The sequence below is a fragment of the Oncorhynchus tshawytscha genome, linkage group LG12 (assembly GCF_018296145.1).
Source record: "Oncorhynchus tshawytscha isolate Ot180627B linkage group LG12, Otsh_v2.0, whole genome shotgun sequence".
NCBI lineage: Eukaryota > Metazoa > Chordata > Actinopteri > Salmoniformes > Salmonidae > Oncorhynchus > Oncorhynchus tshawytscha.
Window position 1 is genome coordinate 34,189,461 of NC_056440.1, and position 121,896 is coordinate 34,311,356.

Consider the following 121,896-nt stretch of genomic DNA (forward strand, 5'->3'; position numbering starts at 1 on the left):
TATTGTAGTCCCTGTAGGCAGCCTTGCCCTTCATTTTCAGCGCAGTAATAAGCAAGTTTACTTGCAATAATCATCAGCTGTGTGTCTCCAGCAGAGCAACAGATGTTCCCTCACCGCCTCTGGTGCTTGAGAGCAGACATACTGTGGGAAAGAAAAGAGTTACCTTATTTACATGTTTTCAGCAGTTGAAATATGCTGAAAGTACAGTTCTTTTTGAACATAAGTGTTCATGCTGTCCATTCTTTTTTTAAATAGGTGGTGACTGATTTGAAGCTAATCTCTTTTGGGACTAGTTTATGTGGTTTTCATGCGTAAGATATTGACCAACCGTAAGTTGATCAGTGTGTCCCATTAAGCAGGAACCAGCTCTGTTAGCCATCCTTTTCAAAGAGATCTAATGTCCCAACTCACAGTGTTTCAGCCCAATGGGTACATCTCACAAACTCACACAGTGTTACTGTTCCCTGCGGTTGGCTCCATTCTTGGCAGTCACAACACACACACGGTGCCAGGCAGGCCCAAGAAGGGGCGAATGTGCCAACGGGTGCTCTATTTAGCATGACTCAATGTCCGTTTAAACTATCACTAGTCTGTGTGAATAAGATCTTTCTAGACCCCATCACTGGTTACCCAGCCCTGGACACTTCAGTCTGGCACTGGAATTAGACCTAAACCTGGAGGCCTTAGTGTCCTCTGCCTCAGAGGGTGAGGTAGTTATGGAAACGTATGCAGGTAAACCAAGCAATGGAGAGTGTTTAGTTTGCTCATGCATGGAGAACCCATTAGAACAACCTGCACTCATTTTGCCCTAGTCTGGTTTGAGGACCAGCCTGATCGCCAAGTCAAATTAGCTCTGAACGGAATACATTTAAGAGTAGTGTTTGCAGTGCTGGCAGTCTTTCACATCAACTTCTAGACTGGCCCAGCTCTACACTCTGGGTTGAATTGACAGCGCAGTTTGTGGTATGTCCCCACATTGCGGTTTTGTAGTTTACACCTTTCCTGCCATGGGGCGGCCAGGCTGTGGGGGTTCTGTTTGTTGATGTTTAAATACTCAGGAAGATATATGGTGTGAATTAGAGAGCACCACCGACCACACTGTGCACACCAGGAGCTCCATTGTCGGCTGGCGGTTAGGAGGCAAACGCGCATTTCCAATTTCATCATGTAAAAAATAGAATTTTCCAGCCCTTAACAGTTCGGCAATTTACCTGTGTAACATCAGCTCACTTGCGTTGAGGGGGAGGGATGGGAATATTTGAGGTGTGTCCTTAAAAACAGCGCAAAGGTGACAATTTCATGCTGCGCTAATGGGAAGTTTTAAGACCCACAAAAAGCCGGGTGTTAACGGTAACAGTTAGTTGATAATGAATATCATATTTAGAAACAAACTATTGGTTTCCCCCCATATTTTGGGGAGGGGGGTTAAAAACAAGCATAGTATACCATCCACTCTATCAAGGCTCGTTTAGAAGCATTGCATAGGCCTATACAGTATGTGCATATTTTTATCCTGGCCATTAGCCAACTAGCCAATGAATAAAGGGGTTTTAAATTGTCTACTGAGAGTGCCTCTGAAATAATTTGCCAATTTTTCTCTTCATGCTTTTCCATTATTCACAATTCACATAACTGCATACTCATACTCAATCCCCATTTTTAAAGACGGCCCCTCGTCAGATTACCAAAAACAGGCACTCTCCTCCAAGGTTTTCAATCCTCCTGTAATGCCATATCAACGGCAGATTCTTTTGAGAATCTGACTCGCAACGATACAATTGACAGTAACCTAGTATTTTGAATAAATGAGTGAATGTTACGTGTAGACATTTAGGCCTGTGTGTACATACAGTGCCATGGAACGAGAGAAGTGATTTATGATATCATGCTTCCGACCTGATCCTATTTAGAAATATTGTTGTTTGTTAAACAAGATGTATATTTGTTTTGTTTAATTTGAGTTTTAAAAAATAGCCTATTTGAAAGATTCACCGTCCATGGTTTATTTTTTACCTTTATTTAACTAGGCAAGTCAATTCAGAACAAATTCTTATTTTCAATGACGGCCTAGGAACAGTGGGTTAACTGCCTTGTTCAGGGGCAGAACGACCTTGTTAGCTTGGGGATTTGAACTGGAACCTTTCGGTTACTAGTCCAACACTCTAACCACTAGGTTACCCTGCCGCCTGAAGATGTAGGATGCATGGCTCAAATGCAGTGCAATTTCCTCTGCATTTTGCCATAGGGTGGAAAGAAATGTTTGCAGTTGTTCTATGATATCTGAGTGAGACTGACTAACAAAATCAATGAGCCCCCCCCCCCAGCCGATAATTCGACCATGATAAGTTTAGATAGCTGGCCGCTAAACCAGTAAAGGTGCGTGGGTAAAATCACTGGGGAAGACAGAACAAAAGCCATATTACAACCTATATGTTGTGATAATCGTGTTGTTTGCTCTATAACCTGTTAGTTAAATATGCCATGCGACCGTGACATATAGGCCTAGAGGCCGAGACAAGAAGGAAGACGTAAATTCAACCACACGTTTCAACACAAAACCGGAGATCAACCTCTGACCGGTGAAGTTCACAAAGCATATTGCATGTAACAGTTACCTACAGCATGTTCAAGCAAGTTAATGTTTCCCATATTTTTGCACCACTAAACACCCTTGATTAAGAACCACGGAGAGTTACCGCAAGTTGCAAATAAAACAGGAGCCGCCTCCACTATTCCAGTACTATTTCAACATAATCAAATCTCCTATGCTTGGTCAAATGTTTTATTTCACCTTTATTTAACCAGGTAGGCAAGTTGAGAACAAGTTCTCATTTACAATTGCGACCTGGCCAAGATAAGGCAAAGCAGTTCGACACATACAACAACACAGAGTTACACATGGAGTAAAACAAACATACCGTCAATAATACAGTAGAAAAATAAGTCTATATACAATGTGAGCAACTGAGGTGAGATAAGGGAGGTAAAGGCAAAAAAGACCATGGTGGCAAAGTAAATACAATATAGCAAGTCAAACCCTGGAGTGGTAGATTTGCAGTGGAAGAATATGCAAAGTAGAGATAGAAATAATGGGGTGCAAAGGAGCAAAATAAATAAATAAATACAGTAGGGGAAAGGTAGTTGTTTGGGCTAAATTATAGATCGGCTATGTACAGGTACAGTAATCTGTGAGCTGCTCTGACAGCTGGTGCTTAAAGCTAGTGAGGGAGATAAGTGTTTCCAGTTTCAGAGATTTTTGTAGTTCGTTCCAGTCATTGGCAGCAGAGAACTGGAAGGAGAGGCGGCCAAAGGAAGAATTGGTTTTGGGGGTGACCAGAGAGATATACCTGCTGGAGCGTGTGCTACAGGTGGGTGCTGCTATGGTGACCAGCGAGCTGAGATAAGGGGGGACTTTACCTAGCAGGGTCTTGTAGATGACCTGGAGCCAGTGGGTTTGTATGAAGCGAGGGCCAGCCAACAAAGAGCATACAGGTAGTAGTGGTGGGTAGTATATGGGGCTTTGGTGATAAAACGGATGGCACTGTGATAGACTACATCCAATTTATTGAGTAGGGTATTGGAGGCTATTTTGTAAATGACGTCGCCGAAGTCGAGGATCGTTAGGATGGTCAGTTTTACGAGGGTATGTTTGGCAGCATGAGTGAAGGATGCTTTGTTGCGAAATAGGAAGCCGATTCTAGATTTAACTTTGGATTGGAGATGTTTGATGCGAGTCTGGAAGGAGAGTTTGCAGTCTAACCAGACACCTAGGTATTTGTAGTTGTCCACATATTAAGTCAGAACCGAGTAGTGATGCTGGATAGGTGGGCAGATGCAGGCAGCAATCGGTTGAAGAGTATGCATTTAGTTTGACTTGTAATTAAGAGCAGTTGGAGGCCACGGAAGGAGAGTTGTATACAGTGACAACTAAAAGATACCAACGTAAATGTAGTCCAATCAACGTAAGCTACAGTGCATTCGGAGCGTATTCAGACCACTTTTCCCACTTGTTATGTTACAGCCTTATTCTAAAATGGATTCAATATTTTTCTCTCATCAATCCACACACAATACCCCATAAACCAAAAACAGGTTAATAAATGTTGCACATTTATTAAAAATAAAAAACAGAAATACTTTATGTTGTAAGGGTTTTCCTCCTCTTCGTCTGAAGAGGAGAGGCGAGAAGGATCGGAGGACCAATATGTGGCGTGGTAAGTGTCCATGTTTTTAATATGAAAAAACTCAACATGAACACTAATACAAATACAAATACAAAAACAAAAACCATGAACAAAACCAAAACAGTACAGTACAGTACAGTACAGTACAGTACAGTACAGTACAGTACAGTACAGTACAGTACAGTACAGTACAGTACAGTACAGTACAGTACAGTGTGGCAAACAAACACAGACACGGAAACAATCACCCACAAAACCCAACACAAAACTGGCTACCTAAATATGGTTCCCAATCAGAGACAATGACGAACACCTGCCTCTGATTGAGAACCATATCAAGCCAAACATAGAAATAGACAAACTAGACATACAACATAGAATGCCCACTCAGATCACGTCCTGACCAACACTAAAACAAAGAAAACACAAAAGAACTATGGTCAGAACGTGACATATTTAAATATACTACCAGTCAAAGGTTTGGACACACCTACTCATTCAATTGTTTTTCTTTATTTTGACTATTTTCTACATTGTAGAATAGTAACCAAAAAAGTGTTAATCAAATCAAAATACATTTTATATTTGAGATTCTTCAAAGTAAACACGTTTGGCCTTGATGACAGCTTTGCACACTCTTGGCATTCTCTCAACCAGCTTCATGAGGTAGTCACCTGGAGTGCATTTTAATTGACAGGTGTGCCTTGTTGAATATCTGCCATACTAATTTGGATCTATAATAAATGCTGATACATTTAATTCAAAAGTAGAGATTTGGATGTAAAAAATAAAATGTATCCTTTAAAGCAATTAAGTAGAGGTTACTCAACCATCTCCAACTGCCTGTAGAACTCAAAACATATAATTGGTACGCAGTCTGATGTTAATCAGATGTTCTTATGTTTTTCGAGTACTGTTTACATATGTTTCGTTCTGCTAATCTCTAATGTTACTGAGTTTACAAGTTATGATTGTTTAATATTTTAAAGTCTAACATTTGTTAGACGAGCTGTTGTAAACTTGATTCTATTATGTTTGACTTCTTTGCTTAACATAGTAAAGTAGTAGCCTGACACTGATATTTGAGTAAAAAACACTTGATTTGTCTATGTTGTGCTGATATAGAATGATTACTTTTTTGCAAGTTACGACTACTTAATAAAAACAGCAAATCCCTTCCTCATCCTCGTTGTGGAGTATGGCGGCCCCTTCAAAACGTGGGCTCAAAAAACACCCAAATACGTCCTTTTAGACATGACAAACCTCTCAGTGTTGTGATGCACGTCTTTAGATTTTGTACACATGAAATTGTTTCATTCCGAACTTTATCCGCAATGTTATATTTCCTTTTGCGCGACTCGAGATGTTTCCCCTATCCAGCTGTTCCATTCCCTGTGTAGCCTGCTGCTACAGGTAACTGCCAAACTAAAGGAAACACCAACATAAAGTGTCTTAACAGGGTGTAGGTTGGGCCACCACGAGTCGCCAGAAAAGCTTAAATGCGCCTTGACATAGATTCTACAAATGTCTGGAACTTCTTGTGTGGAAGCACCATAGGCTTTCAATATACTTTGTATCCCTCATTTACTCAAGTGTTTCCTTTATTTTGTCAGTTACCTGTACAGTAGAATGGACAGAGAGGCATCACTTGAGTCGCAACCAAATGGAATATAACACTGCTGATAAAGTTAGGAATGACAACATTTCATGTGTACAACATCTAAAGACCTGCATCACGGATGCATTTTGGTGTTTTTGGAGCCTTTGTTCATGTTTTCTGTGGGCCCCTATACTACTCAATGAGGAAGTGATTTGCTGTTTTGGGTAAGTTTCTCAAAAACATGTGAAATCACCACAAAAGGTGTCTGGACCCTTCTATAACATGCAGTTTATATCAAAAATAGAGGTTTGGTTGTAAAGAAATAAAACATCTCCTTTAATGAGTTAGGCAATGACTTTTAATAGTGTATATGCCTAGCCCCTATATCAGTGTGAATGCCATAGCCTACGTTTAACAATGCATTTCCATATTGAAGCAATGCAATTAGAACAATATTTTGCAAATGGGGCAGGCTATTTAACTAGGCTATAACGGACTAGCATTTGAATTGGAGTTGTCGACGCAACATGTAAAATACTGTAAATACGCAACTTGAAGCAACCGCATATTTAACCATGGAGCATGTTCTGATTGGCCAGTGAGGGGCCAAGCCTTGACACACCCACAACTTGTTTATCCATCAAAACCCAGTCCTTCTGCGCCACCGCCAGCAACTGCGCCCATAACTGTGGTGGTGAAAATAGTGAAGATATTTCTGACACACCCCCGAACCTATAGCGCTACTGCCTATAGCGCTATTTGATAAAATAGAGCCCCAGCAGAAATACTGAGCCACTGAACCCGCTTGATTATGTTAAATGACTATTTTAGCCGAGATGCTTGGATTCAACAAAGAGGTATTCAGGCCAGCTGAAGCACAGTTTTCTCCTCCAGAAAGAGATTTTAATCCTAAAAGCTGTATTTGTTATAGTCACTTTGTAGAATCAATCAAATCATGAGATTAGATGATGTTAACTATAAACACCATATTAGAAGAGTAGTGAATTCGGCATATGACAAAATTAAAACGGCAGTGAGTAAAGTAGTTATTTAACTGTAGAAATAATTCAACAGAGAAAAACAATGAAGAGACATTGTTCAGTAATTTCACTCTCTGCAACTCATAATTAGATACATATTTGATTTGCAAGACAGTGCTTTTCCACATGCAAGTGTCTCTGTCAGTGAAATGAGTAGGGAAAGGAAGGCAAGGCTGGGATGAGGAGGGAAGGAGGACAAAGGTATGTGTGACCAGAGCCCCTCCGCAGAGTCCTCCTCAGTATCAGGTGAAAGAATAACAGCAGTGCTGCTCACTGGATACAGCCGCTCCGCTACTTCAACAACATTACAACATTCTTCAGTGGCATTCAAAAATATTTAGAGAGGGAGGGATGGAGAGAAACCCAAGACAAACACATAGACCTGGGAGGGCTAACTGGGTCTGAAGGAAGAGCTGCCAACAGGAGCTACTGCTTCTGTGGTGCACAGGAATGTGTACAAGCACACCACTATATCCCATCCAAACCTGGACTGGGGTAGACGTAGAGTAACATAGTAAATATAAATCCGTGACACTCCAATTAGTATGATATGCTACGTTTCGTACGGTTTGTATTCATTTGTGGATGTCCATCCTCCATTTCATATGACATGTTACGAATTGCATTTCGTACAATATGCTGCGAATTTGAAAAACGTATTATATGTTCCGAATTCCAATTTATTATGGCTAACGTTACCTAGGTGGCTAGCGTTAGCTAGGTGGCTAGCGTTACCTAGGTGGCTAGCGTTACCTAGGTGGCTAGCGTTAGCTAGGTGGCTAGCGTTACCTAGGTGGCTAGCGTTAGCTAGGTGGCTAAACTGAAAGCGTGAACCACTGCTTTTAATCAGGGCAAGGTGACCGGAAACATGACCGAATACAAACAGTGTAGCTATTCCCTCCGCAAGGCAATCAAACAAGCTAAGCGTCAGTATAGAGACAAAGTAGAATCTCAATTCAACGGCTCAGACACAAGAGGTATGTGGCAGGGTCTACAGTCAATCACGGATTACAAAAAGAAAACCAGCCCCGTCACGGACCAGGATGTCTTGCTGCCAGGCAGACTAAATAACTTTTTTGCCCGCTTTGAGGACAATACAGTGCCACTGACACGGCCTGCAACCAAAACATGCGGCCTCTCCTTCACTGCAGCCGAGGTGAGTAAAACATTTAAACGTGTTAACCCTCGCAAGGCTGCAGGCCCAGACGGCATCCCCAGCCGCGCCCTCAGAGCATGCGCAGACCAGCTGGCTGGTGTGTTTACGGACATATTCAATCAATCCCTATCCCAGTCTGCTGTTCCCACATGCTTCAAGAGGGCCACCATTGTTCCTGTTCCCAAGAAAGCTAAGGTAACTGAGCTAAACGACTACCGCCCCGTAGCACTCACTTCCGTCATCATGAAGTGCTTTGAGAGACTAGTCAAGGACCATATCACCTCCACCCTACCTGACACCCTAGACCCACTCCAATTTGCGTACCGCCCAAATAGGTCCACAGACGATGCAATCTCTACCACACTGCCCACTGCCCTAACCCATCTGGACAAGAGGAATACCTATGTGAGAATGCTGTTCATCGACTACAGCTCGGCATTTAACACCATAGTACCCTCCAAGCTCGTCATCAAGCTCGAGACCCTGGGTCTTGACCCCGCCCTGTGCAACTGGGTACTGGACTTCCTGACGGGCCGCCCCCAGGTGGTGAGGGTAGGCAACAACATCTCCACCCCGCTGATCCTCAACACTGGGGCCCCACAAGGGTGCGTTCTGAGCCCTCTCCTGTACTCCCTGTTCACCCACGACTGCGTGGCCACGCACGCCTCCAACTCAATCGTCAAGTTTGCGGACGACACAACAGTGGTAGGCTTGATTACCAACAACGACGAGACGGCCTACAGGGAGGGGATGAGGGCCCTCGGAGTGTGGTGTCAGGAAAATAACCTCACACTCAACGTCAACAAAACTAAGGAGATGATTGTGGACTTCAGGAAACAGCAGAGGGAACACCCCCCCTATCCACATCGATGGAACAGTAGTGGAGAGGGTAGCAAGTTTTAAGTTCCTCGGCATACACATCACAGACAAACTGAATTGGTCCACCCACACAGACAGCATCATGAAGAAGGCGCAGCAGCGCCTCTTCAACCTCAGGAGGCTGAAGAAATTTGGCTTGTCACCAAAAGCACTCACAAACTTCTACAGATGCACAATCGAGAGCATCCTGGCGGGCTGTATCACCGCTTGGTACTGCTCCGCCCACAACCGTAAGGCTCTCCAGAGGGTAGTGAGGTCTGCACAACGCATCACCGGGGGCAAACTACCTGCCCTCCAGGACACCTACACCACCCGATGTTACAGGAAGGCTATAAAGATCATCAAGGACAACAACCACCCGAGCCACTGCCTGTTCACCCCGCTATCATCCAGAAGGCGAGGTCAGTACAGGTGCATCAAAGCTGGGACTGAGAGACTGAAAAACAGCTTCTATCTCAAGGCCATCAGACTGTTAAACAGCCACCACTAACATTGAGTGGCTGCTGCCAACACACTGACTCAACTCCAGCCACTTTAATAATGGGAATTGATGGGAAATGATGTAAAATATATCACTAGCCACTTTAAACAATGCTACCTAATATAATGTTTACATACCCTACATTATTCATCTCATATGTATACGTATATACTGTACTCTATATCACCTACTGCATCTTTATGTAATACATGTATCACTAGCCACTTTAACTATGCCACTTTGTTTACATACTCATCTCATATGTATATACTGTACTCGATACCATCTACTGTATCTTGCCTATGCCGTTCTGTACCATCACTCATTCATATATCTTTATGTACATATTCTTTATCCCCCTACACTTGTGTGTATAAGACAGTAGTTTTGGAATTGTTAGTTAGATTACTTGTTAGTTATTACTGCATTGTCGGAACTAGAAGCACAAGCATTTCGCTACACTCGCATTAACATCTGCTAACCATGTGTATGTGACAAATAAAATTTGATTTGATTTGATGTAACGTTACCTAGGTGGCTAGCGTTAGCTAGGTGGCTAACGTTACCTAGGTGGCTAGCGTTAGCTAGGTGGCTAACGTTAGCTAGGTGGCTAACGTTAGCTAGGTGGCTAACGTTAGCTAGGTGGCTAACTTTAGCTAGGTGGCTAACGTTAGCTAGGTGGCTAACGTTACCTAGGTGGTTACCTAGGTGGCTAACGTTACCTAGGTGGCTAACGTTACCTAGGTGGCTAACGTTACCTAGGTGGCTAACGTTACCTAGGTGGCTAACGTTACCTAGGTGGCTAACGTTACCTAGGTGGCTAACGTTACCTAGGTGGCTAACGTTACCTAGGTGGCTAACGTTACCTAGGTGGCTAACGTTACCTAGGCTAGGGGTTAAGGATAACGGTTAGGTTAAAGGGTTAGGGTTAACATGCTAACCTTTGGGTGTGATGTGGTAAGGTTGGACAGTACACTTGAAAAAACAACACACACTTAGTCTCAAAAATTCATTCAGGAACAGACAGCAAACGATTCAAATGTTGCAAACGACAGCAGAAAACACACCTCTTTTAACAGGGAAATCACAATGAGTAAATTGTTACGTCTAGTCTATGAGACCTCTCTCTCTCTCTCTCTCTCTCTCTCTCTCTCTCTCGCTCGCTCTCTCTCTCTCTCTCTCTCTCTCTTCCTCCCTCTCTCTCCCTCTCTGTTGTGGTAAGCATTGGACATTTGGAGCAGAAACACTAATGATGCTGTGTGTAGCTGTTACTTTCGTGCTCACTTCCCCCTGACGTCTCACCACCTGTCTCTCTCCACTGCTTTCTCAGCACTACTCAAAGTCAGCTAGGACAACACTGACAGGCACATAGCCACTGTGCTTATCTGACCTCTGATTCTGCTGTTTCACACTGGCAAGTTCATTTAAGATCAATGCTGTCAGATAATGATACCCTGCCTGCCAATGTGATATAAACATGCATTAGGTCTGTACAGACCTGTGTGGTGTGGAGCCCAGCCTAGTAGCAGATTGCTGCCTGCCTATATGACTGCAGGCTATTAAAGGTGCAAGTCAGAACACTGTATAAATGTAATCTGGTGTTACATTTACAGCATTATCAAAGTCAGGAGGGTGTGCTTGCTGCCAACCACTTGTATCAGTGGGAAACCTTGTGCCAAAAAAGTCCAATCCAAACAGACAAAGGACTGATTTATGCAAAGGTGAATTGGGAGAGTTTTTAAATTGGTCCTGTGTCACAATATTGTACTATATATTTCTTAGTATGATATTCGATAATGTTCTCTATTCCCTCCAAAAAGAACCGTTTCTTATCACAAAGGTGTAATTGTTAGGTTCACAAAAAAAGCCTGTGAATAAAAATAAAAAAACTGTGAAAGTTTATAGACTTAGCTTTTGGTTTGTGTATCCTGGGCAGCGCATGCGTTTTGTCAACTAGAGGTTACACATTTCAACTGCAGATCATTAAAGGGGTCTTTTTGATAAATGTAAAATGTAAGTGTTTCTGGCGAGGTGTTGTTCATGGTAATGAGAGTGACTGAGTGGCAGATAAAGCCTCTTTTCATTGAGTGCTCTGGGGCAACAGAGTGGACCTGCGAGGCAATGAAAATACAGCATGGAAAGTATTTCCTGAAATGAAACTCAATCGGATTGGCTTCTAAACAGTAGAATGTAGACCCGCTTAGGGATCATCGGTAAAGTTCTGTTTTTGAGTTGTTTCTAGAGTGGTTGGCAAAATAAAAAAATAGTTTACATCCAAATAATTTTGTTGTATTATGGTGACACATTCATCAGAATCTGACAGCCTAATGGTTCAGTTACATGGTTGAGAAGGAGAGTTCTTTAGAATGAACAATAACAGCATTGTGGAAAAAATTCGAATAAAAACACCCACAATATTGGTTTAAAGAAATGTACACTGTACAATTCAATGATTTCCATCTGAAGCGTTCAGACTGTGGCAGGGCCACTCTATTGTCGAGCGGCCTTCCTTCAGAGGAGATGAGTGGAGTGCCAGCCAAGGACGACATGGGCGTTACTAAAGATACATGGTGTCGCGGTGGAAGTCATAATCCGTAGCTTTCCTGTGATGGCTAGTTTCAAAGAGCCCAGATGGTTTTGGGTTTCCACAGAGGCAGCTGGGCTCAGAGGGCCTGTGGTCCCCTTCAGTTCCCTTTGAAAGAAGATAGTCAAGCTGAGTCCTTCATGGGGCCCCTTGGACCCTGCCACTGAAGATGTGCACAGCAGACATACAGTGAGGCTATTCCCTAGGGCATGCTGCTGAAGAGGCATCAACAACAGACAGAAAGCCTGCAGAGAGCAGCTGGAGGACTCAGGGAAACAGGTGAGCACTTAAATCACCCCTTCCAGGGGAAAGAATTGGGAGTGGACTGTCTGGGACCAGGATGGGGAGTCAGCCATACCAGGTGCCATACTAGTATGGATGGATTGTAGAATGGCATAGAGGGGTAGCTGAATGGTCCAAGGGAGTTAATGTGGCACAGAGATAGGGCAGGTTGTGTGTGGAGCCTGACTAATTCTAGGAGAGAGGTACCTGGCAAGTTGACTGAGTCCATTTACTTTCCCTGCAGAGGAAGCTGACAACTTTAGGAAAAGCCTTGACAGTGCGTTGATTGGGTCTTTTCACCAATCTCTCTGATCTACACTTTTTCAATCGGGGAAGGTTTCAGGGTTGAAATGGTTTCCTTGTATTTTCCCTGGCCACACAGTCAGTGGAAAACAGGTCTGAAGCCCGTTTTGCTTGGCAAGGTAGCTCCGTTTTATTTGGAGGCCTCTGCTAAAGGATGAGTAGCACTGCTCGCCTGGAGCGGGCCCAAGACCTTTAGAGATCACACAGGCACTAGAATCCATGTGTGAGATGTATAAACAGCATCCAGTGTTTATTTTAGGCATAAGCTCCCTCAGCAGGTACCTCATACAGCTCCACACCGGAAAGAGAGAAGAGCAGCCCTCTAACATTCCTGTTTCAGGTGTAAGAGTACTGTGTTCCTCTTGCCGGCAAGGTGGACAATTCTTCCCTTGAGCAAGGTAGTTAACCCTGCAACAACTGCTCCCCTTCCATCTTCCATCTGGGCAGGCTGGAGAAACTGCTCCCCTTCCATCTTCCATCTGGGCAGGCTGGAGAAACTGCTCTCCTTCCATCTTCCATCTGGGCAGGCTGGAGAAACTGCTCTCCTTCCATCTTCCATCTGGGCAGGCTGGAGAAACTGCTCCTCTTCTGTCCTCCATCTGGGCAGGCTGGAGAAACTGCTCTCCTTCCATCTTCCACCTGGGCAGGCTGGAGAAACTGCTCTCCTTCCATCTTCCACCTGGGCAGGCTGGAGAAACTGCTCCTCTTCTGTCCTCCATCTGGGCAGGCTGGACAAACTGCTCTCCTTCCATCTTCCATCTGGGTAGGCTGGCGAAACTGCTACCATTCTGTCCTCCATCTGTGCAGGCTGGAGAAACTGCTCCTCCTCCGTCCTCCATCTGGGCAGGCTGGAGAAACTGCTCCCCTTCTATCTGGGCAGGCTGGAGAAACTGCTCCCCCTCCATCTTCTACCTGGGTAGGCTGGAGAAACTGCTCCCCTTCCATCTTCCATCTGGGCAGGCTGGAGAAACTGCTCCCCTTCTGTCCTCCATCTGGGTAGGCTGGAGAAACTGCTCCCCTTCCATCTTCCATCTGGGCAGGCTGGAGAAACTGCTCCCCTTCCATCGGGGTAGGCTGGAGAAACTGCTCCTCTTCTGTCCTCCATCTGGGCAGGCTGGAGAGACTGCTCCCCTTCCATCTTCCATCTGGGTAGGCTGGAGAAACTGCTCCTCTTCTGTCCTCCATCTGTGCAGGCTGGAGAAACTGCTCCCCTTCCATCTTCCATCTGGGCAGGCTGGAGAAACTGCTCCTCTTCTGTCCTCCATCTGGGCAGGCTGGAGAAACTGCTACTCTTCTGTCCTCCATCTGGGCAGGCTGGAGAAACTGCTCTCCTTCCATCTTCCATCTGGGCAGACTGGAGAAACTGCTCCTCTTCTGTCCTCCATCTGGGCAGGCTGGAGAAACTGCTCCTCTTCTGTCCTCCATCTGGGTAGGCTGGACAAACTGCTCCCCTTCCATCTTCCATCTGGGCAGGCTGGAGAAACTGTTCCCCTTCCATCTTCCACCTGGGCAGGCTGGAGAAACTGCTCCTCTTCTGTCCTCCATCTGGGCAGGCTGGAGAAACTGTTCCCCTTCCATCTTCCATCTGGGCAGGCTGGAGAAACTGCTCCTCTTCTGTCCTCCATCTGGGCAGGCTGGAGAAACTGCTCCTCTTCTGTCCTCCATCTGGGTAGGCTGGACAAACTGCTCCCCTTCCATCTTCCATCTGGGCAGGCTGGAGAAACTGTTCCCCTTCCACCTTCCATCTGGGCAGGCTGGAGAAACTGCTCCTCTTCTGTCCTCCATCTGGGCAGGCTGGAGAAACTGCTCCTCTTCTGTCCTCCATCTGGGCAGGCTGGAGAAACTGCTCCTCTTCTGTCCTCCATCTGGGTAGGCTGGACAAACTGCTCCCCTTCCATCTTCCATCTGGGCAGGCTGGAGAAACTGTTCCCCTTCCATCTTCCATCTCGGCAGGCTGGAGAAACTGCTCCTTCAGTCTCTCACTTTTTTTGCTCAGTTGAATGCATTCAGTTGTGCATCCCTTTCCCTTCCTTCAGTTAGAGTCTGAATCTGAAATGTAACAATGTTTCTGTTCATTTTATTTCAATGTAGATGTTGCGATCATTGCTATCAGGGAGCAGGTGGGTTTATGTACCCTGAACCCCATCAACACTCCTGTACAGTCATACCTACAAATAAACATTGGGATGGGTGCTGGAGGTGCAGGGTCCAGTTACCCTCCTCCCCCTGCACTGGGAAAGTAGAAGGGTTTAATGATGTGTTCTTTAAGGGCTTCCATCGTATAGACATGTGAATGTTGTGAATATTGAACATCTTCTGATACTGTACCAGTGGTGGTGCATGGATAGAGACGAGGAGCCGAGAAGTGGAAGTCAGCAGGATCCTCTATATTATGAGTAGACATTGGGAAATACACCTTCTACTGAAAAAAGAAAGATCTTTCTGTTGAAAAACAATCATCTTTGAGCTCTATCTGTGAGCAGTGATTATGATGGTAAAGTAGTGACGGTTGAGGTGGTTGAAATCGGAGCCTGAAGGATTTTCAGAGTCCAGGAAAGGCAGGTCTGCTGGTACCATTCCATTCTGTGAGTGATTGTGTCCACAAATAAGACTGAATATACACTTAGTGTACTGTACAAAACATGACATAGACTAACCAGGTGAATCCAGCTGAAAGATATGATCCCTTATTGATGTCACTTGTTAAATCCACTTCAATCAGTGTAGATGAAGGGGAGGAGACGGGTTAAAGAACGATTTTTAAGCCTTGAGACAATTGAGACATGGATTGTGTCTGTGTGCCATTCAGAGGTGAAGACAAAATATTTAAGTGTCTTTGAACAGGGTATGGTAGAAGGTGTTAGGCGCACAGGTCTGTGTCAAGAAATGCAACGCTGCTGGGTTTTTCACGCTCAACAGTTTCCCTTGTGTATCAAGAATGGTCCACCACCCAAAGGACATCCATCCAACTTGACACAACTATGGGAAGTGTTGGAGTCAACATGGACCAGCATCCCTGTGGAACGCTTTCGACACCTTGTAGAGTCCATTCCCCCAACGAATTGAGGCTGTTGCAACTCAATATTAGGACGTTCTTAATGTTTTGTACTGTCAGTATAGATACAGTCCTGAGGCAAGGTTCTGTTCAGATTTTAGTGTTCAGAGAAAATATGGAAATCATCTTGTCCAGATATTCAGTGAGCAAGTTATAGGTAGGCCTATTAGATTGTACAATATGAAATATACAACATGGTTACTATGCATCTTTGGTGATTTTAGTGGTGTATGTATGTATATGTTGAAACATTGAGTTCTGAAAAGAGAAAACATCACACAGTCCTAGAGCCAGAAACACTACAGCGCCCATATGTTATGTTAATAGCAAACCTACAGTGTAGGATTCTTGGCCTGAAGGAATGAGGCACTGCTATTTCTTTACAGGCGAGATTCAAAGGTTAAACCGCCACCAGAGTGTAGAGTCTGTGCCAAGTCCCCTTCCTGATCATTCAGTATTGACTCTTCAATAAAATGTCAAAGTTCAGGAGCAAAATCAGGAGTCGCTGAAAGGAAGAATCCAGGTTTGTGCTACTAACAATAAAACATCTCCCCACCATAGGTCCATGTATTCAATAGTAATGCTCTCATCATGACTTCATCCAAATAGATGTTCTCCACAGACTGTACAGTAAACAGGACAGATCATAAAACAGCTAATGAGGAGCGTCTTGGGGAGATGTCTGTTCTGTGACATATTGTTTCAGACAATATAACATGTGTTTTTGTTTCTCCATCTATTTGTTGGTGGAGGGAAAAATGGTCCATTTTTTTTTTAGAGGTGAACCTCTGTGCTTCAAGTCAAAGTCTGTATATTGTCATTGTCAGCTGTCCTGGGAACCCAAATGTTTTCATGTCCTGTCACTTCACTGACACTCTGTGTCTTATCACTATGTCTCTTGTACTGTACATGTTAAAAGATTCATTACACAATAATCACGCGGCACATTTTTTCCAGTGAGGCCGGTTGTGTGGGCACCTAGAGTTACAGCCACTTCTGAGGCTGGTGTTAGTGGTCCATTAAGCACTGGTAATTAAAGTGTGGCTGTGAATGGCATGGGCATCGTTACTCTCCCTGGACTGTACAAATGAGTCGGCCTGAAAGCACGTCTTTCTCCTATAGTCCACCCTCATTACCAGAATATAAGGAAAGTGGTTTGGCAATGGTGGAGAAAGCAGTCCTAGTAAACCTTTCCATGTCGACTTTAAACAGTATGTAACATGTTCACTATACTGTAGCTTTTCTCTCTCTCTTCTTCGCTGACGTTATGTTCTCTTTTCCATCTCAGTCAGTAAGCTTGTCCCAAACTGATTGAAGGACATAATATACATATCAACGGAGCAGTGGCACATTGTAGACTTCTGAAATCACATATATTCAACACTTTCTTCACATCATCAAACCTTCTTGTTTTTCCACCATCTTTTAGCGAACTCTCATGAGCTAACCCTTACAGTAAGTGTCCCCCCTTCAGTCTTACAGTAAGTGTCCCCCCTTCAGTCTTACAGTAGGTGTCCCCCCTTCAGTCTTACAGTAGGTGTCCCCCAGTCTTCAGTCTTACAGTAAGTGTCCCCCTTCAGTCTTACAGTAGGTGTCCCCCTTCAGTCTTACAGTAAGTGTCCCCCTTCAGTCTTACAGTAGGTGTCCCCCTTCAGTCTTACAGTAAGTGTCCCCCTTCAGTCTTACAGTAAGTGTCCCCCTTCAGTCTTACAGTAAGTGTCCCCCTTCAGTCTTACAGTAGGTGTCCCCCTTCAGTCTTACAGTAGGTGTCCCCCTTCAGTCTTACAGTAGGTGTCCCCCTCTTACAGTCTTAGTCTTAGTAAGTGTCCCCCTTCAGTCTTACAGTAGGTGTCCCCCTTCAGTCTTACAGTAGGTGTCCCCCTTCAGTCTTACAGTAGGTGTCCCCCTTCAGTCTTACAGTAAGTGTCCCCCTTCAGTCTTACAGTAGGTGTCCCCCTTCAGTCTTACAGTAGGTGTCCCCCTTCAGTCTTACAGTAGGTGTCCCCCTTCAGTCTTACAGTAAGTGTGTCCCCCCCTTCAGTCTTACAGTAGGTGTCCCCCCTTCAGTCTTACAGTAGGTGTCCCCCTTCAGTCTTACAGTTCCCCCTTCAGTCTTACAGTAGGTGTCCCCCTTCAGTCTTACAGTAGGTGTCCCCCTTCAGTCTTACAGTAGGTGTCCCCCTTCAGTCTTACAGTAAGTGTCCCCCTTCAGTCTTACAGTAGGTGTCCCCCTTCAGTCTTACAGTAGGTGTCCCCCTTCAGTCTTACAGTAAGTGTCCCCCTTCAGTCTTACAGTAAGTGTCCCCCTTCAGTCTTACAGTAAGTGTCCCCCTTCAGTCTTACAGTAGGTGTCCCCCTTCAGTCTTACAGTAAGTGTCCCCCTTCAGTCTTACAGTAAGTGTCCCCCTTCAGTCTTACAGTAGGTGTCCCCCTTCAGTCTTACAGTAGGTGTCCCCCTTCAGTCTTACAGTAGGTGTCCCCCTTCAGTCTTACAGTAGGTGTCCCCCTTCAGTCTTACAGTAGGTGTCCCCCTTCAGTCTTACAGTAGGTGTCCCCCTTCAGTCTTACAGTAGGTGTCCCCCCCCTTCAGTCTTACAGTAGGTGTCCCCCTTCAGTCTTACAGTAGGTGTCCCCCTTCAGTCTTACAGTAGGTGTCCCCCTTCAGTCTTACAGTAGGTGTCCCCCTTCAGTCTTACAGTAGGTGTCCCCCTTCAGTCTTACAGTAGGTGTCCCCCTTCAGTCTTACAGTAAGTGTCCCCCTTCAGTCTTACAGTAGGTGTCCCCCTTCAGTCTTACAGTAGGTGTCCCCCTTCAGTCTTACAGTAGGTGTCCCCCTTCAGTCTTACAGTAGGTGTCCCCCCTTCAGTCTTACAGTAGGTGTCCCCCCTTCAGTCTTACAGTAGGTGTCCCCCCTTCAGTCTTACAGTAGGCCTATGTCTCTGTGTGTTCCAGCTGCTACTACAGAGATTCTCTCAAAGGACATACATAGACAAATACTTTCCATACCTTAGAGCAGTGAGCAAAGGCAAAGACTAAAGCCTCTGGGAGGTCCCATTTACCATTTTAGAGAGTGGGAATAGCCTCAACATCTGGTTCAAACATGATGAGATGCCTTACCAGAACTAGGGTGGACTATAAGAGAAAGACGTCCCTTACCAGAACTGTCCCTTTGGGTATAGGTGGTTACAGCACATTTTGTGCATGTGTTCTGGGTGTATTGAAAGTAGTTTAGAGTTGATGGCAAAGGTTAAATAGTACTCTAATAGTTAAGAACTGGTCAAACAGCGTTATACATCTAACATATTGAGGGTGAAATGCATCATGATGAACTTGAAGTAATTGAAATTAATAATGTATTTCAGTTCCTGTAAATGGACTGGTAGACTTGCTGACTTTGAAGTTATCAAATAAATGACACATTAGCCTTTCAGAGTTTCAGGGCATTTAGCCTTGCCAACCTCAATATAACAACAGTAAAACTATTACAACCTGAAAAGAGTTGGCAATGGCAGCTGGTCAGAGCGGAGGCAGTAAAACCCAGCCTTATTGGATGCTACAGTATACAGCCACATCCAGCATTTGATTGGATTTCAATGGCATTTCGTGGCATCAGACACAGCAGGTCTGAGTATCTCTATCAACCCTGATGTGCCAACTAAGAGCCCATCACCCACATTCTTTATTCTCCAATTTAACAATTTCATATTTGTTTTTCTGACCTCCCTCTGTGTGCTTGACTGAATATATGCTGTTGTAACAAAAGCTTAATAGTTCAGTCTAATTACTTTCCCACCAGTGTGCCCCAGCTGTGCCTCCCTACGACAGTTTTGGGTCCTTTTCAAACACCCGTCTGTCTGTAAGGCATCACTTGGAACATTTCTGAAGATATAGCTGAATTTAGTGTCACTTGAAAGAATATATTTCCTTGCCTTCATAATTAAATAAAAATCACAATCTGGAGGCCTAGTGGGCAGTAAATCACTGCCACGTTTATTGGGCCTGCCAGCTTGTTAAAGAAAATCACAGACAGTGGACGGCTCTGGCATGGGGGAGTGCTTGGGAGATGTGGGGAAGGAAATTTTTCAGCTGGACTTAATCAGCACCCCATCACTGTTACAGAGACAGGGATTCTCCTAAGGTGAGATGTCTGGACCTGCTTTTTTATCTAAATAGATGGCCATGAAATGAAAAAATCTGGTTCCTTTATGAATCTTTGGAACACAAAAAGCCCAACTCTTGACCTATGTGGACAATGTTGACAATGCAAGTCTATACAAAACACAGTAGTGTAAAGGGCACTGAGGACTTCTGCAAAATAAAAGTCTATGGCAGGAAAGGAGCTTTCCACGTTGATTCATTTACATGGCCATACACTCAATCATTGCTCTATAATAAAGGTGACATAAAGCTGGATTACAACCTGTCTGGTGAATGATTTTGTTCTATAATGCAAAATAATGTAGACAATTCATGATATGTTTTTTTAAACAGCTGATACCTTAAATCAAGGCAATCTTGGAAGGCACAACATACAAATATCTAGGCATGGGTTTGAGTAAATGAATGTATTACCAGAACATTATCTTTGGATAATCTTTTATTTGGGAGAAGGGACAACACAAACACACCACCATAATGTTTCTGCTATGGAGCACAGTAAAAATGTCTTGAAGCAAAGAAAAAGTGTGCTGATACAGTATAGACTTAAGCTCCCGGTGCCTCGCTTTTCTGTCAATAGGTATCTGAGTGACACACACAGTGACACACTCGCTCCCAGTCATGATTCAGTGCTTTAGAGACACTGGACTTGACTGCTTCTAGATGGTAGTTTATAATGGCCACGCTCCTTGTTTTACTTGGTGAGCCTCTCCCCCCTCATTGAGCTGTTTTACTACCTGTTATGTTATATAAATAACTCTAACAGCCTTTAAGTAAAACAAATCATGAGGAAGGTATGAGTCTCGGCTGAGGAATAATTGTTCACCTCAGAAGGGTAAAGAATATGCTGGAGGAAGGATATCTTATCCTCACCCCAACTGGTTGGTCTCTCCTCTCGATAGAAGGATCTGGGACGTGTGCCAGAAACACTCAAAATAAAGAAATGAGAAGAATTTAATCCCCGTCAAAAACATGCCAACGCCAGAGAGAGAGAGATTAAAGGCTGCTTTCAAAAGCAAGACAATAATCCCATTTATTCCATGAGACATTTTCCCCATTCATTTGAGACACTTTCTTAGGTTGGTTATGAAAATTGATTTCTTGTTTTTGGTTGATATCGTTTTACGCAGTATATGTGCCACTGTGGAATTCCTCGTGCCAGAGATAATTTAAGGTAGCTTTGTCAGGATGTGAGGAGTGCTGAGTGTGAAATGGTGGGAGTAGATAAAAAGTCCACTATTCTCACAGTTTATATACAAAAGTAGAAGAAACAGGACCTGAGCAGAGCTGTTATCCAGAGTAAAGCTTAGTTAAATTGTACTGCTTGAGAGGAAAGCAGGCAAAAGAAGTATGCTGCACCAGAGATTTCTTTAGGCTACTGTACTTACAGTTGACTTGAAATAACTTATAAGTTGGTATGTCTGATGTGTCAGGAAAAAGTGTTTGGGGAAAATACTACATTTTCCACTTAAAGTATTTACAATGTTCATTTATGTTCATTATTGGTCAGAAGTAAAAATTTGCTGGGAAGGTGGAAGTATGTTTTTATTTGATTTTACCGTCAATGGTTTAGAAGCTGCAGTATCTTCCTAGGTTTAACCTTCTCTGTAAATGTTTGATATGCGCTGTCCTGTTTGGATACCTGTGGGGAATGTGAAAGAAACGTAGACGTTTCAGAGCAGAAGAGAAGGGTGCTCAAGTTCCAGATACAGGACAAAGAAAAGTTGCATTCCAATCTTAGTTGAAGTGAAAATCAATCCGCATTATGTCAGTCTGCCCATAATTGTAGGCGTACACAGAATGTTTAGGTGGGCTGCTGTGCCCTACTGCCCTGCACGTCAAAGGCCCATTCTTGAAGCATTGCTTCCCTCTGCTGTCTGTTCTGCTCTGTTGCATGTGATAATAATATAACAATTTAGGTCTATTATTTTTGTTGAGATATTTCATCTTTATTAATACTCAGATATAAATATAGTGTAAAGGAATTCTGTTGTTGTATTTCCTTTTCACATTGTGAGGAAGAAAGAGAGCCCTCTCACCAGTTACGTGCTCCTCTCTTTGCTAGACGGCTCAAATGTAAGTACCAGATTTGTGAACAGGGCTGCGTTCAGTATGTTCTTACGTTCTAGAAAGAATGGGTTGTACTATAATCCTGGTTTTACAAATGAAGAATGAGAGTTCTTGCTGTGCTATAAGCTGTCTCCAGACAGCACCACTGAATAATTTTCAACTCTGCAACCACCTTAAGTTACGTCTTGGCCACGGCAGGCAGTGATTGGCCCCTCTGGGCCATGACGCATATTGCCCCGCCCCTGAGGATATAATATGCACTGCCCTGCCGGACAATGTCACTCTAGCGACCCATTCAGCCCACGTAATGGGAGCCAGCAAGGTAAAACCAGTTGTAGTACAACCCATTTGTTTTTTACTTCCTTTCAAACTCGAGTTCTTACTTTGCTATAGTGTATATTACCAACCTTGTTGGTCAGCAGGACCTGCACCGCTGTGCAGCCTGCCGGATACAGTCAAGTGGTCTATAGAGAATACCCCTGATATAACATACTCAAGACCGGGATAAGACAGGCAAAGCCTGCAGGCTATGTGATACATTTAATAAGAAATCGGTAACACAGGCCATTGTAAATAATAACCTACTCCTACGGCTATGCACTGGTAGAAGGGATTATAGTGTGGACATGTAGGGCCTAAAGAGAAGTGTACAGTACATGTTTTGTGGGAACTAACATCTAGCTGCAGACTATAGAACCTGACAAAAGTGTGAGGTGTAGCCCAAGAGGCTGCTGCGCCCCAAACTAGGGCCCAAGATGTTTCCACACCTCTAGTAGAATGCACTTTAAGTCCCTCTGGGGGAGCCTTCCCTGCAGAGGAGTATGACAAAGAGATACAGTAGCTTCAACTATCCAGCCAGATAGTCGTTCTCTGGACAAAGCCTTGAACCTGTGCTTGTGTACCAAAGCACACAAACAACTGGTCAGAGTGGTGCATGACTGGTGCAAAGAGAAGGCCGCTAGGTCACCTACCCTCTTTGCAGAGGCAAGGGCTAATAGTAAACAAGAGGAGTACAAATGTATTGTGTCTATAGGCTCAAAAGGAGGGTTAGTTAACACATCCACAACTGTAACCAAATCCCATCTGGGGAATAGAAAAGGTGTAGGCGAGCGCAGACGAAGGGTGCCCTTCATAAACCGAGAGGCCAAAATGTGACTTCCAGAGGGCTTACCATCTATATCAGTGTGGCAAATAGACCTTCAACCTAGAAGGAGAAGGCCTTTATCAAACCGACTGGGAAGAAAGCTAAACATTTCACCAATACTGCAGTGCAGTGGTTCTTCACTAGGCGCCTCGTAAACGCTTGCCACCTGTTTGAGACGTTGTTGAAGGAGCCCTAGCACTCTGTTTAGTCTCTATAACCGCCAGAGTTAAACCGTCACTTAAAAGACGTTCCCGTTCGGGTACCAAGCGACCAGCTTCCATTTGGGGAGGTGAGGGATGGAATATATCCCCTCCAGTCTGAGACAGAAGGTCTGTGCTTAACGGGAGTGTCTAAGGCGCTCCGGACACCATTGAACTCAGGTCTGCAAACCAAGTCTGTGAGGGCCAAAACGGGGCCACCAGTATCAGCTTCAGCTTGTGCTCCATCACTCTGTCTAAGACCTGTTGTAGCAGGGGAATTGGAGGAAATGCATATGGACGAGCCCATGGGCCAGGACATCGCGAGACAACGGTGGGTTGTTGTTCAGAATGGAATACCAAAGAGGGCAGTGTGTTACTCTTTGAGATGCGAACAGATCTACATGGGTTCGTCCGAACTGTTGCCAAATCGCCTCTATCACCTTTGGGTGGATAAGCCACTCCGCAGACTGAGGCTTGGCATTCGACAATAGGCTGAAACTAGATTCCACCGGCCTGGAATGTGTGCTACTGACAGTGAGCGCAGGTGTGTGTGTGCCCACAGATGTATCTGTGATGCCACCTGGTGCATGGCCAGTGAGCGGACTCCACCCTGGCAAAAGCGATCGAGGCTGAGAAGTCTGAACAAATCAGAATTTGATGCTCCTCTATCCTGGGGGAAAAATGTAATATTGCCAGGTGAATCGTTTCCAGCTCCAAAACATAGATATGACGATTTTTGTGTTCTACCCACTGACTCCCTCGTAAACTGCCCCCGATCCCCTCAGGGAGGCGTCAGTCTTTATGACAACCCCCAAGGCTACTTACTGGACCCAGCTCGATCCCAGCTGAGAGCATGCTTGGGTTTTCCCAGAAGGAAAGGCTGTGGCGACATTGCCGCGTAATGGTTAATAGGCCGATAACGGTCTCTGTTGGATTAATGTGTTGGTTTGCTGGAGAGGTCTCATGAATAATAGGCCGTGTGGTAAGACTGCTGATGCTGCAGCCATCAGCCCCAGTAGAACCAAAGCCAGGCGAGCCCTGTAGTGCGTGTGCTGCAGAATGTACCTATGTCTGGTGACTGTTAGAAGAGCATGCACAGACAGAGAGTTCAGCTGCAAGCCTAAGAAGCTTGTTTGTTGTCTAGGAGTGAGACAACTATTTTTCCAGTTGATCAGGGAACCTAGATTGCAGATATGATTATGCAATATCCTGGTGTGTCTCGGCCAATTCTCCCGACTTCGCTATTATAAGACAGTCGTATTGATAGCACATGATCCGTATCCCCTGTCATTGTAGGGGGGGCGACAGCTGCATTCACGCAAACGGTGAAGCAGCGATGGATTAATCTTATGCCGAATGGGAGGACACAAAACTTGTATTCTTTGTTCTGAAATAAGAACCTGAGAAATTCCCTGTGCCTTTCCACAAAAGGTATGTGAAAGAACGTGTCCTTCAGGTCCACAATGGTGAAATAATCTGCCTCTCTGACCGCTTTGAATAGACGGCAGTGTGTTAACATGTGAAAAGGTAGATTTCATAATGATTTGTTCAACACCCTCAAATCTAAGATCGGTCTCATTTTTGTCTGCATCCTTCACTGGGCGAATAGCTCCTTTTCCTAGAATTAGATTATTTCCTGTTCTTGAATAGGGGCTGCTTGAGCTGAAACTGTGCGGGCAAGACACCAGTGAACCCCAGCGGACTGCCAGCGAACTGCAATGCATAACCTTTCTAAATTGTATTCAGTCCCCAAGTGGTAGCTGGGCATGCGTGTTTCCGCACACTCAGTCAGCTGGACAGGTCTACTCTTTCTATTAGATAGGGCAGGGCTGTGGATTGATTGGGAATATCTGACTATAGACAGAGGCTGCTGTGCAGTTTGCTGATTTAGATTTGGACTGTTCAGCCAAGTCCCAGGCAGAGGCTGCTGTGCAGTTTGCTGATTTAGATTTGGACTGTTCAGCCAAGTCACAGGCAGAGGCTGCTGTGTAGTTTGCTGATTTAGATTTGGACTGTTCAGCCAAGTCCCAGGCAGAGGCTGCTGTGCAGTTTGCTGATTTAGATTTGGACTGTTCAGCCAAGTCACAGGCAGAGGCAGCTGTGTAGTTTGCTGATTTAGTTTGGACTGTTCAGATTTAGTTTGCTGATTTGGGACTGTTCAGCCTAGTCACAGGCAGAGGCTGCTGTGTAGTTTGCTGATTTAGATTTGGACTGTTCAGCCAAGTCCCAGGCAGAGGCAGCTGTGCAGTTTGCTGATTTAGATTTGGACTGTTCAGCCAAGTCACAGGCAGAGGCATTTAGCTGTTCAGCCTAGTCACAGGCAGAGGTTGTGTGATTTAGATTTGGACTGTTCAGCCAAGTCAGGCAGGCAGATTTAGATTTGGACTGTTCAGCTGGCAGAGGCTGCTGTGTAGTTTGCTGATTTAGATTTGGACTGTTCAGCCAAGTCCCAGGCAGAGGCTGCTGTGTAGTTTGCAGATTTAGATTTGGACTGTTCAGCCAAGTCACAGGCAGAGGCATGACTGGAATTAAACTGTGTGTCTCGGTGATAACTGTCCCAACCTTACAGTAGGTTTGGCTTTGGGCTCATGGAATCTTTCTCTAGGGCCATGACGCTTGTAAGAACAAGTGGATAGGGGGCAGTAGAATGTGTGGGAGACACAGGAGTGTGTACACTTAGTGTGTGTTGGAGGGATGTGTGGAATTGTGTGTCTTGTGTGCACACATACCGGATGGCTTTTGCTGGCAGTGGGTAATGTGTCGCTAGTCTTCTCTTTCGTGATGCAACCTGGCGTGGAGCGGATTTCTCTGACTGTAGGATACAACATGAAGTCGCTCCCAGGAAGGCTCTCAGGCCCTCTGCGGTTTCTTCCCTCTGTAAGCCTGGGCAGCATTCTGCTGCTAAGGGCAGCAAGGATTGCGGTTCCAGCCTCTCGCACTAGCTGCTGGAGCGGTGCGGGACACCTCAGACATCTGTCCTGGAAGCACTCGCAGAGTGACGGCGAGATGTCTTGGCGAGGCTGGTTGGAATGAGGTTGTGGGTCAGGGAAAGGAGCCCGGGGCCTGCTGGCATGACAGCCTTGAAGGCTGCAGACTCCTTCTGTTCTGCTCAAACTTGTGTGTGATGGTCTCCACAATAGGCCCGAAGAGCCCAGGGCCAAGATTCGCAAAACCTTCTTGAGAAGAAATGTATTCTTAACTGCAATTTTTTCCTTAACTATAGACTTAAGGAGAAAGTTAAGTTGCTATTTCTCAAAAAGGTTATTGTGGGCCTCCCGAGTGGCGCAGCGGTCTAAGGCATTGCATCGCAGTGACCAGGAGACCCAAGAGGCGGCGCAGAATTGGCCCAGCGTCGTCTGGGTTAGAGGAAGGTTTGGCCGGCTGGGATGTCCATGTCCCATCGCACTCTAGCGACTCCTTGTGGTGGCCGGAGACATGCACGTTGTCTTCAGTTGTCAAGCAGTGCAGTGTTTCCTCCAATCTAAAATTAAATAAAAATTATCTTTGCCACTCAGTCAATGGCTTAGGCCATCCGATATTAAACTATTTAGATGAAAAATAAGTAAAGATGAATTTACAGATAAGAATGGTGGCTTCGATAAACAGCAGTGGCTGAATAAAGCAAGAGTGACACTCTCTTCTTCTTCTGTGAGGTTTAACAGTGGTTGGCATCCAATTTGCTGCATCACCGCCTCCAATTGAACTACAGTATAGATCCATTACATGTTGTGATACAAAATGAAAAAATATATATACACACACTACTAGTCAAAAGTTTGGACACACCTGCTCATTCAAGGGTATTTCTTTATTTTTACTATTTTCTACATTGTAGAATAATATTGAAGACATCAAAACTATGAAATAACACGTATGAAATCATGCAGTAACCATCAAAATGTATTTTATATTTGAGATTCTTCAAAGTAGCCACTCTTTGCATTGATGACAGCTTTGCACAGTCTTGGCATTCTTTCAAACAGCTTCACCTGGAATGCTTTTCCAATGAGTTCCCACATATGAAGGAGTTCCCACATATGCTGAGCAGTTGTTGGCTGCTTTTCCTTCACTCTGCGGTCCCACTCATCCCAAACCATCTCAATTGGGTTGAGGTCAGGTAATTGTGGAGGCCAGGTCATCTGATGCAGCACTCCATCACATAGCCTGGAAGTGTGTTGGGTCATTGTCCTGTTGAAAAACAAATGATATTCCCACTAAGCCCAATCCAGATGGGATGGCATATCGCTGCAGAATGCTGTCGTAGCCATGCTGGTTAAGTGTGCCTTGAACTCTAAATAAGTTTTTTTTATATTACAACTGTCTTGTACAGGGGCAGAACGGCAGATTTCTACCTTGTCAGCCCTGGGATTCGATCTAGCAATGTGTAGGTTACTGGCCCAACACTCTAATCACTATGCTACCTCCTGCCCTGGAAAAGCACCCTCAAACCATCACACCGCCTCCTCCATTCTTCATGGTTGGAACCACACCATGAAGGCTGACTCTTTTCTCTGTATATATCAATGATGTCACTCTTGCTGCTGGTGATTCTCTGATCCACCTCCACGCAGACGACACCATTCTGTATACTTCTGGCCATTCTTTGGACACTGTGTTAACTAACCTCCAGACGAGATTCAATACCATACAACTCTCCTTCGATAGCCTCCAACTGCTCTTAAATGCAATCAAAACTAAATGCATGCTCTTCAACCGATCGCTGCCCACACCTACCCACCCGTCCAGCATCACTACAAATACCTAGGTGTCTGGTTAGACTGTAAACTCTCCTTCCAAACCCACATTAAGCATTTCCAATCCAGAATTAAATCTAGAATCGGCTTCCTATTTCGCAACAAAGCATCCTTCACTCATGCTGCCAAACATACCCTCGTAAAACGGACTATTCTACCGATCCTTGACTTTAGCAATGTAATTTACAAAATAGCCTCCAACACTCTACTCAGCAAATTGGATGCAGGAGGTGAGAGACCTGGCGGAGTGGTGCCAGGAAAATAACCTCTCCCTCAACATCAACAAAACGAAGGAGCTGATCGTGGACTTCAGGAAACAGCAGAGGGAGCATGCATTTATCCACATTGATGGCACCACAGTGGAGAAGGTGAAAAGCTTCAAGGTTCTCGGCATACACATCACTGACAATATGAAATGGTCCACTTAAACAGACAGTGTGGTGAAGAAGGCACAACATCGCCTCTTCAACCTCAGGAGGCTGAAGAAATTTGGCTTGGCCCCTAAGACCCTCACAAACATTTACAGATGCACAATTGAGACCTGAGACCACCCTATCGGGCTGTATCACTGCCTGGTACGGCAACTGCACCACCTGCAACTGCAGGGCTCTCCAGGGTGTGGTGCGGTCTGCCCAAAGCATAACCGGGGGCACTCTGCCTGCCCTCCAGGACACCTACAGTACCCGATGTCACAGGAAGGTCAAAAAGATCATCAAGGACATCAACTACCTGAGCCATGGACAGTTCACCCCGCTATCATCCAGAAGGTCTACTACTATTCACAGAGATCCTCTCAGAATACTTCACCCTTGACCCATCCACCTCTACTTTCTTCACTGCCTCAGCATACAACAACCTTCTGCACTACCCTGACTCTAGCCACCTCAACCTGCCTCTCTCGCAGCAGACATTTCTTATCCCCAGCGTCCCCTACAGTTGACACACACAACTTTATCCGACCGAACTACACAATCCTCTACTCCACTATTTATACTTATCTAGTCCTACCTCAGGCCAATGGCCTGGGAGGACGGGACACCACAATTCTATTCAGTAGAGTTGATAGCCATTGCTACAGTATGAATGCTTGAAGGCCAATCTCACTGAAGCATATGACTTGTTGGCCTATCCCTCTGTACTGGTGCAAATTTACTACTCACATTAATCCTCTCAGGATCCCTCCCCCTTGAACCATCTTCCTCAACTTTCTTCACTGCCTCAGTATACGACACCCTCTGCTCTACTCTAACCCTGACCTCAACCTGCCTTTCTCTCACCGAGCATTTCTGATACACAGCCCCATGGGCACCCCTACAATTAACACATACCGATTCTTTCCCGAATGCTACACATTCCTTTATCTCATGCCCTTCCTCACACGTCTCACACCTAGGAACCTCCCTCTCACACACTGCGGCCACATGCCCATAAACTTGACACCTGTAACAACGTAATGTATTCGGCACAAAAGCTTGTAACACTTTGTCAGGCACTTTGTCAGGCAAAATCAAAACTAAAAAAAAACAGTGACACTCTTCAGCAGGGCTGTGCATATTATACCCTCGGGAGCGGGGCAATATGCGTCATGGCCCAGAGGGGCCAATCACTGCCTGCCGTGGCCAAGACGGGACTTGGGTAGTTTCAAAGTTGAACATTATTCAGTGGTGCTGTCTGGAGACAGCTTATAACATAGTAAGAACTCGAGTTTGAAATGAAGTAAAACGTTCAATTGAACAGAAACGGTGCTGTACTGAACGACCAGTTGAAAAACGGGTAGGGGAACGCTGTCAACAGGGACTTATTTTCTACAATCTATGGCATGACAACTGCCCTTTAATGTCACTCATTGCTTCAAGCCACACCTCGCCACATCCACCAAATGGGAGCCAACCAATTATGTTTATACACATCATTGGAGCAAACGTACTTCAAAGTCTGTTCAAGAACGTACAAGAAAGCTTTGGTGAAACGTGCCATTCAGTGCAAACCGTTCATAACTAAACATTCAAGAGAACTGAATGCACTATTTCTATGACAATGAAGCTTACGCCCCAGATTAGCCTTTCTTAAAGTATGGGTCGATACCTGAAGTGGGTCGCGACGTGTCAGAGTAAATGTATCATTATATTTCATTGATTACTGGAATTGATTTGGCCAAGTGCAACTGCGCTCACTGTTCAGTGCGCTCTCTGCTTAGCAGCAGCCTCTGCTCAGTTTGGCAGCTGCTTGAGTGGGAGGAAGATGCCCGTGTGCTTCATTATTTACCAGATATTTTTTCTGCGGTTTTCTTGAAGATCACTCCATGACCCACATGATGCAGCTCTGTCGTTCAGCAGCAGATGATGCGCTGCCAGCCACTGACTTGACATTCCCACAAGCCATCGCTCACCACTGTCATCAAATGGACTCAAGCTACCCGCAAGTTCTGCCTGAGCTCAATAGTCATGGAACGCAAATACAGCAGTGAGCTTCTCTCTCTTGGTTTCATACAAACTTTGAGAAATAACGAGGAGCGCCCACAATGTGTTTTGTGCAGGGAAGTACTTAAAAAATGAGTCTCTCAAAACAATCAAATTAATAAAACGACCAGTGGTGATTTTGGCATGTAAATCTTGGTGGAGTAACAAAAATACAAGTGGAATGCATGCCAGCAAAGCCACTATACTACACAACACTAAACAATACATTAATTGCAGTACAATGTTGACAATAGGTGCCAACAAACTGTTAGGGCCAACATAAAGCTGTCCCAACCAAACTCCCAACATCTTATCACTGCTACATCTGGCTATCAGCGGAGCCTTGTCTGGTAGAGAAACAGTTCATTCAGCCTCATTTGCTGCCTTTAGTAGAAAAAAACTTAGCTGATATGACAAACTTGTTTAACAAATGTGGTTTCTAATGTCAATTGAGATGTACAAACTATTGCATAAGGGGAGGACAGGTGGGTAAGAGGCAATCCATAATTTCAATTAAGACGATGAGCAAGCTAGGACGGACATAGCGTTAGTCAATTTGACTATGAAATGTCAATTGAACAATTGAAAAGTACAGCAACAGATTTCAGAACATGGGCCGTTCTTACAGTGTTCTCCTTGTACACCAAGTTAGAAGCATAGGATAAATTAAGGAGCAATTAAGCAGACAATTAAAGCTCTTACAATATTCAATGATTACATTTCTCTAAAACAGGTTATAGGCTACAGTAGAACAGTCAGAACTGTATGCAAAATGAAGAGGGATAAATAGACCAAATGTTTAGGGTGAGGCACATGGGCTACTAACATCTTACTACATAACATATACTTAGTATTACTTTCTTAGCTACAGTATACATATCTCCCTGGCATATTACATCATTTATGAAGCTGCATACAATAGATTTTTGGACTCACATTGTTGTGCTCAGCTCACTTGAACAGGAAGGTGGCAAGGCAGTTGTGGTAGCATAATTACAAGAGTATGTTATGTTTATGCAGCAAATGGTTGTTTTATGAAATAGAGTAAGGTTCTCAGGACTTTCTCTCTCCCTTTCTGAGTTAACTGAGAGGAGTCTTTTGAAGCTTGGGTTGGCAACTGTTAAAGAGATGGTTTCCACTCTAGCTTCCTGCAGTTAGTCTGGGCACATGGTGAAGGAAAATAGGTTTTGCTAGAGATAGTGTGAGCTGACAATGGCTTGGTGATGAAAACCTAAATTGGCATTTCATAGACAAGATATGGTGTGTGTGACCCGATATAGAGATAGCCTGGAAGAGTTTTGAACAATGCCTCATTGTCTCATCTTCCTGGCATCTGGGAAACTATGCCGGGTTGGGGATAAAACACCATCCAAGGCGGCTTATGGGAGTTGGAACCAGTCTGACTAAGCATTTTAAGGTCCTATATAACATCTGTTTTTTTCATTATGAGTTAAGCACTCGGCAACACAGTTCAGAGTGTGGGGTCGATGGTTTCATTATTGCAATAATTAATCAATATTAAATAAAGATGATTGTTTGAAGAAATGACTAAGTTGCTCTCAGTACTGAATTTCCCCGACACGGTCCTCCGAGTTAACAGTTGTTTTGTGAGTGCGGCACAAATCATGCATCATTGACAGCATGATCAATGTTGAATGTTAATCATTTTAAACTTGGAAAAGAGTCCCTTAATCCCAGATTTGGAACCACACAACCACTGTCACTGATTCCTTCCAAACCACTCACTGAATTTGCAATTTCCAACTTGTTGTGTAACGTTTATGTCCAATGACCATGTCACACCCTGACCATAGTTTGCTTTGTATGTTTCTATGTTTTGTTTGGTCAGGGTGTGATCTGAGTGGGCATTCTATGTTGTGTGTCTAGTTTGTCTGTTTCTGTGTTTGGCCTGATATGGTTCTCAATCAGAGGCAGGTGTTAGTCATTGTCTCTGATTGAGAACCATATTTAGGTAGCCTGTTTGGTGTTGGGTTTTGTGGGTGATTGTTCCTGTCTTTGTGTTTGTTACACCAGATAGGGCTGTTTTCGGTTTTTCACGGTTCTTGTTTTTGTATATTGTTCTATTTTCATCTTTATTAAAGATGTATCAAAATAACCATGCTGCGTTTTGGTCCGCCTCTCCTTCCCAGGAAGAACCGCGTTACAGGCCAATGAGCACCGATATGTTTTATGTATAATTTCTCTTCATTATTTCTCTTCATATGACAAGGATTAAAAAGTATTTGCCTGTAGATTGTCGACTTGATTCATGATGATGACTGCTAGCTAAAATTGTGAAAGAATGATGTTGCTACTGTACATATAACGTGATTTGAAGTCATTTTATCTGTGGCCAATGACATTGAGCCTTCTTGGATGAGCACTTCTATGGCAGCAGCCAAAGGGGCAAGCATTTTCAATGTCTCCTCTTACACTTGGCAGTGATGTAAAGTCCCCATGAGTGACAGGACACTGAGCCAATCACGGTGCAATGCTTTGTATTTTCTGCTGGCTTGCCCCATCACCACAGAAAGGACTGAGCTGGGCTGAAACACCTGCATTTTGGAGCTGCCTTACTCAAGAAAACAAAAAAAGAGACCATGTTTGTACACGGCTTTATTAACTCACTGATATATATTATTTTTTACATTGTTTGCAAACTGATATGTGACACGTATTAATGCCAAAATAACATGCAAAACAGGCAAGCCCCAGAAACAAAAACAAAAAAAAAGGATTTTATTTAATTTTTTTTTGCTAAAAATGTGGGGCTCAAAACAGGTGGGGCTCTGCCCTGAATGGCAGGTCACCACTGAAAATGACACGTCCTGACCAGCATCCACAGCATGACGTTAAACAAAGTAGAGTACTTTCAGAACAGGGCAGAATGCTTCAGGAAACAGTGCTTCGACAGTGTAAAAGTAAGTCAGCTAGCAAGGAATTGTTGTCATTTTCTAAGCAGATATAATGGAGTACTTTTATTTATTTATTTAACTAGGCAAGACAGTTAAGAACAAATTTTTATTGACAATGACGTCCTACAAGAAGGTAAAATGACTCCAGCGGGGACGGGGGATAAAAAATAAAAATAAATATAGGACGAAACACACATCACGAGATGAGAGACTGTGAGGACAGACGCTGGAGACGAGAAGCAAGTACAGAGAGTGAACATTGAATGAAACACAGACAGGAACAGAAAACGGACAGCGTCTGGACAGGGGAAAACAAAATGATGCTGATACGGGGATGAAACAGAGGAAACAGACAGATATAGGGAAGGCAATCAAAATGTGAAGAAGAAGAATACCACTGAAAATATCAAAAAAGAAGGTCCAAGCATCTTCGACAGAGGGGGATCAATGTCACGTCCTGACCTTAGTTCCTTTTTTTATGTCTCTATTTTGGTTTGGTTGGGGCGTGAGTTGGGGTGGGCATTCTTTGTTGTTTTTCTATGTTTTCTTTTCTATGCGTTTGGCCTGGTATGGTTCCCAAACAGAGGCAGCTGTCTATCGTTGTCTCTGATTGAGAACCATACTTAGGTAGCCTTTTCCCACCTGGTGTTTGTGGGTAGTTGTTTCCTGTTTTGTGTTTTCACCTTTCAGGACTGTTTCGATTTTTAATTTCTTACATTCACGTTGTTATTTTGTATTTTCGTGTTCTGGGTTAATAAATGATCATTGACACTTACCACGCTGCATTTTGGTCCGATCCTTCCTTCCTCATCCGATGAAGAAGAAGATCATTACAATCAAGCTGATTCTATACCAATTTGCAGAGGCCAGTTCATGAAGGAAGGCTTGCTCATTAAAGTTTTTTAGCAAGCGTCTATGACAAGTCAGGAGAGGTAGTTTCACTGAACAGCCACTACGAACAGAGGCTGTTAAACAGTGTTCACTAAATCAAAATCAAATCAAATCAAATTTATTTATATAGCCCTTCGTACATCAGCTGATATCTCAAAGTGCTGTACAGAAACCCAGCCTAAAACCCCAAACAGCAAGCAATGCAGGTGTAGAAGCACGGTGGCTAGGAAAAACTCCCTAGAAAGGCCAAAACCTAGGAAGAAACCTAGAGAGGAACCAGGCTATGTGGGGTGGCCAGTCCTCTTCTGGCTGTGCTGGGTGGAGATTATAACAGAACATGGCCAAGATGTTCAAATGTTCATAAATGACCAGCATGTTCGAATAATAAGAAGGCAGAACAGTTGAAACTGGAGCAGCAGCACGGCCAGGTGGACTGGGGACAGCAAGGTGTCATCATGTCAGGTAATCCTGGGGCATGGTCCTAGGGCTCAGGTCCTCCGAGAGAGAGAAGGAGAGAATTAGAGAACGCACACTTAGATTCACACAGGACACCGAATAGGACAGGAGAAGTACTCCAGATATAACAAACTGACCCTAGCCCCCCGACACATAAACTACTGCAGCATAAATACTGGAGGCTGAGACAGGAGGGGTCAGGAGGCACTGTGGACCCATCCGAGGACACCCCCGGACAGGGCCAAACAGGAAGGATATAAACCCACCCACTTTGCCAAAGCACAGCCCCCACACCACTAGAGGGATATCTTCAACCACCAACTTACCATCCTGAGACAGGGCCGAGTATAGCCCACAAAGATCTCCGCCATGGCACAACCCAAGGAGGGGCGCCAACCCAGACAGGATGACCACATCAGTGAATCAACCCACTCAGGTGATGCACCCCTTCCAGGGACGGCATGAGAGAGCCCCAGTAAGCCAGTGACTCAGCCCCTGTAATAGGGTTAGAGGCAGAGAATCCCAGTGGAAAGAGGGGAACCGGCCAGGCAGAGACAGCAAGGGCGGTTCGTTGCTCCAGAGCCTTTCCGTTCACCTTCCCACTCCTGGGCCAGACAACACTCAATCATATGACCCACTGAAGAGATGAGTCTTCAGTAAAGACTTAAAGGTTGAGACCAAGTTTGCGTCTCTGACATGGGTAGGCAGACAGTTCCATAAAAATGGAGCTCTATAGGAGAAAGCCCTGCCTCCAGCTGTTTGCTTAGAAATTCTAGGGACAATTAGGAGGCCTGCGTCTTGTGACCGTAGCGTACGTGTAGGTATGTACGGCAGGACCAAATCAGAGAGATAGGTAGGAGCAAACCCATGTAATGCTTTGTAGGTTAGCAGTAAAACCTTGAAATCAGCCCTTGCTTTGACAGGAAGCCAGTGTAGAGAGGCTAGCACTGGAGTAATATAATCACATTTTTTGGTTCTAGTCAGGACACTAAGGTCATTACAGAAAACAACAGACTGATACCTATCAGGATTATTTGTAAGGATAACATCAAGGAGAGTAGCCTTTTCTTGGTGTTTGGAATCATACCTTGTGGGATTGGTAATAATCTGAGCAAGATTTAGGGAGTCCCATTGCTTTAGGACTTGGTCAGGTGGTTTAAGCATGTCCCAGTTTATGTCACCTAGCAGGACAAATTCAGACTTAGTGTAAGTGGCCAGGAGAGAGCTTAGGGCATTTAGGGTACAGTGCTGATGGTGGCCTATAACATCCAGCAACAGTTAACGAAGAGTTATTTGAAAGTTGAATGCGTAAAACCAGCAAATCAAATTGTTTGGGGACAGACTTGGTGGAGACAACCGAGCACTGAAGGTATTCCTTGGTAATGATTGCCACTTCACCACCTTTGGAAGATCTGTCTTGCAGAAAAAGGCTATAACCATAGAGGTTAACATTAGTGTTGAAAACACTCTTTCTTAACCACGTCTCAGTAATGACCAACACGTCTGGATTGGAGCCACACTTTCAATTTATTCATTTTAGGTAATAAGCTTCTCGTGTTAATGTGCAGAAAACCCAGGCTTTTACGAGAGCAGAAATCAGTAAAGCAGATATCAGAGCACAAATCAGAATTGGGGCTAGCAACAGTAGATGGGCCAGGGTGTACATGCACATTTCCAGATATAATCAGCAGTAATACAATCAGGGCACGGCAGAGGACTGGGAGAGCTCTGCAGTGTTGAATTATAACATTTTAATGTGCATTAAATGGCAACAATATCATATTGTACAGCAATTTCATCAGGTAACATGAATACAAAGCTGGTGAGAGGTTGTTAGAATAGGTTGTGAGGCCAAGAGTCCAATAGAGAGTCAGAGTCCTGAGTGTGGGAACAAACATAGACTGTCCCACGGTTGGGTAAACAAGCCAGTTCATAGTCAACAAAGCATGCAGGAGTCATGATGCAAATAGCATAAAGCACAAGCGAAAAATGTAACAACTTGGGGTTAGCCATTGTAAGTTCAGAGTCAATCGCCTCAACAGTGCATGTGTGCTGGAGGAGAGCGAAAGCTCGGGAGAGAGGGGAAGGTGTGGCGGGTGTACCTATACCAGATAAGGGGGAGACAAGGCAGACGGTGAACAGATCGCCAGGTGGAATCCAAGCAACAGTGCAGCAGGCAATGGGAGTAGGTGTCACACCAACTTGGGAGAAGCTTTTTTCGGGAGGCAGAATCCTTGTAGAAAACCCCAGCTAGCTAGCTCTCTGTCCGTCTTTTCCACGTGGAAAAGGAGGTCGTTAGCTAGCTATATCTTTTCAGTATGGGAGAATCGTCCTTTACGACGTCCAAACAAAGTTGTCCTGTTGTATTTAGAGGATTCTGAGGAGGATATCTTATCTGCGCAGATGGATGGGGCTTCAAAGTGAAACTCTCCTGCCATTGTTGGGCTCAAGAGTTTTCACACCTCTCACTTCATTCACACTTCAGTGCTAATTTCAGTCAGATTCTTCCCTAGCAGCTTGGTAGCTTAGTGGCCTTATTTATTGAGCCTCATATAACAAAATTACCTAGAGATTGTTGTATTTTACTTTTTGGCTTCAGAAAGTAGGTTTAGACTGAACATTACTCACTCAATTTTGTGTTGGATGGTATTTCCAGGTTCTGCTGTGTTTCTTCTGCAGGTTTTGGCATGATATAAGTTTTTTTCTTGATTGTCCTTGGTAGTAATAGTCCATTCAGGTAATTTTGTCCTTGATTTTTGACAACATTACCTGAATGGACTATTACTACCAAGGACAATCAAGAAAAAAACTTATATCATGCCAAAACCTGCAGAAGAAACACAGTTTTGATGTTGAGGTTAGTATCTTGCAAAAAAATGTAAGTTTATCTACATTTATCCAAATCTAATTCTATATTTTTGCAGGAGCCCATGCTGACACTCACTCCCCACCTCCCTGCCTTGATCGGGCCTACTGTACATCTTACTGTAGAAATTATGTTGAAAACGAGTCTAGATTGGAACTGTGCTGTTAAAATACAAGTCATAATTTGTATTCTGAACTGGAATAAACTGATTGAAGCAATGTGTTTTTAGAGGCAAACACACTCACACAGTTCTGGGTTGCTCATCTACAGCAGGACTGAGAAAGTATGTTCTTATCCAGTTTGGCACCACATACAAGACATGGTTCTCAACTCTGGCATACTTAAAAAACAAGTACAAAAACAGACTCAATGCTGAGCATGACCTCTATGTTGCACTGTCAACAACTGAGCCCAGAATAGACATGCTTGGTAAAAACTTCATCCTGTGTGATTTGATTAATACGCTTATTCCAGTTCAGAGTGAAAATGATTTATTGTATTTTAACAGCAACAGTTCCAACCTAGACAGATATGTCAGAGTGTTTTTAATGGGGAAAAATAAACATGATTGGCTATTTATATTCCATTTCATTGTTATTTGTTTTTGTCTATATTGCATTTGTTTTAGGCATAAGGGCAATGAAATGTGCCAATATTTGCTTATAGTTGCATATTTTCATAAGTTTATGTCCCAGGAAAACACAGCATTATGTAAAATCACATTTCCTTTGATTTTTTTATGCATCTATTTCTGAGTGTCAACTTATAAGTAATAAAACAAACGACCATTTATTGAACATTGTAACTACTTTTAGTAGTATCCCATGATGCATCGCCTTATTTTGTTGTAGTTCAGGGAGATGAGCGAGAGAACTGACAGACATAGTCCTCTCTGTTACTGCAGACAACAGGAGCGTTTGACCAGCAGCAGCGACAATGCCTGACATGACAGAACGGATTTAGCCACTGTAGCAATTACGGCAACAATTTATATATTAGAGAATATCAGACGATATTGTAATATTGTTGAAGGTAGGTATCGCGATATGTTATTACATTTATAAACCGTTTTCCACATTGGTAACAGCAGGACCCCTCATCGATTGCACCTGTCTCTCGCAGAGTCTGGTTTTGTTAACATTCTCTAGCTAGCAGCAAGCTAGCCACATGAGCATAGCATTGTCAATGATTTATTGCTAAAATGAACACAACAACAGCTTCGAAATTTCTTCGCATGCAGCATCTTAGGTAGCGCTAGCTTCTGCACTCGTTGCTAACGTGAACGTTAGCTAACAGTTTGGTTGGCTAGATAATTGTGACATGCCATGTGGGACTGGATATCAAGAATATAGCTACTAATGTTAGCTAGCTGACTTGATGGTTGGTTGGCTACACAAAATGACAATCGTATTTACTAACTAGTAGGTGTACTAGATATTACCAGTTCACCATTATTACCAGTTTGGATTTGGAGTGCAATAAGACGATGTTGTTTACAAACAGGGCGGCCTTAACCAATTGTTATGGACTGATCATCCTACGTCTGAATTACAGTTAACATCAAATGAAACAATTAGCTAATGTAGCTAGATGCCTAGCTAACATTGTTGTCAAATAGATTTTTAATTGGAAAGTGATAGTCAGACGCGTGCCTGTGAAAGTCAGATCGGGTGCTGTCCGCAATGCAGGTGCTGAAACCAATATAAAACTACTATAATTTTGTCCTTGCATGAGGTCAGTTTGACTTGCTTTTCCATTCGGAGGAATAATTCGAATGAATAATAATTATTGCTCCAAACCCAACTGGCTACCTTGCTGTTATGGAGACAAGTGGATACATTTTAATTCTGCACATTTTCTAGTAGAGCAATGCGGCCTTAATATCTCAATTGATTATTCCAAAGCACATGGAAAGTTAGTTCTATGAACTGGAACAAAGTATCCATGAGACAAAGATATTTGCTCAACACCCACCCTCCATAGGGTGACTTCATGATATTTTCAGCATACTAATTTGAGGCAGCGCTTAGCTTGGTTAGGTGAATTGTAAGGGATTTTCTCAGTCTTAAGTGTGTGAGACTTCGACCAACCTTTTATCACAGGGGGTGTGTCTAGCGTTAATATCTGTTTAGCAGTATGGTAGCTAGTTTGTCTTGCTTCTGTAGTTTATTGGATAGAGGGGAGGGGAGTTGGATATTACATTTTCTCTCCAAAAGCAACATTAATTTAGGATAACTGAGTATATCAGATCACTACAAATGGAGAAAGAGGGTGGAGGGTTGTTTGTTGGTGATGTCATTACAATGTGATATCATTAGAAAAGTATCGTAATCAAATGTTGTCACTGTGCTATGACATCAGCTGAGCTCTCAAGAACCAAGCCTGATGCTAGGAATGGGTTGTGCTGTGTGAGAGTGTCTGCCATCCAGGGTTTACAGGAAGGACTCAGGATTACTCATTTATTATAGATTATCTCTTTGAGTGCACCCTTTATGACGCGTCTCTCTCTCTCTGTGATTACTCGGCTGTGTTGGAGGTCAACTGGTGTCCTTTGCTTCTGTACACAATGAGAGAATTTGACATAAATCTCCTATCGCTGTAGAGCAAGCTTTGAGAGCCATCAGAGGTGACACAATTTATTAATGTTAGTAAGCCGATGATGTAAGAGGGAGAAGCTATGAGATGTGTTATTGAAGCTTGCTTGCTAATGTATGCAGTGGAAGGCTCTCTCTGCACTCAGAGGGGAAAATCAATGTGCTCTCTACTCCCGGCCCAGTAGTGTTGTCTGGGAGAGGGTGGAGACAATGGGACGGCTGCTCTGCTCTGACTGAGTGATGGTCTCTTACCTCACCTCTGGGCGCTGTCTCTGGCTGAACACTGGATGCAAGGACGTCCAAGGAGGGAGGAAGGGACAGGAGACGAGCGGACCCTGCCTGCTGCTGAAGACTGGCTGCATCATGCCGCACCCTGTGTCACTGTGACGTTTACTAATCTTCTCAGGATCTCTGAAAGCATTCTGTACTTAGCCTCCTCCTCACGCTTTGTGCACTGAAATGGAGGAGTAAGTTCCTGCCAGAGTTTTTTTTAAATCCTTGTAGCCTAGTTTCTTTTTTGGATGACCTGTTGATAATGACCTATTCAGCCTATGAAATACCCATTGGCCTATTAACCTATTAATTTAATCAAATCCATACCGTGTGTTCTGAAATGTGTGTTCTCTTATATGGTATTTGGATTGGTATTCATTTGAGGTCTTTTTAATCCAGGGTCTTGTCTCATTAAAGGGTCGATGTTTATTTTAAGCAACATGCTGGTAAAGGGCCCAAGAAACCCAACAAAAATGCAGATGACTTGTTTCCCCCTGAGGTGTCTTCTTTAGAGACGTAGTCTGCTCTCTATCTGATGATAAAATCAATAGTTCGACATCAGTGTGTGTAAGCCAATTAGAGTAAGAAAAAAGGTATTAGCCTATGTGACTCTTCTCTCCTTGCAAGAAATATAGAATTAGGCTGCATTGCGAATTCTATCAGTATAAAGAACGGTATTGACTAAGTAGTGACCAAGAAACTGTATAAATGTACTCGGTTCATTATCATTTCTACATAGTTCCGATTTGGTTTGAGTCATTTTTAAAGTATACTGAACAAATATATAAACGCAACATGTAAAGTGATGGTTCCGTGTTTCATTAAATAAATCCCTGAAATGTTCCATATGCACAAAAAGCTTATTTCTCTCAAATTTTGTGACCAAATTTGTTTACATCTGTGTTAGTGGGAATTTCTCCTTTGCCAAGATAATCCAGCCACCTGACAGGTGTGGCATATCAAGAAGCTGATTAATCAGCATGATCATTACACAGGTGCACCATGTGCTGGGTACAATAAAAGGCTACTCTAAATTGTGCAGTTTTGGCACAACACAATGCTACAGATGTTTTGAGAGAGTTTGCAATTGGCATGCTGACTGCAGGAATGTCCAACATAGCTCTTGTCAGAGAATTTAATGTTAATTTCTCTACCATATGCCGCCTCCAACGTCATTTTCTAGAATTTGGCAGTACGTCCAACCGGCATCACAACCACAGACCACGAGTAACCATGCCAGCCCAGGACCTCCACATCCGGCTTCTTCACCTGCGGGAATTTCTGAGGATGGGGGCATTCTGAGGAGTATTTCTGTCTGAAATAAAGCCCTTTTGTAGGGAAAAACTAATTCTGATTGGCTAGGTCTGGCTCCCAGTGGGTGGCCTGGCTCCCAAGTGGGTGGGCCTATGCCCTCGCAGGCCCACTCATGGCTGCACCCCTGCCCAGTCATGTAGAGCCATAGATTAGGACCTAATGAATTTACTATATTTCAATTGACTGAGTTCCTTCTATGAACTGTAACTCAGTAAAATCTTTTAAAATGTTGTATGTTGCGTATATATTTTTATTCACAATATATTGAGTTATCCTCACCCCAAAAGTAAGAAAAATCAAAGGCAAAGTAAAGCTGGTGCACATCCCAAATGGGTGAAAGGGGGATCATTTAGGCTAAGCACTGAACCCCAGATGGTACGGCTCTTGTTTTGATGTTGTCTCTCTGTCATCTATGTTTGCAGGTCTCTAGAGCTGGTGTGTTTCTACTGCATCATCTGCCATGGCATCCCCCACTGGTACCCTAGAGAATAATCTGCACAGCGCCCAGAAGAACCTGCTCTTCCTCCAGCAGGACCATGCCAAGACACTGAAAGGTCTACATGCAGAGATCCGCAGACTACAACAGCACTGTACAGGTGAACATGCTGAACCTCAAACTGAACTTGAACTAGGGCCACTAGACCTAAATACATACACTTCACAGGGTTCGTACAGTCATGAACATCCTGGGAAAGTATTGGAATTTGAAAATGGTGTTTTCCAGGCCTGGAAAAGTTTTGGAAAACAATAAAATCCTAAAATGTATTTTAGGCAGAGTTTAAAAAATAAAAAAAATTAAAATGTATCCATCAAATAAAAATCAACATATCAGCCAGAATCGGAATGACAATATTGCCGTGTTTGCGGACATCACTTGCATAGTGCGAGACTAGTTTACAGTTGCTTAAGGAGAGAGTGACAGTCGGACATTGCAGCAACAGGTAGGCCTATAAAATATGATAGAGAACAGATTAACTAGGTAGCCAAATCAAAACATATGTTGTACCCTCTAGTTAACTGTTTAGCTATTATTAGCATATATTTTGTTATGTCCCCAAAAACATTCCATCGACATTCGCGAAAAGGTCATCGAAAGTTGATTTTCAATATTTGACAACTAACAAACACCAAAATAAAATCTAGACCGTCAGGGAGAATCTAAAACTCCAAAATGATGCATTGATTTTGTTATGTTTGATATTTGAATCACTCAGATAGCCATAAGTCTTGGCAAAATGTGTAGAATTTCAGGAAATTTGCTTTAAAACAGCTAAATGTTGTCTGTGTGGCCAACAGGATAGCCTGTTTAGGGTAGGCGACCTTCCCTGGCCATGCCCAAAATCTAATCCATATTTTGATCCAGAAAAAATCCTGCTCTCCACTAGAACTGCTAGACAGGCTCTCTGAATAGCATGCTCCTTTATGCCACCACACCACTCCTGTCAGAGCTGAAGATGTCACTTCCTGGTCTGACGGTGACATTTGATTCTCTTCTCTTTTCACAGACTTGACATATGAGCTGACAGTGAGAAGTTCAGATCCAACAGGTAAGATGTTTAACAGGCGTCCTTTCATAACGTGACCCAAGGCACACACACTTGGCCTGGCTTTTTCAATACTTAATTATTACATAGTAATACAATAGTTATTGAGAGATTTCTACATTTTTACTGAGGTGGGATCCAGTCAGTTTATTTTCTCACAATTTTTCTAGATGTAATTCTGTGGGAACTCTCTGTTTTGACTTGACTCTGCTGTCATTGTGTAAGTGATGCCAGTACTGGCAGTATAGTACACTGTTAGACAGAGACATGGAATGTAGCCATTGATGTTTTACCACTTGTAGTTATTCTCTTTGACACTGATTTCACTTTGATTGGAAAACTTTTGAAATGAAATGGATATATTTTCAATGCCTCTGCAAACTATCGTACTGGCAGGTATATTGTTCATGAAATTATATAGCCTATGTGAACTAAAAAATCGCTCTCTGCTTGGCTTCACACTGGCTGTTCGAAAACAGTGGCAGTGCCCGTGAACAGCCCAGGTACTAAAACCTGCAAAGCTATAAATTAGACTTTCTGCAGCAGAACAGAGGCCTCTGTATGTCTTAGCCCTGGGAATGGGAGAGAGCAGAAGGCTTGTGCTGTATCCTGGAAACACTCCCCCACCCAGGATGCGGTGCTCTGCGGCCGGGACCCCCTGCGGTTCAGGGCACTGTCCTCCTTTCACTGTCAGCTCACCGTCAAGCTCATAGCACAGCCCCCTCCCCCACGTTACCATGGACATGTCACAGAGTCAAACAGAAGTCTAAATGATATACACAGGAGAACTGACAATGAGCATACAGTAGAACCACACAGAGATCCAACTCTGGGATTTGACCACGTAGTAGACAGACTCAAATAGGAATTGAACATGAATCACAGGGGATCTGTGCAATAGGTAGAAAATATAGCAATCAATGTGATGATAGATATCCTGTATACGGTCAGTACTACGGAAATACTATTAACAATGGGCAGAAGTCAAGGCCCTCCCACCCTCATCTTTCAGGACATCATTACAGTCTTGATTAAGCAGCTGAAATAGCTTTATATACTTGCCAGAGAACAGTGAGCTGATACTCACACTTTGTAGCATCTCTAGCCATGGACCCAAGCAAAAAAGAATGATAAAAAAGCTAAACAAATCATGGTTCTGAAATCAGGCTTGATCGTTGATGTCTTTTGTGCTTTTGAATTATTGAATGGGAAATCAGTCAGTTCACTGTTACAGAATAACAGTAGGTTGTACGACAGGTAACATATCTCACTGAATGTTACCTTGTGAATCCTGTAAAGGGGCTCTGTGCAGTGCAGACAGCGCAGTACTGTGGGGGTTATTTTCAGAGACAGTAGCAGGTTAGTGTGGGACAACACGCAGATTTCAGTGCAGGAAATTAGATGATGTGTCACAGCACTAATGGACAGTCTGCGACCTACTTAGTGCAGCAGGCAGGGCTCAGTGGCTCAAAACAAAGACGACATCCCCTCTCTCGGCAGGTAAAGAAACACCAATCATAACCCCCCCGCCCATTAAGCTGATAGGAAATATACCAGACTGTCTACTCTAGTATTCATTGTAGATGGGTTGTATTGGGTAGAGATCATTATGTAGGCTCTACAGTATGATATAGGCCTATCTATCTGATACAGAGAGGTAATAGCTAGGCTATATCTGTACAGTAGCTGCTTGTGAATGTGTGTCTGATCAATGCTAATGGGGTGGGGTGAAGTAGGAGCTGTGTTGATGTGGTAAGGGGAGGATGAAGAGCAATGATGAAGGTCAGAGCAGTGCTGTGACCTTGCTATCGACCAGATATGTAATTTGAGACAGGAGCTCTTCTCTCTCTCTCTCTCTCTCTCTCTCTCTAACTCTCTCTCTGCCCACCGCAGATGAGTCTCTGTAGACCATCACTCACATCAGCTGACAGACTCAGTCCATGGTCAGTGGATATACTTACTCTAGAAGCACTAAAACAGTCATTTGGACTGCTCATGAATGTAATTTCTGTATTACTCTGCCATTTTTAAAGTCATGCCCCTTTCCGTCCTTGACATTTCCGAGATACAGGGCATCGGAGTCTTCTTGGGAATGACGCTACAAGCTTGGCACACCTGTATTTGGGGAGTTTCTCCCATTCTTCTCTGTAGATCGCTGAAGTTGGAGACTTTTATCTCCCTCACCAACTTCAAACATCTGCTATCTGAGCAGCTAACCTATCGCTGCAGCTGTACATAGTCTATCGGTAAATAGCCCACCCAATTTTACCTACCTCATCCCCATACTGTTTATATTTATTTACTTTTCTGCTCTTTTGCACACCAATATCTCTACCTGTACATGACCATCTGATCATTTATCACTCCAGTGTTAATCTGCAAAATTGTAATTATTCGCCTACCTCCTCATGCCTTTTGCACACAATGTATATAGACTCTTTTTTTTTTCCTACTGTGTTATTGACTTGTTAATTGTTTACTGCATGTGTAACTCTGTGTTGTCTGTTCACACTGCTATGCTTTATCTTGGCCAGGTCGCAGTTGCAAATGAGAACTTGTTCTCAACTAGCCTACCTGGTTAAATAAAGGTGAAATATAAAAATAAAGATACTCTCAAGCTCTGTCAGGTTGGATGGGGGGGCGTTGCTGTGCTGCTATTTTCAGGTCTCTTCAGAGATATTAGATTGGGTTCAAGTCCAGGCTCTGGCTGAGCCACTCAAGGACATTCAGAGACTTTTCCCGAAGCCACTCCTGCATTGTCTTCGCTGTGTGCTTAGGGTCGTTGTCCTGTTGGAAGGTGAACATTTTCCCCAATCTGAGGTCCTGATCGCTCTAGAGTAGATTTTCATCAAGGATCTCGCTGTATTTTGCTACGTTCATCTTTCCCTCCATCCTGACTAGTCTCCCAGTCCCTGCCGATGAAAAACATCCCCACAGCATGATGCTTCCACAACCAAGTGTCACTGTAGGGATGGTGCCACGTTTCCTCCAAGCATGATAATTGGCATTCGTGACCAAAGAGTTCAATCTTAGTTTCATCAGACCAGAGAATCTTGTTTCTCATGGTCTGAGAGTCCTTTAAGTGCCTTTTGGAAAACTCTAAGCGGGATGTCATGTGCCTTTTACTGAGGAGTGGCTTCCGTCTGGCCAGTCTACCATAAAGGCCTGATTGGTGTAGTGCTGCAGAGATGGTTCTCCTTCTGGAAGGTTCTCCCGTCTACACAGAGGAACTCTGGAGCTCTGTCAGAGTGACCATCGGGTTCTTGGTCACCTCCCTTACCAAGGCCCTTCTGCCCCGATTGCTCAGTTTGGCCGGGCGGCCAGTTCTAGGAAGAGTCTTGGCTGTTCATAACTTCTTCCATTTAAGAATGATGGAGGCCACTGTGTTCTTGGGGACCTTCAATGCTGCGGAAATGTATTCGTACCCTTCCCCAGATCTCTGCCTTGACACAATCCTGTCTTGGAGCTCTACGGACAATTCCTTCGACCTCATTGCTTGGTTTTTGCTCTGACATGCACTGGCAACTGGGGGACCTTATAAAGACAGGTGTGTGCCTTTCCAAATCATCTCCAATTAGTTGGGACATAACATTTTTGCATCTGAGCTTCTAGAGTGTGTGGCTCTCCTTTATTTTTTAAAAAGTGTTCCACTCCGCTAGCCAGCACCTCGCCTAAATAGGTGTGCGTTTCTTTCGCCTCACATTTAGTTGGGTTTAACATAGGTGGTCTCCAAAGTAATACAAACATCTCAAGGATGAGCAATGGAAACAGGATGCACCGGAGCTCAATTTCGAGTATCATAGCAGAGTCTGAATACTTAAGGTAATTCTGTTTAGGTTTTTTTGCAAACATTTCCAAAAACCTGTTTTCGATTTGTCATTATGTGGTATTGTGTGTAGATTGATGAGGATTTTGTATTTATTTAATGCATTTTAGTATAATGCTGTTACGTAACAAAATGTGGAAAAAGTGAAGGGGTCTGAATACTTTCCAAATGAACTGTAACACACGGTCGTTGTTAGAATCTTAAATTCACAAACAGAACTGGAGTTATAACTATTTTTAAATGGTATTCCCCCCGTTGCTCCTCCTTTTCCCGACAGTAGGGCTTGCTCCCCTCCTTCTCCTGACAGTAGGACCTGCTCCCCTCCTTCGCCCGACAGTAGGGCCTTCTTTTTCCTCGTCTTGTCGTGTCCCGTGTATTTATAGTTTTATATATATTTTTTCCACATATATATATATATATATATATTTTTTTTTATATATTATTTTTCTTAACCTCAACTTCAACATACTCTCCTGCAATCTGCCTCACCCAATGTGGTGTGGATCTGCTATTTTCTTTACTTTTGAACCGGAACCCCAAACAGAAGCTAGCCAGCTAACTAGCTACTAGCTAGTAGTCAGCTAGTCACTGCTAGCGGTCATCAGCTAACCTTTAGCCTGGACAACTCTTGTCAGTCTGCACAGCTCGACTCAAAACAGAGCAAATCAAATGTATTTTTCTCCATATCTCCGGATTCCTACCGCAAGCTCTGAACCTTTTCACCTGGATCATCGCAGCTAGCTAGCTACTATTCCGAGTGGCCACTCCTGGCTAACATCTCTGTCCCGAAGCAAGAACCAATTAGCCTGGAGCTAGCCTTTGCTAGGCCCATCTCCCGGCTAGCTGAAGAGGTCCATTAGCCACTCCTTGGGCTACAATACCTAATTTGACAATTGGCCTGGACTCCTTTTATTGCCGACACGGAGCCCCGCCGATTCCATCACGACTGGACTACCGACATAATCTGCCCGAGGGGGTTTTTCATCTGGCTCCTCCATTACGACGCCCCCTGAATGCCCATCTGCTAGCCGCGGCCCGCTAGCTGTCTAGAGCATATCGGACTGTTAGCTGAAGAGGCCCATCGGACAAATTCTTTGGTCACTATACCTATTTTAGAACCATTTACCACTCGGAGCCCTGCTGATCCATCACGACTAGTCTGCCGACGTAACAGCGCGAGGGGGCCACAACAGACTTCTTCCGTTGCGACGTCCCTCTAAGGCCCTTCTGGTAACTTGCTAGCCCCGGCCCGCTAGCTGTCTGAATCGATGTGTCTCCAGCCCGCCGAGCTACTCACTGGACCCCTATGATCACTCGGCTACGCATGGCTCCCTTATGTCAATATGCCTTGTCTATTGCTGTTTTGGTTAGTGATTATTGACTTATTTCACCATAGAGCCTCTAACCCTGCTCAATACGCCTTAGCTAACCCTTTAGTTCCACCTCCCACACATGTGGTGACCTCACCTGGTTGAAATTGTGTTTCTAGAGACAATATCTCTCTCATCGTCACTCAATGCCTAGGTTTACCTCCACTGTATTCACATCCTACCATACCTTTGTCTGTACATTACGCCTTGAATCTATTCTACTGTGCCCATAAACCTGCTCCTTTTACTCTCTGTTCCGAACGTACTAGACGACCAGTTCTTATAGCCTTTAGCCGTACCCTTATCCTACTCCTCTTCTGTTCCTTTGGTGATGTAGAGGTTAATCCAGGCACTGCAGTGTCTAACTCCATTCCTATTCCCCAGGCGCTCTCATTTGTTGACTTCTGTAACCGTAAAAGCCTTGGTTTCATGCAAGTTAACATTATAAGCCTCCTCCCTAAGTTTGTTTTATTCACTGCTTTAGCATACTCTGCCAACCCGGATGTCCTAGCCATGTCTGAATCCTGGCTTAGGAAGACCACCAAAAATGTCCATCCCTAACTATAACATTTTCCGACAAGATAGAACTGCCAAAGGGGGTGGAGTTAGCCTGCAGAGTTCTGTCTTACTATCCAGGTCTGAGCCCAAACAATTTCAGCTTCTACTTTTAAAAATCTACCTTTCCAGAAACAAGTCTCAGAAATAACTCTCAAGTCTCAGCTGTGCCCTGGACACCATATGTGAATTGATTACCCCCCATCTATCTTCAGAGCTCGTGCTGTTAGGTGACCTAAACTGGGACATGCTTAACACCCCGGCCATCCTACAATCTAAGCTTGATGCCCTCAATCTCACACAAATTATCAATGACCCTACCAGGTGCAAACCCAAATCCGTAAACACGGGCACCCTCATAGATATCATCCTAACCAACCTGCCCTCCAAATACACCTCTGCTGTCTTCAACCAGGATCTCAGCTATCACTGCCTCATTGCCTGCGTCCATAATGGGTCTGCGGTCAAACGACCACCCCTCAACACTGTCAAATGCTCCCTAAAACACTTCAGCGAGCAGGCCTTTCTAATCAACCTGGCCCGGATATCCTGGAAGGATATTGACCTCATTCCGTCGGTAGAGGATGCCTGGTTATTCTTTAAAATTGCTTTCCTCACCATTTTAAATAAGCATGCCCCATTCAAATAAAATTGAACCAGGAATAGATATAACCCTTGGTAGACTCCATACTGCCCTTGACCAGCACAAAAACAGCCGGAGGCGTACTGCATTAGCATCGAATAGCCCCTGCGATATGCAACTTTTCAGGGAAGTTAGGAACCAATATACACAGGCAGTTAAGAAAGCAAAGGCTAGCTTTTTCAAACAGAAATGTGCATCCTGTAGCACAAACTCCAAAACGTTCTGGGACACTGTAAAGTTCATGGAGAATAAGAGCACCTCCTCCCAGCTGCCCACTGCAGGCTAGGAAACATTGTCACCACCGATAAATCCACAATAATTGAGAATTTCAATAAGAATTTCTCTACGGCTGGCCATGCTTTCCACCTGGCTACCCCTACCCAGGTCAACAGACCTGCACCCCCCCCCACAGCAATTTGCCCAAGCCTCCCCATTTCTCCTTCACCCAAATCCAAACAGCTGATGTTCTGAAAGAGCTGCAAAATCATGACCCCTGCAAATCAGCCAGGCTAGACAATCTGGACCCTCTCTTTCTAAAATTATCTGCCGAAATTGTTGCAACCCCTATTACTAGCCTGGTCAACCTCTCTTTCGTATCGTCTGAGATCCCCAAAGATTGGAAAGCTGTATTCTTCCCGGCCCTTCTTTGGACACTGTGTTAACTAACCTCCAGATGAGGTTCAATGCCATACAACTCTCCTTCCGTGGCCTCCAACTGCTCTTAAACGCAAGTCAAACTAAATGCATGCTCTTCAACCGATCGCTGCCCACACCTGCCCACCCATCCAGCATCACTACTCTGGACGGTTCTGACTTAGAATATGTGGACAACTACAAATACCTAGGTGTCTGGTTAGACTGTAAACTCTCCTTCCAGACTCACATTAAGCATCTCCAATCCAAAGTTAAATCTAGAATCGGCTTCCTATTTCGCAACAAAGCATCCTTCACTCATGCTGCCAAACACCCTCGTAAAACTAACTCTCCTACCGATCCTTGACTTCGGCAATGTCATTTACAAAATAGCCTCCAACACTCTACTCAGCAAACTGGATGCAGTCTATCACAGTGCCGTCCGTTTTGTCACCTAAGCCCCATATACTACCCACCACTACCACCTGCATGCTCTCGATGGTTGGCCCTCACTTCATATTCGTCACCAAACCCACTGGCTCCAGGTCATCGATAAGTCTTTTCTAGGTAAAGCCCCGCCTTATTTCAGCTCACTGGTCACCATAGCAGCACCCACCCCGTAGCACGCGCTCCAGCAGGTATATTTTACTGGTCACCCCCAAAGCCAATTCCTCGTTTGGCCGCCTTTCCTTCCAGTTCTCTGCTGCCAATGACTGGAACGAACTGCAAAAATCACTGAAGTTGGAGACTCAAAACTCCCTCGCTAACTTTAAGCACCAGCAGTTAGAGCAGCTCACAGATCACTGCACCTGTACATAGCCCATCTGTAAATAGCCCATCCAACTACCTCATCCTTTTATTTATTTTGCTCCTTTGCACCCTAGTATCTCTACTTGCACACTCATCTTCTGCACATCTATCACTCCAGGGTGTAATTGCTATATTGTAATTTTTTCGCCACTATGGCCTATTTATTGCCTTACCTCCCTTATCCTCACTCATTTGGACACACTGTATATAGACTTTTTCTATTTTATTATTGACTGTGTGTTTGTTAATTCCATGTGTAACTCTGTGTTGTTGTTTGTGTTGCACTGCTTTGCTTTATCTTGGCCAGGTCGCAGTTGTAAATGAGAGCTTGTTCTCAACTAGCCTACCTGGTTAAATAAAGGTGAAATAAATAAAACATTTAAAAAATTATGTAATCACCAATTGTGAATGAAGAACAGGGTGGGCCATTCTATTGTATGGATCTATTCTAATTATAATCTCAAAATGGTATGTATCCTATATCAGTCCACCGAATCCAAGCAGTCTTATCAGTTTACTCTGTCCTACTTAGAGTACACAGTGTGCGTAATTTACAATGGCAAGAAGACCAAGACGAATGGATCTACTTGCTGCATTAGCGTTGCTACAAAACCAGCCTGGCCGATTATCAGCACAAAATGTCCTCACTGAGAGAGAAGGCCCTACATCGGAAGCAAAAACAACATCTGCAACGTACACCATGTCAGCACAAGCTGACAATAATTGACAATTATTTACATCTGTTGCTTCTGTCCTGATGTTCACTATTTATCAAGCACACATTGCGCTTATAATGATGTTTAGTTCACTGATGTTTTCATCATTTCACCGTGTGTCTTGGTGAGTGGGATATTTTTGAAATGTTTTTTGTCATTATAGACAGAAGCTGTTACCGCTTTCTAACACATGCTTTCTATGTCATAGTTGTAACAAAGGCACGTCCCTCTCCAGCGCTCGAGTTCGTTGATTATTATTATTAGGCTGATTTATTTTTATTCACACCTGTCACCATTGTTACACGCATCCGCTCCTAATCAGACTCAATCACCTGCTTGATTACCTTCCCTATAACTGTCACTCCTGCACGCTGCTCGTGTTTCTTGTTTTGTCCATGTTCGTTTTATTTATTAAATTATTCACTCCCTGTACTTCCTTCCCAACTCCCAGCGTACACTTTCCAGCACTCCATGAATAAAATCTGTTGGACACTTGAATATTGATGTTGTTTGTTTTTCCATATTTTTTACAGCCTACAGTAACATAAACAAATTAAAATGCTGTTATTAAAAGTACCTATGCGCAAGGTGTGTGTGTGTGTGTGTGTGTGTGTGTGTGTGTGTGTGTGTGTGTGTGTGTGTGTGTGTGTGTGTGTGTGTGTGTGTGTGTGTGTGTGTGTGCGTGTGCGTGCGTGCGTGCGTGCGTGCGTGCGTGGAGGGTTGGATACACAGTATGTGTAGCCTATATTTGGAATTTGCAGTGTGTTTGTGTGTGTGTTAGGCCCAATGCAGCAGTTTTTATCTTAATATAATTTCAGGTTAACAGTTATTTACCTTACCTTTAAATTAAAATGGTCAAAAAGAATCAGAAATAGCTTCTTAGCAAAGAGCACATTTTCAAGCAGGAATTGTACAGTTTTTGTGTACCTATGATAAAAATTACAGACCTCTACATGCTTTGTAAGTAGGAAAACCTGCAAAATCGGCAGTGTATGAAATACTTGTTCTCCCCACTGTACATATGTAGGATGTTAATTTGACCAGTTTCTCACAGCAGGAAAATAATCCTGCAGTAACAGGAAATGTGATTATTGTCTGGATTAGAATTAATTGACATTTATATAGGGGTTGCAACATTTTTAGTTGAGGCAAATCAAGTCTGACATTTTTAAGATGAAATTACTTTCTTTAGAAGCATTTTTTAACCTTGAATACACTACAAGTTTGCATTTCCTGTAGTGCAGGAAATGTCCTGCAACAACAGGGTGATCAAATTAAGATCCTATATCTGTACACAAGCCTACAGTATGTTAACTGCAGATGGCAGCCCTACCAGACAAATAGCAAAACAGCCTTGTTTGTACTCCTGATGGAATATTTTGAGAGGAATGGACAATGTTTTATTGTGGATCCAAATAAAGCAGGCTATGTGAGACTTTTGTGTGTTGCAACAGGGTGTAGATTTCTGATGGTTGTGTGAATGTGCATGTTTTGTCTTCATATAGGGGTCTAACAGTGTGATTTGTTTGTGTGTGTGCAGACAGCAGTGAGGCACGCTGCAGGGAGCTACACAGTAAGTGTGAGGAGCTTGAGGCTCAGCTGAAAGTGAAGGAGGAGGAGAACACTGAGCTGCTGAGGGACCTGGAGCAGAAGAATGCCATGATCTCTGTCCTAGAGAACACCATCAAGGAAAGGGAGAAGAAGTACCTGGAGGAGCTGAAGATGAAGAGCCACAAGCTGGCTGTCCTGTCTGGAGAGCTGGAGCAGAGAGCCAGCACCATTGCCTACCTCACCTCTCAGCTCCACGCCACCAAGAAAAAGCTCCTGGCAGGCAGCTCCTCTGAGGCCAGCCCCAACGTCAGCCCTGTGAGCTCCTACAAGCCCACCCCTCCCAAAGCCAAGGACCGTCAGTCTGGCCCTGAGACCCCTCTACGCCGCATGAAGAAGAGCCTTTCTCAGCCGCTGCACTCTGAGTTAACCGAGCTGTACCGGCTGGGTTCTGACGGGAGGAGGATGGTCCTACGGGAGGCGGTGGACGCCATGCCCGACCCCACCCCATTTCTGCAGGCAGCTCGAGACATGCCTGATCTACAGATGGTACGAGACCGGCCTGCTGTCATCCCCCCCATTGCCTGTGATCGCTCGTCCAGCCCCCGCCACAGCCTGGCACGGGACCGTCAGCACCGGGCACACGTGGGCGTGGCACACCGCATCCACCACAGCACCCCTCCACTAGCGCCGTCTCAGCCAGAGGTGGAGATGCTGGCTGTGGACCAGGTCAATGGGGACAAGGTGGTGAGGAAGCGATCCGGGGCGGACAGAACAGTTTAACACACGACAAGAGCGAGAAGGAGCATCACCTACTCTATAATCAGCTGCTTTTTATGCAATTCTGCAACGAGCAAAAGAAAGTAAAATGGGATACAGACAAAAAAAGAAAAATGTCACTTTCTTCACTTCAAAAAAACGTTTTTAATATGTAGACACGGACTACTGCAAGCATGCCAAATGTTTTGTTTTGAAACCCATGTGACTTAAACATCCTGTCCTTTTTGCATGGTCTCTCATCTCACTCCATCTTACATCGTGCACATAAACTTCTCTGCCAAACATCTGCATTGTTGCCTGCTTACCTGGTGAATCCAATACACATGGTCATAGTTAATACGACAGTTAAGTTATCCATACTTCATCTGGTCAGCAATACTGTCCAGACAGATAAACAAGCTATGTGAAGTCTGCAGCTACGTACATGTTATAGAAGTTAACTTATTCAACTAATACTCCCTGAATGTTTTTCATCTTGTGAGGTTAATACATTAACAGAAACAAATCACACAAATGAATTGGTTACATGTCATGGGCATTTCTAAGACATAATCTACACAGAACTGTCTGACCTATGTATCCGTGATATCTGTAAATATGTGATGGATTTTTAATTTATTGTTTGTTTTACTTTTAATATAGAAAAAATACATCTCAAGTATCGAAAAGTGGCATAATCACTTATTGTCATGCTTCTCACATCACACTTACTCGTCCTTGAATACTATGTATATGACAATATAATAAAGCAGTCTTTTTTTGTTACTAACGTGGTGTGTGTTGGGAAGAATCTAACCTCTGTCACAGGCTTTCACCATGTCAGCGAAGCCTGGAAGCAGAACTTTGGAAGAATCTGAAGCGGAAACTGCTTGACGTTTCATGCTGCCAGTGGACATAGGGTGAGAAATGGGTCATTAATAGCTGTGTTTTTTGCAACTATTGAAACACTGAGTGTGGACAAAAGAATACCAACATTTTCACACTGTCATGCTGTTATTATAATAGCACAAGTAATCTAAAGTAGGTATTTGATCATTCATATAGATTTGGTCTGTTATTGGTAGTAATGTGTGGGATACATATTTCTGTGTCTAAATGAAAACAACTAGTTTCCACAAACACTCGTCAGGTTTGCCATAGACATGGGCAACCGTGCATACTACTTTACATCTGTGTCACACTCTGCCCATGAGATTGGTTTTCCAAGAGACAGGGTTCAGATCCCACCTGTGTGTAGTTGACATGAGACAGGGTCACGGTCTCATGATGAGGTAGCCCTTCATGCGACTTCAAAATCAGTGTCTCCCTCCGCCCAAAAGGGAATTACCTATTGGGCTAACTGTTAAGACATTGGTTTCTTCTGTGGAAGATCCGGTGTCAGATCCCGGCTGTGAATGGCATCCAACGGTGGGATCTTCTTTCGTGGGAGAGGAGGTCAAAGGGGGGTGAATGTAGCGGACATTAGTTGCACTCAAAGTCTCGTGATGTAGCCCTGCCTGTTACTTCTAAATCACTGTCGCCCAAAAGGGAACCAAGACGTTGGTTTCTTCGGTGGGAGATTGCGCCCGTGAGTCATAGATTTGCACTCTGTTACCACTCATTCGAATTCCCTCTTTCCAGAAGTCTGCTCTAAAGCCAGCAGAGGTCGTCTTTTCACAGACAATCAATGGTGAGCCAAATAACAAGGCGGATAGATGTCTGAAACAGACAAGCACAGCATGAGTGACGTCTGGAGGCAAGATATGTAATAAACAAGTGATCATACTGTACTGAACAAATTCAATCCCTAGGTTATTTATGAAGAAGAGGACTGGCCCAACTAGTCTATATAGTGCATATTCTATGTATTGTTTTAGGCAGAAAAGGGCTCCATGTTGTATCAGAGAAGGTTGAAAGATGTGGAGAAAGACCGTTTATGGGATGGAAGAAATTGTGGGCCGTTTTTGACATGGAAACTTTTAATTTACAATACTTGATCAGTGAAATAAATGCAATTTACTTAAGACCAATCCAATTGAATTACTCGTGGAAGTGTTTACCTCTAGCCTACATTTCCATATCTAGACACAAGATGTCACTATACTATCAGTACAGACTGGCAAAACCAAACATGTATTTTAAAATACCAAATGAAGCATAGGATAGAGAACAAAGGCCTAGAGATTGAGGAGACACAGCCAGATAAGGGCTTGAACCATGTAACCATAGGGTTACAGAGCAAGTACACTACCTCCTGACATTTAGGCCTACAGATCCAGACCTCTTGGCAGAGACAGTAGCAATTTACATGATTCGGGACAGAGAGAGATGGAGAGAGAGCGCACGCAGTTAGAGGTGCAAACATGGGAAACCAGAGATAATCCCACCGCTGCCATCATCAAGTTCGCTATGATAAAGTCAAGTTCTTAACAAAAGTCATGTGTAGAAAAAATCCTCTGCCGCGAAAGTGGTGCTTTCTGTTAGGTTTATCTCTATAGCGTACTATTTTATCTTAAAGTTGTGGAGCAACAGTCCAGTGCTGTGATGCACACACCGCAGGCTTTTCTCCCGGACTCGGTTTGGGTCTACCGAATGTAGGCTAAGGAAATTCAATGGAAGCGTTCAGATCAAAGCGTTGAAAATGACCTATTTCATGCAAATATTTGTTTATTTATTTGATGAGTAAAAAATATAGTTGATTTCGTTCATTTACATGAGCAATATTTTGCTGTTTTTAGAACAGACTGTTCACCGTCGTCTCATTTTCACTTCAGCGATGCAACATCTTCCTGTCATTTTTCTACAACGCAACGCGATTACGCGCGCAGCCAAGGTAATAGTAGAGATTTTCTTGGTCAGCATCACAGGTGCTCGTGGACCGTTGTGCGTAATTTTCGACCACTTTTGCATGTTCAGTTTATGAGCGAATTAATTTAATACATCTAAGGGGGAAACCACCAGACCAGTCCTATAGCAATAATGGCTCCGCACCTCAAACGTTCGGGTGATTGTAATTGGGGCATGCGTTTTATTGTTTATCCATAGCAGGCTGTCGGAGTTCGGATAAACTGAGATGCATAGAACGGAAAAATGCAAATAATTGGAAATAACACCCGGCACTGCTTGATTATAAGGCAATTCATCATCTGAAATATATTTGTATTTGTAATTTATGGGAGGACATATCACAGGTTTGAATAACGCTACTGTCCTGAAGACACGAATACCGGTTTTGTAAGTATTCCTGCGTTATACTAAATCAACAACCTATGATTTGATTTGCGCCTGTGTTTATTTTTGCTTGAATTTGCAATGGGCAACATTCGCCTCGATCACAACCTACAGGTCTGTCTGCCGACCAAAATAGGCAATCATTGCAAACTCGACGGGATTAGAACAAAACCTCGATTATTATTACAATGGTTTATCGAGTCCAGCCAAAATTGTGCTTGGACGTAGCTATACTTATATATATATATATAATAAAATGTATAATTAAGATCTCGGTAGACTAGTATGTGTTGGATTAAGCTATAATTATATTCAGCACATAAACACTTAAGAGCTGAATAAGAATGCGAACCCTATATCGAAAAAAAGAGACCTCGATAATATTGTAGAATACCGTTTGAGGAATATCGTGCACATGATTGTAAATAATTAATAAATAAGATGTTGTAAATAAATTCCAAAATGAAAAGATAAAGACTCAAATCATCCTTATATTGCTGTTGATATGCTAACATATGCATTGTGTCATTATACTACCTAGAAATAACTATGCAAAGTATAGGATCCTGGAGCAGCATGCTTATTATGGAGTAATAACACTGTGAAGTATTCATGGTATCCTTTGAATGTATTTAAATCATAATGTTTTTGTTGCCATTTTTCCTTTTAGTTAAGTCAGCTCAGGACAAATCCTACCAATGTGCATTTTCTATCTGTTTTTTTTATGTCACATTCTTTCCTGTCTCCTGTCTGATTTAGAGTGTATATCCCATGTTCATCTGCTTGGGTTTTCTGAGACTGCTCCGGTTGTATACTTCTGCAAAGCTCATCAACATCAACATCATCTGCCACTTCAAACACATCAAGCCATAAGAGGAGGGAGTTTAGCTGCTTTTGGCATTTCAAAAAAAAGGCTGGTTAAAGAAACTGCAGTGGAAAAAAGCACCTTCAGGATGACAGTGAGTTTCTTCTAAGTGAACTAGATGACTCCACTGGACCTGTGCCCTGGAAACATCACCATTTGACCGAGGACTATCAGAGTGACTGCTGACATCAAAGTTTTAATTGTTGTTTTAAAAAAGAAGAACAAATGCTTGGGCATCTCTGGTGGCCTGCTGGGTAGCAGTGGTCTTCTTGTACCGTAGTAGCAGCAGCTGAACCACGGTTGCTATAGTGGAACAATGGCACGGCCAGGCTCTGGGGTGCTGGTGTCGGTCAACGGGCTGGGGTACCCTCCTCAGAACCTGGCCCGGGTGGTGGTGTGGGAGTGGCTGAACGAACATGGGCGCTGGCGGCCCTACAGCGCGGCAACGTGCCACCACATAGAGAACGTACTGAAGGGGGACGTGCGGGGGACTGTGGTCCTTGGACAGGTGGATGCCCAGCTGGCCTCTTACATCATCGACCTGCAGTCCATGCACCAGTTTAGACAGGACACAGGTAAGAACCAGTCAAAACATCTGTGTCGTTCATCATCATTATCATGTGATGCATGTGGGGTCACAGACACTTATGTAACTGTATTTCCCCATTATGAACATCAATGGTAGAATAGATGAACAATGTAAAAGGTGCAGTTCATGCCACAGCATGCTGTACGTATTATTCAGATGTTCATTCTTTGCCAATAGACCCCTCCATTATGGTGTACATTTCACACCTAGCTCAACAAGTTAATATGGAAACCACCCTTGAAGGATGTGCATCTATTTCTGTATTTGCCATACAACCATTTGCGATATTAGCATCTTGGTAGGGGAAACTGCCCCCAATTTTTTGTAGATGCATGCCAGCAAAGCCACAACACAACACTAAACAATACATTAACTGCACTATAACAAGGCCAAGCGGTGCCCACAAACTGTTAGTGCCTACATAAAGCTGTCCCAACAGCAGAGCTTTCTTTCCAGCACCATGGAGTGAATCCTTACCACCGCTACACCTGGCTATCAGCGGAGCCTTGTCTGGCAGTGAAACAGTTAATTCAGCCTCGTTTACAGCCTTTTTTTTTAAAAACATAGCTGATATGGCTGACCATATCTCCCTGGCATATTACATCATTTATGCAGCAGCATATAAGACATTATGGGACTCACCTTGTTGTCCTTCGTTGGAAAATTTTGTCATCAAAGAAAAATATTGTGGGGCTCAAAAACATTATGGGTTGCCACTGCGTACAACAAATTGAATTGAACTCCTTGGGGAAGTCAGGCGAGAGATCCAAATGTACTGGGACCTATCTGAACCACAGGTTGAGGTGGGTATTGTTGCTACAACAGAAGATGAAGCACTCCGAGGACCATTAATGCTCATCAGATGAAAAACAAGTTTAACAACCAACGTTAATCATTACCTCATCTTCTACGCTTTAATGTCATGACCTTGCCAAAGGTCACCGTGAATGAGGCAGCCAAGCATTTCAAGTGATCGACTGCTGTAATCCTCACTCTCTCCAGCGCCATAAAACAGAAAAAGGATATTTTCTTTCAGAAAATAACAATGTGAAAGATAATTTGTTTTTACGTTAGGTTTTGATGTTGTATTTTCATGCTTCGCTTCATCTTCTTGCCTCTTACCAGTACTCACAGTGCTGCCACTCTCAGGTACAAACCTACCAATCATTCATGATTGGAAAAGCGGCATTGACTCCATCTAGTAAATATAGATACTCTTAGAAATACAGGATAGAGATATCCTATAGATCAGCGATCATCAACTAGTTTCAGCCGCAGGACGATTTTCTTGAGTGGATGGTCAAGGGGCCAGAACATAATTACAAATCATTTGTAGACTGCAAATTGACCGCAAGAAACCCAAACAGATATAACATTTGACTAAAACATCATCATTTCAAACCTTGCTTTCATTTGTATATGATCACATATACTGAGTGTACAAAATATTATGAACACCTGCACTTTCCATGACATATACTGACCAAGTGAATCCCTTATTGATGTCACTTGTTAAATCCACTTCAATCAGTGTAGATGAAGGGGAGGAGACAGGTTAAATAAGGATTTTTAAGCCTTGAGACAATTGAGACATGGATTGTGTATGTGCCATTCAAATGATGAATGTGCAAGAAAAAATGTAAGTGCCTTTGAATGGGGTGTGGTAGAACTGTGTCAAGAACTGCAACGCCGCTGGGTTTTTCATGCACACCAGTTTCCCATGTGTATCAAGAATGGTCCACCACCCAAAGGACATCCAGCCAACTTAGCACAGCTGTGGGGAGCATTGGAGTCAATATGGGCCAGCATCCTTGTGGAACACTTTCGACACCTTGTAGAGTCAATGCCCCAACGAATTGAGACTGTTCTATATTATTATTATTATTTGTCTCAGAAAACTTGGGGCCAAAGGTCACAATCCCACCAAGAATCAACAGAAACATACTAGGGTTCTGATCGCCCTATAGGTTGTTTGGTCATTGAACTCACAAATGTATCCCACTAAGGTGTTAATTTGCCTGCTTGTGTTGCTTCTGTTTCTTGGACACGTTTGCTTCTCAGATGTGAGAGTGTTTTTGCCTAAGATTATCAAAGCATTCCTGTCTGAGTTTTAGATGTCAATGCTGCCACAGTGTGTTGTGGGAGAGGATGCACGCATGTGGGGGAGGTCTCAGAAAGCTGTTCTGTCTCAGCTATAGAGAATCCTTTGACACCTCAATTAGCCCCGCAGGCTCATTCACCTGAACAATTAATGTATCATAGTGATTCATTAATTGATGAACCTTCTATGTCCCAATGGCCAGACCTCTATACTAACAGGGCATAGAACATGACACTGTGTCAGAGAGAGTGCTGGAGAGAAAGGGGAGGATATCTCATTGAGTTTTACTAGCTGGTACATCTCTTTTTTCATAGAATATCAACTCACTCAGCATGAGCAAAACGTTCTTGCTATCCTATATGCTGTGTAGCTTATGAGGATTGGCACAACAGAACAAAATGTTACTTTGAAGTTAAATGAATTGTTCAGTTGGATGGAAAGTCATTGGTCTTCTATTGATAGTCATGGTGAAATCATGTTGGCTGGTGTGAATGTGACGAGGCAGTATCTTAGCATGGCTGCCTGTCACACTTGCCTAAAATCCTAGGAAAGTGCTGTGGGTGATTTCTGCTGTCCTTGTCGTCGTGTCCTTTGATAGAATAGAGCTGCACATGTGTCTGAGACTGGGTGGCTGAGAGAGAGAGAGAGAGAGAGAGAGGAGCTAGCCAACCGTTTGTCAGCCATTACCATGGTGCTGGGCCTGTGCCTGACATTTATCGCTCCTCATTGTGCCGTTCTCCGTGTTACCTTCCCCCTCAGCTGGGATAAAACTGTCACAACAGGTTCTGACGGACAGCATCCTGGACACCCACCCCTGGCCCCTCTCCTCCACCTTCTAAAAACTGTGATAGGCTCCTGCAGCTGTGGCTGTCTTCATATAGGGCCCTGGTGAGAGGCTATGTGATATTGATCAATTTAAATGAACGCTGGAATGGGAAACCGTGGCCTCGGCTCTGTTTGTTATGACTTTCAATACATTTGTTCACAGTGGATGTTTGCTGTGTGAAGGACAAGCACAAATCCACAATCAACTAGCCTGCTGCAGGGCCTCAGATTGTTCCTCTGGTGGAAGACCATGGTTAATATACCAGTGGTGCTGCTGTCTACTGCAGCTGTGGATGGAGCTAGCTGCTATTCTACACATTTTGCCGTGAGGCTGAGAGAAAGTTGACTAGAAACAAGTACTGAGACCTAAAAGACACCCACCATGAGCGCCCACAACATTTACCCACGAAGAGGCAAACAAAAGAAAAACTCACACCAAACCAAAAAGTGGAGCAAAATAAAGACAGGGAAGAACATTGTACATTTTCTATATTGTAGAATAATAGTGAAGATGTCAAAACTAATAAATAACACATATGGAATCATGTAGTAACCAAAAAAGTGTTAAAAAAATCCAAATATATTTTAGATTGGAGATTCTTTTTTATTTAACCTTTATTTAACCAGGCAAGTCAGTTAAGAACACATTCTTATTTTCAAGGACGGCCTAGGAACAGTGGGTTAACTGCCTGTTCAGGGGCAGAACGACAGATTTGTACCTTGTCAGCTCGGGGGTTTGAACTCGCAACCTTCCGGTTCCTAGTCCAACGCTCTAACCACTAGGCTACGCTGCCGCCTCTTTAAATAGCCACCCTTTGCCTTGATGACAGCTTTGCACACTCTTGGCATTCTCTCAACCAGCTTCATGAGGTAGTCACCTGGAATGCATTTCTATTAACAGGTGTGCCTTGTTAAAAGTACATTTGTGGAATTTGAGCCAATCAGTTGTGTTGTGACAAGGTAGGGGAGTACAGATGATAGCCCTATTTGGTAAAAGACCAAGTCCATATTATGGCAAGAACAGCTCAAAAAGCAAAGAGAGACGACAGTCCATCATTACTTTAAGACATGAAAGTCAGTCAATACGGAACAAGTTTCTTCAATTGTAGTCGCAAAAACCATCAAGCACTATGATGAAACTGGCTCTCATGAGGACCGCCACAGGAATGGAAGACCCAGAGTTACCTCTGCTGCAGAGGATAAGTTCATTAGAGTTACCAGCCTCAGAAATTGCAGCCCAAATAAATGCTTCACAGATTTCAAGTAACAGACACATCTCAACATCAACTGTTCAGAAGAGACTGTGTGAATCAGGCCTTCATGGTTGAATTGCTACAAAGAAACCACTACTAAAGGACAGAAATAATAAGAAGAGACTTGCTTGGGCCAAGAAACACGAGCAATGGACATTAGACGGGTGGAAATTGTCCATTGGTCTGGAGTCCAAATGTAGGATTTTTGGTTCCAACTGCCATGTCTTTGTGAGACCCGGTGTGGGTGAATGGATGATCTCTGCATGTGTATTTCCCACCGTAAAGCATGAAGGAGGAGGTGTTATGGTGTGGGGATGCTTTGCTGGTGACCCACACTTAACCAGCATGCATTCTGCATTCTGCAGCGATATGCCATCCCTCCTGGGCTTAGTGGGACTCTCATTTGTTTTTTAACAGGACAATGACCCAACACACCTCCAGGCTCTGTAAGGCCTATTTTATCAAGAAGGAGAGTGATGGAGTGCTGCATCAGATGACCTGGCCTCCACAATCACCCAACCTGAACCAAATTGAGATGGTTTGGGATGAGTTGGACCGCAAGGTGAAGGAAAAGCAGCCAACAAGCGGTCAGCATATGAGGGAACTCCTTCAAGACTGTTGGAAAAGTATTCCAGGTGAAGCTGGTTGAGAGAATACCAAGAGTGTGCAAAGCTGTCATCAAAGCAAAGGGTGGCAACTTTGAAGAATCTCAAATATAAAGTATATTTTGATTTGTTTAACACTTTTTTGGTTACTACATCTGTTCTTTCATAGTTTTGATGTCTTCTCTATTATTCTACAATGTAGAAAATAGTACAAATAAAGAAAAATCCTTGAATGAGTAGGTGTTCTAAAACCGTAGTATATACAATTTTTTTTCTTTTTTAAACTTATTTTTCTTTATTTATAGCAGGCTAAAACTCTGACGTTTCTATAACGCTCACCCACTTGGAATGAGCTAAAACAAAATAAATGAAACACCAATACAGTAAAATTGCAGTCAAAACAAAATGTGTGCCAGGGCTACACACACCCTTGAAAGACGATCATTTTTATATTATTTATATTTTACCCCTTTTTCTCCCCAATTTTGTGGTATCCAATTGTTTTAGGAGCTACTATCTTGTCTCATCGCTACAACTCCCGTACGGGCGCGGGAGAGACGAAGGTTGAAAGTCATGCGTCCTCCGATACACAACCAAGCCGCACTGCTTCTTAACACAGCGCCATCCAACCCGGAAGCCAGCCGCACCAATGTGTCGGAGGAAACACAGTGCACCTGGCAACCTTGGTTAGCACGCACTGCGCCCGGCCCGCCACAGGAGTCGCTGGTGCACGATGAGACAAGGATTTCCCTACCGGCCAAACCCTCCCTAACCCGGACGACGCTAGGCCATTTGTGCGTCGCCCCACGGACCTCCCCGTCGCGGCCGGTTACAACAGAGCCTGGGCGCGAACCTAGAGTCTCTGGTGGCACAGCTGGCGCTGCAGTACAGCGCCCTTAACCACTGCGCCACCCGGGAGGCGGAAAGACGATCATTAACCAAGTTGTCCTTACCATGGACATGTCTGTTTTCAAAGGGCAAATCTTGCGATGTGAGACTCCAGTGAAGGAGTCGGCTGTTCGTGGAGCTCGTCTTTTGCAGGAAAAGAGAGAGTTGTGATCGGTATAGACCACCATAGGGGTAGAGGCCGTTACATAAAACTGGAAGTACTGAAGGGCCAGTACCAAAGCGAGTGTCTCCTTCTTGATAGTTGAGTAGTGTTTTTGATCTGTCTCAAGGAAGAGCACGTGCCTCGGGGGCCCCGGGGCACGTGCTCTGGGTGCCCGTTTGGTAATCCGGCCCTGAGCAGCGTTGTGTTACGCTTGTGTGTCCATGGTGTCCTAGCAGGAGTGTAAGTGATGGAGTTCTCTGTCAGTTGGATGGTGTGTGTCCTCTCTACACACTCTCCGGGATCTGGACAGTCTCCTGTGGCTTTGGGCAAAACCGTCCCTCCTATGGGTGGGATCCAGACCATAGACCTACACGCACCAAGCACATACTACCAGAATGAGAGAGCAGCAGCTCTATTTGAACTCCTCTCCCTGTAATCAGTGGAGGATGACGGCAGCAGCAGCCACCACAGCCTGTGCAGCAGGGCCCTTCTCTCTATCAGCCTGCCCAGCACATCTGCATGCTTCTAAACACAGGGTTTACACAGTGCTCAGCTCAGCACTGGCTTGTGAAGAGAAGATATCAGTCTATGGTGAAGTGTAAAAAAATGGATTGCATGCACACAGGCTTACAGGGCTGCCTAATTTGTGGAAGTATCTCTGGCTGGAGGCTGGGAATGGGTTGGCTCACATCCAAAGTGGATCGATCCATTCCCCTCCCCAGAGGGGTGTTTGAAGCGCTAAACACTGCTCTGGACTGATCTCCTTTCACTCCACCCACTCCCATAGCACAACACATGGGCTTATCAGCCATCTCTATTGTACCCCAACACTCTCCCTGCCACTGGCCAGTGATAGGGTTCAATGCTGCCTCACCACTGTTTACCTCTCATTCTCCTGATGATGGAAAGCCAATGTAATAAACACTTATGCACCACACACAGTCATGTAACACTACATGACTTTTACATATGCAGATCATGACATTAGGCACAGACAAACTGTTGTTTGTAATTTCATTCCATGAGATGTAATTTTTACATGGAATTCAACACGCTTGAAACTCCACAGCAGCTTATGACTAATCAAAATGTAGAACTTGTGACTACGTCATGTTATGCTATGATTTTAAAGACATTGTATCATTCTTATGTACAGTCGTGGCCAAAAGTTTGTGGAAATTAATATTTGTGTCTTTCTCAAAACCTTTGGACACGACTGTATATATATATACAGTTGAATTCGGAAGTTTACATACACCTTAGACAAATACATTTAAACTCAGTTTTTCACAATTCCTGACATTTAATCCTAGTCAAAAAATCCTTGTCTTAGGTCAGTTAGGATCACCACATTATTTTAAGAATGTGAAATGTCAGAATAATAGTAGAGAGAATGATTTATTTCAGCTTTTATTTCTTTCATCACATTCCCAGTGGGTCAGAAGTTTACATACACTCAATTAGTATTTAGTAGTATTGCCTTTAAATTGTTTAACTTGGGTCAAACGTTTCAGGTAGCCTTCCACATGCTTCCCACAATAAATTGGGTGAACTTTGGCCCATTCCTCGTGACAGAGCTGGTGTAACTGAGTCAGCTTTGTAGGCCTCCTTGCTCGCACACGCCTTTTCAGTCCTGCCCACAAATATTCTATAGGATTGAGGTCAGGGCTTTGTGATGGCCACTCCAAATACCTTGACTTTGTTGTCCTTAAGCCATTTTGCCACAACTTTGGAAGTATGCTTGGGGTCATTGTCCATTTGGAAGATCCATTTGCGACCAAGCTTTAAACTTCCTGACTGATGTCTTGAGATGTTGCTTAAATATATCCACATAATTTACCTCCCTCATGATGCAATCTATTTTGTGAAGTGCACCAGTCCCTCCTGCAGCAAAGCATCCCCACAACATGATGCTGCCAACCCCGTGCTTCACGTTTGGGATGGTATTTTTCAGCTAGCGACCCCCTTTTTCATCCAAACATAACGATGGTCATTATGTCTAAACAGTTCTATTTTTGTTTTATCAGACCAGAGAACATTTCTACAAATGTCCCCATGTGCAGTTGCAAACCGTAGTATGGCTTTTTTATGGCATGTTTTGAAGCAGTGGTTTCTTCCTTGCTGAGCGGCCTTTCAGGTTATGTCGATATAAGACTTGTTTTTACTGTGGATATAGATACTTTTGTACCTGTTTCCTCCAGCATCTTCACAGGGTTCTTTACTGTTGTTCTGGGATTGATTTGCACTTTTTGCACCAAAGTACATTCATTTCTAGGAGACAGAACGCATCTCCTTCCTGAGCGGTATGACAGCTGTGTGATCCCATGGTGTTTATACTTGCGTACTATTGTTTGTACAGATAAACGTGGTACCTTCAGGCATTTGGAAATTGCTCCCAAGGATGAATCAGACTTGTGGAGGTCTACAATTGTTTTCTGAGGTCTTGACTGATTTCTTTTGATTTTCCCATGATGTCAAGCAAAGAGGCACTGAGTTTGAAGGTAGGCCTTGAAATACATCCACATGTACACCTCCAATTGACTCAAATGATGTCAATTAGCCTATCAGAAGCTTCTAAAGCCATGACATAATTTTCTGGAATTTTCCAAGCTCTTTAAAGGCACAGTCAACTTAGTGTATGTAAACTTCTGACCCACTGGAATTGGCACACAGTGAGTTACAAGTGAAATAATCTGTCTGTAAACAATTGTTGGAAAAATGACTTGTGTCTTGCACAAAGTAGATGTCCTAACCGACTTGTCAAAACTGTAGTATGTTAACAAGACATTTGTGGAGTGGTTGAAAAATGAGTGTTAATGATTCCAACCTAATTGTATGTAAACTTCTGACTTCAACTTTATATATATATATATATATAGGTGATTCATTTTTTTCTAGTAATTGAGATTTACATTAGGCTACAGTGTGGGCTGCTGGTCTGACATTCTAGTGTGTGTGACTGACTACAGAGATGAACTCTAGCGGCTTTGTTCCGTTGCTGTGACCCATGCTAGTGACGTGCTTTGTTTCTCCTCCTTATTTGTTTTGGTATTGCAGGCGTGAGAACCTGTTCTCCTCTGACCTGCTTTCTCTGTGCTTGCAATGCTCGATGACTAATTCAAAACAGTTTGGTGGCTTGTGGTGGAAAAAGATACAATTGCAGAAATAAAGCTGTCACTTTCCATTTTCATGTGCAGATGACAACCAGCAGTAGCTGCAGTCTTGTTTCTATTGCTGTTGACGGCATCTTGCTGAGTGTGTGTACTGCAGGTGTGTTGGGGGAAAGCAGTGTGTGGTTTCTTTACTAGCCTGCAGTGTGTGTGGGGGAAGTTCTGAGAAGGATTCCTGCTACGTGCTACAGGTTGGGTATGACTTGGCCCTCAGCCGTCACCATTTGAAATCAAAACATTATTGACCCACATGTGAACAGGAAGGATGAGCAGAGTAAAGATAAAGGAGGACATGTGTATTAGAAAGGCTACGTGTATGTTTTGCAGGGGGGCTTTTGTAGTGCTAACTCCATCATCCTTCTGTCCTGAACTGAAGGAGAACTGTCTGGATCTAAGGAGATATCGGACCATTCAATTAGGAGGACCATGGACTATTTCTAATTTCCTGTAAAAGCCTACCTATTATTTGTATTTCCTGTATAGGACTACCTATTATTTATATTTCCTGTATAGGCCTACCTTGTATTGTCATTTCCTGTATAGGCCTACCTCTTCTTGTCATTTCCTGTATAGGCCTACCTATTCTCGTCATTTCCTGTATAGGCCTACCTATTCTTGTAATTTCCTGTATAGGCCTACCTATTCTTGCCTTTTCCTGTATAGATCTACCTATTCTCGTCATTTCCTGTATAGGCCTACCTATTCTCGTCATTTCCTGTATAGGCCTACCTATTCTCGTCATTTCCTGTATAGGCCTACCTATTCTCGTCATTTCCTGTATAGGCCTACCTATTCTCGTCATTTCCTGTATAGGCCTACCTATTCTCGTCATTTCCTGTATAGGCCTACCTATTCTCGTCATTTCCTGTATAGGCCTACCTATTCTTGTAATTTCCAGTATAGGCCTACCTATTCTTGCCTTTTCCTGTATAGGCCTACCTATTCTTGTCATTTCCTGTATAGGCCTACCTATTCTTGTCATTTCCTGTATAGGCCTACCTATTCTTGTCATTTCCTGTATAGGCCTACCTATTCTTGTCATTTCCTGTATGGGCCTACCTATTCTTGTCATTTCCTGTATAGGCCTACCTATTCTTGTCATTTCCTGTATAGGCCTACCTATTCTTGTCATTTCCTGTATAGGCCTACCTATTCTTGTCATTTCCTGTATAGGCCTACCTATTCTTGTCATTTCCTGTGTAGGCCTACCTATTCTTGTCATTTCCTGTATAGGCCTACCTATTCTTGTCATTTCCTGTATAGGCCTACCTCTTCTTGTCATTTCCTGTATAGGCCTACCTATTCTCGTCATTTCCTGTATAGGCCTACCTATTCTTGTAATTTCCTGTATAGGCCTACCTATTCTTGCCTTTTCCTGTATAGATCTACCTATTCTTGCCTTTTCCTGTATAGACCTACCTATTCTTGTAATTTCCTGTGTAGGCCTATCTATTCTTGTAATTTCCTGTATAGGCCTACCTATTCTTGTCATTTCCTGTGTAGATCTACCTATTCTTGCCTTTTCCTGTATAGACCTACCTATTCTTGTAATTTCCTGTGTAGGCCTATCTATTCTTGTCATTTCCTGTATAGGCCTACCTATTCTTGTAATTTCCTGTATAGGCCTACCTATTCTTGTCATTTCCTGTGTAGATCTACCTATTCTTGCCTTTTCCTGTATAGACCTACCTATTCTTGTAATTTCCTGTGTAGGCCTATCTATTCTTGTCATTTCCTGTATAGGCCTACCTATTCTTGTCATTCATACTTATAAATAATTCTGTCTCTCTGAAGACAGAATTATCTGTTTTATTGGAAATAGCACACAATATATGTAAATCGTGTACACGATAATACAGTACAGTTTTATTGTGTACCTGAAAGGAAGGAGGAGAGGGAGAGCTTGTTTTTATGTAAACCGTAGATGCGGTGGGAGGGGTGGTGCGTGTTTGTGTGTGTGTGTCAGCAATACGGAAGTGAGTGTGTGATGCCCTCCCTGTCAGAAATGTTGTTGAGTGACACAATGGGGTTATGTTGAGCTACAACAGATGTTCTACGCATTGTTAGATAAGACCACGTCAGTGTTACGATCGTTGAGTGAGAGAAAGAATATTCCTATGTTCTAATGAACACTGGTGTCAGGGTTTACAGTCATTACATCCAAAGCTGAGAAGAATAGATGAAGTAAATTCATCTGAAGCTCCCAAGTGAACTCATAAAAGCACTTGTACCCCCTTATTTGAGAGAAGTATTAGTTATGGGAAACCATTTTTATTTTAGCGCACAAAGCAAAAGCCCATGAGAAAGGTGCAGAGAGGAGCTGAGGACTGAGATCCTGAGAGAAAAGAGACAGAGATAGAGAGAGAGAGGTGGAGTGTTCCCATGATTGTACAATGAGTGTACAAAACAGTTGGAACACCTGCTCTTTCCATGACATAGACTGACCAAGTGAATCCTGGTGAAAGCTATGATACCTTATTAATGTCACTTATTTATCCACTTCAATCGGTGTAGATGAAGGGGAGGGGACAGGTTAGGATTTTTAAGGCTTGAGACAATAATTGAGACATGGATTGTGTATGTGTGCCATTCAGAGGGTGAAGGGGCAAGACCAAAGATTGAAATACCTTTGAACAGGTTATGGTAGTAGGTGCCAGGTGCACCGGTTTGAGGGTGTCAAGAACTGCAATGCTGCTGGGTTTTGCACGCTCAACAGTTTCCCGTGTGTATCAAGAACGATCCACCACCCAAAACACATCCAGCCAACTTGACACAACTGTGGAAAGCATTGGAGTCAACATGGGCCAGCATCCCTGTGGAATGCTTTCGACACCTTGTATAGTCAATGCCCTGATGAATTGAGGTTCTTCTGAGGGCAAAAGGGGATGCAACTCAGTAGTAGGAAGGTGCTCGTAATGTTTTGTACTAGAGGTTGACCGATTATGATTTTTCAACGCCGATACCGATTATTCGTCCGATTTAAAAAATATATGTATTTGTAATAATGACAATTACAACAATACTGAATGAACACTTATTTTATCTTAATATAATACACCAATAAAATCAATTTAGCATCAAATAAAATGAAACATGTATATGTATGAAATATTCCCAGGTAAGAAGTTTTAGGCTGTAGTTATTTTTATAATTGTAGGACAATTTCTCTCTATACGATTTGTATTTCAGATACCTTTGACTATTGGATGTTCTTATAGGAACTTTAGTATTGCCAGTGTAACAGTATATCTTCCGTCCCTCTCCTTGCCCCTACCTGGGCTCGAACCAGGAACATATCGACAACAGCCACCCTCGAAGCAGCATTACCCATCGCTCCACAAAAGCTGCGGCCCTTGCAGAGAAAGGGGAACAACCACTCCAAGTCTCAGAGCTAGGGACGTTTGAAACGCTATTAGCGCGCACCCCGCTAACTAGCTAGCCATTTCAAATCGGTTACACCAGGTTAATCTCGGGAGTTGATAGGCTTGAAATCATAAACAGCTCAATGCTTGAAGCACAGCGACGAGCTGCTGGCAAAACACACGAAAGTGCTGTTTGAATGAATGCTTACGAGCCTGCTGGTGCCTACCATTGCTCAGTCAGACTGCTCTATCAAATCATAGACTTAATTATAACATAATAACACACAGAAATACGAGCCTTAGGTCATTAATATGGTCGAATCTGGAAACTATCACCTCGAAAACAAGACGTTTATTCTTTCAGTGAAATATGGAACCGTTCCGTATTTTATCTAATGGGTGGCATCCATAAGTCTAAATATTCCTGTTACATTGCACAACCTTCAATGTTATGTCATAATTACGTAAACCTCTGGCAAATTAGGCGACCCAAACTGTTGCATATACACTGACTCTGCGTGCAATGAACGCAAGAGAAGTGACACAATTTCACCTGGTTAATATTGCCTGCTAACCTGGATTTCTAAATATGCAGGTTTAAAAATATATACTTCTGTATATTGATTTTAAGAAAGGCATTGATGTTTATGGTTAGGTACAGTCGTGCAACTATTGTGCATTTTTTGCAAATGTGCTTTTGTTCAATCATCCCCTGTTTGGCGAAGTTGGCTGTCTTTGTTAGGAAGTAATTGTCTTCACAGAATTCGCAACGAGCCAGGTTAGCAGGCAATATTAACTAAATATGCAGGTTTAAAAATATATACTTGTGTATTGATTTTAAGAAAGGCATTGATGTTTATTGTTAGGTACACATTGGAGCAAGACAGTCCTTTTTCGCGATTACGCACCGCATCGATTATATGCAACGCAGGACCCGCTAGATAAACGAGTAATATCATCAACCATGTGTAGTTATAACTAGTGATTATGGTTGATTGTTTTTTATAAGATAAGTTTAGTGCTAGCTAGCAACTTACCTTGGCTTCTTACTGCATTCGCGTAACAGGCAGTCTCCTGGTGGAGTGCAATGTAATCAGGTGGTTAGAGCGTTGGACTAGTTAACTGTAAGGTTGCAAGATTGAATCCCCGAGGTAAAAGGTAAAAGTCTGTCATTCTGCCCCTGAACAAGGCAGTTAATCCACTGTTCCTAGGCCGTCATTGAAAATAAGAATGTGTTCTTAACTGACTTGCCTAGTTAAATAAATGATAAATAAAGGTGTCAAAAATAAAACGTCCAAATCGGTGTCCAAAAAATACAGATTTCCAATTGTTATGAAAATGTGAAATTCCGATGAATCGGTCGACCTCTATTTTGTACACTCAGTGACAGCCATGAAAGAGGGGAGCACAAAGACAAGAACCAGACAGAAACACAGGGCAGGTCTCTTTCCATGTTTGTCTCTTTATCCATCATCCCTTCTCTCCTTTTTCCAGTTCCACCCTCCCCTGTTCACTCTGGATAGAAGTCAGCTTTCCACCTCATCTGGTCCTTCAGAACGTTACTTTATTATTTTGCCATTGTCTTTGTTTATATCACATCACTGCAAAAGTACTGCAAGCTCTAATCAAATGTACAGGATCACATTCTAACTTGAGGCAGCTACACAGCATTTCTGTATATGGAACAGAAAGACAGTTTATGAAGACTGAGTCTTTCAGAATCAAACAACTGTTCTAGCCTCCTGATCTCCATCACCACGTCATGGTTCCTTTTCTGGAATGGGGACATGTAGCTCTGGGATACTGTTCCACTCTCTAGCAGCTTGGAGAGGTAGTAGCTTACTACAACACTTGTAGCTCAATGTCCAGACCAGGCCCTTCTGCAGCTCCTTCGTGAAAGTGACCCTATGGCCCCCTTTATTCCTGGACCTTGGGGCTGTAGTGTTTGTAGCTCTTGATGTGGTCCTGTGAGGAGGAGGAGGAGGTCTGATATATGGCCACGTCCTACCCAAGTGATTGAGGTAAGCGGACTGGGCGCTGGGCACTGGAAATGGTAGCAGCTGCTCTGGCTTGGCAGCCTGGCACATGCAGAAGCACAGTTAGACACCCAGGGCATCTTTCCCTCCTCTCAACCTCTAATCCGATGAGTCAACACTTTTAACTTCTGAGGTGGATATCTGTCTCTTTCATCTCCCGTAGGGCAGCACACAATTAGCCCAGGGTCGTCCAGGTTAGGGTTGGTCCGGGGATGGCTGTCATTGTAAATAAGAATTTGTTCTTAACTGGCTAGTTAAATAAAGGTTAAATAAAATGTATGAAATAAATATCGAGCCAAACCTTTTAAAGCTGCTCTCTGCCAGTGCTTCCCTTATCAGGGCCAATCTAGGAGGTCACTCAGATTCAAGCCTCCCCTCTCTCTCGCTCCTTCATGCTCACTCTCACTCATTCACCACTGCTGTGAATATGAATTAGGCCCACCCGCCTCTCTCCCTCTAAACAACTCCATTAAGGTCTCCCTCTCTGCTGCCTGGTTTAATCTATCACCATCTTCTGTGTGTCAGAGGGACACTGGTGGTTAAGCTGTGAGTGCCAGGGTTGACTCTTGGGGTGCCCTAAAGCAGTGATCTGGACTAACGTTTTTTTGTTTGAGTTGGACCAATGTGCTAGTGGGGTTAGTCAGATTTGTTAAACTCCAGAGCACCCATATTTAACCTGGTCTGTAGATGTGGGTGTTTGATGGGAAGGTTTGTATGTGCCCATGTACAGCCTGCATGATAAATGGTCTCAGGTACTTTGAGACTACAAACCACCATGGACTAAAATTAAAGGCAGGAGGTATATATATTTTTGTCATACTACCATGTGTTTGATCTGTGCAGTCACAGAACATGATTGATGAAGTTAACATTTAATTAATTTTGGTAACAGATGCTCGAATGAATCCATTAAAGCCTCAAGTCTCTATTTCAGCCATACAGCAGAACAAAACTATCGTTAGGCACTTGTCATGTTAAAGGTGACAAAGGAATGATAAGTCAGCACTGGTGTCTGATCAGTAGGGTATGTGATCATTAGTGCAGAAAGATCATTGTTTGACTCAGAGCAGAGCTGTATTAAGGGAGCTTTGCACAGCTAGCTTAGAGCACATGGCTCCCCTTGATCACTGATGGTACAGATCTCAGCATGAGCCTTTTATTTTGGTTCCAGTCTTCCCTATCTGTAGAACGCACTATTCAGCCACCACACTGTGTGCATTCTGCACTGCAAAGCTGAGAAAGCAGAGCTTAGTTTGAGGCTTTAACGATTGAATAGATGTACAGTGCATCCGGAAAGTATTCAGATCCCTTGACTTTCTCCACATTTTGTTATGTTACAGCCTTATTCTATAATTAATTAAATAGTTTTTTTTCCCTCTCATCAATCTACACAAAATACCCCACAATGACAAAGCAAAAACAGTTTTTTTGAATTTTTTACAAATGTATTAAAAATAAAAACCTGAAATCACATTTACAATAGTATTCAGGCCCCTTACTCAGTACTTTGTTGAAGCACCTTTGCTAGCGATTTCAGCCTTGAGTCTTCTTGGGTATGACGCTACAAACTTGGCACATCTGTATTTGGGGTGTTTCTCTGATAATTCTCTGCAGATCCTCTCTAGCTCTGTCAAGTTGGATGAGGAGCGTAGCTGCACAGCTTTTTTCAGGTCTCCAGAGATATTAGATTGGGTTCAAGTTGGGGCTCTGGCTGGGCCACTCAATGACATTCAGAGACTTGTTCCGAAGCCACTCCTGCGTTGTATTGGCTGTGTGCTTAGGGTTGTTGTCCTTTTGGAAGGTGAACCTTCACCCCAGTCTGAGGTCCTAAGTGCTCTGGAGCAGGTTTTCATCAAGGATCTCTCTTTACATTGCTCGATCCTGACTTGTCTCTCACTCCCTGCCGCTGAAAATATCCCTAACGCATTATACTGCCACAACCAAGCTTCACGGTAGGGATGGTGCCAGGTTTCCTCCAGACGTGACGCTTGGCTTTGAGGGGCGCCAGGGTAGCCTAGTGGTTAGAGCTAGTAACTAGTAACCGAAAGGTTGCAAGTTCAAATCCCCGAGCTGACAAGGTACAAATCTGTCGTTCTGCCCCTGAACAGGCAATTAACCCACTATTCTTAGGCCGTCATTGAAAATAAGAATTTGTTCTTAACTGACTTGCCTTGTTAAATAGAGATAAAATAAAAAATTGAGGCCAAAGAGTTCAATCTTCAATCAGACCAGAGAATCTTGTTTGAATCTCCACTGATTGGTGGAGGGATGGTTCTCCACAGAGGCACTCTGGAACTCTGTTAGAGTGATCATTGGGTTCTTGGTCAACTTCAACTTCAGCTCAGTTTGGAAGAGGTTTCACTGTGTTCTTTGGGACCTTCAATGCTGCAGACCTTTTTTGCTACCCTTTCCCAGATCTGGGCCTTGACACAATCCTGTCTCGGAGCTCTATGGACAATTCCTTCGACCTCATGGCTTGGTTTTTGCTCTGACATGCACTGTTAAATGTAGGACCTTATATAGACAGGTGTGTGCCTTTCCAAATCATGTCCAATCAATTGAATTGACCACAGGTGGACTCCAATTTGTAGAAACATCTCAAGTATGATCAATGGAAACAGGATGCACCTGAGCTCAATTTGGAGTCTCATTGCAAAGGGTATGAATACTTGTGTAAATAAGTGATGTACCCATGCTCTTGATGGTGCAGCTGTAGAATCTTTTGAGGATCTGAGGATTCATGCCAAATATTTTCAGTCTCCTGAGGGGGAATATGTTTTGTCGTTCCTCTCAACCTGCTCCACTACAGCCCCGTTGATGAGATTGGGAGCTTCTCATCTCCTCAGTCTTTTGGTGATCAGGCTGTTGTGTCTAGTGATGTGGACACCAAGGAGCTTGAAGCTCTCAACCTGTGATGCTCGGTCCTCCTTTCCTGTAATCCACAATCATCTCCTCAGTCTGGACACCAAGGTGAGTAAAAGAGGGGACTTGAGGAGCCCCCGTGTTAGCTCTCAACCTGCTGCACTCCAGTTGCAGCCCAGGGTCCTTAGCTTAGTGATGAGGGCACTTGGGAGCTGAACTGTAGTCAATGAAGAGCATTCTCACGTACAGTTGAAGTCAGTTTACCCACCTTTTTCAACCACTCCACAAATTTCTCGGCCAAAAGCCAGAGAAAATGCAGAGTGCCAAATTCAAATAAATACTTTCATGAAATCACACATGTAAGATACCAAATTAAAGCTACACATGTTGTGAATCCAGCCAACATGTCAGATTTCAAAAAGGCTTTTCGGCAAAAGCAAATGATGCTATTATCTGAGGATATTGCCCCCGTAAACAAAGTGAGAGAAGCATATTTCAACCCTGCAGGCGCTAAACAAAACGCAGAAATAAAAATATAAATCATGCCTTACCTTTGACGAGCTTCTTCTGTTGGCACTCCAATATGTCCCATAAACATCACAAATGGTCCTTTTGTTCGATTAATTCCGTCGATATATATCCAAAATATTAATTTATTTGGCGCGTTTGATCCAGAAAAACACCGGTTCCAACTTGCGCAACGTGACTACAAAATATCTCAAAAGTTACCTGTAAACTTTGCCAAAACATTTCAAACTACTTTTGTAATACAACTTTTTTTATTTTCTAAAGTAAATAATCGATCAAATTGAAGACGGGATGATCTGTGTTCAATACAGGAAGAAACCAAATTGACGCTACCTTTCTGGTCACGCACCTCTAACAAACAGTACACTTGAAGTGACCCTCATTTTGAACAGGGCTACTTCTTCATTACACAAAGGAATAACCTCAACCAATTTCTAATGACTAGTGACATCCAGTGGAAGCGGTAGGAACTGCAAGAAGGTCCCTTAGAAATCTGGATTCCCAATGAAACCCATTGAAAAGAGAGTGACCTCAAAACAAAAAAAGCGGGGTTTCGCCTGCTACATAAGTGCTGTTATACTCACAGACATGATTCAAACAGTTTTAGAAACGTCAGCGTGTTTTCAATCCAAATCTATCCATACTAATAATATGCATATCTATTGTTCTGGGGATGAGTAGCAGGCAGTTGAATTTGGGCATGCATTTCATCCGGACGTGAAAATACTGCCCACTGTCACCAAGAAGTTAACAAACTATAGTTTTGGTAAGTCGGTTAGGAGTTTTACTTTGTACATGATACAAGACATTTTTCCAACAATTGTTTACAGACAGATTATTTAACTTATAATTCATTGTATCACAATTCCAGTTGGTCAGAAGTTTACATACACTAAGTTGACTGTGCCTTTAAACAGCTTGGAAAATTCCAGAAAATGGTGCCATGGCTTTAGAAGCTTCTGATAGGCTAATTGACATCATTTGAGTCGATAGGAGGTGTGCCTGTGGATGTATTTCAAGGCCTACCTTCAAACTCAGTGCCTCTTTGCTTGACATCATGGGAAAATCTAAAGAAATTAGCCAAGACCTCAGAAAAAAATTGTAGACCTCTACAAGTCTGGTTCATCCTTGGGAGCAATTTCCAAACGCCTGAAGGTACCACGTTCATCTGTACAAACAATAATACGCAAGTTTAAACACCATGGGACCGCTCGGGAAGGAGACACGTTCTGTCTCCTAGAGATGAATGTACCTTGGTACGAAAGGTGCAAATCAATCCCAGAACAACAGCAAAGGACCTTGTGAAGATGCTGGAGGAAACAGGTAGAAAAGTATCTATATCCACAGTAAAACAAGTCCTATATCGACATAACCTGAGAGGCAGCTCAGCAAGGAAGAAACCGCTGCTCCAAAACCGCCATAAAAAAGCTAAACTACGTTTTGCAACTGCACATGGGGACAAAGATCGTACTGTTTGTAGAAATGTCCTCCAGTCTGATGAAACAAAAATAGAACTGTTTGGCCATAATGACCATCGTTATGTTTGGAGGAAATAGGGGGAGGCAAGCAAGCCGAAGATCACCATCCCAACCGTGAAGCACGGGGGTGGCAGCATCATGTTGTGAGGGTGCTTTTCTGCAGGAGGGACTGGTGCACTTCAAATAATAGATGGCATCATGAGGGAAGAAAAGTATGTGGATATATTGAAGCAACATCTCAATACATCAGTCAGGAAGATAAAGCTTTGTCGCAAATGGGTCTTCCAAATTGACAATGACCCCAAGCATACTTCCAAAGTTGTGGCAAAATGGCTTAAGGACAACAAAGGCAAGGTATTAGAGTGGCCATCACAAAGCCCTGACCTCAATCATATAGAAAATGTGTGGACAGAACTGAAAAAGTGTGTGCGAGCAAGGAGGCCTACAGAGGTGACTCAGTTACACCAGCTCTGTCAGGAGGAATGGGCCAAAATTCACCCAACTTATTGTGGTAAGTGTTTGGAAGTTTACCTGAAATGTTAAGGGCAATGCTACTAAATACTAATTGAGTGTATGTAAACTTCTGACCAACTGGGAAGGTGATGAAATAAATAAAAGCTGATATAAATCATTCTCTCTACTATTATTCTGACATTTCACATTCTTAAAATAAAGTGGTGATCCTAACTGTCCTAAGACAGGAAATGTTTACTAGGATTAAATGTCAGGAATTGTGAAAAACTGAGTTTAAATGTATTTGGCTACGGTGTATGTATACTTCCGACTTCAACCGTAGGTGTTCATTTTATCCAGGTGTGATAGGGCAGTGTGGAGTGCAATATAGATTGCATCGTTTGGATTTGTTGGGGCGGTATGCAAATTCAAGTGGATCTAGGGTTTTTGGGATCATGGTGTTGATGTGACCCATGACCAGCCTTTCAAAGCACTTCATGGCTACAGACGTGAGTGCTACAGGTCGGTAGTCATTTAGGCAGGTTACCTTAGTGGTCTTCGGCACAGGCACTATGGTGGTCTGATTGAAACATGTTGGTATTACAGACTCAAACAGGGAGAAGTTGAAAATGTCAGTGAAGACACTTGCCATTTCGTCAGTGCATGCTCGGATTACACATCCTGGTAATCCGTCTGGCCCTTCGGCCTTGTGAATGTTTAGCTGTTTAAAGGTCTTTTTCACATCGGCTGCGGACAGCGTGATCACACTGTCGTTCAGAACAGCTGGTGCTCTCATGCATGTTTCAGTGTTACTTGCCTCGAAGTGAGCATAGAAGTAGTTTAGGTCATCTGGTAGGCTCGTGTCACTGGGCAGCTCTCAGCTGTGCTTCCCTTTGTAGTCTATAATAGTTTGCAAGCACTGATACACCCGACAGCGTCGGAGCCGGTGTAGTACGATTCGATCTTAGTCCTTTATTGATTCTTTGCCTGTTTGATAGTTCATCGGAGGGCATAGCAGGATTTATTATAAGCTTCCGGGTTAGAGTCCCGCTCCTTGAAAGCGGCAGATCTAACCTTTAGCTCAGTGCAGATGTTGCCTGTAATCCATGGCTTCTGGTTGAGGTATGTTCGTACAGTCAATGTGGGGACGACATCATCAATGCACTTATTGATGAAGCCAGTGACTGATGTTGTGCACTCCTCCATGCCATCGGAAGAATCCCGGAACATATTCCAGTCTGTGCTAGCAAACAGTCCTGTAGCTTTGCATCTGCTTCGTCTGACCACTTTTTTATTGACCGAGTCACTTGTGCTTCCTGCTTTAATTTGTGTTTGTCAGCAGGAATCAAGAGGATAGTATTATGGTCAAATTTTCCAAAGGGACGGAGAGGGAGAGCTTTGTACGCGTCTCTGTGTGTGGAGTAAATGTGGTCTAGAGTTTTTCCCCCTCTGGTTGCACATTTAACATGCTGATAGAAATGAGGTAAAACGGATTTAAGTTTCCCTGCAATTAAGTCCCCAACCACTAGGAGCCTCTGGATGAGCCTTTTCCTGTTTGCTTATAGTGGTATACAGCTCATTGAGTGTGGTCTTAGTGACAGCATCGGTATGTGGTGGTATGTAGAAAGCTACGAAAAATACAGATGAAATCTCTCTAGGTAGATAGTGTGGTCTACAGCTTATCATGAGATACTCTACCTCAGGCGAGCAAAACCTCAAGACTTCCTTAGATATCGTGCACCAGCTGTTGTTTACAAATATACATAGACCACCACCCCTTGTCTTACCAGAGGCTGCTGTTCTATGCTGCCGATACAGTGTATAACCCGCCAGCTGTATGTTATTCATATCGTCATCAGCCACAACTCAGTGAAACACAAGATATTACTGTTTTTAATGTCCCGTTGGTAGGATATACGTGCTTGTAGTTCATCCAATTTATTTTCCAGTGATTGTACGTTGGCCAGTAATACAGATGGCAAGGGCATATTAGCCACTCGTCAGCGGTTTCTCACAAGGCACCCCGATCTCTTTCCGCAATATATTTTCCGTCTTTTCTGACGGGATGACAGGGATGATTGCCTGTTTGGGTGTCTGAAGTAAATCCCCCTCGTCCGACTCATTAAAGATAAATTCTTCGTCCAGTTCAAGGTGAGTAATCGCTGTTCTGATTTTCAGCAGCAACATTATTTACAAAATAAGTTACAAAAAATGCGAAAAAACAAACAAAATAGCACGGTTGGTTAAGAGCCCATGAAACGGCAGCCATTTTCTCCGACGCCATCTTCTAGGATGGCTATAGAATAGACTATAGTAATTAATGTAGTGTTTTTGCGGATTGTAGTATACTGTAGTATTTACTGTAGTGTTTTTGCAGACCTTACTGTCGTATTTACTATAGTGTTTTTGTTTTTATTATCTTTGACGTAGAAGTGGAGGCTTTATCCTTCAGAAAACCTACTGGAGATACTAAAATATATATTTTTTATAACCGGTAGGTAGGACTGGGGTCTGAACAGATGGTTTGGCGCTCCTGCTCTTTTCTATAACCTGTAGGGAACACAAATGTAGGTTTCTCACTTATGGGTGGCACAAATTTCAACATGGGGGTGAGAAATGGGCAGGGTATATGTAAATGAAATACCGTAGTATTTATTTACTATAGCTAAGTGTTTTTTGTGGACTGTAGTGCTTTTGCTAACATTACAGTAGTATTTACTACAGTGTTTTTTTAAAGGATAATACTGTAGTATTCTACAGTATACTACAACATTCAGCACTACACATAATCGAGGGATACTAATTTGTGTAGTATAATATTCTACAGTATACTGTAGTATTTTTTTCATGTGGGTAAAGACAAACAGAATTAATTGTTTGTCACTTTGAAATTAAGGATTGGTGTAGGAGTGTTTGTTGGTGTTATTTCTGTATACTTTCTGTACAAGCCCCAGAGACTTGGAGGTCTGCCTTGTGCAAGTCTGTCTGTCGCCAAGTTTTTGGTGTGTGAATCATTTACTCAAACTCTCAAAGGCTGTCAGTTCCAGGGACTAATGAAAATGAGAGTGGGGATGACTGCGACAAGCCAGGGGAGGTACAATACACGCCTGGCAGACAACCCGGGGTTCACACTCCCCATACACACACACTGACTCCCTCCCTGCCACCCACCCATGGAACTACAATAATGTATTTTGATGTTTTCAGAATGGCCACTCTGCAGAATATCAATGTGAATCTCACCCTTCTCTCTCATTTTCTCTCCTTCTTCTCAGTCTTTCTCTCTTTCACCTGTAAGTGCTTCTAAATCGCCATTCTTGGTTCCACTCCAAGTCCTATGACTGGCCAGCAGGAGAAACATCCTGCCGCAGCCTGTGAGGTGAATAATATTGGCCAGGTGTTCATGGCACATGGAGCACTGTGCTGTCGATCCTGCATGGAGCACCGAGCGGCTTCACTTTCCAGATGTCTCATTAATAATGACAGCAAACACACTCTCAGGGGGTTTGTTACTATTGGCTCAAGGTGAATTGTCTTCAGGCAAAGAAATAGCCAATCCCTCTATACCTTTCTGTCCCTCACATTGGCTATCAGTCTGTGAGACATTAGTCAATGTGAAAGGGAGTGGGAGTCGCAGCAGAGAAATGTATTGTCTCTGGTTGAAATGTGTGTGGGTTTTCACTGCAGATGGTTTCCCAGTTAATATGGACGCCTGAACAGACGATAGATCTGAAGCACAGCAAAGATCACACATTGCAGCTCAATCTGTTAGATGGAACATTACCATGTTCATTTCCATATGATGAATAATACAATTATTTCAATAATTTGATCAAATGCATACACATAATTTAGTTCTACTTCATTGTATTCCCTTGAGGACTTTGTCTTGCATCTCATGTAACATACACTGAGTATACCAAACATTAGGATCACCTTCCTAATATTGAGTTGCACCCCCCACACTCTACAAAGTGTCAAAAGCGTTCCACAGAGATGCTGGCCCATGTTGACCCCAATGCTTCCCACAGTTGTGTCAAGTTAGCTGGATGTCCTTTGGGTGGTGGACCATTCTTGATCCAAACCGGTGTGCCCGGCACCTACTACCATGCTCCGTTCAAAGGCACTTAAATATTTTGTCTTGCCTTATTCACCGTCTGAATGGCACACATACACCATCCATGTCTCAACTGTCTCAAGGCTTAAACATCCTTCTTTAACCTGTCTCCTCCCTTTCATCTACACTGATTTGAAGTGGATTTAATAAGATATCATACTGTAGCTTTCACCTGGTCAGTCTATGTCATGGAAAGAGCAGGTGGTCTTAATGTTTTTAATGCTCAGTGTAAAACAATATAGCCTCTAGAACAAATTATTTGCATAAGAATGACCTAGAAACCTTTTCCCCTCAGAATTATATATATTATATATGGAAGAGTTACTTTATTTTTTTAGAAATGATAAGCATCCTCCCCAGCTATTCAGAGTACACTAGTTATATGTAATGATACATTTACGGTGCTGTACTGAAAATACAATACTTACACTTCACACCAGTGTAGGCTAAAGGCTATAACAGACATAAGACAGTTATCCCATACTCGGGAATCTCCTATAGCACCAGCCATTGATATTTCATAATATTTCAGTTGGTTTTCAGTCCTCACGCTCCACACTGTACCACTAGGCTGACCCACCCGAGAGAGAAAGGCTGACTTTGAAAAAAGTGCTGAGCTGCTTGATGGGCGGTTTTGGATTTATAAAATGAGTTTCTCCAAAAGCTCTGACCCCATCTCTAGGTAACACTGTTACGCTGCTTTACCCTTTGATGAAGCCCTCTGGACTTCTGGCTAAAGCGGGTTGAAGCCTCTTAGACCTCCTACACCTTCCTAGAGAAGACATGATCCTGATTTAGAGCCTGAATATGACTTTTAGCCTCCACAAGCACATTCTCCCATTCTCAGGAGACCTGGTTGAGCTTGTCCTGTTTCTCTAAATACCCTGCTGGCTCAGAAGAGACAGTTCATTCAGGACAGATACCGTTTTGTATCAAAATTGTCTAAATCCCTCATTAGTCAATCAGATTGGAACAACATGGAATAATTGAAACATTCACCAGATCGGAACAAGATGGAATCATTTAAACATACGTCTTTTTTTTATTTTTAAAGACAACAACATCAATTTGTTTGTAACTGGCTGCAGTGTCAAGACATTTCCAGTTGATGTAGGTTGCAAAGTTCATAGAAGAGTACATTAGAATCTTTCTCTCCAGCCATGTTGTTCCAGCAGTAAATCAGTGCAGCTCTGTCTCTATCTGTCTGCAGAGGGAACAGTGTGGCCTGCCTGCTGACCTGCTGCATCACACCACATCTGACTACCTGGACGTGTTAGAGCTGATCAAAGCTGACCAGCACAGACAGGGAATCAAAGTGACACCTTGCTTTTATGTAGAGTCTTCAAAGATAAGGCCAGACACTGAGCCTGTCTGGCAGCTGGCTGGGTAGACCAGAGGGTTTAAAAACCCCTGTCTCAGCAGCACAGGGGATACTAGCCTGTCTACTCAACCAAGGCATCATCATCCTACAGGAGGCTAAAGGACACCATATCCACACCAGCTAGAGTGGCAATAAAAAGTATGTGAACCCTTTGGAAATACCTGGATTTCTGCATGTATTGGTCATACATTTGATCTAATCTTCATTTAGGTCACAACAATAGACAAAGTCTGCTTAAACTAATAACACACAAACAATTATACGTTCATGTCTTTGTGTAAACATTCACAGTGCAGGGTGGGAAAAGTATGTGAACCCTTGGATTTAATAACTGGTTGACCCTCCTTTGGCCGCAATAACCACGACCAAATGTTTTCTGTAATTGTGGATCAGACCTGCACAACGGTCAGGAGGAATTTTGGACCATTCCTCTTTACAAAACTGTTTCAGTTCTTCAATATTCTTGGGATGTCTGGTGTGAACTGCTCTCTTGAGGTCATGCCACAGCATCTTAATCGGGTTGAGGTCAGGACTCTGACTGGGCCAGTCCAGAAGACGTATTTTCTTCTGTTGAAGCCATTCCGTTGTTGATTTACTTGTTTTGGGTCGTTGTCCTGTTGCATCACTCAACTTCTGTTGAGCTTCAATTGGCGGACAGATAGCCTAACATTCTCCTGCAAAAGGTCTTGATAAACTTGGGAATTCATTTTTCTATTGATGATAGCAAGCTGTCCAGGCCCTGAGGCAGCAAAACAGCCCCAAACCATTATGCTCCCTCCACCAAACTTTACAGGTTGGGATGAGGTTTTGATGTTGGTGTGCTGTGCCTTTTTTTCTCCACACATGGTGTTGTATGTTCCTTCCAAACAACTCAACTGTAGTTTCATCTGTCCACAGAATATTTTGCCAGTAGCGCTGTGGAACATCTAGGTGTGCTTTTGCAAACTTCAGACATACAGCTATGTATTTTTGGACAGCAGTGGCTTCTTCCGTGGTGTCCTCCCATAAACAACATTATTGTTTAGTGTTTTACGTATCGTAGACTCGTCAACAGAGATGTTATCATGTTCCAGAGATTTCTGTAAGTCTTTAGCTGACACTCTAGGATTCTTCTTAACCTAATTGAGCATTCTGCACTGTGCTCTTGCGCTGTAATCTTTGCAGGATGGCCACTCCTAGGGAGAGTAGCAACAGAGCTGAACTTTCTCCATTTATAGACAATTTATCATACCGCGGACTGATGAACTTCAAGGCTTTTAGAGATACTTTTGTAACCCTTTCCAGCTTTATGCAAGTCAACAATTTCTTAATCGTAGGTATTCTGAGATCTCTTTTATTCGAGGCATGGTTCACATCAGGAAATTCGCCTTGTGAATAGCAAGCTCAAATTTTGTGAGTGTTTTTTTTATAGAGCAAGGCAGCGCTAACCAACATCTCCAATCTCGTCTCATCGACTGGACTCCAGGTTAGCGGACTCCTGATTCCAATGGGCTTTTGGAGAAGTCATTATTCTAGGGGTTCTAAATGATAGACAAGAAAAATACAATAATTTGTGTGTTATTAGTTTAAGCACACTATGTTTGTCTATTGTTGGGATTTCAGATCAAATTTGATGACCAATTTATGCAGAAATCCAGGTAATTCCAAAAGGTTCACATACTTTTCCTTGCCGCTGTATATCTGTTCATCTTCTATATTTGCCAAGAGTGGATTGTGAGAATGATACTCCATGAGTTGTATTATTTGATATGCAGTACGTAGCAATTGAATCACCGCACTGGGGCTTGATTAAATCCAGCTATGAGTGTCTAGGGTCAGAAGGATTGCGCCGCACTGGGATTGCATTGTCATATCCAATGACTCATAACCATTAGTTTGTATTTTATTTGCGTTTCTATGTAGCTAGTACAGCTCCTCTTGAGGTCGAGAAGGACCTGTGCAAACATCCCTCAATGGCCCCAAAAACTAGTATGCCTCTCAATTAGCTTTCTGCTGAGTTAGCAAACCATTTTAACTGCCTTACAGGCTTGTTAACTGGCTGATGGCTGACATGAAATATCATCCTGTCACATAGATAAATACTGCTTGGAGCAGGCAGGGGTGTGGTGGAGGGGTTGCGTGTGCTTGTCACTCTCTCTTGTAGTGAATGGAGTGAGAGGCTGTCTGCTCCACAGGTGGTTGGTGGCACCTTAATTGGGGAGGACTGGCTCATGGTAATGGCTGGAATGGAGTAAAGGAATGGTATCAAACACATGGTTTACACTCCATTCACCTCATTCCAGGCATAATCATAATCCATCATACCCTCAGCAGCCTCCTGTGGTCTTCTCACATGTAAGGTCACCTGTCAGAGATAGAGAGGAGAGGCCTCTGAGCTCCAGCAATCCACTGTGTCTCCAGATGGCTCAGACAGACACATGCACTCACTTCCCCACCTGCCACCACCCACCTCCCGCCTTAACACAGTACAGTACTGCCACCACCCACCTCCCACCTTAACACAGTACAGTACCTCCACCACCCACCTGACCACCCGCCTTAACATGGTACAGTACTGCCACCATCCACCTCCTACCACATGCCTTAACACAGTACAGTATTGCCACCATCCACCTCCTACCACCCGCCTTAACACAGTACAGTACTGCCACCATCCACCTCCTACCACCCGCCTTAACATGGTACAGTACAGCCACCACCCACCTCCCACCACCCACCTTAACATGGTACAGTACAGCCACCATCCACTTGCTCTGCTAACAAGAAGGCTGCTTGCCGTATCCTCTGTGGCAGGTCTGGACAGTGTCTTATGGAGAGTCTTTGTGACGCCCCAGGCCCGGGGCTTTGTGGGGCTCTGTGTCCCATCCCAGTGACATGCTAAAGATGCAGGCTCCTGCTAGACCTGCTGCCTGATGAGGGGCTTCCTCTGTGTGGCTGTGTGAAGTGGAAGTGACAACTTGTGACACACTCAACGGGGTGGCAGAGAAGTAGAAAGAGAGTACACTTGACAGAGCTGAAGCACCTTGACACAGGACAGTCACGACACACACACACACACAGACACACACACACACACACACAGTCTGGAGGGTTGTTTCAGGGTCTGTTGCATTGCTGCAGTGCAATATCTGGCAGGTACCTCAAGACTAATTCAATTTTTTTGGTCCGTCTTTGTTACCACCATAACTGCAAACTCTGCACAAGTGCATTGTAACTGGCCAGCTCCCCAAGGCAAGGGGGTAGAGATGGGGGGGGGGCTCTGCTACTCCCCCCCAGCTTGTCTTGTTTGGCAGCCTGTCTTAGGAGGACTGAGTCATTGGGGGCTACTCTGCTCTGCTGCAGTACACACATTGTAAGCTTGCCCGGGTAAGAGAAAGTGAGACATCCTCATTTCATTCCACTCTAGCAGAGAAGCTCTATGCATATCACCAACCCTCCCCCGCCAGCCTCTTCCTCTCCTCCCAACCACCTGTACCTTTTCGTCCTTTGTTCATCCATCACGTCGACTGGATAGAGGAGGCTGCTGCTGTAGGGATTCTAGGTTGCTTCCCAGCACCACGGGTCCATTATAGCTCTGCATTATTATGTCAAAACTGTACAGTGGCTCAGCAGTATAGAAATTTGCTTTGTTAAAGTGATCTGGATAATTAAGTTTGAGGGAGCTTGGGTGGGATAGTTATGGTAAGGAGTAGTATGTTGTAGCCAGTAACATTCTCAAGCCAGCTACTGATACCACACTGTCATCCTCATTACCTAGCTCTCTGATCTCAGACGAGACTTTGTGAACATGCTTGCTGATGCTGTATGCATGTCATCCATATGTTTCAGGGGTCCTAATCCTTATGGGTACATACCTAGAGATTGTATTTTCACTACTTCACCACAGACCTGTTTGACCTAGATGTTTTATCTCACAACCAGGACACATTTTTATGTCATCGACACCCTCCTAGTTCTGTGTTCTCTCATAACTGTATTGGGTTAATTGTTTGTGAAGGCCTTTTTTCAGGAGATGAAAGGGATATTTCCGTTCAAGCTGTGCTAGTGGGGTTTATGGAAAACATCAAACATACCTCAATTACTTTATTGCCTGTATACAGTAGCAGCACATAATGGAATATTTAGTCTTCTTTCACTGATATACAATATTCGCATAGAGAACTCGTAAATGGATAATAAATCCATTTAAGTGCAAGCTGATGTACAGCCCAATAAACATTTAGTTAGAAATTAGGTCGATGAACTGTACCAAATGGCAATATATCCCACAGCAGTAAAATAGAAATGCTTGTATATGTCAAACCCTTATTTAGGAAAGGTATAGCTATAATGAATCTTATGTTATGATATATAAGTGAGCAAAAGAGTGCACCTGACCCAGCACCACAGTGTTCGCCACTGGCCAGTCAGTTTGGCTGCTGTACAGATGTAGGATTTTAATTTGATCACACTGTTGCAGGAGAACTTATAGTGTACAGTATTTAAGGTTTAAAAAGACTTCTGAAGTTTGTAATTTCCACTTAGACATTTTTGACTTGATTTTCCATTATGAAAAATCTAGCAACCCCTACAAAATTGTCCATTAATTATAATCCACATAAAAATTCACATTTCCTGTTGCTGCAAGATCATTATCCCGCTGTACAAACCGCCTCAAATTAAGATCCTACATCTGTAATAAAAAATATATATTAGCCTCTTCCTATTAAGTGCTACACAGCTAGCTAGCATTCGGCAGCCTCACAGTGTAGCTGTTACTGGCCTCTCTCCCTCTGTAGTTACAGGAACTCATGGAGCTATTTTTAATAAGCTCAGGGTGGCCCAGGGGGAATTGGAGAAGCTTGTCAATTATTAGGATACATAATGGGCCTGTATCTAGAGGCATACAGGGCTTATCATCAGCCTGTCTAGTGCAGCACTAACGAGAGCATGAGTGCTGGGTAATGTGGACAACAAGAGTGTTGTCTAAGATCAGAATGGTAGCCAATGAGTGACAGGGTGGAAAATGTGACAAATTTGTCAGAGTTGGTGACTAGCCAGGAGTGACAGGAGTGGATAGGGAGGGCTGGCATCAGCGGGAGATGAGAGAGTGTAAGAGAGAGTCAGACAGACCTGTGAGGAGAGAGTCAGACAGACCTGTGAGGAGAGAGTCAGACAGACCTGTGAGGAGAGAGTCAGACAGACCTGTGAGGAGCGAGTCAGACAGACCTGTCTTCAGCTGAAGACCAAAACAATCCTATTAAAGAGAGTGATGGAATGATAGACTCTGTCAGGGAAGGAACAGATCTTCAGGAAGCCACAAGAGTCTTAACAGTTTAATTCACCCTGAACTCACCTTTCCGTGTGTGAGCTAGGGTCCCACAGTGAGGCTTGACACAGTTGTACATGACACAGCCACGTCTCCTCACCCAATGGGACCGCTGTTTTGTTGGGAAAGGACATCTGGAGGATGTCATGAGGAGGAGGATGGGACGGGGAGAGGGGAGGAGAGACTTAGGGGGGAAGGGAGAGACCGGTGCCAAAGGCACATAGGGTCAGACAGGAAGTGACCACTCTCTCTCCGTTTCCTATCAGGAAGAGCATAGAGGGTCGGCTGGGTCACACGGAGAGCATCAACAACTCAGCCTCAGTCTTTGGGCTGGAGCCATTTTATATACAACAGTAAATTACTGCATGAAACAGACAGCCATATAAGGTGCTGCGAGGTTGTTCATGCTGTATGTGAGTGGAGCTTCCTGTTATGGTTCCATGTGAATACTGCACTGTTCTGACCTTCACTCACTCTTTGAGGCCCTATCTAACCCCAGTCACTACCACAGCATAGAAATGCGCACAGTAGACCAGATACAGTCCCTCAGCTAGAGGGTTAGCGCTTGTCTGTTCGACGTTCCCATGTTTCTTCTTTTGCCAGTTTATATTTGTCACGCCCTGATCTGTTTCACCTGTTCCTGTGATTGTCTCCACCCCCTCCAGGTGTCGCTTACTTTCCCCAGTGTATTTATCCCTGTGTTTCCTGTCTCTCTGTGCCAGTTCGTCTTGTATGTTTTCCCAAGTCAACCAGCGTGTTTTTCCCGTACTCCTTTTTGCTATTCTCCTTTTTCTAGTCCTCCCGGTTTTGACCCTTGCCTGTTTCTGGACTCTGTACCTGCCTGCCTGACCATTCTGCCTGCTTTGACCACGAGCCTGTCTGCCACTCTGTACCTCCTGGACTCTGAACTGGTTTTGACCTTTTTGCCTGTCCACGACCATTCTCTTGCCTACCTCTTTGGATTATTAAATATTGTAAGACTCCAACCATCTGCTGCCTGTGTCTTTATCTGGGTCTCGCCTTGATAATATCCTGGGGTTTATATGTGAGGTATATGATTTATGGTCTGGAATAGGAAGGGTAATGTATTCACAAATTCCTGGTGAGGGATTATTCCTCATGGGAATGTCATGGCCCTACATCATATCCTGTTGGAGTAATTTGCTGTAATAACCAGGTAACATGATTTCCAATCAAACCTCCATTTGGACATGTCACCGTTTACAGAATATATTTTAGTAATTTTGTGTATGTTCTCTACATTAGCATCCATTAGGGCCTATGAAAACCTAATTGGGTCTTAAAGGAAGATAATGTTTATAGGGCCCTATAAAATCTGGGATAGAGAACTCGGACAGAGTCCAGACATTAAATCGTAATTCAACAAAATAAAAAAAATGAATTGAACTTAGTAAGGAAATCAACTAAATGTATTGAAAATGAATTAATTTGCCAAAGTTTATCATAAGACATGAACAGAATGCATCAGTGATTCGTATTTCCTGCAACTTTCTGAAGAGGCGATGCGAATCCCCCGTCTGTGTAGCCGAGGCTAATGAAAAGTCTTCTGGTAGATGGAAAGGCTTTCCCGAACACCTTCTCAATGAAATGTTAACTAGCTACAATGTAGCCTATGCCTACCTGGCAGAATTATATCATGATTATTTGCGTCAATCCAGTTGGTATTTGTTTCGCAAAATCTACCAACACGTGCGCTACAAAACCACCCGCTAAAAACCAGGCTGGAATTAAAGGGTTACTACACACAACAATGTAAATAAAATAACAAAATATCCTAGACCTCAAAAGTGATCCCCTGATGTGGTTTAACATTGTTGTGGACTTTAGAACATCCAAATGTGTTGTTTTTCTATTTCTTTTTTTAAAGTATGATTTTTTTTTAGGGTGGAAACCTGAAAAAACAAGGGAAAGGGAAACCTTGAAAAACAAAACAGATTTTTATAGGGCCCTATGTTTATATTTCCTTGGTGAAGCTAAATTGATGCCCAGCAGATAAAAAGTCTCCACATCATCAAATATTTATAAGGCTAGTGTTAGTTAACTCAGCGTTTAACAAGAGAGAGTGGTGCTGCTACACACCCATTGAGAGGGTCTGAGATGTGAGAACACACACACACACACACACACACACACACACACACACCGCCTAACAGGGAGAAAGAGAGAATGTGTGTCTGCTGCATGTTAATGTGTCCCACAGGAGAGAACACTAAGTGATAAAAGCCTACTCTGTAGAAGAGCTGTTCACTCCATCTCATCCTCTATCCCCACCTGAGGCTCTGGGTATACTACTGTAAATCAACGTGCTGGATGAGTAATTGGTAGTCAGGAGTGAAACAGTGAATAAGTGATACAGTGAGTGAGCTCATTGAATGGATGAAACAGTGGTAGCAATGAGTGAGTGAGTGTGAATTGGTGAGTTTTATCCTAACATCAGGCATGGGAAGTAATGCATGAGGAAGAGTGTGTGTGTGTGTGTGGAGGAAATTGAAAGTCAATCAATAGACCACCGAGGCAAGGAGAATGAGGGAAGGAATGGATGACTGACTGCCTGGGGAGGTGAGTGACAGAGGCAGCTGGCTGTGTGTCTGTGTGCAGAGGTTCTCAGCAGCCTTCCAAATGAAATGAGCTGCCAAGCCAAGTCCTTTAGCACAGTTTGCGGCAGGGATTCAAGGTCAGTGCTGTTGATTCTGCTGATGCGTTTTATTCTCTGGTGCCAGTGATGCTGTGCTGTGTGTCTGGGGGGGGACAGCCTTTTACGCCAGCCTTTCCCCCCACCACACACACGTCCTTCCTTCCATTATCACCCCGGTGCTCCACTGCAAGTTAGTGTGCATTTAGCTGTTAAATTAAATGGGGGAAGGGTGGTGGTGGCGGTCCTAGCCGTAGAGCCTGGATACCCTTGCTGGTGTGCTGCGTAGCAAGCAGGAGATGGATGGGGAGAGGTGTCCTGATTTCGCATGTGACCACAGTAATTGTGTAATATTGAAGGTGGGGGCTGTGAGGCCATCAGCGGGAGGGCAGGGTTACACCTCTGTCTCCCCCTCTCCTTCTTCTTCCTCAACACAGAGACATGTAGAAAATTCTGACTGTCATTTTCACATATTAGAATCTGGGTTACTCTTTGATTTTGAAGCATGCTTGGCCAATTTATTCAATGAGTTATACATTTAAATCCATGATTATTTAAACAAAAAGTGGTTTGAGATCTTGGTAAGTGAATCATCTATGATGGATACGTACAGTAGTTCTTTCCTCTGACCTCCTATCCTCTCGCTCTCTCCCTCCAGGCACCATGAGGCCTGTCCACAGGAACTTCTATGAGCCGTCGTCGGCCCCGGGGAAGGGTGTGGTGTGGGAGTGGGAGAACGACAGCGGCTCCTGGACGCCCTACGACATGGAGATCTGTGTGACCATCCAGAACGCCTATGAGAAGCAGCACCCCTGGCTGGACCTGACCTCTCTGGGCTTCTGCTACCTCATTGACTTCAACAGTATGGTCCAGACCAACCGGCAGAGCCAGAGGAAACGCCGCCTGCGCCGACGCATGGACCTGGCATACCCTCTCATCATGGGCTCCATCCCCAAGTCCCAGTCGTGGCCTGTGGGCGCCAGCTCCGGCCAACCCTGCTCCTGCCAGCAGTGCATTCTAGTCAACAGCACGCGGGCCGCCTCCAACGCCATCCTGGCCTCTCAGCGTCGTAAGCTGTACGGAGGGGCCGCAGGAGCTCCAGGGGCCACAGGCACGCTCAATGTGGTACGGCAGAGTAACACTTTCGCCGGAACCACACTCTGGTCCCCAACCTCCGGTGCCGGGAGCAACAACATACAGCATAACAACATAAGTGCAGGAAGTGGCCAAGCTAAAGTTGAACAGGTGCAGTCGCCCCTGTCTAGTTCCAACTTCCCTTGTTCCCCGGCACTGCCGTCCCTTCCGCTTGCACATGGCCACTCCCACACCCATGCACACTCCCACGGCCACCATGTCATCATCAACGGGCAGAACAACCTGAACCGGCCAGGAACCCAGCGCATTTCCATGGGCACTGCTAGAGGAGCCATCCCACCAGGGTAACCAGGATTCATTTAGATTACATTCCACTATAGATTTGCAAACCAAAACCACATCTCTTTTAGTATGAACATTAGAATAACACACAAGCAGTAGGGACATAACAAAAGCACATTAGGCTAGTCTATAGATTGCTTTTTCAATGAGATGACAATAGATTAAAGTAATTTGAAGGTAAAAAAAGGAAAATAAGAACACCATCTCGCTCTGTCTGTCTACCTGTCTAATGTGCCATAGAGTTTTAGAATACCTCTGTTGACATACTGTATACAGCGTATGTGTCTGGTGCATTGTGTTGTGTTGCATCACATTATGTCTCTTTGTCTCTCGCTCTCTCTCTCTCTTTTTCTCTCTTTTTTTCTCTCTCTCTCTCTCTCTCTCTCTTTTTTTTTCTCTCTCTTTTTTCTCTCTCTCTCTCTCTCTCTCTCTCTCTCTCTCTCTCTCTCTCTCTCTATCTCGTTCTCTCTCTCTCTCTCTCCTCTCTATCTCGTTCTCTCTCTCTCTCCCTCTATCTCGTTCTCTCCCTCTATCTCGTTCTCTCTCTCTCTCTCTCTCTTTCTTTGTCTTTCTTTCTCTCCCTTTTCTATCTCTATGTTGTGTGTCTGCTGATTTACTGCACTTCTTGTTAACTGGGTGATCAATGGCTCTGCAGTGGGAGCTCCAGGTCCTGGGTGCATTGACAGCTCTACTGCCTCTCCTCTCCTCTCCTCTCCTCTCCTCTCCTCTCCCTCTCCTCTCCTCTCCTCTCCTCTCCTCTCCTCTCCTCTCCTCTCCTCTCCTCTCCTCTCCTCTCCCTCTCCTCTCCTCTCCTCTCCTCTCCTCTCCTCTCCTCTCCTCTCCTCTCCTCTTTCTCCTGTTTAATCTCTTCTCTCTACTCCTCTCTCTGCACTGGGGAGTGTGGGGAACTGTTCTGCTCTACATTTGAATCTTAGCATGGTTGTCCTGGATATCAAGCTTACACTTGCCTCAATAGACTCCAAATAGCTGTTTTCTGCTCAATGCCTCTAATTTTACCCAGTAATTTTTTACCACACAGTAAGCTATGTGTCATTATATTCTATGCGGAACACTGTGTGTGTTCTGTTGTTTGTGTGTGTGAAGGTGTGTTCAGTAAGCTATGTGTAATTATGTTCTATGCTGAACACTGTATGTGTGTTCTGTTGTTTGTGTGTGTGAAGGTGTGTTCTTGTGGAAGTGTATGCCTGTGTGTGTGCGTGTGTAAAGTTGTGCTCCCATGTAGCTGTGGAAACCCATTTGCCATGGAGGCAGAGATACACTGGGGAGAGGTGAATAATGGATCAAGGAAAAATGGGAGCTTGAGCAGAGCGATCCGACCTGAGAGCAATTTAGTGAAGGGAACTAAAGGAAAGTAGTGTCTAGAACTGTAACCAATACCGTTGTTCCTATCAAATCAAATCAAATGTATTTATATAGCCCTTCGTACATCAGCTGATATCTCAAAGTGCTGTACAGAAACCCAGCCTAAAACCCCAAACAGCAAGCAATGCAGGTGTAGAAGCAGGGTGGCTAGGAAAAACTCCCTAGAAAGGCCAAAACCTAGGAAGAAACCTAGAGAGGAACCAGGCTATGAGGGGGGGCCAGTCCTCTTCTGGCTGTCCTGTTTTCTATCCTGTTTTCTTTACTAAAATAAACCCTCTGGTGATCTCATTTCCTTCCATTTCCCTTTCACAGCTTATGGGGAGAGGCACAGTTAGACAGTATGTATTGAAATGATACTGTCCTTCAGGCAGACTTCACAAGGCCTAGTTCTGTGTAAGGGAATGTGGTGTGTGTGTGTGTGTGTGTGTGTGTGTGTGTGTGTGTGTGTGTGTGTGTGTGTGTGTGTGTGTGTGTGTGTGTGTGTGTGTGTGTGTGTGTGTGTGTGTGTGTGTGTGTGTGAGCCAGCTGAGAACCCCTGTAGTGATTTTTAAGGGTCCTATCAAATCAGAGGGCTGGAGTGGATGGAGTGCTCGTTTCTCACCTCTCTGCGCAGTAGGCGGGAGGGAGCTGTGAGAGGCTGTGGGAGAAGACTGAGAGAAAAAATGGAGCGAGACAGAGTGAGAAAGAGAAAGGGTTGAGGTGGAGAACAACATTTCCCAGGCGTGTGGCTCTGTACACACAGGATGAGTGTGGTTAACAACTACACACACAGGAGGACACAGACACGTGAACACCCTCACATATTCTCACCAGTGCATTGCAGACAGATAACACAGAAACCCACGCAGAATAGAAACATTTCAAGTTTTTTTTCTCACACACCCACATCCAAATATCACTTGTTTTATACATAAACTCGTAAACTCACTGCGTCCTTTCTGTTCTCTGTGCTGATTTTGAAACCCACTCAGGGTTGATGGTGTGAAGTAGCTGAAAAGAAAACATGCGCCTTGTCTGATGTTGCAGTAATTCTCTCCATAGTAAATGTTCAAATAACATGTTCTGTTCTGCAGCACTGTGTAGTATGAATTTCACACTTGCCGGTAGTAGGCAGGTGCTATATTACACATCTATACACATTGTAAGTTGTCACCAGTGACAAAGAATGTCGCTGAAATAATTACCTTGTGAGAACATGTAGGTGTTTATCATTTTTATTTATTTATTTCACCTTTATTTAACCAGGTAGGCCAGTTGAGAACAAATTCTCATTTACAACTGCAACCTGGCCAAGATAAAGAAAAGCAGCATGACAAAAACAACAACACAGAGTTACACATAAACAAACGTACAGTCAATAACACAATAGAAAAATCTATGTACAGTGTGTGCAAATGTAGAAGAGTAGAGAGGTAAGCAATAAATAGGCCATAGAGGCGAAATAATTACAATTTAGCATTAACACTGGAGTGATAGATGTGCAGATGATGATGTGCAAGTAAAGATACTGGGGTGCAAAAGAGCAAGAGGGTAAGTAACAATATGGGGATGAGGTAGTTGGGTGTGCTATTTACAGATTGACTGTGCTCTGACACCTGATGCTTAAAGTTAGTTAGGGAGATATAAGACTCCAGCTTCAGTGATTTTTGCAATTCGTTCCAGTCATTGGCAGCAGAGAACTGGAAGGAAAGGCAGCCAAAGGAAGTGTTGACTTTGGGGATGACCAGTGAAATATACCTGCTGGAGCGCATGCTACGGGTGGTTGTTGTAATGGTGACCAGTGAGCTGAGGGAAGGCGGGGCTTTACCTAGCATAGACTTATAGATTTCCTGGAGCCAGTGGGTTTGACGATGAATATGTAGCGAGGGCCAGCCAACGAGAGCATACAGTTCGCAGTGGTGGGTAGTATATGGTGCTTTGGTGACTAAACGGATGGCTCTGTGATAGACTATATCCAGTTTGCTGAGTAGAGTGTTGGAGGCTATTTTGTAAATGACATCGCCAAAGTCGAGGATCGGTAGGATGGTCAGTTTTACGAGGGTATGTTTGGCAGCATGAGTGAAGGAGGCTTTGTTGCGAAATAGGAAGCGAATTTTAGATTTAATTTTGGGTTGGAGATGCTTAATGTGAGTCTGGAAGAGAGTTTACAGTCTAACCAGACACCTAGGTATTGGTAGTTGTCAACATATTCTAGGTCAGAACCGTCCAGAGTAGTGATGCTAGTCGGGCGGGAGGGTGCGGGCAGCAATCGGTTGAAAAGCATGCACTTAGTTTTACTAGCATTTAAAAGCAGTTGGAGGCCTCGGAGGGAGATAGGAGTTAGTTTAATGAGCTAGTTTACGCCTGGATAATTTCAGGCTTAGTCTCAATCTCCTCGAACATGGTTGTTGTAATGTAGTCATGATTATCAGAGGTGGAGTGGAGCTTGCCTTGCTACCCAGACTCCTTGCTACAGCCAAACGCTACGCACAAGGATGTTAGTTTCTTCTCTGCAATGAACACATTCGGGTTAGTCTGATTGGTCCAGAAACCGATAGGTTTGGCCAGAGCCAGAACACAGGTGGGTAAAGCGACAGTTTGAAAAGTCGTCATTGACTTGATATTCTGATTGGTTAGGGACGATCCAATCAGTGATGACTTTGTTTTGTACAATGACCCTCGTGCGCCTCGTCACCACAAACAACTTCCATGGTGGCAGTCTCAGACTAAAGTATGTAGCGAACGACAGAGCAGCGAAATAATTTGTGTTTATATTTACATTACCAGTCAAAAGTTTGGACACACCTACTCCTTCAAGGGTTTTTCATTCGTTTGACTATTTTCTACATTGTAGAATAATAGTGAAGACATCAAAACTTTGAAATAACAAATTTGGAATCATAGTACCCAAACAATTCAAAATATATTTTATATTTAAGATTCTTCAAAGTCGCCACCCTTTGCCTTGATGACAGCTTTGCACACTCTTGGCATTCTCTCAACCAGCTTCATAAGGTAGTCACCTGGAATACATTTCAATTGACATGCGTGCCTTGTTAAAAGTACATTTGTGGAATTTCTTTCCTTCTTAAACCTCTTGGAACTACCCATCCGGGAGAATTGTCATCAACTACACTAATTAGCATAGCGCAATGGTCAAAAAATATTACTAGAAAATATTCATGAAATCACAAGTGAAATATAGTGAAACACAGCTTAGCCTTTTGTTAATCACCCTGTCATCTCAGATTTTGAAATTATGCTTTACAGCCAAAGCAAGACAAGCGTTTGTGTAAGTTTATCGATGAGAGCCCTCAGCCTAGCAATGTAGCATTATGTCCTAGCTAGCAGCAGGAAGCTTGTTGATATCATTTTCAATGGGCAAAATCAGAAAAGACAATTTCAAAATAACACTTTTTGGACCTTTGATGATCTTCAGTTCTGTTATACTCACAGTTTTCACAGTTTTGGAAACTTCAGACTGTTTTCCCAAGCTTCAATTATATTATTATTCAGCAATGTTGAGAAAGAGGCCTTTTGTTCCAAAAATAAAAATATTATTTTTTTATAGTTTGAGCCAATTTTGTTGTGACAAGGTAGGGTTGGTATGAGAAATTTGGTAAAAGGCCAAGTCCATATTATAGCAAGAACAGCTCAAAAAGCAAAAAGAAACCACAGTCCATCATTACTTTAAGACATGAAGGTCAGTCAATCAGGAAAATAATAATATCATATCGACGCTATGATGAAACTGGCTCTCATGAGGAACGCCAGAGGAAAGCAAGACCCATAGTTACCTCTACTGCATAGGATACGTTCATTAGAGTTTCCAGCCTCAGAAATTGCAGCCCAAATAAATGCTTCACAGAGTTCAAGTAACAGACACATCTCAACATCAACTGTTCAGAGGAGACTGCGTGAATCAGGCCTTCATGGTTGAATTGCTGCAAAGAAACCACTACTAAAGGACACTAATAATAAGAAGAGACTTGCATGGGCCAAGAAACACGAGCAATGGACATTAGACCAGTGGAAATCTGTCCTTTGGTCTGATAAGTCCAAATTTGAGATTTTTGGTTCCAACCGCCGTGTCTTTTTGTAAGACACAGTGTAGGTGAACAGATGATCTCTGCATGCAAGATCATCTGTTCATCCGATCTCTGCAAAAATAATTGAGTCATCTATTGCCTGTAAACTCGATAAATTATTATAAATATATTCAAAGAAGTGTGGATCATCATTATTTGGACCAAATAGATTGAGCCAAATCTGTTTATGGTCCAATCGAATAGTTTGCACACTTGGTTCAAAATGATTGTTAATTAATATCATCACCCCTTTCAAGTTTCTTTGCCTATGGGATAAATATATTTAGTCCCCCCAGTCCCAGTCCCTTTCCCATTAAACTTTGTCTAAAGGGGTGATGATACTGTTCAACAGTTTGGGGTCACTAGAAGGAGGAGTGGGAGGCCCCGGTGCATAACGGAGCAAGAGGACAAGTACATTAGAGTGTCTAGTTTGAGAAACAGATGCCTAACAAGTCCTCAACTGTCAGCTTCATTAAATAGTACCCACAAATCACCAGTCTCAACGTCAACAGTGAAGAGACGACTCCGGGATGCTGGCCTTCTAGGCAGAGTTCCTCTGTCCAGTGTCTGTGTTCTTTTTCCCATCTTAATCTTTTCTTTTTATTGGCCAGTCAGAGATGTGGCTTTTTCTTTCCAACTTTGCCTAGAAGGCCAGCATCCCGGAGTCGCCTCTTCACTGTTGACGTTGAGACTGGTGTTTTGCGGGTACTATTTAATGAAGCTGCCAGTTGAGGACGGATCGTCTTTTGAGGACTGATCGTCTTTTCTTATTATCTGTTAAACCATTACATTTATAACTAGCTATACTTATTTAACCACCTACCATAATGAGATACAAGTTTCGATTATACTTACCATAATATATGTTTGAAAACTTACCATTAAAAAGTACCATGATAATTGAATGTTTATATAGCTCTACCATGATATTTGCACTGTTAAGAATACTGCAGCGGTGACTAAGTAAACCTCTAATTGTCCTCTAATATTCCACCTGCTAAAACCTCTCCCCATCCCAAGTTGGGTTGTCATCCCAGTGGCTGGCTGACCACCCCTTTACACATGGATCCTAGGGTCTTCAAGAGATAGGGGCCCATCCTTTAAAAAGAACACATGGTGCCACCTACATTACAGGTCCAGATTTGCAGCGGAATAATTTTGTGCTTGTCTTCTATGGCTAGTAAAGAGCATCACCTACTGGTCTGGGTAGGCATGTCACATTTGCTTTTCATATTGAGTTTCCACGGTTTTCATCTGCTATTCACTTTCCAACTGGCCTTTACTTTTGATCTTCTGTACCTGAATCACAAATGTCAGAACGTGTATCAGTAAAAACAACCTCAGAACTACGAACACATTCATCCAAAGTAGGAAGAAAGTGGAATATAATAGATGTTTGTGTTCCAACAAGGCCTTTGATTCTTTGCCTATCTGGAGTGTACAGAGCACTCCTCTTATCAATATTTCCTCTGTGATCATATCAAATGTTAAACTCAAAACTTGCCATATATCTGGACATTGAGTTTCTCAGGGAGTTTTACAGTTATAGTAAAGGACAGAGAGGCAGTTTGCAGGTGTTTTGTTTTGTAATTTCAACATCAGGAAGTCACTTCCTCATCTCAACTTCCTCAATTCACTTCCACATTAGAGCACAGAGAAACACAATCTAAGGTTTTGTGCTGTCAGACAGGAAATGTTAGTTTTACTTTATCTGTGTGTGCTAAAGATGGCTGAGGGGGATACATGGTAAGAGAGATCCTTTCTACTTGCACTACTAGCTTGTTTGATAATGAGGCTGTGAATAGTACTTTACTCTGCAATTGCCCAGCAGTTCTCTCTGCCCTTGGCTGAGTGAGTAAGGCTTGTTTTGGTGCTCATGTCTCCTTGTGTTAAGTGATTATTACCAACATTGTCCTCTGTTCAGACTGGAGAGCAGAGCTAGCTCTCTAAAGAGGGGAACCCAGTGGATGAAGCAGGGATTACACAGCCGTGTGTGTTACCTGCCCTTCTCTGCTCTCCACTAGACCCCCTAGCCCTGTCTCAGTCCTGTCTCAGTCCTGTCTCAGTCCTGTCTCAGCCCTGTCTCAGCCCTGTCTCAGCCCTGTCTCAGTCCTGTCTCAGTCCTGTCTCAGCCCTGTCTCAGTCCTGTCTCAGCCCTGTCTAAGCCCTGTCTAAGCCCTGTCTCAGCCCTGTCTCAGCCCTGTTTCCATTAGATTGAATTAAAGGAGAAATAACTGAATAAATCATGAAGGCTCATCCAGACCAAACCGATGCTATGTAAGAGATGCTCTGTGTCATTATTGCTTATTTGTCTGTTTTGAGAGTGCTTTGTAAAGTGCATTACTGATGTTGTTCTCTTCCCCTGGGCATAACCAGGGGCAGGGTCTGCCTTCCTCTCCCAGTCCTCCAGCACATCAATATGCGATTAAGCACTTTTTTAGTTTTCTCCTCTCCTCCTCCTCCTCCCTGTCTTCCTGGTGCATGATAAACAGACGATGAGATATAAGGGCTCTGTCAGCACTTCTGTAACTGGGCCTAATTTGGTCTCTGTATCCGGAGGAAATCACATTGCTCTCAGCCTAATTAATTCCTGCTCAAGTCAGGCTGGGGAGTCAGTCTTTGAGAGAGGGGAGGAGAATGAATAGAGGAGAAGAGAGGGATGGAGGAGAGGAAGGGTAGACAGGACTGTGAAAAGGGAACAGAGGTGGAAGAGAGTGATAAGGGTTGATGGAGGGGAAGAGAAAAAGAGGTTACTGGGTCTATTCTCTCATGGAATTTACTTGAAAGTGAAATACCAGAAGACTCCTGTGGTATTGTTTTACTGTACTGTACGTTTGTAAAGTACTACCTCCTGATCAAATCTGAACACCAGTTTTAATAATAGATGAAAATACAGCTAAATGATCAGTAGATCTTAGGAGTGACTGCGAGGCTTTTCTGTGTGCAGCATGGCATCCAGCTGTGAACTCGTGACCATGTCCCTGCCCACACAGGGAGAGGAGCAGAGGGGGGATGTAGGTCAGCAGTGGCCCATCGCATGAATCCCAGCCCTAGCCCCAGCTGCAGGAAGGACCAGGTCACTGGCCCCAGAGACGGTCCCTTCCCTGAAACAGTTCAATGATAAAGAGCAGAGCAGAGAAGAAGAGGGATACTATAACCCTACATACGCTTACAGATTACACCCTGAATGTTGTCAGATCTTCAACCAAAACCTAATATTTAAAAAAAGGATCCAGAGTGAACAAATAACACAAAAATGTGATACCTATTTCATTTTTCTGCAACACTCAATTCCCCTGTGTGAAAAAGTAATTGCTCCCTTACATTCAATAACTGGTTGTGCCACCTTTAACTGCAATGACTGCAAGCAAACCTTTCATGTGGTTGTTGATCAGTCTCTCACGTCACTGTGGAGGAATTTTGGCCCACTCTTCCATGCAGAACTGCTTTAACTCAGCAACATATGTAGGTTTTCAAGCATGAACTGCTTGTTTCAGGTCCTGTCAAAACATCTCAATCGGGTTTAGGTCTGGACTTTGACTAGGCCATTCCAAAACTTTGCATTTGTTGCTTTTCAGCCATTCTGATGTAGACTTGATTGTGTGTTTTGGATCATTGTCTTGCTGCATGACCCAGCTGTGCTTCAGTTTCAGCTCACAAACGGATGGCTTGACGTTCTCCTGTAGAATTCTCTGATACATAACAGAATGAATGATTCCTTCAATGATGGCAAGTTGTCCAGGTCCTGAGGCAGCAAAGCATCCCCAGACCATCACATTACCACCACCATATTTAACCGTTTCTGCAAATTTCCACGCTGTTTAAAGGCACAGTCAACTTAGTGTATGTAAACTTAGTAAACAAGAACAATAGTAAACAATAGTAAACCTTGAATGTTTTGGTTGAAAAAACCCTTCTGGTGTCCAAGTTGACCTATTTTAAAGATTTTACTTGGCAAGTCAGTTAAGAACAAACTCTTATTGACAACGACTTGTAAAGCTCCCCCAGCCAAACCCTCCCATAACCCGGACAACACTGCGCCTATTGTGCACCGCCATATGGGACTCCCAACCATGGCCAGTTGTGATACAGCTCAGGATTGAACTCGGGTCTGTAGTGCAACGTGCGATGTAGCACTGCGATGCAGTGACTTAGGCTGCTGTGCCACTCGGGAGGCCATCGGTTGGTGGATATAAAGTCTAAGATCTTTGGTTGGCTGATGAAGAATTTCTTATTGGAATAATCATGGTCAGCTTTGTTATCATAGGGATAACTGTGCCAGGTTATCCCATGGGAGCAGATAACAATAAATATTCTATCACATTTTTCTATTTTATTTGGCTGATGCAGATTTTAAGACGCAGAAAAAGTTTTAAAAAATGTCATGTTTGCAAGTGTGGACCAGGTGTTACTAAGAATAACTCGAGGGTCTTGTTAATTAAAAGCTTCAAGTTGGAGTTACTAGCTTCCCATATTTAGAAATGAAATGTGGCAAGAAATGCTGTTGTGTGTCTTTGTGCAACAATAATTTATATGGTTGAATGATCTCATGGTGTTAAAACATTACGCTTACAAATCCTGTAACACTTACACTGTCTCAAGGTGCACTCGCGTGTGTGCATGCATGTGTGTACGCATGTGTGTGTACGTATGTGTGTGTACGCATGTGTGTGTACGTGTGTGTGTGTACACGTGTGTGTGTATGCGTGTGTGTGTATGCATGTGTGTGTATGCATGTGTGTGTATGCATGTGTGTGTGTGTATGCGTGTGTGTGTGTATGCGTGTGTGTGTATGCGTGTGTGTGTATGTGTGTGTGTATGCGTGTGTGTGTATGCGTGTGTGTGTATGCATGTGTGTGTACGCATGTGTGTGTACGCATGTGTGTGTACGCATGTGTGTGTACGCATGTGTGTGTATGCATGTGTGTGTATGCATGTGTGTGTATGCATGTGTGTGTGTGTATGCGTGTGTGTGTATGCGTGTGTGTGTATGCGTGTGTGTGTATGCGTGTGTGTGTATGCGTGTGTGTGTATGCGTGTGTGTGTATGCATGTGCATGTGTGTGTATGCATGTGTGTGTACGCATGTGTGTGTACGCATGTGTGTGTACGCATGTGTGTGTACGCATGTGTGTGTACGCATGTGTGTGTACGCATGTGTGTGTATGCATGTGTGTGTACATGTGAGTGCCAAGGGCTCTTTTATATGTTGCTCTCTCCTGGTGAAAATGTATTGTTTAATCACAAACACTCTCCATGAAATTCCTGAATTATACATGTGTTTCAAGAGGCAGGCACTCTTGATTTGAGATACTGTAAGTGCATGTTTAAATATAGGGAGGAATTCTCCCCGTGGGCAATGCCTAATTTGTTTTCGTTGAAAATGCCTGATTGTCTGCTTGAGCTGATTTGCGCGCACTGCAGACATGCCAGCACAATAATCTTATTCGCTCTTGGCCTTTCTCCAACACAATACATACGTTTTTTTCGGCCTTCCTGAGCATAAATGGGCCACACATGCACACAGCTGTCTGACATGCATCATGCTATAGTATAGGCCATTACCCAGCTAGCTGACCTTGTCCTGGCCACAGCTTCATATCTCTACTCCTCTATGTAGCCCAGCCTGCATATCGCTACGCTAGTTCCCCTGAGAGTGAGTGGAGATAAGGCAGATCAGACCCAGAGTGTCCAGGACACGTGGGCCTTTGTTAATTCTGTAAAGCTCATTGAAGGGCTCCCCTGGCACAGGAACACAGGGTCTACTCACATCAAAGCGGCCTTTCGTTAGGGATTTGTGAGGGAGGTGCTGAAGAGATACTGGGCTAAGGGTCCTGGACACTGCCTGTACATGGAAGAGAGAGACAGAGATGAAGAGAGAGAGAGAGGCTGGTGGGAGGGGCGGGTTCGTGTGGAGCACATCTAGTCAGAGCTGCTATTGGGGGAAGGGATCTCTTAGATCAATGGTATTAACATTACATAATACCTTTGGGAAAGTAAGGCAGTTTTATTATTCTACTCTAATTCAGTGACGTGCTTCTTGCATGTACTGAAATACTGTGTAAGTTAATACAGGATAATAATTCAATCATCAAAGCAATGATCATTGCGTAAGCGCTAAACTGTTTTGGTTGTGTTGACATCAAAATGGCTTCCTTTTCTTCTATTTGGTCCTCTCCATCACCGCAGATCAGTTGTTCTTTTCTCTGCACATAGAGTAGCAGAAGCAGCAAAAGAAGCTCAGCCTGCGGTCTCTAACCCTAAAGCTCTAATCCTAGCTCTGACAGGTGACCTTTCCCTGCAGTCTAGTCTGCCATGTGTGGGAGGGCACTCGATTACCAGACTGAAGCTGAGGCTGTGGTTTCTTAAAAGGGACTTACCAACACACACTCACACAAGCTCATCTTGACCCACATGCTTTGTGCACAGCTCTCTATCACTCCTATTTTAGATGTCTTTGCAAGTAAACAACAGTGGTTGTCCTCTGTGTGTGTGTGTGTGTGAGTGCTCTCTAAGTGTCATTCTGAATCATGCTCTGGGACAGCAGTGACTGTTGATGAGTCAGGCTGTCTTGTATGTGTTTGTGGTGTAGTTGCTAGCTAGGACACGTGACTTGACCATGGACTCTTTCGCACAATGGCGACATATTCTACATCTGTGTAAGTGTGGCCATTCTGACTGAGGAAGTACAGTACTTTATAACAGTGACCTATAGTGTCATTATGTTTAGTTTTCTGAAAACCGGCCGATTTCATATTGGACGTTTTTCTCTCTGCAGGGTCCCGGCCCTCCCTGTTAAGAACTTGACTGGCTCTGGACCAGTTCACCCAGCAATTGCAGGTAATGGTACTATTTTTCTTCTCTTTTGCAATACATTTGATTTTTTATTCCCATAGGCTGCATCTACACGAGTGCTTTACTTTTCGCATTCCATTCTTAGTCATAATACTAAACCAACACGGCTCTTTCCTTTCCTGTATGTATGTATGTGTGTGTGTGCCAGGTATGACAGGTATCCTGATGTGTGCTGCTGGCCTGCCTGTGTGTCTGACCAGAGCCCCTAAACCCATCCTGCACCCGCCGCCCATAAACAAGAGTGACATGAAGCCTGTGCCCGGGGTCAATGGCATCCGCCGCAAGACCAAGAAGAAGCACCTCAGGAAAGGTAAGTACAGGTGTAGGATCTTAATTTGATCACCCTGTTGCAGGAGAACTTTCATATTATGCCAATTGTCGTATAATTGAGGTTTAAAAAGGCTTCTGAAGTTTGTAATTTCCACTTTGAAATTTCAGAGTTGATTCTCCCTTAAGAAAAATGTATCAACCCCTACAAAAAATGCCCATTAATTAAAATCCATTCACATTTCCTGTTGCTGCAGGATTATTTTCCTGCTGTAGAAAACTGGCTCAAGTTAAGATCCTACATCTGTATGTATGACAGGTAGGGTTCCCATGGACACTGGAGGGGTGGGGCTGTCATGGAGTGTGAGAGGAATTCTATTGAGACATTAAGATGTAAAGTAAATCTCTCCTCTGGATAATCAGAATATCTTTATTCGCTAAGAACATTTAAACATACCTGGTATTTGACTTAGTGACTAGGTTCTGCCACCAATAGACAATACAAACAGATAGAGACACAAGGTCAACATACAGGATATACAGTATAAATAGGGTAAACATACAACTCTGGAGTATTCGATGATTTACAGTGATGACATACAATTTACAGAAGGGATATATCTATATATGGAGAGGTGTACATAGTGCAAATGCAGTATAGTGCAGTTATTATTATTTCACCTCATTGAAGGCAAGGTGCAGTGCTCGGCTCAATGCAAAGTTTTAATCCCTATGAGCCTGAGGGCCAGTTGGTGAGGGCCACAGTACCTGATAAGAAACTGTTCAGGAGGCAGCTGGTTTTGGTCATGATTGACTTGAACCATTTGCCAGAGGGGATTCTTTGAAGGATGGGGTGTCCGAGGTGGGTGGGGTCTGCGACGATCTTTCCTACACGCTTCCTTGTCCTGGAGTCGTGCAGGTCCTCGATGGAGGGCAGGTCAATCAATCAAATGTATTTTAAAAAATAATACAAAAATCAACTTACATTGCTACATCAAACATGTCTAGCAAACCAAACACAGGTATTAACAATGCTCAAACATACAAAAAATATAAATAAAATACAAAAAAGAAACAATTTAAGTTTAATTATATTCACTCTGAAAATATCTTATTATAATGATCCATGAAGATGTTATTCTTTTTGTTATTCACTATGGTTAGTGGTTTAATAAGATAATTAAATTCAATCAGAAAAATTGGTAATTTTGGTATAGAATTTTGGAATTTTTGTTTGTGTATAAAGTATTTGGCAGCAAGAATTTAAAAAAAATAACAATCATTTCAGTGGTTTTGTTATCATTGCAATAGTAACATATTATATATTTTATGTTAAAATTATAGGCAGTGTTCATAATGGTAAATAAGTACTTTGCAAGGTTTTCCCAAAATTGGGACACAAATTTACATTCAAAGAACAAGTGAGACAGATTCTCACCTTCTTTTTCACAGAAAACGCAGATATCACCAACAGCCACAAATTTGGACATCATAGAATTACATGGATATATCTTATGCAAAATGTTGAAGTGCACTTCCTTAACTTTGTTTGGTATACAGTATTTGTAAGGTCTTAACCATGCATTTTTCCAGACAATGTCAGGAATAAGCATGTTCTAGAAAAACTTTCCTCTCGGTGTAAGTTGGTTTTGTGAATGAAGAATTTGTCTTCTATATTTATTACAACAAGATTTCTCAAGTAAGCCCACACCTTCCAATCTGAGTTCTGGATAAACTTTGTAATCATTACCAAAGCTAAGATGAGTTTTCATTAGTGTAGTTAGACCACTGGGAACGGCTTTGATCACAGAAATAAATTCGCTGAAAGGTATTGTAAACTCTTTCAATGTTATAAATTGTTCATATGTGAGAATATTACCCTTGTTGTCGAAAATATCAAGGACAAAGTCAATATTCCTCTCATGCCAGCTGGGGTAGAACAAAGACTTATTCCTTACAGTTATGTCTGAATTATTCCACAAAAGAGCTTTATGAGGGGAAAAATTGTGCAGGAAACATATTTTCCAGGCCAGTAAAGCTTGTTGATGAAACCTAGCCAATTTAGCAGGTAATCTTTCAGGAATATAATTACATTTCAGTAAAAATTGAAGACCTCCCAATTTATTAAACACATTATTTGGAATGAAATACCATATTGAATCAGTATTGATCAAACATCTTTTCAACCAGTTTATCTTGAAAGTGTTATTTATGTCAACAAAGTCCAACACTTCCAGACCGCCTTCAGCTCTTTGGTTAGAAAGGACAGATTTTTTTAGTTTGTGAGAATTATTTTTCCAGATGAAGTCAAGAAAGGTTTTATTGATCTCTTTACAAGTATCTGGATTTACACATAATGATAATGAAGGGTACACAAAACGAGACAGTCCCTCTGCCTTGGACAGAAGTACTCTCCCAAGTATAGAAAGATCTCTTTGTAGCCAATTATTAAATATATTTTTAGTTCTCTTAATTTTAGGAGAGAAATTCAAATGTTGTCTGACTAAGTGGTTTTTTGACAGATTTATTCCTAGATATTTAACACAGTCCTTTACAGGAATATTTTCTATTTCTTTATCATCAGAGTCAAATAAACATAAGATTTCACATTTAGAAACATTCAGCATTAATCCTGATGCAATAGAAAATGCAGTTATAGCATTAAGGGCATGTGAGACCTGGTCTTTGTCTCTTAAGAAAAGAGTAGTATCATCAGCCAGTTGGGAAATGTAGATTTCTTTGTTAAAAATGGTTAAGCCATACAAATTTGCATTATTCAGAATATCTAGAGATAGATGTTCCACAACCAAAATGAATGGCGAAATTGGGCATCCCTGTCGTACACTTCTGTTGATACTAAATCTTTTTTTAAGTATTAAGGTTTAGTAGCATAGAACTATTTATATCTTTGTAAAACATGCAAATTACTTTAATAAAATGTTCACCAAATCCAAAAAGTTTAAGAGACCTAAAGAGAAATTAATGTTCAATTGTGTCAAAGGCTTTACAGAAGTCCAGAAATAGGACAACCGCATCTGAGTCAATTGCATCTGAATAATCTATAAGGTCCAAGACTAAACGGATGTAATGTTAGAGTTTATGTGACGGCCCTTCATAAATCCTGTTTGAGTCTCATTTATAATGGTATCTATTCCTTTCTTTAATCTTTTGGCATAAAGCAGAGCAATCAATTTGTAATCAGTATTTAATAAAGTAATTGGTCTCCAATTGTCAATGAGGTAAAGGTCTTTATCAGGCTTCGGAATCAGTGAAGTAAGGCCCTGTTTCATAGTGGAGACCATTTCCCCTTTTTTTAATGCAATCTTGAAACATATTGAAAATCGGGTCTTCTAGTAACTCCCAAAACTGTCTATAGAATTCAACTGTCAGGCCATCAGGGACAGGTGATTTCCCTTTTTTCATTGAATTCAAAGGCTCTCTAATTTCTCCCATTGACACAGGTGAATCGCAAACTGAGTGGAAATCATCCTCAATTACAGGGACATAATTCTGAATGTGGCAAATGTAGCTTTCACAACCATCATCCTGAAATTCAGAGCTGTAAAGGTTTTCATAAAAGGAATTGATAAATGATGATATTGTAATGGGATCTTTGCATAAAACATCGTTAATTTTGAGTGCAGTTATAGACTTTCTGTTGTAGTTTCTCTTTTCAAGTGCAAAAAAGTAACTAGTGTTTCTTTCCCCCTCTTCAATCCATTTTGCTCTTAACCTTACAAAGGCGCCCTTTGCCAGATCCGTATAAGTCTGTTCTAATTCTAGTTGTAAAGACCTGAACACAGACTCCTCTTCTTCAGATAGATTATCTTTCTTTAGAAAACTGTCAAGCTTGCTCATCATCTCCTTTTCTCTGAGGTTCTTTAATTGCATCAGCTCTTTGGCCCATTTAATGGCTACCACTCTGACTTTATATTTGAAGAATTCCCATCTTCCATGACCCAAGTCTTTTCTTGCAAAAATTTCTTTAGCTAATGATGATGTTTTCAATGAGAGCAGTATCTTTAAGAAGTGTGTTGTTTCATTTCCAATATCCTCAAGTACCTTTTGATTTTTTTAGTAGCTTGTAAATTCAGGGAAATCAAGTGATGATCTACATCTATAACAAATTGTAACAAAAAAAGGAGAAATTAGGAATAAATCTATTCTAGATTTACGTGACATAGTTTTGTTGGTCCAGGTATAACCCTTAGCATCTGGATTGAAATAACGCCAGGCATCCTCAACACAGAGATCCTTGCATAATGTAGTGATGATGTTACTGTTGAGAGTTTTGAATCGTTCTAGGAGGGAAACGATCAGCAGATGCATCAGGTGTTTCATTAAAATCCCCTGAAATAATTAGAGAAGCCTTTGAGTATTTGTTGTTTAAATCCTGAACATTCCTGGTAAATTGGGTAAAAAGGGTCTTATTAGGAGCATGTGAGTTATGTCCGTGTACATTACAGATGATGAAAATAGCATTGTCAAGTTAAACAGTTACTATGACCCATCTGCCATCTTGTGAAGATGTGGATTCTAGAATGTCACCTTTAAACTTGTGAATAAGTGTCAAAACACCAGCAGACTGATTTGATCCATGGCTGAAAAAGGCCATATCTCCCCATTGTGCTTTCCAAAATTTCAAATCACTTTCACCCGAATGAGTTTCCTGAAGAAGGACAAAATCGGCATTACTGCGTTTACAGTATAAAAATAAAGCTTTCCTTTTTGTAGGATTTCTCAAACCCCTAGCATTCAGACTAACGATATTGAGTGAATTGAAAACAAACTCCTGCATTCAAAAATAAAGAACACAAATTAGATAACAAGTATTAATGTGAACATTAAAACAAACAGTGAACCTTGAGAGGATTACTCGACGGAAAACTACGCTCAGATGAGGAAACGGTGGTTAACAGAATAACAAATCTATTTACTTCCTTTTCTTTGGCAAGAGTTCAATCAGTTGTAGTTCGAACGGTACATGTATAATTGGGAGTACATTAACTGTACTCATGGTAGTACTCACAGTTCCAATTTGCTTAATGTCAACAGAGTTACCCAGTAATCATTCTTCCTTCGATTAACGCGTATGGGCCCTTGAACCCCGCCTTCTTTCCTTCTTGTCGCGCCTTCTGTATAAGCGGCCACAGTTTCTCTCTGGCAGCCTGATCCTGCGGTATCAGAGCTTCTTTGATGCGGAGTTTCTTCTCGTCCAGAAACTTGTTCCCCTTGGCCATTTTCCATATGATGTCCCTGTAATGGCGCATAGTTAAGCGCAAGATGATATTGCGAGGGGGTCCATCAGATCTTCGTTTCCCAAGTCGATGTACCACATCAATCACGTCTCTTAGCCTGTCTTTGATGCATGGTGCCACTTTTCCCAGGATATTAATGACTACTTCTCTAATATCCTCCCCTCTACCGCTTTTACACCTTGGATTTTCAGATTCCACCTGCGAGAGTACCTTTGAAGTTCAGCTACATTCTCACACAGCTCATTATTTTTGAATGGCATTTTCTTCAGCTCATTCTCTAGGAACGTTATCTTTTCCTTGTTCTCGCTCACAATTTTGTGTAGTTGATTGACAGTTTCTGACAGATTATCGATCTTCTTTTATGTTTCTTCTGTAGCCCGCTCTATGATGGACACGTTGGAGAGCGAGGCGTCTTGTTTAATAGACAGGGACTGGATTGCAGAGAAAAGTTCCGACATGGAAATGTCTTTTACTTTTTCCACCGGTGGATTTTTACTTGGGGTCTGAGGTAAAGAGGTTGCAAGGATTTCATCCTGGTCAGTTTTGTTCTTTCTCTTGCTTGAGATCGCGGCTTCTTGTGTATCCATGCTGCTCTGGTCCTCGTGGTGGCTAGCTAGCATGTCAGCCGTCTTCTGTGAGACTTGGATATTTCGTCTACTTTTGTCTTTCTGTCGTGTTCTTCCCATTCAACTTGACAAAAACTAACTCTAAACTTATCCCATGTCCATAAAAAAGTTATAGTTAGTTTCTTTCAATAACCCTCAATATTGCTTTGAAGAGCGCAAAAACACTCCCTCTCACAGCGACGCCATCTTGGAGTCTCAATCAAATGTATTTATAAAGCCCTTTTTACATCAGCAGATGTCACAAAGAGCTATACAGAAACCCAGCCTAAAACCCCCAAACAGCAAGCAATGCAGATGTAGAAGCAGGTAGCTAATGACCCTCTCAGCATATTGAACAATGCACTCCCGATGACCCTGGCGAAGGGGAAGGGAGGGCTCACGGTCACATTCACCACATTTCATTGGCTTCCCACCACATTGAAATTAACAGAGCTATTTCCACAAGCATAATTAAGATGAAGCTATTGTAGTGAGATGGGTTGATGACGATCCAGTGGTGATATGTGGTCGCTTTAGCTAAAATGGCACCAGGCCAATTTGATGATGTGGAAACCATAGGCATCCCCAGGGGACTGCCTGTCCTAATTGGTCAGTGCATGATGTGGGTTTTTCAGCCCTGTTCCACCCAGATCTCTCCGCCATCTCTCCCCTCCACCCCCGGGTTGCAGACCCAGGCGGAGGCATTGGGATGGGAGGACACCACGGATTGATTGATGGGTTGCAGCCAATTGTGCCTGCATTTATGCAGCATAGCCCCCATGGAGAGGCAGAGAGGGAAAGAGATTTAGGGATATCCTGTTCCGGCTTCCGCTGTAAAGGAGGCCAGAGAGGCCTTTGATCTGGCAAATGAAACCATCAAAAAGGCAATGCCGGAAAATGCATAATGCAGTCCTTCCCCATATCTCTCCCTCTATCGCTCTCTCTATATCTCTCCCTCCATATCTCTCCATCTATATCTCTCTCTCATTATCTCTCCCTCTATATCGCTCTCTCTATATCTCTCCCTCCATATCTCTCCATCTATATCTCTCCATCTATATCACTCTCTCATTATCTCTCCCTCTATATCGCTCTCTCTATATCTCTCCCTCCATATCTCTCCCTCCATATCTCTCCATCTATATCCCTCCCTCTATATCTCTCTCTCATTATCTCTCCCTCTATATCTCTCCCTCTATATCTCTCCCTCCATATCTCTCCATCTATATCTCTCCCTCTATCGCTCTCTCTATATCTCTCCCTCCATATCTCTCCATCTATATCTCTCCCTCTATCGCTCTCTCTATATCTCTCCCTCCATATCTCTCCATCTATATCTCTCCCACTATATCTCTCTCTCATTATCTCTCCCTCTATATCTCTCCCTCTATATCTCTACCTCCATATCTCTCCATCTATATCTCTCCATCTATATCTCTCTCTCATTATCTCTCCCTCTATATCTCCCTCTATATCTCTCCCTCCATATCTCTCCCTCTATCGCTCTCTCTATATCTCTCCCTCCATATCTCTCCATCGATATATCTCCCTCTATATCTCTCTCTCATTATCTCTCCCTCTATATCTCTCCCTCTATATCTCTCCCTCTATATCCCTCTCTCATTATCTCTCCCGCTATATCTCTCCCTCTATATCTCTCCCTCTATATCCCTCTCTCATTATCTCTCTCTATATATCTCTCTCTCTATATCTCTCTATCTCTCTCCCTCTCTCCCTCCATATTTCTCTCTCTATATCTCTCTCTATATCTCTCCCTCCATATCTCTCTATATATCTCTCTCTCTATATCTTTCCCTCTATATCTCTCTCTCTATATCTCTCCCACTATATCTCTCTCTCTCTATTTCTCTCTATATCTCTCCCCCTCTCTCTCTCTCTCTCTCTCTCTCTCAAAAAAAAAATATATATATATATCCCTATATATCTCTCCCTCTATCTCTCTCTCTATATCTCTCTATATATATCTCTCCCTCTATATATATATATCTCTCTCTCCATCACGTTCTCTCATCTCAAGTCAAGGGGCTTTATTAGCATGGGAAACATGTGTTAACATTGCCAAAGCAAGTGAGGTAGATAATATACAAAAGTGAAATAAACAATAAAAATTAACAGTAAACATTACACATACAGAAGTTTCAAAACAATAAAGACATTCCAAATGTCATATTACGTATATATACAGTGTTGTAACGATGTACAAATGGTTAAGGATACACAAGGGAAAATAAATAAGCATAAATATGGGTTGTATTTACAATGGTGTTTGTTCTTCACTGGTTGCCCTTTTCTTGTGACAACAGTTCACAAATCTTGCTGCTGTGATGGCACACTGTGGAATTTCACCCAGTAGATATGGGAGTTTATCAAAATTGGGTTTGTTTTCAAATTGTTTGTGGATCTGTGTAATCTGAGGGAAATATGTGTCTCTAATATGGTCATACATTGGACAGGAGGTTAGAAAGTGCATCTCTCTCGCTTCTCTGTCTCTTTCCCTCTCTTCCTCCCTTCCTGCTTTCTCTCTCCCTCTCTCTGTTCCCCAAATGAGCAAACAAAAGTGTTGGGGGAAGAGTGCCCGCCTGTAAGCGTGTTAGAGGTGTAAACTGTGGGTGAGCTCTGTCAGCCATACTAGCTTGGTTTCACACTGGGATTAGTTTAGTGTGTGGGTGATGGCTCATTGTTCTATGTCACTTTGAAGGTGATCTCCTCTTCAACATCACACCCAGTATTATTCATACTCTCTTATTGAACTGGTCTGTCTCATCATAATAAAGTAGGGCTGTGGTACTTAAGAGCCAGACCAGTCCCTGGGTTTACCTAGTGCTCAAATAGACAGGATTCACTTCTCCTTATGCAGATCTATCTAGTCATGTTTTCCTTTTAACCATATCCTTTCAATGTTGTGTTTTGTTGCTAGGGAAAACCCCAGAGGATGTGGTGCGGAGATACACGGAGAAAGTGAAGGTTGCCCCTGATGAGGTAAGGAGAGTCCTGGGTGACACACACTTTAATACGGTTTGAAATCAATACACTGTACAGTGTATCATTGCTATGCATCCCAACCCTGCAGTCAGATACAGTAACTGGTGCCCACTCACTGTCCCTTCCCAGGACTGCACCATCTGCATGGAGAGGCTGGTGACATCATCGGGCTACGAGGGTGTCCTGCAGCACAAGGGCATAAAGCCAGAAATGGTGGGCAAGCTTGGCAAGTGTGGGCACATTTACCATCTGCTGTGCCTGGTGGCCATGTACAACAATGGCAACAAGGTGAGAAAGGGCATTCGCGCCAGCGCTTGTTATGGTATCAGTGATACCATATCGTAATATGATATTGTATAATAGCGGGTGAAATTACACACCCCATTTGATGTGGTGTTATACTTTGATATCATTCGATTAGATGAGATTAGATTGAGATCAAACTAATTCAGAACAGGCTTTAGTCTGCCAAACACAGTTCATGCTCATTTTAATGCATAACCATGAAACAAAATGACAATTACTTGTTTTATTAAAAGTAAATTTAGTACAGAAGGTGGCTCGATGTTCATGAAGTCACTCTAGATTAGATTCCATTTGTTTGATCAGATTAGTTATGAATATTGAACATTGAATGTGTCCCTGTCCAGGATGGCAGTCTGCAGTGCCCCACCTGTAAGGCTATCTATGGGGAGAAGACAGGCACACAGCCCCCTGGGAAGATGGACTACCATGTCATCCCCCATTGCCTGCCTGGCTACCTGGAGGCCAAGACCATCCGCATCGTCTATGACATTCCTGCTGGCATACAGGTAAGCACGACTCACGACGTGCCACAATTATATCCGCCACACTCCCACGTCCACTCATCCACTGGCTCTCCTTCCTAGGTCTATTTCCTTCCATCTATGTTGGTATAAGACTGCTGTGTCTGACATGAGGATGCTTCAGAGGGTATTTGACTACGTGCTTAGTGTTGCTGAGGGGGTTGAAGTGTCCCAAAGCCGCGTGACTGCATCTTTGTAAAGAGAGAGAGAACGATTCACCTCCTCTCTTTGCAGTGGGCGGGGGCGGTCGAGAGGAGGGAAGATGGCTGCATATTTCATCCTGACTGCAGAGCGGAGCTTTAGTAGAGTCAATGACCTTTATTTTCAGAAGAGCAGACTTAGCCTCAGTCTGTCCTCTGCCCTCCACACTGCATCAGCACATCACACCACAGCCCACTCACAGTGCCCCATCACACCACAGCCCACTCACAGTGCCCCATCACACCACAGCCCACTCACAGTGCCCCATCACACCACAGCCCACTCACAGTGCCCCATCACACCACAGCCCACTCACAGTGCCCCATCACACCACAGCCCACTCACAGTGCCCCATCACACCACAGCCCACTCACAGTGCCCCATCACACCACAGCCCACTCACAGTGCCCCATCACACCACAGCCCACTCACAGTGCCCCATCACACCACAGCCTACTCACAGTGCCCCATCACACCACAGCCCACTCACAGTGCCCCATCACACCACAGCCTACTCACAGTGCCCCATCACACCACAGCCTACTCACAGTGCCCCATCTTACCACAGCCCACTCACAGTGCCCCATCTCACCACAGCCCACTCACAGTGCCCCATCACACCACAGCCCACTCACAGTGCCCCATCACACCACAGCCCACTCACAGTGCCCCATCCCCATCACCACAGCCCACTCACAGTGCCCCATCTCACCACAGCCCACTCACAGTGCCCCATCACACCACAGCCCACTCACAGTGCCCCATCACACTCACAGCCCACTACAGCCCACTCACAGTGCCCCATCTCACCACAGCCCACTCACAGTGCCCCATCACACCACAGCCCACTCACAGTGCCCCATCACACCACAGCCCACTCACAGTGCCCCATCTCACCACAGCCCACTCACAGTGCCCCATCACACCACAGCCCACTCACAGTGCCCCATCACACCACAGCCCACTCACAGTGCCCCATCACACCACAGCCCACTCACAGTGCCCCATCACGCCACAGCCCACTCACAGTGCCCCATCACGTCACAGCCCACTCACAGTGCCCCATCACGCCACAGCCCACTCACAGTGCCCCATCACGCCACAGCCCACTCACAGTGCCCCATCACGCCACAGCCCACTCACAGTGCCCCATCACACCACAGCCCACTCACAGTGCCCCATCACACCACAGCCCACTCACAGTGCCCCATCACACCACAGCCCACTCACAGTGCCCCATCACACCACAGCCCACTCACAGTGCCCCATCACACCACAGCCCACTCACAGTGCCCCATCACACCACTGACTCTCCTCACTTCCCCCTTGAAACACATCTTCACTGACAGCTGTACTCTGTGGAAGAAAGTCATGAAATAGTAATGATACAGTGCATTATGATGTAGAGTGGAGTACAATGACTACGGTGTGTCATGTCAACACATATCACCTGCATCACAGAGCATGGCAGTTACTTGTTTGCTATACAACTAGTATAAAGAATATGTTTCTTAATGATAAGTAAAAAGGTTTTGGCAGTGCCCCCCAAAATGAATGATTTGATAGAGTCAAATAAACTAGTATGACCATTAGTATAAAAGTTCATCCCAGGGGCACATTTGACATTTCCCTCTGACTGAATGTTAAGAGAAAGAGAGGGGTTGTTTTTGTTTTTGTCCTTTTCACCAGGCCACAGAGCATCCCAACCCAGGGAAGAAGTTCAGCGCTAGAGGCTTCCCACGGCACTGCTACCTCCCAGACAATGACAAGGGCAGGAAGGTGAGACGTACATGACTGTCTGTGTGTATATGGGAAGGACATGTTTTCCAAAATACATTATGCAGAGACGGTGACTGCACTGTAAGCTGCTGCTGTACCTACAAGGCTCTCATCCTCTGTCTGTCTGTCTGTCCCCAGGTCCTGAAGCTTCTGATCATGGCGTGGGACCGCCGCCTGATCTTCACCATCGACACGTCCAGCACCACCGGCGAGTCAGACACGGTGGTGTGGAACGAGATCCACCACAAGACAGAGTTTGGCTCCAACCTGACAGGGCACGGCTACCCAGACCCAAACTACCTAGACAACGTCCTGACAGAGCTGTCAGCCCAGGGGGTCGTGGAGGACAACCTGAAGGACTGAGGGGGGAAGAGAGGCCACTGAGGACCACCACCCATACTCCTCTCTGACATAGAGTGGGCCTCTGCATGAAGAGGCAACATGCAGCCAAGATAACTATATTTTACTCCCACACCCAAAACAGACCTAAAGACCCTCAGATTCTGTGTGTGGCCATGAGAGCGGAGGAAATATAGCAAATGACATGATAACATCACGATTGTGTTATACTGTTATTTGCATTTACCTAAACATAACTGTAAAACCTTTCTGACTACTGTCTCTTTGTCAATGCCTTGAGCAGGTGTATGTTTGGCAAAATTTCAACCTGATAGGGTAAAGGAACGTAAAGACAGGATTTTAATGAAAACTGATCTCAATGTGTATTGGTGGTTGTGGGGTTTAGACATTGATGATCAACTGATCATTGATTCCTCTGAGACTGTATTTTGAACTTCCTCTTTTGTACTGAAGAAGATTTAAGACTGTGACATCGTAGCATTGAAAGAGATGTCTGTTTATACTCACCACCAAACCATGTGGCCCAGAATTTGATATTGCATTTTAATGTTGACTGCACACCTGGAATTTTTGCAGAGACAGTTGGCTCGGGCTCTGAAGGCTTCAGATGTCTGTCCCGGTTTGTTCTAGTTTTATCAGATGTGTATTTTTTAATGAGTAGGGAAGTGATTTCTCAAATTGTAGTTGGTATTTGTGTGGAAATCTTCAGGATAATTTTTATATGCAGAATTGTAAAAGCGTGAGTGCTTTCCCAGTCCAATTCACACCAAATCTACACAGTTCAGCTTGTTATGATATGCTAATGAGGTTGATAGTGAGAGTCTTTTGAAAGTGAGGCCTTTTGCTTTAGTTTTAGCTTGGTGATTTTCTGCAACAAAACTGTCTGTAGATCTGAGTGGACAGTCACGGTGATGTGATTCTCAGGAAGGAGAGAGGGCATCTCTGATTGGCTACACAAGGCTGTTTCACAAAGGTTTGGCTCCACTGGCCTTTGAGCCTGTTGAAGGTTCACATGCACCTTCTGACAGAGAGACAGTCAGTTGATCTGAAGATTCAGCTGTCTCACAGTAGATGTATATTCTAACAGGGGTGCCAACCTGGGGAGGCCTTTGGAAGTTAACCTGATATAGATCCATACACAAGCATCTTACCGATCAGTTAGATGATTGTTAAAAAAATGTATGCTTCTGTAAGTTAAGATCTGAGGCAGTCGAGCAAGCCTCGCTCCACTCCAAGGTTAACCTCATTCGTTTTGTTGAAACACTGGTGACGTTGACCTCTGTGAATAAGCCTGTCTTAGAGGAGGCATTGGAATGATCTATCACGCTCGCATCACATGTGCTTGCCTACTTGCGTGTGTGTTTGAATGTGTGTTAGTGTGTGTGTGTGCTGTGGTGTTAATACACTCTCTGGCTTTCTAAGGGCTTTATTTAATCCGTATTGCGGTAGTTCAGCATTACAGCGTGATTGAAATTTAAAGACAATGTTCCCGCTTCAGCAGAGACTGCATTCATGGTAAACTCAATCGGAAATGACTTATACATTTCCATGGCGCAATCTGGAACGCCTCAGTCCTTGAACAGAGGAGCAGAACATGCTTCGCAGAGAGCGATGTCCTCTTCAAAGAATGACTCTCTCCTCTGATCCATCATAGAGTAGAGTAGGCAGAGCCCCCCCACACACACACACACACACACACTGTGATGTATGAGCCTCTGGTGTTCCTCCTGTTGGGCTGGTTGCATGATAAGCCTCTGCTGCAGACAACACCTACCCTATACTGTCTGATTCCTCTGAAGGCTCTTAGGTCTGATACTGATGTACGGGCAGCAGCTGCGTTTCCCCTTCCCTCAGCAGCTAGAGGAGCTCATTTTACAGTAGGATCACTCAGAATGTTGTTCTATAAAGTACAGTATGTGAAGCTGATGTTGCATTGGGAATTTCCACTCCCTTTGCTCCCTCCTCTCTCCCTTCCCACAGATTATTTGCTCATAAGCTAAAGAGTTCTTGAAGATTTGAGTTATTTTCCAAAAAGAAAAGTTATCCTTTAAGCTGAATAATTCTCTCCTCCAGTTGGATCTGACCAATTTAAATGAGTGGGGATGTTGGTATAATCTAGAAGAGATTCATGTTGAGGTTTTATGGTGTCCCACCCACGTCACGGGTTTTGATCCTTGAAATGCTTTTGAATATCTTGGACTGAATCATAGTCTTCCGTAGCACTTTGAGGCAGCAGTTTTCTTTAATTGATCCTTTCATTTTAGGAAGATGTCTTGAAATGTATTCAAATTCAGCTGTTTTTTACGTTTATGTTTATAAACTTGTCTTGTATTGCTTCAAAAATATACGTATATATATATATCTATACATTTGCAGATGTGATCTACCTTTAAATGTACATGTATGCTCAATTTGAGTCATATGGTGTAAGTTTAATTTATTTTTATACTCTTCTATTTATGAAAATATACACTCACATTTACCCGTCCACATCACTATACACACAGGCACATATTAAAATGAATACAGTGCCTTCAGGAAGTATTCGGACCCCTTGACTTTTTCCACTGTGTTACGTTACAGCCTTATTCCAAAATTGATGAAAACAAACATTTCCTTCCTTTCTCTTAACACAATACCCCATAATGACAAAGCAAAAACAGTTTTTGCTAATTCATTAAAAATAAAGAAAAAGGAAATATCACATTTTACATAAGTATTCAGACCCTTTACTCAGTACTTTGTTGAACCACCTTTGGCAGCGATTACAGCGTCAAGTCTTCTTGGGTATGACGCTACAAGCTTGGGGCAACTGTATTTGGGGAGTTTCTCACATTCTTCTCTACAGATCCTCTCAACCTCTGTCAGGTTGGATGGGGGGGGGGTGGACATTCAGAGATTTGTCCCAAAACCACTCCTGTGTTGTCTTGGCTGTGTGCTTAGGGTTGTTGTCCTTTTGGAAGGTGGCCACTGTGTTCTTGGGGACCTTCAATGCTGCAGAAATGTTTTGGTACCCTTCCCCAGATCTGTGCCTCGACACAATCCTGTCTTAGAGCTCTACGGACAATTACTTCGACCTCATGGCTTGGTTTTTGCTCTGACATGCACTAACAACTGTGGGACCTTATATAGACGGGTGTGTGCCTTTCCAAATCATGTCCAATCAATTGAATTTACCACAGGTGGACTCCAATCAAGTTGTAGAAATATCTCAAGGAGGATCAATGGAAACAGGATGCACCAGAGCTCAATTTCAAGTCTCATAGCCAAGGTTCTGAATACTTATGTAAATAAGGTATTTAAAAAATATATATATAATTTCAAAAAATGTCTAAAAACCTGTTTTCACTTTGTCATTATGTGGTGCTGAGGATTTTTCTTTCTTTGATCCAATTTAGAATAAGGCTGTAGCGTAACAGAATGTGGGAAAAGTCAAGGGGTCTGAATACTTTCCCAAAGCCCTGTATGTCAAATCTGGCATATGTGATCTGCCAGTATGTCAGGGACTGTTGAAATATGTCTGCCATGTTATGAGCATCTTATATTAGCAGTAGTCTTAGAATTTGCTGCTGTCGTCAATGTAGATTCTGTATTGGAATCGCTGAGGGATTCAGTAAGTACAGCAGTTCCTCTTTATTATTGGTCGGGGGGAGTTTAGCAGCATGTAGTCGACCCTATCCCCCAGATGGGTCATTGACCATAGAATGAGAATTCTAATTGTGTCATTTACCATGTATATAACCTAATAGAACCAAGAGAACGATACTGTCAGTACCCCAAACTGGTGAGTGAAAAACAAGTCATTTTGCCTGTTCATTTCTTCTTTATCCTTGTGCAAGTTTTGATGTCTTTTTGTCGCTCTCTTAAATAGGGAAAACAGGAAAGAAATGCTTCCAGTCTTATCAGGGAATTTCCCATTTAAAGT

At 43.4% G+C, this 121,896-nt stretch overlaps 2 protein-coding genes across 4 annotated transcripts; both read left to right on the forward strand.

Annotated features, from left to right (window-relative positions):
- The first annotated feature begins 38,335 nt into the window (after window positions 1-38,335).
- On the forward strand, window positions 38,336-54,849 carry LOC112262998 (coiled-coil domain-containing protein 92). The gene is made up of 4 exons (XM_024438934.2): window positions 38,336-38,509; window positions 42,081-42,254; window positions 43,164-43,205; window positions 53,296-54,849. The coding sequence occupies exons 2-4, from the start codon at window positions 42,119-42,121 to the stop codon at window positions 54,084-54,086; spliced, it is 969 nt and encodes a 322-aa protein (XP_024294702.1). The 5' UTR covers window positions 38,336-38,509; window positions 42,081-42,118; the 3' UTR covers window positions 54,087-54,849.
- Window positions 54,850-56,370: 1,521 nt separating this feature from the next.
- Window positions 56,371-120,336, forward strand: LOC112263000 (E3 ubiquitin-protein ligase DTX1). 3 transcript variants are annotated; one of them, XM_024438936.2, is made up of 10 exons: window positions 56,371-56,895; window positions 58,053-58,733; window positions 92,589-93,369; window positions 105,595-105,656; window positions 105,820-105,981; window positions 114,740-114,801; window positions 114,934-115,092; window positions 115,455-115,616; window positions 117,522-117,611; window positions 117,750-120,336. In XM_024438936.2, exons 2-10 carry the CDS (start codon window positions 58,475-58,477, stop codon window positions 117,972-117,974), a joined length of 1,962 nt encoding a protein of 653 aa, XP_024294704.1. In that variant the 5' UTR covers window positions 56,371-56,895; window positions 58,053-58,474; the 3' UTR covers window positions 117,975-120,336. The 3 variants fall into 3 exon arrangements, with proteins under 3 accessions (XP_024294704.1, XP_024294703.1, XP_024294705.1); XM_024438935.2 differs by lacking the exon at window positions 56,371-56,895 and adding an exon at window positions 56,909-57,296; XM_024438937.2 differs by lacking the exons at window positions 56,371-56,895; window positions 117,522-117,611; window positions 117,750-120,336 and adding exons at window positions 56,909-57,296; window positions 115,695-116,506.
- Window positions 120,337-121,896: the final 1,560 nt, after the last annotated feature.

Bases quoted from the DNA above. Each gene is read 5' to 3' on its own strand.
- LOC112262998 (XM_024438934.2), top strand. From the start codon at position 42,119: ATGGCATCCCCCACTGGTACCCTAGAGAATAATCTGCACAGCGCCCAG. The intron at 42,255-43,163 runs GTGAACATGCTG...CTCTTTTCACAG, and splicing joins ACTACAACAGCACTGTACAG to ACTTGACATATGAGCTGACA. The intron at 43,206-53,295 runs GTAAGATGTTTA...GTGTGTGTGCAG, and splicing joins GAGAAGTTCAGATCCAACAG to ACAGCAGTGAGGCACGCTGC.
- LOC112263000 (XM_024438936.2), top strand. From the start codon at position 58,475: ATGGCACGGCCAGGCTCTGGGGTGCTGGTGTCGGTCAACGGGCTGGGG. The intron at 105,657-105,819 runs GTAATGGTACTA...TGTGTGTGCCAG, and splicing joins AGTTCACCCAGCAATTGCAG to GTATGACAGGTATCCTGATG. The intron at 115,093-115,454 runs GTGAGAAAGGGC...GTCCCTGTCCAG, and splicing joins TGTACAACAATGGCAACAAG to GATGGCAGTCTGCAGTGCCC.